The sequence below is a fragment of the Mesoplodon mirus genome, assembly GCF_964341445.2.
Source record: "Mesoplodon mirus genome assembly, chromosome: 6".
Lineage (NCBI taxonomy): Eukaryota > Metazoa > Chordata > Mammalia > Artiodactyla > Ziphiidae > Mesoplodon > Mesoplodon mirus.
The window spans coordinates 81,677,275-81,785,902 of record NC_138982.1 but is presented as its reverse complement, the minus strand read 5'-3'; the positions used below and the strand labels follow the sequence as shown (position 1 = coordinate 81,785,902).

The window sequence follows — 108,628 nt, the reverse complement described above, 5'->3', positions numbered from 1 at the left end:
GAAGGGTCCTGATCAAAAACCCCGTTAAGACACTGTTAGCCTAATCTAAGCCCTAAAATTCAAAATATTGGCCAAAGCAAAATTCTGAATTCTGGGGAGATTAAAAATGTAAACATCATCATCCTCAACAGACAATATTTATCAAGAGCTTAGTAATATTGCACTGGGTACCTCAGAACTCTGAAATTCTTGAAGAGTCTAATGAAAAAGGGGATAGGGATGGTAGCAAATGAAACAGCCTATAAGCAACCAGGAGCAAGATCTCGAACCATTAAGTAACCAAATGAAAGCAGCAGGGGAAAACAGGTAGCAACTTAGCATCTTTTAATATGATTGCTAATAGTGTTCAAGTTACCTACTGACTTTAATCAAATTAAACACAATTACAAATCCAGTAGAAGGTACCAGGAAGACATTCAGGTGTTGAGAATTTTGCTTTGATCACTTAAAAACTTAGAGAGTGGTAACTAAGAATAAATAGTTCTGAGGTTTTGCATGGTCTTAATTAGTTTGGCTGTGAAGTCTTGTTGGATCTCGGCAAATGAGCCAGGTAACATCAGGGTTCCATACTCCTTGAGAGGGGGTTTTAGACACTTCCATCATCACAAAATGGGTTAACTCCTGTTGATGATGAAGCCATAGGTCCAAGATAAATTGTTACTTTCATGTCTAATGTTTAGCACATGATAATCACATTTGCCTGAAGTTGGGTGGGTCAGTCGATTGTCTACACAGGCCTTGTGTTCTGCCTGAAGAGCTACTGGGAAACCTAAGATTCATTTGTCTGGGATTGGAATGGGAGAGGTTCAGGGTAGGTCCAATTCCCACCAGGATTGATTAGGACTACATTCTACCATGGCCTGTCCTATCTGATGACAACATGAATCTTGGGGTTAAATGTTGCCAGGAGTATGATTTCAGGCATTTCCAGCAGGAAGGTCAGTTCAAAATGTGGAATGACAAGGCATGTGCCCTCCCCTGTCAACACCTTTCCTAGCAAAGTTAGACCAGAAGAGGGAGCAAGCACCTTTCCAAGCATGGAGAGGAATGGGAGATGGTAGAAGGGTGACTGCCTAAGATCAGGATAAGTCCAGATAGTATAAAATTGGGGCCACCACTGATCAACTGGCACACATTTAGTAGCGTTGAAGTTCATGAGCAATGCAGGGGTCACTTCTATGAGGATGGAGGAGGATGTAGTTACATATAAGAAACCTATGAAATACAGAGCCATGTGTTTTACTGGATGAATCACAATGCTTTGCATTAACTTAATGCCATAGTACTTCCTGGCTTATAATTCTGTAAGGTAAAGCACTTTCTCAAAGGAGTCTATTAGAAAGCCACATGATTTCAGCTGTTTGTTGAACTTGACAAATATGTTTCCAAAGATATAATCAGAATGTTTTTCTATTGATTAAAAAAGCATAAATATTAAACCTATCCTTAGAGACATTTAAGTGTAATTAAAACAGATTGTTATGCTTTAAAAATATACTCTAATAAATGATATAAAACATAATGCTCATGACGGCACTATGAACTAGAGGACATGGGATCAGCAAAATCAATAATAGGAAAAGTGGACTTTATGCATTCAGGCTCATTGTTCTACTTTGTTCTGTTTGATGTCATTTTTTATTACTTCAAGGTTTGGTCTCCTCACAGCACAAGTCCTGATCGTTTGCTTCAGTAAAATATTCTTGCTTTGTTATTTTACATCTTAATAATTGTCAAATATTTGCAACTTCACTCTCTTACTGTTGCAATCATACATGTCACCCAATATACCCAGTATAAATCAATGGATGTTGTCATGAAAAATGAGAAGGAAAAAAAGCTATTACTTCTCAAAACTCCACAGCTTAAGGAGTTATGTGGGTCTACCTGCAAAGATGTGAACTCAATTTTCCTATTTCTTGAATTAGTCAGGGAGGACTATTGTTTTCAGTGATTTTTGTTGATGGTGCTCTGAGGGAAAAAAAGCAAAAGTTTGCTATCCTGGCATATATTATCACAGAAGGGGGTTGGGGGAGGGGAGGGAGGCACTCAGTGAGTTGAAATGACAGGCCCTTAAAAAAACAATCATACAGCCTAGGCTCACAACTTGGTGATATTTGCAGTGAAAAATATTGTTGCCAAGGGTATTAAAATTCTAGCATTTCGGCAATATTCTATTTAGAACTTTACACCACTCAGGCCTGCTCTTGTTCCCTCATTGCTGCCATAAATGCCTTTTATCCTATATACTCCCAGATCCCCACACTCCTGTTTCTCTGAGCGAGCCTACCACCCTTCCCCGCTGCCAAACTGGCAATACACAGTTCCCCTCACTCCTAATCTTTCCTCCAGTTCCTCTAGAGTCCTTCTCTCCTTGAATCTCTTCACTGAACGTTGCCTCCACTTCTTAGACTTCAGTAAAACTTGACACTCACCTGAGGACACTTCTTTCCCTGCCCATTTCTCCCACATTACACAGACTACAAAAACCCCAGAAATTTTATCCAGTTTCCCACTCCTGCTTCTGCACCATTTCTTCCCATCTCAAGCAAAAATCTCATTACTGAAATTTATGGCATCCAGCTATTTTACCTTTTCTGTTCTTTGTGGCCATGATGTAGTCCATATGCCAGATTTCCCAGTTTTCGGCACCAGACTCCCTGTTTCCTCTCTACCTCCTGTCCCATTGTCATCCTGGGTGACTTCAACGTTCCTGAGGAAAACTCATCCTACACCCTTGCCACAATTGCTTACAGCTTTTTTTTTTTTTTTTTTTTTTTTTTTTGCATTACGTGGGCTTCTCACTGCTGTGGCCTCTCCCGTCGCGGAGCACAGGCTCCGGACATGCAGGCCCAGCAGCCATGGCTCACGGGCCTAGCCGCTCCGCGGCATGTGGGATCTTCCCAGACCGGGGCACGAACCCGTGTCCCCTGCATCGGCAGGCGGACTCTCAACCACTGCGCCACCAGGGAAGCCCTGCTTACAGCTTTTGCCTCTACTGAACTTTGACCATCTGCTTCCAGGGTTACACATCAGGCTGTTTCATAACCCAGAACTCTATGATCCTGAACTCCCATATTCTTCTCAGAACTCCTATCTTTGCTCCTTTATTCCTTCTACTTGCTCAAGATCACTAATGCCTGACCCAGGCCTGCTCTTTCTGATGGCCAGTACCCCCACCAGACTTCATTCTTCTTCCCCAGCCTTTCCAGACCCCAAGGTGCATCATCTCAGCTATTCTCATAACTCCCTTGGCTACTAGTCCTTCAGCTATACCTGCTTGGCAAACCTCCAAACCAGGACCAGGACTCTTACCACCCATCTTACTACCCTTTTACTGTGTCTATTGAGTTAGACTACAGAAAATCGTAAAACCATGATGAAAGCCTTTGTAAATTTATGGTTTACCACCTCAGCAGTGGCCTCATTCCCAAAACTCACAAAGGCTACTCCCCCTCCCACATGGACCACTCCTTCGAAAACATAATTACTTCTTACTTCACAAGTTTATGCTATCAGATACACTGCCACTTCCCTTATTCATACGTGTGTCACTAAACTCCTTTCTAACTTAGGAGAAGTGCTATTCCTCTTCCAAACGGCTCCTTCTTCCCAATTCACTACTCTGAACCAACTGCCACCTGAGCTCCACCCTCACTGCTTCATTAAACTTCTCTTGCTAAAGTTACCAGTGGTCTCACAATCAAATCCAACAGTCAATTCTTAATCTCTTGACTTACCTTTTATATTTGATACTGTAATCATTCCTTTCTTGAAACTCTAATTCACCTCATCTCTGGGACTTCCATTTCCTTAGTCTTGCTCATTTGAAAGCTTCCTCTTCCTCTGCCCTTAAATGTTGTTATTCATCAGAATTCTGTCCTTCCTTTTTCACTGTACATACTTTCCCTACATTATCTTATTCATGTCCGTGGCTTTTTCTATCACACAGTGGTGACACCCCACCCCCACTTTTCCCATTTTCTCTTACATGGACTTTTAAAATAGTTGGCTAATTGGTCTCCCTGCTTTAAGTCTCACATCCCCCCATTCTCCAAACCTACCCTACATATTGCTGCCAAAGTTATCTAGTACAGGATAATGGTTCTCATCAAAATCCCCTGCAGAGTATGTTCAAACAGACCTAGGTATTCATCCAGTTAGGTCTGACTGTTAGGTTTGGGTTAGGGCTTGAAAATTCCCATTTCTAACAAGTTCCCAGTTAGGTGATGCCAATGCTGCTGGTCCAAAAATTACACTTCCAGAACCCTTGACCTGAGAACTCTTTGGGTCATCGTTAAGCCCTCGGCTTAAAATCTCTCATTAGATAGCTTCTGTCTACAAAAGTCCCCAGCCTTCTGTCCACTTAAGAATTACCTGAAGTGCCTGTAAAAAGTATGTATTACTGGGCTTCACCCTCAAGATTCTGACTTAGTAGATCTGATGCAGTGCCCAAGGATCACTCCTTTGACAATCTGTAACCTACAAGATAATAAAAATCCAAACCACTTAATGTGGAACTCGAGTCCCTCTGTAATCTATTCCTTGCCTAGCTCTTTAGCATTACTGAACTATTAGTTAAAAACTTAGTGCAAATCTATGCGAGTTTTTGCCTATTCTGTTCACACTGCATGAGCCTTCCCTCCCTCTCTCATCTCTGTAGTAAACTAGTGCTGCTTCAAAATGCATCGTGTGTGTTACTGACGCAGTGAGGCATTCCCTGACACTGCAGCTTCCCAGCAAAGTTGATCATTTTTCTGCATTAATTCTGTCTCTTGCATATACTTCCTTGACTGAGCACACTTGTGTTACAATTATTTACTTTTTTGCCTTCTAGTAAATGCACTCTGAACATGAGTATCTCTGGCACTCAGCAGTATCTAGCCATAGTAATTGCTCAGTAAATAGAAATGAGAGGGGTGGTGTGGAGGTAACTGATAGGGAGGGGAGGGAAAGCAGCTTAGAGAATAAAACATGGAATCAGAGTAAACAGGATATTGAGGAACGTTTCCATCGTGCTAATAATGCCTGTGAACTACCCTCCTCCACTCTGACACATTTACTCACCTTAAGCCACCCAGACAACTGGTCAAGCATCTTCTTTCCTTTTCCAGTATCCCAAGTTCACCTAACTGATCTTTTGCTATACCACTTTTTCCACACACCATTTCCCAATATTTAACAATTACAAAAAAAGGCCATTCTTTAATGGGCATGCATCTCCCCATCACTAAACAAAGATGGTGTCCTTTATATCACATGATCCCTAAGTAACAGGACACATGGGTAACTAGTAATTCTTCTCCCCCCAATCTGAATGTGGCGCCTACAAATGTCAGCTACACTGAGTAGAAGCATGTGATGAGCTGAAGGGTTTTATCTCCCTGACGCTGTCATACTGGAAGGAGAAGGGCGGCATTTTGCAATTCCTTTAGTCAAAATTAATTTTTATTTATTATATTCACTCATTTGCTTGGCCAGGTTGGCATCTGGTCCTCCTGTGCTACTTCTTTAGAATATGGCCAAGACAGGTCAAACCAGGAGTGGGAATCATGTCAGCTTTCAAGACTAGTCTATTATCTCTAATAATAGACTAGTCTATTATTAGCCCAGTTATCTGGGCTACTTTTCAATGACAGAACCAATCTGGGGCCATCGTGATGAGACATCTTTATGCCCAGGCCACCCATTTTTCTCTTAGCTGTCAAGTAATCTCACCAAATATTAGTCAAAAGAAGCATATCTTCAAGACTCTAAGGAAAGAATATCGAGATGGCAGCTTTCCCACCTTCCCCCACTCAAGAACCACCATATTTAGGCTGAACCACTTTACAAAAACAACCAACACACTGGTTATCTTGTTATTTTTCCAATGTACCAAAATTATTCCCACCTGAGGGCACTCACTTTGCTGTTACTGTAACATGGAATTCTCCTCAGTCTTGCTTCATCTGATCTTTGCTCAAAAATCATCTCCTCGAAGATGCCTTCTAGGGACTTCCCTGGTGGTGCAGTGGTTAAGAATCCGCCTGCCAATGCAGGGGTATGGGTTCGAGCCCTGGTCCAGGAAGATCCCACATGCCGCGGAGCAATTAAGCCCATGCACCGCAACTGCTGAGCCTGTGCTCTAGAGCCCGCGAGCCACAACTACTGAAGCCCGCATGCCTAGAGTCCGTGCTCCGCAACAAGAGAAGCCACTGCAATGAGAAGCCTGCGCACCGCAGCGAAGAGTAGCCCCCACTCGCCACAACTAGAGAAAACCCGGGCGCAGCAATGAAGACCCAGGGAGGGAGGGAGGGAAGGAAGGAAGGAAGAAAGAAAGAAAGAAATTTATTTAAAAAAAAAAAGATGCCTTCTAGCAATGCCATTCCTAGCACTTTCTATTTCCTTGCTCTGTTTTTAATTTTCGCTTTACCACACCTATTGCTACTACCAGGAGACGTTAAATTATATATGTTTGCTTACAGCATATTTTACAGCCCCTGCATGGTAAGCTCTGTGAGGTAGGGCCTTTGCTTTTCTCACTCACTGCTATATCCCCAGTGCATAAAATAGTGCCTGGTGGCCAACACGTATTTGTTGAATGACTGAATACACTCAGATTGACTGCCAAATTATGTAACTTAAAAAAACAAAAAAGTGTATCCATCAAAATATTTAAGGAAACAATGGTTACACATAGCAGTCACCTTGCGTAGCTGTACACACACCTACTCCTCACAATGCTGCCTTTGCTGAAAACCTGTTGGGAACTCTTCTGAAAGAACTGTTTTCAGAGCCAGTTTATGAATTACGTGATTTTTTTTTTTTTTTTTTTTTTACTTCGTAAGCCATATTGTGTTTCAGTGTAAAAAAGCCAAAGTGAGCATAGAAAACACATGAGAATATATTTCAGGCTCTCAAGACAAGGCCTCAGAAATTCAGATGACTAGTGACATCAACTGACTAAGTATATCACCTCTCAAGAAAATGGACTGAAAGGGGTTAATGCTCACAGACATGAAGGTTCTGGAGTATGAAATTCAAAACACACACAGATCAAACTACGTGAGGACAAAAAAGTAAATTCTCATATTTCACTTCTGCTGGTAACTCTAAACATGCCACTGTAGCAGGGTTGCTGCTAGACTGCATCCATTCCTCCAGTTACTTGGTGTCTTCAACCTGCCCAGACCCCAGCCCAGGGCATCTGTGCTTATCTTCTCCCACTGATCTAGTCACACACCAGCTCCTTCATAAGTTTGGGCACTCTATTCTGTCCTAAAAAGTATTCTTTCAAAACAGCTAACAATAAAAGGACAATCTTTACAAGGAAAAGAAGTGAAAGAACAGGGAAAATGAGAACAATATCCTGTTTCAGGGTAAGAGCTTACACAAAAGTATATTTAAATGTCATACGGCAGATACAACTCTGAGTTCCTACCTTAGAAATGCTTCCTCCCAGTAGGCAGCAAAGAGAACCCCACCAGGACGAAAACCCACTTTTGCCCCATGCATTCCAATACTATCTGCCAATCAAAAAAAAAAAAGACAATGAGTGCTGTCAGGCAACTCCACTGATCTCTCTCTTTCTGTAGCAATAAGGCCAGCTAAGGACTAAAGATAATGAGAAAGACTAGAAGGAAAGTAAATACACAAAAGGTACTGTGTCAAGTGATATACGAGATGTGTTCATAAGTGAATAAGTTATTCCAGAGCCATACAAACAAATCAATCTCTTTACTGGGGAGGCACACCTCTCCTCTGTATATTATTCAAATATACTAACACATGATAGATCACATCATCTTGTTTATGGATACATTTAATGTCCCTTGCCCTCCCCACCTTTCAAAACATAATAGTATACAAAATATAAAATATCTTAAATATTTATAAAAATCGCAAGAAAAAAATAGAACGTATGAAAATATTTTTATCTGAGTTCTCCCTCATTGTTGAGAGGCAGCTTAGTTTGCCTTGAGTTCATAATTATTGAGTGGATAGGAGTATGCCCTGCCTAATACTATTCTGTCCCGGAGGAGCTTAAATAAAACATAGTAGTTGCAGAAGAGGATGAGAGCCATGGAAAGTGTATGGTTCCACTTCTCCGACCGCAGCAAGGAATAGAGCTGGTAGAAGACAACACTGCCTTCAATAAGGATAAGCAGATTTAACAGCCTTAATGGACGATGAAACAGGAACTGTAAGGAAGTTAAAAAGCAAAATGTTATTTCGTAGAAAAGACTGCAGTTATTCTCACATTTTTCTTCTAAAATCATTTCATATTTACAGGCTCCTATGTGCACTAACAAGCAGATCTGCTTACTGAATATCAATCAGGCTATTTCTTGCTATAGAGACCCAAACCCTTTCTTTTTTGCTCAAGGAATAATGAAATACATTTTATTTCAATGCCCTGAGACATGAAAAGGGATTATATCCAAAAGAACTCTGCCTCAAAAAATTTTCCTAGATTTTATCTTAGGTATATATTTTATTTGAGATAACCAAAAGTATATTTATTTATCTAAGACAGGGGCTGGATAAAGGACCAAAATGGGAAATATTTTAGACTCTCAAGTCAAGAGACAAAAATTGAGGATATTATATGTAGGTAACTCATAACCACTTAAAATGTAACCACTTAAAAATACAAAAATCATTGTTAGTTTGTGGGCTGGTCTAAGACATAAACACCTACACTAGACAAGTCTGCAGGGAGCAGTGGTAATACAAGTTGAAATATCAATACAGTAATTTCTTAATTTTTTTCTTAAACTGTTACCCACCATGCTGTTTTATTTTGTTCAGTTTTTCTGGATATTGAAAAGTAGGGTGAACAAAGACAGAACAATGAGGAAGGAAGGAAAAATTAGTCAGAATTCGAGTTTGGCTAAAAACAGACCTGTTTTCATTCCCACCAAATTCTTCGGTCTAAGAGGCTAAATCCTGGTTGACTAATAAAAATGTATTATGAATAGGAAGACAGAGGTCAAAGATTGCAAACTGTGGTAATGGTAGTATATCAGATCTAAAAGAATAATTTAGACCTCAGGACTCGAATCTGAGAATAAAACCAAATCATCATGACAGCTCTGAAAGGTAACTGGGTTCTCAGGATCCTTCTGCGGGAGGAAGAACATGTTTAACCTGGGTTTTTTTTTGTTTTTTTTTTGTGGTATGCAGGCCTCTCACTGTTGTGGCCTCTCCCGTTGCGGAGCACAGGCTCCGGACGCGCAGGCTCAGAGGCCATGGCTCACGGGCCCAGCCGCTCCACGTCATGTGGGATCTTCCCGGACTGGGGCACGAACCCGTGTCCCCTGCATCGGCAGGCGGACTCCCAACCACTGTGCCACCAGGGAAGCCCTAACCTGGGTTTTATTACATGATCTCCAGTAATATCATGTATAAAATTGGCTCAGAATTAACATTCTAAAAAAAAAATATTAGGCAATTTCAGATTCTGTGGCAATTATAACAATTATAATTAAACATGTAGGTAAACTATAAACTGAATGAGTAAAAATGTGAGGACAGCCAGAGCTACAGGTAATAGGCACATTTTAAGTGAGTGTTCTTAAACAGTGTGCCTAAGAATCATTTCGAAATATGCAAATGCTGCAAATTTCTAGGATCCTTCAGAGATTCTGACTCTAAGTGACCCAACCACCACTTTGAGAAGCACTGATTTACTCTGGTCATGCAAAATCAGTAATAAGTTAATTTCCTTAATCTTTCTTCTATGGATTCCACCTGATTCTTCAGCTGTCCAACACTAGCAAGGAAAATACTTATATTTCAAGCAGAAAATTTTAATAAACTATCTGGTTACTGTAGGTTTCCAGGGGACTGCAAGAGCCAACAGATGTCCTTAATGGCCTGTGGAACTCAGCTGGCTGAATTAAATATTCTGTGTAGAAACCAAATGCTTATGTAGTTGTAACCTAAGTCCACTCCTCCATCTTAAAGCAATCCCACAGGAGTCTAGGAGATTATGGTATTTCCCTCATTCAAAGGCCTTTCACCTTGCCCCATCCTCCCCTACCATGTTATTTATAAGCATCCTGTGCTGATGCAAGTTTCCAGCATTTAATTAAAAGGCCCTTAGTAGCAAACACCCGCAGAACCAGGAAATCCAAGTACCCTCGTAAGGAACTGGGAGGGATGGAGGGAGTGATGGGAGGGAGAAAGGGATTCAAGTATCTAAAAAATAAATAAATTTTAAAAATCTCCAATTCTTTTTCAGAATATGATCTCCATTCAAAGGCAATGCACTGCACTATGTATGTTTTTACTAAAAACAGTTCCCTGCATGTACCTTCTTTTCCCCTCTCCCATCAATCAGCTGGCCTTTCTCTTATAAGTAAATACTTTTGCTTCCTAGAGCCAGAATTTCTGGAAAAGTGAAAGATCAAATAGAACATAACCCAAGGTGTAAATTCAAATGGAACAGAAGCTGGATTTAGTGGGTGTCTACTGCTTTTTCCTTTTAAACTTTTAAGCCTTTTTTCCTTTTAATCCAAGAGAAGGTAAAAGGCCACAGATCATGGCATTTGCCTGAGTTTCAAAGGGGAAGTCAAAGTATTTTAAGGAGATGATATATATGACAAATAGCAAAAAATAAAACCATCACATTATTACTATATTAAATACTGCTTAAGCATACAGAGATATATTATAATAAGGACACCACTAAACCGAACTATTACAAATAAAATTTGTAAGATGAAAAATGGAAGTCTTAAATAATTGTGTACTTGTTTCAAGTAATACTCGACTCAACAAACTCCAATGTAACTAGAGAAACCAGTCAAGCTATTACAATTGAGATATAGTTATTCCACCTTCAATCTGCCTTTCAGAAGATATTTCCAAAGGACAGAGCCCACTACAGTAGTAAAATAATTGCCCTGTCTTAATGTCCCAGTATGTGCTACACACTGTGCTAGATGCTTACACACAGAGTAACCTCCTAACACTTACTCCTAAGCTTATGTCTGAAAAAAAATAAGCTGTACTTGCATAAAAGCGGGCATGGGATACGTCTGAAGGCACTGCCACGTTGTAAGGCCCCATGGCTCTATATAAGCACCTGCTGTGTCGCACCAGCACCCCTTGAGGCCATATTGTATTTTCTGACCAACTAGGGGAGAAAGAAATGCAATGTTAGCCTGTTGGCAATTACAGATAAGACAGTGTCTGGCAAGGCCAGCTATATTTCTATGGAAAGGATTAAGTATTCAAGGCTTCATCTGCCTGAATTCTGAAAATACAGTAATTCCATGGTCAAACTGGAAGCAGTCAAAAGGATTTATTATAACTTCATTGCTATATAGTAGAGAGAAACTGCAAAGTTAACTCAGTGTCAAAGGACTTAAGAGGCTTAGGAGAACAAGCAGAAATAAATGTGTAAGGAGGGCATCTATGAGCCAGAAAATCCAGTATAAGCAGGTGGACTGTCACCTCAATTCCAAGTGAGCAGAGTCTATTGGTGGAAATGCTAGAGGGAACAAACAAGAAGAGAGAGTGGATGGTAATAAGAGTAGTGGAGAAATTCACACATTATCAAACTAGCATGACATTTACTGCAGCGTTACATCCCAAAAAGCTACAGAAAATCTATTCATTTATCACACACTTCAAATGCTTCATATATGTGAGAAGCTATACAGAAGAACACAGAGACACACAAGGTACCGACACACAGACTTTTCTTTTTACCACTTTCTTGGGTTTTTTTTTAATAGAGGTTTCTCTAGGAAGAAGAAGTTATGGAAGAAGCTTCATTCTTTCCAGCACCAACGTAATGGAGTTGGGGTGGGGATGGGGATCTTCAGGTTAAGCTTTTTAAAAAATCTAAGTTAATTCATCTCTTCCTGATTTTGGAAAGGTTAGTTTCCTAGGGTAAGAACTGGGACAGCATTTTCAATGTGTTAAAGAAAAAAAAAATTCTAGCACCCTGAAGCTTTCCCAGTTCAGAAAATGTTCCGTCGGCCTTGCTCACACTTACCAGCATTAAAGTGATGATACACCTCATGGCCATGTGCCATCAGGAGCCTGAAGATGTACAGTACTAGTACTGTGGATTGTATTTTCAATTTTTATTGAAATTTGTCCTTTGCCCACAGTCGGGTTTCTTTTCAGCCTGGCCCAATCTCTTTCAGTTCCTGGGCTTGAAGGCCTGTGCTAATCTGTATCAGACATCAAGGCAAATAATTGAAGGGAGCACTCTGAGGGGGAGGGGGAAGGGAATGTCACCTCAATCTGTCCCACTTAATTAGGAAAGAATTTCTAGGTGATGAAATTTGTGAAATGTTCAAATTATAAAAGGAAGATGAAGATGGTCCAGGTCTGAGAGGCATGATGAAAGGCTCAGAAGCAAGTGAATAAAAGGGTTCTGAAGTCAGTCATTCTGGACCACAGGGACCATGAAGAGAAATGACTAATAGGGGGACACAATGAGAGGAATACTCAGAAAGAACTCACTTAGGGACAGTTTTCATTTAAATTTAGGAAAAGCAGGGCAACATTCATTAGTGAGTTTAGGAAGAAAAGAAAAACACAATTAAAGATGCAGGCTAAAACAACAACAAAACAAACAAAAAGCCCAAAAAGCAAAAATAAATAAACAAATAAAATGCGGGCTAGGAAAATCACTAGAACAAATTTATTTATTAGAAAGAAAAGATGAGAGAAGCAAATTCCAGCTGCCTAAGTATAAGACAATTATCTAGCAGCTATTCAGCTGTGGCAATGAAGATGAGAAGATGAATCTCACAGTCTTCTAAAGAAAATTAAAAATATGTCATGACTCTTTGAATTTGGGCAAAGGGTTAGGACTGAAAAGAAAACTCCAAGATTATAGCTTGGGAAGTAAATTACACATTCTAGAGTGACTGGGTAGTTGAAAGGTAGGAGGCGTTTAAGGAGGGACTGGGGATGGTGGTGGAAATGAGTTAATATCCCCTGCGTTCAGTTTAGAGGGATGATAAGCACCCACGTAGACAAAAACTAAAAATTAAGCATTCAAAGCCAAGAACAAGAATGACATACAAAGCAAATAAACATGATCAGCAGCATGTAAAAAGGTGTTAAATGGTTTTTTTCTCTAACCTACTTACATGTGCTGTGGAGCATTGCTGTAGGACCCATGTTCAAGCTTCTGCCACTTGCCCAGGTGAGCAGCTGATTTATGTAGCAAATCACAGTATTTGGATGGCAGCAGCTGTGTGGTGAGCATGACAAAAGCATTGATCCACACCATAATGAGGTGCTCACATGACCAGCGCATGTCATAATACTGGGTACTCTGGAAGAGATCAGAAGAGAGAGAAATGATCCATGTACTGGTGAGCAAGAAGGCAGGGATGGGTGCGTGTACATACGCCCTGCAGACAAATGCCACTCTGAGTCACACATGCATTTGTTGTCCTCCTGTCTGTGCAGAAAGTTCAAGAGCAGAGTCCTCCAAAATCCTTCAACCTGACTTTCTGGCTGTGTGAGTTAGGGTTGGGAGGGAGAGGCGATTATACTTTAAGTGCTTCCTTTCTAGAAGTGAATGCTCTCTGTGAATGACCACTCCAGCTGCAGATATGCTTCTCAATGGGTGAAGGAAGGGCACTAAAATGACCCAAAAGATTTTGGGCCCAAGTGACATCCAGACCATTTTTCTTTTCTACTAAAGTAAAGTTTAAAGGTTAGATTAAATTCAAGGAAACTCCTGATAACCATGTTAAGATCAACCACGGTAGGCTGAATTTTACTGAAACCTCAGTCCTCTTAAGCTACCACATACGGATTCTAAGTACAAGTTTATTCTCCCCAGAAACTGGGGGGGAAAAAAAAATCTTAAAAAAAAAGAAGAAAGAAAAGAAAAGAAAAAAAGAGGGGACCACCACGGGTGCATCACAGATATGGAAATATCTATCCACCAACCAGGTATTAGTGCACTCCAGATGCAGCCGAACTCCACCATCCAGGCTGCCAAAGGGGAGACAGAGAAAAGGGGGATTAAATAAGAAATACCCAGTTTATGTCATTCACACACAAATCCAGGAAGCACATAAGAGCAAGTAACCACTTACCTTCACAAAACACAGGGGGAGAAATGCAACATAGTAGGCACTGAAGAGAGAGTTGAAGAGAACTTCCTTGATTCTGTGGTTGAAATCTGCTTTCAGACATTCTACTTCATTGCGAATGAGGTCTGGAGACAGGGGGCAGCTGTGGCTGGGGATGGGTGTGGCATTATTGAACTGTTCTTTTAGAGACTCCAGCAATAAGGAGAGGAAGTCTTTGGACTTGGCCAAGCCACCCACAGTCGAGGCACTTTCCTCTACCGCCTGGTGCTGAACCATGTAGTTATAGTCTGCAAGAAGAAGATGAGCTCTACTATCTTGATGGAAACAGCAGAGAGGAACATAAACACCAAACCTGTAGAAAAAAGGGAGTATGAAAATGAGACCACACAAGCCACCTAAGATCAGATCATATAACTGTGTTAGTAAAATAGTCATGATTCATCAGAGTGAACGTAACATAATGGGGACTTTGCTGACGGTAAATTCATTATCTGGGAAGCTCTTTAATTTCTTCCCACAAAGGCAATATATATTCACTGTAGAATAGGAAACTATAAAAAATCACAATAGAAATTACCCTGAAATAATCATTTTTATAATTTTTACAGTTGGGTGCACAGACTTTATACTTTTTCTTTTATATGTTTAGCCTCATACAGTATAAACTGTTTTGTATACTGCTGTTTTAACTTTGGGTGTGATTATGTAGCATGTATATATTGAGCTTTTTCTCATGGCGTTAAATATTTTTCTGCAACAATTCTAAAAGGTACTATAGTATTCTCATGTAGCTACACCATAACTTACCTATTTCTCTCTTGTTAGAAACTCAGGCTGTTTCTTACTTTCCACTACTATAAATACCATTGGGATAAGTAACTTCCCACACAGCTTTTTTTTTTTTTTTTTTTTTTTTTGCTGTACGCGGGCCTCTCACTCTTGTGGCCTCTCCCGTTGCAGAGCACAGGCTCCGGACGCACAGGCTCAGCAGCCATGGCTCACGGGCCCAACCGCTCCGCGGCATGTGGGATCTTCCCAGACCGGGGCACGAACCCGTGTCCCCTGCATCGGCAGGCGGACTCAACCACTGCGCCACCAGGGAAGCCCTCCCACACAGATTTTTGTGTACACCTGGTATTTTTTGAATGGCTTGCCCTTCAAGCTTCCTCTTCTTAGTGAGGGGGCTCCCCTGCGTACCCCCCCACCACAGCACCCACCATACTTCCACAGGCACTCCTAGTTCCTCTTGCCTGGTTATTTTTCTCCACTGATCTTACCACTCCATATATTTTACATGTTTTTTATTTTGGGTTTTTTCCCTTTGGTCTATCCTCCCCTCACTACAATGTAAGCTCCAAGAACCAGAGATTTTAGTCTGCTTATTAGTTCACTGCTGTATCCTTGACGCTTAGAATAGTGGCTGAAACATACTAGGCACTAAATAAACACTTGACGGATTAATGAAAACAATTCTAAAAGTACAATAAATTTTTACAAGTAAAATTACTTGGCTAAAGGACTGAAAATTTGTGAGACTTTTCATAACTTCTTATAGTTGCTCCAACTTTGGTTCCTTAAAAAAGTTTTAAACACCTTCCCAAGTCCTCATTAAGTAACTTCCACATTGTAACGTAGGTATGTATTGTACTGGGTTGGCCAGAAAGTTCGTTCGCATTTTCCCATGCCATCTTGCGAAAAACCAGAATGAACTTTTTGGCCAACCCAATAAATAAAATGGTCATTTCACTGACATAAATTTAGATATTAAAAATAGCAATAAAAAGACATTTAGTTATAAATTTTATTTTAAAAAAATTAACAAACGTCACTTATTCATAGTTCTCTACAGAGGGAGAAAGGATGAGCTTCTTGCTAAGTTAAGAGGATGGTTAGCAGCAGCTCTGGGATCCACTGTGAATGTGCCCTGGAGTAGCAGGATGGGAGGGGGTAAAGGCAGAAGTATGATGCTAGGATCACAAGCTTGAACTGAGCTTGCCACTCTGTCAATTTCATGTGACCGTGTCCAGGCTAGCCTGCCAGAGCATGAGAGACTCATGAAGCAGAGCTTAGCTGTCCTAGTTGCCTCAACTGACAGCTGGTCAATCCCACATATGTGACTGAACCCAGCTAAGATCAGGAGAGTCTCCTGACTTCCAGCTGATCCCAGCACATACACAGTAAATACACAGTGTGGTCTGCTACCATGGCTCTGTGGATGTGCGCTACAGCATCATATGTCAATAGATAACTGACACAGGGTAACATCAAAGGCTTAGAGCATGGAGAGCTTTGTAAGGTAAAGAAAATGATTCATGAATTTTAAAGAGGGTTAGTAAATATTTAGACATAAAATTTGTTTAAATTACATGCTTATTTCATTGTTTTATAGGGATGTGGAGAGCCTCCAGGAATAAAGCTTATTTACATATCTAAAAAAATGAAAATGTTTGCTAGCCATTTGATGATGGTAATCCTCTTCAGTCTGGCCAAAACATTCCTCGATATATCCATAATAAGCCTTTCAAGTTAGATAGGGTTAACCTTCTAAATGATTCAACCAGCTATTGTTGATAAATAGAATAACTAAATCATTTGTTTCCAACTCAAACAGCTGAAATATTAATCTAGAAATATAGAAACAATTGATGTAAAATATACAACTTATAAGAAATCTGAATCATGAAAAATAATGTTTATAACAAAGAAAATTCACTCTGTATGAACTGAGTTGATGAGTGCCTTAAGTAATCGTTTAAGGAATTAATTAGAACCTAACCGAGTACAACCAATAGAAAGACTCTTCCTGCCATCCCTGGCCACACAATCTCTGAGGATGCCTTTATTTTATACTGTCACTACCCATATAAATTCATGCTTACACTGCAGCACCATGAACAGTAGAGAGCAATGATTCTCAAACTTGAGCTAGCATCAGAATCATCCAGCAGGCTTGTTAAAAGACAAATCCTGTCCCACACTTTCTAGAGTTTCTGCTTCAGTTTGGGGTAGATTCTGAAAATTTCCACTTCTAACAAATTCCCAGGTGATGCTGATGTTGCTGTTCTGGGAACCACATTTTGAGAACTACTGAATTTAGAGTAATGGTTAAGACAAGGGCTCTGAATCAAAAAGACCTGAGTCTTTCTCATTAATTGTCTCACCATGGGAAAATTTTTTAACCACTTAATCTGTCTTTACCTATGGCAAAGATTGCTAATTGTCTGCCAATAGCTACTATTCTCCTGTTTCTTCCATAGCAACAGAATTTTTGTGTGTGTGTGTGAATAGCAGAAACATTTATTCCACCCAGCAAAGTCAAGAAAAGTGAAGTTCCAACACATTTCTTTTGTCTTCTCAGTTATAAATAAAAGAACAGGCATTTTATCAAAGAAGACATACACCTGGCAAATGAACACAATAAAAATGTTCAACATTATGAATCATTAGGGAAATGCAATCAGACTATAGTGAGATACCTCTACACACTTTAAAACAGGCAATATTTTAACTACTGGCCATACCAATCAACTACTGGTGAGGACTACAGGGGAACTGGAATGCTTCCATACTGTTGACAGGAATGCATAAGGGTACAGTTATTCATTTTAGAATATGAAACCATATATTCATATGAAGACTTTTATGCACATGTTCATAGTTAGTTTATCTGTGGTGGCCAAACTGGAAACAAACCACAAAACCCCTTCTGTTATTTTTCAGGAAGAAAATGAACTACTCACACCTGCAACTTAGATGATTCTCAAAATAATTATGCATCATGAAAGAAAAAGACAAATACAAAAGTAAGCATTAAGATGCCAATGATATTAACAGTCTAGAAAACACTAACTGAGTGGGAAAAAAAGTAAATCAACTGTAGTTGCCTGGGAGTCCTGGGAGACATGTCAGAAGGTAGATATTGGTGTTGTATGTTTGTTATTATGATGATGGATCCGTGGCTTTACAAGTATTAAAACCTACCAAGCTGTACATTTCAGGTATGTTCATTTCAATGCATACCAACTACACAGCTCAATTAAGTTTTAATAGAAATTGGCTTCACATAAAAATCTGAATCTCTTTTCTGAATCTCCTTTTCAGTAGAACTGCCAACCACAGGTTAACTCCATCACCTCTCCTTGTACATGGGAGGGATTCTGTTGCAGTAGCAATGAAGACTGGTGAGCAATGAAAGGTGTTTCCACTTGAGTTATCCAGGAACTCTGCCTGGGTCCTAAAAACCACATGCCTGGACTACACGACTTCCACTCTCATGCAGCTCCAAAATCACTGGTGGTTCTCACAACTATCCTCATCTCAGGGTGACCTCTGAACCCACCAAAAATTCTGACATCCAGGACTCAACATTAGTCCCACAGAGCCCTGCAGTCTACCCTGGGAGGCCTTGGACAACAATGCAAATTAGACCACAACTGGAGTGAACACTATTCTCTGCCATGATACTATGCCCACTGAGGTATACGAAGTTTGCAACACTCACAAAACCTGTTCCTCTTCACCCGGACAGTCCAACATGGCTCTCGACATCAGTCTAACAGTGAACAAAAACCAAGATGAAAGCGGGCTTAAATAATAGTCTTTATTATGGCATAGAGCAGAGCAAACCGAGACAGAGGGTTTCCAAAAAGGGTGACCTGGAGCTAGAAGACTCCATCCCGAGCATGACATGAGACAACGCCACCAAAGAAGGTGTAAACCTCTGCGAGCCACCAGCAGAACCCAGCCTGGATCTCCATGAAAGGTGGTTCGGTCCTGTCTTAGCCAGTTGATGGAAGAGAAGGACAACACCTACGTGCTCAGCCTACTAATGCTTCACTCCAGGGGATAGGAGAGCACAAAGGTCTACCTATCCTGACCACAGTGAGGTGACTAATGCCCAGTATGCGGATCATAGCAACAGAATTTTTAGTTGAGATACAGCTGCCCTGCTAAAGACTTAATTTTCCAGCCTCCCTTACAATCTATCCTGCTAGGCAGGGTGGAGCAAAAAGATAGCAGAAGCTTGAGTTCTGACACCACGGAGCTATCACAACTATCCGAGATAACTTAAATACACACTATACAGGAGAGAGGAACGAGCTTCTAACTTTTTAAAGCCACAAGCATTTTGGATCTGTTATAGCAGACTAAATATACTACCTCCTGGGTCATTGTGATGATTTCATGAGGTGATGTTTATAAGCACCACCTAGCCCGACACTTAACACTTAATAAGAGCTTAATAAATGATAGCTGTCTGTTAACATCTAACAAAGAAGGTTTTAGCCAAATGTAAACAAGTTAAAACTATGCAAAATAGTTTAATAAGCTAATATGTACAATAATATACCACTACACAACCATCAGAACAGCTAAAGTTTTAAGAATGGAAAACATCAAATGCTGGCAAAAATGTGTAGCAACCAGACTCTTATAGAATTGCTGAAAGAATAAAATGCTATCACTTCTTTGGGAAAAAGTCTGGTAGATTCTTATAAAACTAAACAAACTCCTACCTTGTGGCCTAGCAGTGCCACTCCTACATATTTCTCCCAAGAGAATGAAAAGGTATCTTTGCAGAAAAAGACTTGTATTAAGAATGTACATAACAGGGCCTCCCTGGTGGCGCAGTGGTTGAGAGTCCGCCTGCCGATGCAGGGGATACGGGTTCGTGCCCCGGTCTGGGAGGATCCCATATGCCGCGGAGCGGCTGGGCCCGTGAGCCATGGCCGCTGAGCCTGTGCGTCCGGAGCCTGTGCTCCGCAACGGAAGAGACCACAACAGTGAGAGGCCCGCATACCGCAAAAAAAAAAAAAAAAAAAAAGAATGTACATAACAGTTTCTTTTTAATAGTAGTCAAAAACTGGAAACAACCCAGGTGTCCAACAATAGGAGAATAAACAAACTGTGGTATATTCATACCATGAAATATCACTGATACATGCAACCACACAGACAAATCTCCAAAACAACATGCTGAGTCAAAGACAGCTTGAAAGTGTACATACTGTACAATTCCATTTATATGAAATTCTAGAATTGGCAAACTAATCTATGGTGGAAAAAAAATCAAAACACTGTTGCCTCCGGGAGACAGGGAGGTTGGGTCTGACTGGAAAGGGACATGAAAGAACTTCTGGAGTAATGGTGACGTTCCATACTGGGATGAGGTTTTGAGTTACACAGATATATGCATTTATCAAAACTCAGCATATGTACACAAGATTTGTGAATTTTATTGTATACGAATTTTATTTGGTGGACAGAGCTAATGAAAATATTCTTCATTGGTAGGAGAGCCATACCTCTTGGGGATAATCTTAGTTTATGTCTATTGTCCCAGCTGTATCGCAGTTTAGGAAATAAATTATATGGTCACTCTAACCACTGATTTTTCCAATTTTCTGAACTCCTGCTTTATATTGAAGAATTTCATTTCCCTCCCTTTTATACCATCATTTGCATGACCCAAGTAATTTCTTAAGACTTACTAATAAAATAGTAAAACTGGAGTACTCACGGGTAGCCAAGGAAAAGGAGGTTGAGGACTGAATGGCTTCGGAAGAGATTGACCAGGGTCCAACAAAGTACCCATCCACACAACGTAAGTAGCACCAAGCGAGCTGATATGAGAACCATGTAGTGAATCATTGATGCTGCACCCGCCTTAGTGGCCTGTAAGTTTGGAAGCACCAAAAAGAAAAGCTTATAAGTGACTTTATTCAAAAGCAATATGACTCAAGTAAGGACTTAGTAGATTTAGTGGAAGGTAAACTGTGGGAAAAGAAAAAAAAAAGGAAGGAAGGAAGGAACGAAGAAAAGAAGAAAAACTGCCCATCCCACCTTATCTTCCTCATTCTTGAAGATTCGATCTCTCCAGGGACAGTTAGCTGTTTCCTCCTTGAATTCCCATAGTCCCTCACAAAGACCTCCTTTAAGTTCTCATGATATCATCTAATTTATTTACACTGGGGCTTCTCAAAGTATGTTCCATGAACCACACTCATCAGAATTACTGGGGCTGCTTACTGAACATGCAAATTCCTACTGACTTTCACCACCAGATATAGGGAACAAAAATCACAAGTCAAGGAACCTGTATTTTAACAAACCAACGAGTGATTTTTATGTAAGGATAATGAGCCACTAATTTATCTGAGTCCGGACTAGACTGCAATGGCCTCAACAGCAGCAACAGTGTTTCTATTTTTCCTTGAATCCTCCCCCCAATCTGTTTGCTAAATTAATGTTTAATAAATTACTGAAACTTCAAAAATAATCAGATGTTATTTGACAAATCCCTATATAAATAAATGTTTCTTTTTTGACTTTTGCAAATATGAAAATAATGCATGATCATTACTTCTAGTTCTTTACATCACAGCTGTTCAAATATTCTTCTTTAATCCCAGATTTTTAAAACTGATTAAATATAGTAAGAAAACATACTTGTCTAAACATGAAGCTCTGCAATGTCATTTTCTTTCAAACTGAACTAGGAAGGAATGAGTGAAATGCAGGGGAAAATGACAGATTCTTATAACCTCTAAAACAGCAGTGTCACAACTCAGAAAAACAATTTTCTGGAGTCAACAGCACGTGGGAAAGGAGGAGTTTTTCAGGTCCCTCCTGTATATCCATTTCTTAGTTCACCCAACATACTACATAGCATATATAATATATACACAATATATACTATTTGTGTAGTTACTTATAAATGCAAAGAAGCAGTTGAATTAATACTACGGCCTGGGCCTTAAACTGTAGAGTAGGCTCAAGCTGTTCTCAGCCCAGCAGAACAAACAGTTGCATATCACTCCCCTGATACATACCTCATGCCAATGTACCTCATGTGCCAAAGTCAAGGGAAGGCATTTAAGCCACTGGAATTACTCCATTGCCTCCATTCTCAAATGTTTAGGATTAGTAATAAATTTACGTTTAATATTTGTCTTTCTTGGTTGGGCAGCCTCATAAAGACATCATAAGGACGTCAAAAAGACGTCTTATTTGTCTTGGTTGCCACTGTATCCCCAGGACCTTGTGTAGTATCTGTCACATATAGGTAGCACAGTGGTTAAGAGCTTGGGGTTTGGAGTAAGGCAAAAATGATGAATACATTCAAGCTCTGCTGCCCTGGTGACACTGGGAAGAGTGTGACGAGGAAAAGAGTATGTTGCTATTGGAGAGTAAGTAACAGGAGATCCTAACCTAGGGAGGGTCAAGATTAGTCCCATGCAAGTGTGGATGCTGTCATTTTAAAATTCTAAGTTTTAGTAAACTCAAACAAATGTCTCTTGCTAGCAACTCCACAAATGGTATATAAATAATTTCAAGTGAATGTTACTTGAAACAATGGTTTAGATGCAACTCTTTATTTACATACATACAACTCTTCTTAACAATAGTTACCTAAAATCCATCCTATTTTTACTGCAACTATCAAAATTAGAAAGATTGTACTGGAGAACTCAGAAGCTGGAACTAAGCTCCTATTGGACAAATGAGATTTCTAACAGTTGAATTAGTATATCACACTTGAATTTTAAATACACTGTAAGAAAACCTTTTAAAAAGAACTAGCACAATTCATGTAAGAGTAAAGAAATTAATTTATAATTGCATTCAAATTATACTTGGACATTTCACATTTTCAACCTCTAACTAGCTCTAGCTACAAGTGATAGATACAGTGAATGAGCTGTTACCTCTGAGATGAGGGCCCATACAAGCCTCCTCGCAAGCATCACTGTGATGAATGCTGCCAGGTGGTAATCAATGAGATGAAAATTCTGTAAGAGAAACAAATAACTGTATCAGAAAGAAATATGTGTATCCAGTTGGAACTACTACATGAAGAGGTTTGCCCCCTCAAAAGATTGTCCTGTATCATCTTACACTTACAGACCACAGGAATTTGAGGGACCTTGAAGAGACTACCTACCTTCTACTTCTTTCATAACAAATTGCTTTAACTTTTCTAACACTATTTTAAACTATCTGGAATGTAACCTTCTCTTTTTTTGCAAGTTTACTGTATTAGAAAGAAAAGATTACAGTTTTGGGTTAACAAGTGATAACCTGCAGAATTATGGCAAGAATAATTATCTAAAATGCCATATTTATAATGAGTGTCAAATTTAAATTCCCAGGCTTCAAGAGTTACTGTTGTTGGTCTCTCTTTATGAAAGCTTATATTAATCTAATTGGGCATCTACTAATCTAAACTCCCTACTCACTGATACATCAATACATTCAGTCTTTCCCCTTAACTTGATTTAAAAACATGTCTAATATTTGATCTCTTCTTCCTATAAAATGATAGCATTACCTAGATGACGTGTATGGTTCCTTCTAGTTCTAAGTCTGTATATATAACTGTGATAATAAACAAAATGAAAAGTCATTAGCAACAAAAAAAGTTGGAATGTATTTTCATTTTGATGGTCAAAAGGTCTGTAAGTTTCCACAGTCCTCCTTCCAGAATTTCTCAACTTATTCAATAAATGTGAACGAGACACCCACAGCGTGCCATGTAGTCTTCTAGATACTGAGGATACAAAGCTGAAGAATGATAGACAAGATTCCTGCTCTCCTGGATCTTACTTTTTACTGCATTGTGAGAGAGAAAGGGGATGGCAGAGATTACTAGTTGTTTCTTCTGCCATCACAGAATTTAACTGGACACTGACTCCTAGCTGACTGAAGGTTCATTTCTCAGCCTCCCTTGCAATAACTACTTGCAGCTAAGGGATATGAGGGAAAGTCATGTGTGTGACTTCCAAGCCATGCCCTTAAAGGAAAGAGCTGTCTCTTTCTCCTTTCCTCCTTCCTGCCAGCTGCATGTGATGACAAGAGTTGGAGCCTTTGGACCATGGTGTCTGAAAGAAGCACACTGGAGGTGGCAGAGCAACAGATACGAAGAGTTGCCACACTGGCCTTATATCACCTACCTACTTTTTATACAATAGAGAAATAAGCATCTGTTCTGTTTTAGACACCCTGTTACAGCAGTTAAACCCACATCTTTAATAAAGTTGCTTAAGGGGGGAGGGCAATGTCAATCAACAAACTAACAAGCAAAAGCATTTCAAATAGTTATGCTGCTGGTAAGAAATAAAACAATAATGACTGGGAAGGGAAGTGCAGAACCAATTTAAATCGGTGCTTAGGGAGGATATCTCTGAGAAAGTGGCACTTGGGCTGACAGCTGAATGACAAAAAAGCACAAGCCATGACAAGATCTGGGGGCAGAGAGCTCCAGGCAGAGGAAAAAGTAATCACACAGGCTCTAAGGCAGGGAAATTATATGCCTGGTATGTCTGAAAATCAGCAAGAAGGCTGGAATGAGGTAATGAGCAATAAAAGATTGAGTTTATATATTTTTTCCTATGGGGAAGTCATAAGAGTGTTTTAGGCAAAGGGTGCCATGATTCTATTTGTATTTTAAAATTATCACACTGATTGCTGTGTGGAAAATACATTGTATTGGGGAAAGATCAGTTAAGAAGCTATTGCTTTCAATTCAGATGAGAAAACATGATCGATTGAACAGGGTCAGTAGCGATGGAGTGGCCAGATTTGGGATACATTTTAAAGGTAAAGCAGTATCAAGAGAGTGGCTTACCATTCCTCAGACCCTTTCCTTTTCCCTGTCTCTCTTTAAGTGTTTGGATTCTAACAATTATTTATCCCCTCTTAGTTTTGAGATTCCTCCCTGCTCATCCTACTCCTCCAAAATAATGGAAGCAAATACACTACACCCCCTAGCTAATGTCTGGGGGGTCTTATGTATCACCAATCCATCTAAGACATTTTTTATATCGAAAAATTTAAGTACCTAATGTACCTCATTGTTAAGCAAATTTTGTTATATTCTAAATCACTGAAAACTAGTAATCTACTTACAATTAACTCTTTATAAACCAGAATATTTGATTAATCAAAGCGCTCCACTCCTGAATATTCTGAATAACTTACTACACCACTTTTAGCTTTTACGTTTCTTAGGGATAAGACTCACTCAGCTAATTATTTGATAGCTAGAATGAAACTTTACATATTCAGGTGCCCACATTTTCTTTTTGATAATTATTAAGATCTTGAAAATGAAAAAGAAAAACCATATATATAAATCTGACAAATTTCTGAGTCAGGCATGCCTAACAGAAGAAAACTTAAAAGAGACAAACCACTAGTTAAGACATAAGTCCCTTGGTGACCATCCCAGTCAAGTTGCCACCTGCCATGCTTGAATACCTTCAGTGGTGGGAAGCAATTAGGTCTGTAGCAGCCCATTCACCTTTAACAGCTCACTGATGCAGGCCCTCAGATTCATGGGCTACAATCTTATTTGCTATTCCACATATGTTACTCTTAGCTCCACAATTAAATTTTAAGCTTTGTGTGATCAAGGATTATGTGTGGCAGATAAGTTAGCCAGTCCACATGATAACCTCCTTTAAGTGTGCCTTCTTCTACGGTAGGGACTGGAAAGCTAAAAACTACATTTCCGAACTTTCCTGTAACTAAAGTTACTAGATTTGATTTAATGTCTGCCAATCACATAAACTGAGTAAAGTGGGGAGAGGGGCAGGCTAAAAGGCACCCATTTTTGGTGGCATAAGTCAGGCAAAGGAAGCATAATTCTGGAGTCAGCAGCCCTAGCAGCACTGGCTCCCTCCATTTCAAGGCAACATTTATAAGGGACTTTCACACGAACTCCTGTCAGAAATGGTTGACTGGGCAAAGAGCTCTTGGATTACCTTAAAATGCAGTAAGTGAGAAGTTTCCATGGGATGTCAAAGTGAAAACAGTATAACAGAACTAACCAATGGTACTCATGGAGTAAACACAGAATAAATACAGGAAGTAAAGCATAGCAGATAGGTCTGAATTTGAGTGTTCACTTGGTCACATGTGATTTTAAGCCAGTTTCATAACTTCTAGGTCTTATATTTCTCACATAAAATGGGAGTCTTAGAGTAGTACCTACCTGTTTTTAGAAAGAATAAATGAGATAATACTTGCAAATAACAGTAAATATTTTAGCAAGTATTTGCCAATGTCACTGTTAAGATACTGAGGTATTTACTTATAAAACTATACAGCTGGAAGAAGCCTTAAAGATCACCTAATCCAACCTCATTTTACAATACCATGGCCAAAGAAGGATTTAAAATAAAAATGTTTATTCCCTTCTCATACTATCTTGAATATTTTGGTCCACATTTCCTTTCTATGTTCACCAGGCCAGGGAGGTTTTCTAATCATTTATAAGTGTCAGACACATACAAGCTATCCAGGACAATAATCTTCTTTCTCCTAGAGCATATCTCCATTATCCATCCAAATCTGCCACTGCTGTCCACTTACCTACTAGGTCACCTGACTATCCTGAACTGTTACTTTATATACCCATCTGTGGAGAACGCTCTGTGCATCAAGATTACCACAGCACACTAAATAACTGGAAAGAGTTATAACTGCTGATGTACTTCAGCAGAGATGGCTAGTTCTTATCTCATTTTATTTTGGTAACAGAACCCAATTTTACTCAGGGTAACAATGAACCCAGCTAAGGTACTATATTGTCCAACCTCCCTTAGAGTTAGGAGTGGGTACATGCGAAAATGACGTGAGCCTGGCCTGTAAGAAATTCTCCTTTATGCTTCCCTACGTTCTTTCCCCTTTCTGGAGAACAGGGACAGACCACAGCCACCTTGGAGGCCACCTGCTAGAAGATGGAAGAGTCTCCATCGGCCTGGATCCCCTGCCAATGGAAGTGTGCTACTCTTGCCAACCAGGACAACTGCCTCAGACTGTTACATGTTTGAGGCGTTATACAATTTGCGGTTTATTTGTTACAGAAGCTATCATTATCCTCATATAGCCATCAAAAGGGTAAAGTTCCTGGAATATAATCATACTTCCACCTTAACCTTTCAACAAATTTAACATGGTGTAGAGAAAGCTAAATATCAAAACCCTTCTGTGATATGGTTATAATAAATTACTTAAATGTTTTCTGCATTTTCATTTATATTTTTACTACTTCTGGTTATGAACCAAAGCCAGATATTTAACAATCTTATGACATTATATTCTGAAGGTAATCTGTGCTTTAATATAAAAACATTTTATTCCAAGAAAAATTAAGAAAAATAATTTCTACACATAAGTTTTCCTACTAGTTTCTTGGCTAAGTAACATGAAGAACTTAAAGGCCTGTTAAGACTTACCAGTGAAGTACAAGAGGCAGGATGATTATAAGGATACCACCACACTGTTTTATAGATGTTGATGTACTGAATGAACAGAGCAACCAGCAAGTAGATGAAAAAGAGAAATTCAAAGAGCAGGCTCCCATCCACAGGCAAATCAGGAATTTGGCAATGACGAACAGGACCTGGGGTGATTAAGGCTGTGATAGGTGGGACCGGAAGGCCAATAGCACTACCATTCCTAAAAAGAGAAAATTATGGTTAATTCCAATGGTGATACCTTTCAGTGTCAAAGAGCACAAAGGGGTTCTGCTTCCTTCTTCACCTACACTATAACTGTTGGCCCTCAAGACTCTATTCTGGGACCTTTTGCTCATCTCTTTTCCCTCTGTACACTCTCTCTCCATAATGTAATACACAGTCATGGCTTCCATTATCTCCTACATGCTGAAAACTAAAATTTCTCTCCAAAAAGCTCACTGCTGCATTTTAGATCCATGATATCAAGTTGTCTACTGGACATCTCTGTGGTTCTCCTCCTACAATCCTGACCCTAGTCCACGGCCCACCCAGTTAGCTGCCCATATCAGAAACCTGGGAGTCATATTAGGAATTTTCTTCTCTAAATCATATATACTCCACTTTATATATCTTTCTCCAAACTGCACTCTCCTCTCTAAACCCACTGCCTAAGTTCAAGGAGTTACCACTTTTCACTGGAACTACTGAGGTAATCCCTCTAAATTCAACTCTACTCTGACCAAATCCTCCAATCTGCCTTCAAAGATCTTTCTAAAGTGAAACTGATAGCGTACTCCCTTGCCTAAAACTCTTTTTTTTTTTTTTAATGTTGAGCCTTCTTTTAATTTATTTATTTTTATTTTTGGCTGTGTTGGGTCTTCGTTTCTGTGCAAGGGCTTCCTCTAGTTGCGGCAAGCGGGGGCCACTCTTCATCGCAGTGCGCGGGCCTCTCACCGTTGTGGCCTCTCTTGTTGCGGAGCACAGGCTCCAGAAGGGCAGGCTCAGTAGTTGTGGCTCACGGGCCTAGTTGCTCCGCGGCATGTGGGATCTTCCCAGACCAGGGCTCGAACCCGTGTCCCTTGCATTAGCAGGCAGATTCTCAACCACTGCGCCACCGGGGAAGCCCTTGACTAAATCTCTTTAGTGGCTCTCCACTAATAGCATAATATCCAAAATGTTTAGTCTGTCCTATGAGGCCCTCTGCTTAACAGACTACTCTCATTTCTTATCACTCTTCCACATGCACCCTATATACTACCCATGCTATTTGCTATCTGTGAATATACATGCTATTCCTTTGTATACACCATTCTTTTTACCAGCAATGCCCTCCACAATCACCTTCCTTAAAGCTTCACATACACATTTACAGACAAAACCCTTCAAGACTTTTAAAATGATCAACATATCCTCTAAAAGCTTACTCTGACTCACTCAATCCAAACTGATTCATCTCTCCTCTGTGCCACCATTATACCTAAACCCTGCCTTTATTGCACTTTTCATACTGTTCTACAGTTTTTTTTCATACTGTTGTACAATGTTTTTGCATACATCTTTTGGTCTATCAGATCATAATCTTAAGGACAGAGACAGTACTTTTCCTAGTTCACTGCAAATACATACCTGTAGGTGGAGGAGACAGCAGACCAATACAGTCATGAAAAAGAGGGAGAGCTCTTAAAACACAAATTAAAATGTAGAGATTTTAATCCCTATCTTCTTGTTCTTTCTCCTAAGCTCTTTGGTAAGTCACAAATAGCTGGGCTATCTAAAATGATAAGATGAGGGACTTCCCTGGTGGTCCAGTGGTAAAGACTCCACACTCCCAATGCAGGGGGCCTGGGTTCAATACCTAGTCAGGGAACTAGAACCCGCATGACGCACCTAAAAGATCCTGCATGCTGCAACTAAAGATCCCACACGCAGCAACGAAGATACTGTGTGCCACAACTAAGACCCGGAGCAGCCAAATAAATAAATAAATAAAATGATAAGATGAGGGTAAGGAATAAAATTTCCCATTGTTTATATGCCTGTGAATAGAGATCTAAGGGTCTACTATTGCTAATAGAACAAGGAAAAGAGGCTTGGTTTGGTTATTTCCAAAGAAGATTCTAGAGAAGGAACAATATTAGTGTTACCATTCTACTTTAAAATTTTCAAATATAGAATTCTACCATTAGTATGTGACATTTACAGTACTTTAAGTGACTCATGGGAGTATGAACTCTGCTCATTCTGAACAGTTAAGAATACCATGGCAGAAACTCAGAAGAGCTAGAAGGGAAGAACAGGGATGGGGGGAGGGTCAGAAAAAATTATTAAAATTTCTTCCCCTTATTCTCAAGAGTACACTCCAATGGAACAAGCTTACCAAGGAGTAGGTTGTGATCTACCAGTAGGTCTCAAAACCTTATTTGCTCAATCATAAACCAATCATTAATACACCACTATCCTCTGATCTGTTCTGGGAGATGGGCCACAGCACTGCACAACTTCAGGAGGTATTTTTCACACAGAATACAACACGAAAGGTGCCCTCTGAAGTTGTTCAAGTTAGTGAACTTGGAGAGAATTAATGCCAGCAGCCATTCTATTCTCTCACTCCATTTAATCATAAAATATGGAAACAAAAAATTCTGACGAGGAACCTCTACTCTAGAATAAACTAAATATTCTCTAGAACAAATAAAATTTCTTATTCCTCTTCAGTCAAAAGTACATGCTAAAATATCTGTTATGATTTAAAGGTTTATACAGAATTTTCCTAAGTAAAGCAGACTAATTCTGCTGTTAACAAAGTTAATAACACTCTGGGCTTCAAGAAAAATATTCAAAACAAAGTACAAAAGATCTATATTTGTGGAACTACCATATCATCCGGCAATCCCACTCCTGGGCATATATCCAGAGAAAACCATAATCCGAAAGGATACCTGCATCCCAATGTTCACTGCAGCACTGTTTACAACAGCCAAGACATGGAAGCAACCTAAACGTCCACTGACAGATGAATGGATAGGAAAGATGTGGTACATATATACAATGGAATATTACTCAGCCATAAAAAACAATGAAATAATGCCATTTGCAGCAACGTGGGTGGACCTAGAGATTGTCATACTAAGTGAAGTAAGTCAGACTCAGAAAGACAAATATCATATGATATAGCTTATATGTGGAATCTAAAAAAAGGTACAAATGAACTTATTTACAAAACAGAAATAGAGTCACAAATGTAGAAAACAAACTTATGGTTACCAGGGGGAAAGAAGGTGGAGAGATAAATTGGGAGATTGGGATTGACATATACACACTACTATATATAAAATAGATAACTAATAAGGACCTACTGTACAACACAGGGAACTCTACTCAGTACTCTGTAATGACCTATATGGGAAAAGAGTGGATATATGTGTATATATAACTGACTCACTTTGCTGTGCAGCAGAAACTAACACAACATTATAAATCAACTGCCCTCCAATAAAAATTAAAAAAAAAAAATGATGTGCTCAATCCTCCTCCCCCATACTTGGAAAAGCACCGCTCTTCTGTACGCCCATTAAATTCTGTCCCTAGTTCCCTTATCACACTTATCATTCATACAGTATTGAAATATTCTCTTCCCTGGTAGACAGTAAGCCACGTGTAATCAGAAATCAAGATGTTAGGGAACTACTGACCAAAACAACTCACCTTGGCAAGACACAATAATAACTGCTTGCACGAGTTATCTCATAACAGGAGATCCCAATAAGGAACATGGTGCTGCTGCTGAAAACTAACTGGGAGAATTCGGGAGGGGCCAAAAGGAGGGAGGAGATGCCAGTCCATAATATGCCCCGCCAACCTCCCAGAAACCCTCATGCTAGAATCCATCTTGGCTGAGAGATGTGTGCGTCACCAGGAAGTACCAAGTCAGACCAAATACGGCACAAGCAAGATGACTGGCCAGAGACAACCCAGAAAGCTAACCCCATTACCATAAAACCCGAGACTGTGAGCCAGTGGCAGGGCAGTTCTCCTGGGTTCCCTTACCCTGCTGCTCTCTGTCCGGGTGCCCCTTCCAAATAAAGTCTTTTGCTTTGTCAGTTAAAAAGAAAAAATTCTGTTATTTGTGATAGCCTATACAGCCTTGGCTATTATACTTCAAGCCAAAAGACAAAGAGACAAACATCAAATATAGTGATCCAGAGAATCAGTTGGAAAGAGGAAAGTATTCCTATATGTTAAAAGTTTGAGAGGAGATATGACCAAAGATCTTAAAACCAAAAAAAAGAAAAAAAAAAAGAGCTAAAATAAATAGACTTGGTCAATACATCTCAGAAAATTAATTACGGAGGTATCATTTAAGAAAAATTAAAAGTATTGTTCCTAGGGCTTCCCTGGTGGCACAGTGGTTAAGAATCCGCTTGCCAATGCAGGAGACATGGGTTCGATCCCTGGTCCGGGAAGATCCCACACGCCACGAAGCAACTAAGCCCGTGTGCCACAACTACTGAGCCTGTGCTCTAGAGCCTGCAAGCCACAACTACTGAGCCTACGTGCTACAACTACTGAAGCACACACACCTAGAGCCCATGCTCCGCAACAAGAGAAGCCACCGCAATGAGAAGCCTGCGCACCGCAACGAAGAGTAGCCCCCATTCGCCACAACTAGAGAAAGCCCGCGTGCAGCAACAAAGACCCAACACAAACAAAAATAAAATAAATTTTTAAAAAAGTATTGTTCCTCTGAAAGAATATAAAATAGATTCAAGAAGAGCAAAGTGACACAAATGTTTGAGATACAATGTGGGAGAGTTCTAGTCCCAGATTTCTCACTAACCAGTTGTGGTTTTTGAGAAAGTAACTTTATATCCCTGAGCCTCAGTTTCTTCATCTATAATACAAGGGTTGGAAAAGATTCTCTTCAAAGAACTCTTCTCAATGCTATCACTGAATATTCTCTTTCAAACTGTGCCGCAGGTCCCCAAGACCATGCCTAAGCCTGATGATTCGCTAGGAGGACTCACAGGACTGCGCATATAGTCATGTTCACGGCTACAATGTATAACAGCAAAAGAATACAAATCAAAACTAGCAGATGGAAAAGGTACCAGGCAAAGTCTGGAGGAAACCAGGTGCAAACTTCCAAGAGTCCTTTCTCAGTGGAGTCATATAGGATGCACTTAACTCCTTCAGCAACTAGTTATGACAACATGTGTGAAGTGCTGTCTACCAGGGAGGTTCATTAGAGACTGAGCAGGCAAGGTTTTTACTGGAGACTAGCCATGTAAATACTCTTTACCTAGCACTACCAAAATTCCAGACTCCCAAAAGGAAAGCAGATGATCAGCATAACAATCCTTAGAAAGGACTGCATACGAGGTTGGCATCTGGGAACCTGACTGGTAAATAGTCCCCTCCACTGATACAAAAGCTTCCTTAAATAATAAGAGTGGCTCACTGTGCCTAAACTATTTGTGCAAACAATATGAATTATGGTGAACCCTGCTTTGGCCTTGTATGCAGGAAAGAGTTAACATAGCAGACCTAAGACTGGCCTTTACGGAGCTAGCAAGCAGCAAATTTTAGGTAAGCAAACAGATAAAACAAGAAAAATTTAAAGGAATAAAAAAGAACTAAAAGGGATAGAGAAAGCAGTGATCATTTGGACATGCTCAGGTGATATTATTAACTAAGCATACAAGAACAAAACAAGGAAAAAAAAATCACTCTTAGTCCTTCTCAAATAAGATTCTCCCTCAACTAAAAGCTCTCTAAAAAACTCAGCAGTTCACAGTATATCCTCCTTCTTTAGAAGGCAATCATCTAAGCACATAGTCCCAAGAACAAATCCCTGCTCCCTGCAGGTAGAAAGCAGGACAGGATGGATTTCAATTCTGATTGTGTCACCAAACTACCTCTTTGACATTTTCAAGTTTAACTTCAAACAGGTCACAAACACCTAAGAAACAGGGGCAAATGCTCTCTTCTGCTGCTGATTTCTGTCTTGCAGAATCAAGTATAACATCCAAAATTACATCACACTTAAGCAATTGTCTATTTCTCTCTTCAATACTCTACAGACACTCCAGAAATGAGTTCTCTGCATCTGGCCATTGTCTTTCTTTATACACATCCTTCCTAAAACTATATTCTAGGCTATCTAACACTGGTTTTATCCACACTTTTTATACCCTTTCCCCAGGTCTTGTAAAACAACCTATTCTAGGCTGCTTCTTTCCCATCAAGAAACAAATATAGGACTGTCTGTCTTCTTCCAAAATAACCCCTCTAGGTAAAAATGTCACGAAATAATCCTTCATAATAGCTTTAGTGACTTTTCAAAACATGAGCAACTATTATTTTTCACTTTATTCTAATCTGTTGAAAAATAAGTCCTTCTCCCCACCAACCCCATTAATTGCTAAAGAAATATACGTTAAAGGAGGAAAGTTGATGGAGAATGGTAGATCAAGGCAACCATAACTAGAACCTGGAAAGCCAGGATAGAAGAGCTACAAGGAAGACAGATCACATGCTCAGAGCTAAACTCATTTAAGAGCAGAGGTATTTTCTAAATGTTCTTAGTTCTTCCCAGTATTCTATCTGCAGACTTCAAGTACATGCAGAACCATCTGAGAATGTGGTTTTCAGCTCTTTTTAAACAGCAGAACAGTTCATATTCCCTCCCCCAAGAGACATTTTACATGGTATCCTAATATTTAAAATACACAGGAGAAAAAGTTAGTCTCATTAAGAGAGGACTGGGAAACCTAAAGCCTAGACTACTAGGCCTGAATGACTTTTTTTCCCTTCTTTGTGCTCCTACAGCAGCCCAAAACACTGAGGAGGGTTTCCACGGGACGGTATGAGAATCTAATCTAATCTAAGAATCTAGGGAAATCCTCAAAGTCAAAGTAAATGAACAAAGAACTACTGGAGTTAATACAGAGGTAGAGTTAGAATACTGTAGCTAGCTAGAATCTTAGCTAGGCACAGCTACGATTTTCTACTGCAATTTGAAAGTACTGAATCACTAAACTGATGGTCAATATATATCAGTAAAATTAAAGCATGAACTTCAAATAGGAAACATCCTTCATCTCAGTATCTATGTTGGATAGTACCTTTCCTCAATAGCATTTTCACATAGTCTCATTTTTTCATTTTTATTTATTTAAAAAACAACACGTTATTTGTAGAAATTTTGGAAAATTCAGAGTAAAGTTTTTAAAAGTTACTGCAATTTACTACTTCATTTACTTCCAAGCAGAAAGTATTTATTTATGAAGCAGAAAGTATTACCGTTTTTAAAATGAGGAAACCCAAAGAACAGGAGAGTAGAAATATTACTCTAGGATAAATTATAAGTACTCTGTATACATATGTAAATATAAAATTTGGATTGAAAATTAGTATAATGAGAATCAGAGCCTGGAAAGTCCCTTCAAACTGGAATTTCAGGGAGAGCCCCACTGAAATGACAAGATCAGAACTGCTTCTGAAGACTGAGTAGAGCTTGGGGTGGAAGGTCAGAAAGAAAGAAGGGCAGGCCAGAAAGAGAAAGTGCACAAATATCAGGAGGGCCTGAAAATACAAGAGTAGTACTGACTGCTAGCTGTGAAAATTAGAATCCAGGCCAGAGAAAACTCTATTCAGGGAGGAAGCAGAAAAAAAAAAATTATCTTGACCAAACAATCCAGTAAAAGCCATCTCTTTCTACTGCTACATAACAGAACCTCCTGATGAAATGAGTTATCCTGGATAATTTTAGAAATAATTCATTCTAACTTTTGAAAATTAGGAATAGAGATAAATTTCCATTAAGAAAATCAAATTCTTTATTCTCGTACAACATAACACAAATCTTAAGATGTTTAGGCTACAGCTGATAGTTTATTCATTTCATTTTGAACAAAATAATTTTTAAGACCCTTGATAGAATATGACAATTTTAGAATCTCATGTTAACTGTCTATTTTAATTTGCCCTCCCCAAAAAAGAATGCTAGTTAAGTAGTTAAACCATCACATTCATCTTGAACTGTAATTCATTTCTCCCTTCTTTTAATAGCTGGAAAAAAAGGTGATGACTAGAATTTGGATTATCAGCCATAAGTATGAATCAGCCTGTTTTCACTCTGTGGGCATCACAACTTTCTATCTCCAAAGTATTCTGAAATACTTCGTTTTCAATCTTTAGGGTCAGGATTTCTACTTCAGTGTCAGAAAACAATCTTGATAAGCAAATATCTGAATAACATGATGACTTCTGTATTAGTCTTACTGATCATAGGATACTACAAATTACGCAAAGTCTTATTTCTTCTTTACCTGTTTCTCAGGCCTGTTCCATTGCCACAGCCCCCACCAACCAAAGTCTGCAAAGAAGGTAAAGCTGAACGGCTTAGCTGCTGCCGACTAGGGCCCCTCCTTCCACCGGGCATGTCCAGGAACCAGTCTGCTTCCAGTGCCACCTGTAGCTGCAACCCAGGTTAACGGTTGTCAGCCTGTTTCAACACTGAACAAAAAGAGACATTTAAATATCAGTTTGCTATTTTTAAAGTAGACAGTGTAACAAAATAACCAGAAAAACTGAGTGAGCAGACCTTGTAAAACCAGATTGTCAAACAAATGCTCCCAATGTCTCTTACCTAGTTTATTCTAATGAAAGGACTACTCAGTCTCCAATGGGTCAGAAGCCTAAGTTCTAATCTAAGCTCTGTTTGAAAGATATTACAATCAGGTAGAAATTTACAAGAAACACTGAATATATACATTTCCAGTTCAAAAGTAGTATTTCACAGTAAGTCACTTGAAATGCAGAAGAATCAGCACTGTCCAGAATGTTAGGTTTTGTTATCAAGGGAATCTAGATTCTGAGATCAGTTGGGTCACTTATTATCTGACTTGGAGGCATTTAACCTCTGAGTTTGTTTCCTCATCAGAAAAAAAAGCGTTCCTTGTCTTACAGAGGTGGCTGTCAGGACTGACAAAGATGCGTGAAAGTACATCAGAAGGTCTTTTAAAGTTTTAAAAGTAAAACTGTTCAAGTGGTATCTCCATATGTTAGAGTGAAAATACTGCAAAGAGTTCAAGTGGATGACCACTCCAGAAAAACTGATGTAAAATCATTTAGAAATTACTGAAACAGCAGGAATTAAAAGACAAGTAATACATAAAGACCATCACTGAAAAGAAACTGTTTTTGTCAATCTATGGCAAAATCACGGCTCCGCCAATATGGATACCAAAAATCTGTTTCCTAAACAATACAACTTAAAAACTGAAGACTGACACCGTGGAAAAACCCTGGTTTTCAAAACGTTACAGCAGATATCCTCTGTTCCCTATTCCTAACAGCTTTCGGCTGCAGATTAACAAACGCCAGGTGAGACAAAGCATTCAAACCGTTGGGTGTAGGGGCAGCTGGTCCTTGCTCAATTAACCAGCAAAGGGAAAGAAAAGTGTGGAGCAAAAAAACTGGGACGGAAGAGGGCGAGAGGATGGGGTGGGGAAAGGTGGGCGGCGAAAGGACCACAAACTTCAATAGACTGGCCCCTAAGAGGGGATGACAAAGCGCCCCCCGCCGCGCAACCTGGAGGGCCGAAGCAGGCCAGGGACAATCGGACAGCGCGGCAGCTCGGTAATACTCACGCATGGAGGAAGCCAGGCCAGTGGGGAGGGATCCCTGGGAGGAGGCGGCTTTACAGGCTGGACCCCAGGCAAGCGAACTCCCTGCCCAGGTTGAGGCGCTCCAAACCAGTTGCTTGCCCGCGGGCCGTCCCCTCCCGGAGAGTCCAGAAAAGGTGTCCAGGCTTCGCGCTGCCAGACCCAGACACCGAGTCAGTGCCAGAGTCAGATCCAGAGCTAAAGCTAGAGGCAGAGCCCGGCCCCGTCAGCACTCATCCTCAGCCTCCATTACCGCGGAGCTGAGCAGACGTGGCAGCGCACAGTGGTGACGTCAGCTCCGCGACGGCCTACCGCCCCAGCCGCGAACAGGCCCCGGAACTACACGAGAGCCAGGGAGTGAGCGCCGCACTCCGTCCTGCGTGCACCTGCGCAGTAGAACTCGCCTTCTCCGCTGGTGTCGCGGTCCCGCCTTCCCCGCTAGCACTAACCAACGTATTTCCTCCCACGGCTTCAGTCACCAAGCTCCAACGACGTGCGGACAACCATGTTAGAGCTCATTCCTGTTATCTCATGGACTCCAAGTAACAACCGTGTTCAAGTTATCAACCCCCTTTTTACAGATGGGGGAAGTTGGAAGACATCACCTGAGCTCAAGTCACTACCAGGTAAAGGAGACCGAGCCGCGAAGTCGTGCTTCAGCCACAAATCTTGCACTTATTTTATGTTAAGAAAAGGACTATGTAGATGGTGGAGTTACAAAAATGAATACCCCAAAGAGCTCACAGTCTAGCGGAAGAAACAAGACACCAGGAAAACACAGTAATTACAATTTATTACAATAAATATAACATTAAAAGTATGCCCAAGGTGACTTCCCTGGTAGCACAGTGGTTAAGAATCCACCTGCCAATGCACGAGACAAGGGTTCAATCCCTGGTCCAGGAAGATCCCACATGCCGCAGAGCAACTAAGCCTGTGTGCAACGACTACTGAGCCCGTATGCCACAGCTAATGAAGCCTGTGCACCTAGAGCCCATGCTCCGCAACAAGAGAAGCCACCCCAATGAGAAGCCTGCACACCCCAAGAAGAGTAGCCCCAGCTCGTGGCAACTAGAGGAAGTCTGCGTGCAGCAACGAAGACGCAACGCAGCCAAAAATAAATAAATAAATTTATTTTTTTAAAAAAAGTATGCCCAAAGTCCAGAGACAGCATGCATGCTTAGACAGTACATGCTTAGACAGCATGTACTAAGCTCTGTGGGTGGTGGTGTCAATCCCAAGAAAATCTTCACAGAGAGCTTGGGGTTTAAAGACAAGACTGCAAGAACGAATAAGCCGTTTCATTTACACTTTCCTTTATATAACATATATAGCTGTATACCTATACTGAACAGCAAAATGTTGCCCACTGTTTTTTTTTTCCTGAGTCACCCCAACTGTTATAAACTGCTATTACAAAGAGATGTGTGCTATATACTATTTGCAGCCCTTTGGGGTCTAACAGTACTGTACACATTCAGGTGCTCAACAAATCTATGCTATTTAGTAAGAAGCAGTTCGAGGTTGTGAAAGAACTACTAGCCTAGGTTGTGCCGGTAACTGTGGATCTGTAGGCGAAAAACATATCCTCTCTGGCCTTCAGTTTTCTGGCTGCAGAGAATAAGATGTTTTCAAGATGTTATAGGATGTAAGAGACAAATATTACACATATTTTTCCCTGGGGATGCCATTTATTCATTCTCTCCTGGGATCCGATTTCACCTGAGAGCGCGCGCGAGACAGAGGGGGAGAGATGGCTATATATGTGGATATGCGGATAGCTCGGCTCTAAACAAACGAGCAGGTCAGCTGCAGCCTGCCCGCACAGCACTGCGGTTAGCTGCGCGGTGGGTGCCCAGCTTCCCCTCGCCGCCTTCCCAGGGACACTTTGCGGCTGGCCGGGCTCGGGACCAGGATCCGGAGGCAGAGCTGAGCGCATCAGTCTTAGCGCGGGGCGGCCCTCCGCCCACGTGGTGCGGCTCCACGGCCATCTTTGTGCGGGGCTGCGCTTCCGCCCGCTCGCGCTGCAGCCGGGACTCGGCAGTGGGAGGGCTGGTGATGGAGCGGTGGGTTCGCTCCCAGCTTCGGTTGTGGCTGCTGTTGCTACTCCTGCTCCCGGTGCCGGGCCGCCAGAAGGAGTCAGGTGGGCTCCGGACAGGGCCGAGCCCACCGCTGGGGCTCGGGGTCTGGCCCGGTCCCGAGGCGCTCTCCCGCGCCCCTCGCTCCCTGTTGCGGCCGGCACCACGCTCGTGCTGTGGTCGCTGCGGGAAAGAGCTGGGCAGGGGGCACGGGGGCACCTCGGAGCGGAGAGTGCGTTTAGGTGTCTGGCAGTGCTTCTCCTGCCCAGGACCCTGGAGAGTAACCCATCCTCCGGAATTGAGTGATAGAGGGGAGGGGAGGCCCATGCCCCTGTTTACCCACAGCGGGTATGGCCCACGCTCGGCTACCCCGCGCCTCCCTAACACACTGGGGGATAATTCGTGTGTGTGTGTGTGCGTGTGCGTGTGTGTGTGTGTGTGTGTGTGTGTGTGTAGTGTTCTTAGTCCATTGCCGGAAGGGATGAAGGGAAGGTTAATAATGCCTGGGGCTTTTAATCGATCCTCTTTGTGGAGCTCAGTTTGATTAGTAAAAGTTGAGAATCCGTGTCACCAGTTTATCCATAAACTTCTGAGTGTCAGGCATTAAGCGTGGAATTTTTCCCATTTCTTGGATACCTGGCAGCCCGAGTAAAGGGGCAGACTTGACCTGAGTGCAGGAGAACGGTAGAATGAATCCTTCCTGGAGGTTCATTTCCACCGGTGGGATGAGAAGAGGGTGTCTAAAAGTTTTGACCTTCTGTTGCTTCTGCCTGCTTGCTGCTAGTGAATAATTTTGTTATTCAGGGGTATTTTGTTAACCTTCATTTACTTCACTTTTTGAAGGTTCAAAATGGAAAGTATTTATTGACCAAATTAACAGGGCTTTGGAGATTTATAAACCATGTTCAAGTCAAAACTGCAGCTGCTACCATGGGTGAGTTCTTTTCTTTGATGTGTCTTTAAGAATTTAGATCTTGTCAGGAGGAAATTCCCTAAAATCCCCAAGAGACCTTGGTTGCAGTGGTCAGAGAGCCAATCATGTTTTGAGAGCAGACAGGGTCCTTGCGGTGGTTTTCTTATTTCTGAGGGATAAAAATACCCTGGGAGAGGAGAGGCCCAGGTGCCTGTTAACTCCTTGTGGGAATTAGTACATGTACTTGTCTGCTTTCTCCCCTGGACTGAAAGCTTCTTGAGGTCAAGACCTATGTCTTATATTCACTGTTATATTCCTGGTGCTGGCTCTTAGTAAGTACTCAATAAATACTGTTGAAGGAATGAACATATATTTAAATGAATCGAATCATAAGTTTCTTGTTGGTTATCTTTATTGTATGCAAATTAGGGCTGGAGTCTGTTATGGTAGAAAGATTACTTTGAAATCAGCCTTGGGTTCTAGTCCCAGATCCAAGTCCCAGATCCGAGACACCTCACTTCTCTAGGTTTCAGATTCCTCATCAGCTAAATAACAGGGTCCTTTAACTCCTCATTATATTATTCTGTGATTCCTCAGAAAATTCACCTAATGTGTGTGATACTTACTGAAAATTTGCTATGTACTGAACTTTAAAAGGGATTCAAAATAGTGTAATTTCTGGTTACTCCTGTCAGTCATACATACTGCTAGAGTATGCAGGGTGGTAGGGGCCAAACAGACTAGAACATGGGACTCAAATAGTGTCAGGCTGTAAGGCATAAATCATACCTTCTGTGAGATTCAAAGAAGGCGAGGTCAGTGGGACTGCAGTGACTGGGAGGACGTGGGTGTGGCATGAGTAGTGAAGGAGGAATATGCATCAGGCCAAGGAGGGGCAATCCAGATGGAGGGAGGTAGAAGAGATATTGACTTGCTTTTTCTTTTCTGTGGCTTTGTTGTTGTTGATATTTTAGATCACCTAAGTTGCTTCCAGGAAAGAGGTTGCTCATTCCTGCCCTCTATTCTTTCCCATAGCTTAGTGTGTTCTCTAATAATAAGCCTAGACCCACAGATAGGAAGTAGGTGGAATGGTATCATTCTCTTGGCCTGCCTTCCTTGATGATTCCCATTCTTTCCCAGTGTCATAGAAGAGGATCTGACCCCTTTCCGAGGAGGTATCTCCAGGAAGATGATGGCGGAGGTAGTCAGACGGAAGCTAGGGACCCACTATCAGATCATTCAGAACAGATTATACCGAGAAAATGACTGCATGTTCCCCTCAAGGTAAGAGCTATGAGGTACATATATCTTCTGATCTTATTGCATAAGGGCTTACTTGATACTACTCTTATAGAGAGTCCAATGAAAGGGACTTACAGGTAAACCCTTCCTCACATTTCAGAAGGACTACAAAATAGTGACAAACTCTTCTGCTTGCCTGGGAATTTTTCTTGCCAACCTCTCTTCTCCTATCTCCTATATCAAAGCCTATCTCCTCTCTCTTTGTAAGGCTGGGGCACATCACTGATTGTACTGGCTGTGACTCTGCCCTTTCTCCTTCCCCAGATATAGTAGCTGCAGGACACAGGCTGATGAGACCTAGCATGAGTGAGCTGGGCTGAAGGAGGAGGAGAAGCGTTGACTGATTGTCTGTCAGGGGCCAACTACTATTCTAGGTACTAAGTATTCAAAGGAAGGTGGTGGAAAAGCAAGAGAAATAACTGGTGCTGCAGATTACGCAGGCTCCACTGGCCAGGATTTAGGTGTGAAAGCTGAAGTTACATATCAGTGGGCTGAGAGCTGGCAGGGAGCAGGGAGGGTCACAGACTAAGCCTGGAAGTTGGCCTTAGGCAGAATTATGTACAACAAGTGATAAACCTTCCTCTTAGGAGTCTTTTTTTTTTCCAAGGCCCTGCCACTCGGCTGACCAGGGATCAAACCCGGGGCCTCGGCAGTGAGAGCACAGAGTCCTAACCACTGGACCACGAGGGAATTCCCAGGAGTCTTTTTTTTAAAAAAAACAAAACCTCTACTCTTTATAAAATTACAAAGTACAAAACCCAGAAGGCAGGATATTCCCTTACTAAGATCTTTTTTCTAAATGATGTTATGTCATTACAAGTAAAATAAATGAGCAGTATTGTAAAAAACATGCATCCATTTGGTCATAAGGATTTATATTATTTGTTCGTAATAACAACTTTATTATAAATTAGTATACTTTCACTGTAATGTAAAATATGTAAAAACAGTAACAACAACAAAATAAAGATCATTTAATATCCCACACTCTGAGGTAATCACAGTTTTGGTTATCAAGTGTCAGGGGCAAATAAGGTGGCAGTGGGGAAAATCACTGAGGTATTTAAAATAGACATTTGTTTCATTACTTGGAACAATAATAGAGACTTTAACTACAAATTATGAGCATAGAGGAATTTGTAATTTCTACAAATGAGAAAGAAAATATGAATATAGACGTTGTTGGACTTTGAAAGCTTTTCCACTGTTTAATAGTTAGCTGCACAATCGCCATATCAAATTAAGTAGTACTCTCAAAGTTTCTGAAAGGCACATGGCTCTTATTCCAGACCCCAGAGCTTTTTGGTCAGAATCATGAGCTCTTAGAAATATTAAGAGAGCACAGGACCTTTCACTGACAATGAAAGGTCCTAATGTGTTGAAAGTTCCCTATTCCAACTATTAATACATATACAACTAAGGAAAATAGAGTTAAACAAAAGAGAAATAAAATGAAATATTCAGAACCAGTATCCTTAATGAAATGGACACAGTTGTGTAATATCTCAGACTCTCATCTGGCCAAAAGTAGTATCTTTCTAGGTATAGATACTTTTACTTCACCCAGTTTGAGAAATATCTATGACATTTAAAGTATTCAGTTCTGAACAAAAGAAAATGTAAACTCAGCATTTCAAGGATGAGCTGAGAGATTTTGCTGAGGAACTGGAGCACCATCTAATTAATACTGGAGGGAGTTCCCTGGTGGCCTAGTGGTTAGGATTCTGGGCTTTCACTGCCAGGGCCTGGGTTCAATTCCTGGTCAGGGAACTGAGATCCCGCCAGCCATGTGGCGTGGCAAAAAAAAAAACAAAAAAACCAGAAATAAACAAAAAAAAACACTGGAGTCACATCATTTCAAAGGTAGAGAATAATAGTATTATTTAAATAATAGCTTTAGTGAAGTATGGTTGACATAAACTGCACATATTTAAAGTGTACAATTTGATAAGTATATATATAACCAAAATAACATATCTGTCACTACCAAAAGTTGCCTTGTGCCTCTTTGCAATCCCTCTCTCCCCCTTCCCCGCCATGCCTTCCTCCCACCCCCGTCCTCAAGCATCCACTGATCTGCTTTCTCTCATTATAGATTATTTCCTAGAGTTTTATATAAATAGAATTGTACAGTATGTGGGAGAGTGCTATTTTAAAAGCTGAATGGGAAAGAAAATAAATGTTTCAGCTGTTACATGTAAATGTACTGCAGTAATACATTTTTTTAAAACTTTTTTAACGAGTAATTTTTTTCAGTATCAAAGGAGCGTTACATGGATAAACAACAAGGTCCTACTGTATAGCACAGTGGACTATATTTAGTATCCTGTGATGAACCATAATGGAAATGAATATAAAAAAAGAGTTTATATATGTGTGTAACTGAGTCACTTTGCTGCTGCACAGTAGAGATTGGCACAGCATTGTAAATCAACTATACTTTAGTAAAAAAATTAATATTGGGTCTTTGGATATATGAATAGGGTGTATCTTTCCATTTACTTACATCTTTAATTACTCTCTCCATTGTTTCATAGATTTTAGTATGTAGGTCTTGAACGTCTCTTGTCAAAATAATCACAGGGTATTACATATTTTTGATGTTATTGTAAATAGTACTTTATTAATTTCATTTTCTATGTGGCCATTGTTAGTATATAAAATATGCTACATTTCTAAATTTGTTTACTAGTTGTAATAGGTTTTGGCTAGATTACTTAAAATTTTCTACATAGATGATCATGGATCTACAAATAAAGTCAGTTTAAAATTTTCTCTTCCTATTATATATCTTTAATATTCTTCTTGCTTTATTGCATTTGCTCGTATTTCCAGTAAAGTGTTCAAAAGAAAAGAAAAAAAAGGAGTGTTACATGCACATGGTAAAATATTTGGATAACTCAAAAGTATGTACAATGAAAAGGAAGTTTCTCTACCACCGTACACCCCCCTCCACCAGACCACTAGTCCCTGAGTCCTCCTCTCAAGAGACAACTACAATTACCAGTTTCTTTTACAGCCTACCAGAAATAATCTCTGCATATACAATTATCTAGATTCATCAGCAAACTGGAACATGCTATATCTTCTGTTCTACAACTTACTTTTCCTTTCTTTGTAACAGTAGATTTTGAAATTGTTCCATAGGAGTATATGGAGAACTCTTTCATAGCTGCATAAAAACCCATTGTATGGATTTCTTTATTGAGTCCTCTATCAATGGACATTTAAATTTTTCCCCACCACTTCCCTTTAATTTTTTTTTTTTTTTTGGCTGTGTTGGGTCTTCATTGCTGTGCCCGGGCTTTCTCTAGTTGCAGTGAGCGGGGGCTACTTTTCATCGCGGTGCATGGGCTTCTCACTGCGGTGGCTTCTCTTGTTGCGGAGCACAGGCTCTAGGTGCGTGGGCTTCAGTAGTTGCAGCACACAGGCTCAGTTGTTGCGACACGCGGGCCCTAGAGCACGTGGGCTTCAGTAGTTGTGGTGCGCAGGCTCAGTAGTTGAGGTGTGCAGGCTCAGTAGTTGTGGCTCGCGGGCTCTAGAGCACAGGCTCAGTAGTCATGGTGCACGGGCTTAGTTACTCCACGGCATGTGGGATCTTCCCGGACCAGGGCTTGAACCAGTGTCCCCTGCATTGGCAGGTGGATTCTTAACTGCTGCACCACCAGGGAGGTCCTCCCCTTTAATTTTTGACTAATGTAAACAATGATGCAGTAAACATCCTTGAAATTAGACCTTTGAACACTCATGTAAATATATCTGCAGGCTAAACTCCTAAAAGTAAAATTAATTGGCCAATTATTGTGTTTTTAAAATCTTGATAAATAGAAGCAAATTATCCTCCAAAGAGGTTGTGCCTGTTTACACTTTCACCAGCCTTGTATCATGTGCTCAGAATAGACCTCACACTCTCACTATGTATTATCAGACTCTTTGATCTTTGACAATCTGATTGATGAAAACTGGCATCTAGCTTCACTAGATTTTTTCTTTTGTCATGGTGATACTTAATTTTTTTATTGAAATATACTTGACATATAACATTGTGTAAACTTAAGATGTACAACATGTTAATCTGATACATTTATTTTCATATGATTGCTATTGTAGTGATAATTAGCACCTCTATCACGTTACATAATTATTCTCTTTTATAGTAGTGGAAATGATTAAGTTCTAGTCTCTTAGCAAGTTTGGTAATTATAATACCATTTTGTTGTCTATACTCAGTACACTGTGTGTTAGATCTCTAGGGCTTATTTACTGCTCATTGTAAGTTTGTACCCTTAAACAACATCTGTCATTTCTCCCCATTCCCCAGCCTCTGTTAAGCACTTTCTCTGTTTTTATAAGTTTGGCTTTGGGGGCATTTCCTTACAGTAGTACAGTTGACCATCTTTTCTTATGTTTATGAACTACTGGTATTTTTTGTAGTTATCACCCTGTGTATAAATCTTTTTTTTTTTTTTTTTGCGGTACGCGGGCCTCCCACTGTTGTGGCCTCTCCCGTTGCGGAGCACAGGCTCCGGATGCGCAGGCTCAGCGGCCGTGGCTCACGGGCCCAGCCGCTGTGCGGCATGTGGGATCTTCCCGGACTGGGGCACGAACCCGTGTCTCCTGCATCGGCAGGCAGACTCTCAACCACTGCGCCACCAGGGAAGCCCTATAAATCAATATTTTAAATCAGTCATTTTCATGCTGCCAGAAAATTTTGGTCAGGCCTTGGAATGTTGCCCCCCAGTATGGTGCTGGTCAGGACCTCAAAGGATGGGGCAGAAAAGTTAGCTGTCAGTGTATACTCACTTTTTTTCCAGAAATCCTCTGAGAATTCCCAGGAAGTCTATTCTGAAAGCAATATTACAGTCTTTGTGATTATATACATGGCACTCTTTCTGGCTTGCAAAACTGATTTTAATAGTGTTCTGTATTCAGGTTGAAGGTAATGAAAAGTTTCCTATCCTTCCTCATAAACTATGAGACTTAGTTATGGTGGAAATAAAAATAATGTCTTTGTGAGATACAAAGCCCAAGGGACACAATTAGAAAATCAGCTTTTCCAGTTCCTATCAAAATTTGTATCTTGCTTACTAATTAAACTATTCCATGTAGGGGAAATAAAAAAATGCTGGGAATGAAAAGAGGAGAGGAAATGGTAGGAGTAGCAATAACACTCCCTTCAAACTTAGGATGATCTAGTCGGAAAATTTTATTAAGTATTGTAAGCTGGAGCAGCTTAGCCAGAAAAGATAACTGGCACCATATGGAAGAGTGGAGTAGTCCTTTCAGGAGCATTGCTCTCAGGACGCTTTGCAGGAGGCTGATGATCTGAACACTGGCTTGTCTTACTTTGAAAGTGTAAGCGGGACCCTGCCTTGTCCGAGAGCAGGCACTGCTCTGGTGAAGTTGTGGTATTTCTGGTTGACAGGTGTAGTGGTGTTGAACACTTTATTTTGGAAGTTATTGGGCGCCTCCCTGACATGGAGATGGTGATCAATGTACGAGATTATCCTCAGGTTCCTAAATGGATGGAGCCTGCCATTCCAGTCTTCTCCTTCAGTAAGGTAAGTATAGGAAGAGCCATATGAGGGGATGGAGGGTGGTCCTCTAGCATATAAGCAGGAGATGACTGTCTGTGGCAGAGTCTGATGGGTGACAGTGAAGATGAGGCCTGAGGTCCAAAAGTGGGTCTGTGTCCCTGTTAGCTTCACAATCATTGAATGATAAGACTGAGGAGATGGGGTTGAGGACCCATAAGTGATGTGAGTAAGGTTGCTTGTGTCTATAGGGCTAGGGATGGAGGGTAGGGAATGAGAGAGGCCTGAGGAACCTCTAGGACATTGGAGGTGGGATTCAGAGATCCTACAGAGCGTGGGAGAGAGTGGCCCAAGAAAACTCATGGGCTTGGAGTTAGGGAAAACCTGCATTCAAAAAAAAGATTTGTTGAGCTTCTACATTGTATGTATCAACCATAGTATTAGGTATCGTCTGTTGGGCCACTGTATCCCAGGGTCCCAGCCTGGCTAACAGTGAGACTGAAGGTGCTAGATAACTTCACACAGTTTGCACCCAAGCAATGCAGTGAGGGGATATGCCTGCAATACCCGAGAGGGATATGTGAGGGGGTGATCTTTGGGTCTAGTTATGGAGAGATAGGAGTACTAGGACACACTTGTGAGCTTGGAGAACTTGGGACAGTGAGTATCTTAGTGCTCAGGTTCTTGTAAATGGTGTATTAGCAGGAATGGGCCTTCATTCCCTAGAGACTAAATATGAAAGCATTTGGGGGCAGGGATGGGGGGAGGCTACAAGAGAGTGGATGGGAGATTCTATGGGAGAAGAGTGAGTTTAGGAAAACTCTCTGAACTTTGAGAAAATAACTCCCATTTCTGATTTGGTGTCTCCAAAGCAGAGGAACTTTTTATCCCCACTTTTTCTTTATCACAGTTTACTTTCTCTCTAGACTTGTTTATTTCCTGTGTTGCAAGTGGGCTGAGGCCACATTTGTGTTGCATTTCCCATGGTTTAGCCTCATTTCTCAAAAGTGCTTGGTCCCATTATTTCTCATGAAGCCCTCTCAGAAGAACAGATAGAGGCTCCCATGTAAGTCAGTAAGGACTTTGTGTTTATTACTTATCTGTTTTTTCTGTGGATAATAAGTATGACCATCAGTATACTAACTTTCCTTTCATCTTTAATCCCCTCCCTTTTTTTTTTTTGAACCAGTGACTCTTAGTTTGCAAGGGAGGGATTTTAGTCTGTCAGCTTTATAATAAATGTGCAGTTTCTTTTGAGCAGCTGTTATGCCTCAGGTGCTTGATAAATCACGTACCATTTTTTAAATATCTGAAAGAAGGCAAACAGCATATTGCATATGTAATTCCAATGGAAGAAACAGTAGAATTAGAGGCTTATCAGTGACCAGAATTTTAAGAGAAGTAACCATGTAAAGGGAACAAATGGTTTCAAACTTTTTTCAAAAGATGTGAGATAACACCCCTCCCCCCCATTCTGCCCATCACTACTTTTGACCCTGATCAAAAAAGAAAAATAACCAAAAAATAACTCACAATTTATTGACCAACCAATGTGAGCCCAGCAGTGCCACAGTAATAGGTAATACTAACACTTACTGAGTATTTACTTTGTGTCAGACACTGTTCTAAGTTTTTTACATGTACTAACTCATTTAATATTCAAAACAAGCCTATTAGATAGATACTATTATTGATATTATTATTTATCCAGTTATAAAGGTAAGGAAACTGAAGCACAGAAAGATTAAGTAACTTGCCTAGAGTTGGAAAGAGGTCGAGTCAAATGATCTTTCTCAAGAGCCCACACTCTCAACCATTGCACTATATTTCCTAATTCTTGCTCCTAAAAGACCTATCTAGGAAATAACTAAGAACTGGTAAGATAGTATACACTCCAAGTGTAATATCAGTTAAAAGATGAGACAGCTATGTGATCATTCAGAATTGGGTATATTATTTCCCTAAACTAAAAACTCCAACAGTGTATGTCCTCTAGAAAAACAGAACTTTGGGGAACTGGAAAAGTTGACCTTTAGTGTGATTTCGTATTCTGGGATTCAGTCAGCCCATGAATTTTAACCCATGGTCATTTTTGCCTTTTAGCATCTAGAGTCTAGACTTTGCAGACTAGGGAAAATATATCTTTGACAATATAACACTGGGGCAAGGCCTTTTCCAGATCCCGTCGCATGAATGCAGTTTGCTGCTTCTTCTTCTGCTCTGAGACTGACTTAGAATAACCTCTCTGTTTCTGTTGAAGACATCAGAGTACCATGATATCATGTATCCTGCTTGGACATTTTGGGAAGGAGGACCCGCTGTTTGGCCAATATATCCTACCGGTCTTGGACGGTGGGACCTCTTCAGAGAAGACCTGGTAAGGTAGGTCCTTTAGAGAGGTTTTATTTATCCCTCTTTGTGGGTTGTCTTGAAGTAAACAGTAAAGTATAAACAATTAATTTTGTTTAAAAGGACTAACTTTTAAGCTAAAAATGAAAGACAAACAACTATAGCATAAGCAATTTTGTGTATGTATAAAAAGTTTACATATCCATAGAAAAAGAGCAAAAGAACCTACCCTAAAGTGTCAGCAGTGCTTCTGTGGGAGGGATTCTAGAAAACTCTTCTTCTTTAAAGTTTTCTATACTGTTAAGATTCTCTAAATAAGAGTGAGTTACCTTCATAAGTAGGAAAAAATGAATGGCTATACTGTGGGGAAGGATAGAAAATTTCTTGGAAGCACATAAATATACTTTGTAATTAAGAGCTAAGTCCTTCAGGCAGGGATGGTGTGGGTATAAATGTCCCATAGGTATCTCAAGTACAAGCTTATTCCAGATACTCTCTAATTCATGACTGAAACCTGCCTTGGCCTGTTGACTGTATCCTGCCATTATTTCAGAATTTAGATTGTCCAGGTCATTAAGCTATATGTCCTTCTCACCTAGCTACATTTTACATGAATGATTCCAACAACTTTGGTACCTAATGAGCAAACTTCTAGAAACACACCTTTCTAGGTATTCTCTCAGATGTAGGGAAAGCAGTAGTTTAATTCAACTTCATTTTCACAAATATCTATCACCTGTACTAAGTGTGGCTGGAGATTTAAATGAGATGAAGAGAAAGTCCTTTCTCTGGAGAAGCATATAAGGCCACAGTCCTCAGTGGCAGCTAGAGCCACTGGGTAAAGAAACAAGTTTATTATTCAGTAGGTATAATTAGGAAGTTATTTTTTAAGATAACTTGGTCTCATACTTCATAGAACTGGACCTGGAAATTGTTCTTGTCCAACTGTTTATTTCAGGGATGAGGGAATTCAGGCTCAGAGAGGTTAAGTGACTTGGTCAAGGAGGCAATTTAGGCCTGAAGTCTAGGTTTCCAAGTGCATTATTCTCTCCACTTGACTAGTTAATATTTCCTATGTTCTCCAGACATTGAGACCATCATTTCTTACTTAGCATTTCATTTTGAACATAATTTTGAGAGAGGGAGAAATAAAAATGTCTTTAACCTTTTTTTCTCCAAGTTATTCCTGACTTTAGTTTTCTAATCCCTTTTTTGTTTTTTCAGGTTCTTGCAAATACCCTTTTCACACTCTTTTGTCTTTTTGTAGCTCTTTTCCCACCTGCTGTACATCTACTTTGCTTTTAAAATCATTTTAAAAATAATTTTTTTCTGAATATGAGATCTTTACATGCTCATAAAAATTTATAAATGTGTCCAACCTAGGCAACTTTTTCCCCGCTTATTGGTGTCTTAGAAATCTTTCCATGTCGGTACATATGAAATGACCTCATTATTTTAAACAGTTACATGGTATTCCATCGGATAATAATTTAATTTATTGTGTCCTTTGATGGACATGTAGGCTGCATGTGTAAGATATGCATAATTTCTTGTTTTTGGGACTATTTGAGAATACGTTGCATACCTTATGACCCTGTACCCCTTAATACTTTCGTGCATATTTCCTAAGAGCAAGAGTGTTCTCTTTTGTAACCACATTGCAATTGTCAATTACAGGAAACAATATTAATTTAATACTTAGTTGTCCCAATAATGGCACATTCCCCCTGCATTACAGGAGCCAGTCCAGCATCATGTGTTGTATTTAGTCCTCATGTCTCTTTAATCTTTAATCTGCAGTAGCTCTTTAGTCTGTCTTTCTCTTTCGTGACTCTGACATTTTGAAGAATACAGGCCACTGAACATTTTTGATACAATGACACTGAACATTTTTAATAGAATGTTCTTCAGGTTGGTTTTGTCTATTTCCTCATGATTAGATTCAGTTTATGCATTGCTGGCTCAGATACTTACATAAGTGATTTTGTGTGCATCCACCTCTCATTAGAGATGTTAATTTTGATGACCTGGTCAAGGTGTTATATCAGGTTCCTCTACTGTGTAGTTACCGCCATTGTAAACTAATAAGCAATTTTTAGGGAGGTAGCATATGTTTTAAAATCTAATCTTAAGTGAATTTGTTTTTCTTTTGATACCTTCCCCTTTTATTCTTCAATTGAATCTATTCATGATTATAGAATTGCAATTTTATTTTTTAGAGCCCTCCATTCAGAATCTCTAGCCCCATGATTTCATTTCTCACCTTGAAACTAGTAATCTGCTTGCTTATCTGCACTGATGTCTGCCTGGCATTTTCCTATTTTTATAAACTTTTGGGAGTTTGTCCCCGTTGACTTACTTTTCACTCTGTGGAAGAATTCAGTGTCCCTGTGGATTTAAAGAATTCACTCTATGGTCAGCGGAGGGGTGGGGTTATAAAAGAGGGCTGGGGCAGCACCAAGCTGTGGTGGCCACTGTTAGTGCTTGCCAGGAGACAAAAGTCCTAACATGGGTCATTTGAGGGGTGGGTAGGTGGGTAGGAAGAATGAGGGAGAGAGAAAACAGAGATGATACTTGGTTCAAGTCTGTGTCTGTGGCTTTCCCCAGAGACCAAGGAAGTTTATACTCAAAATTTCAGTATAAATTGATGCATTTTTTGTTGGGTAGTTTGGCAGTATAAATGAAAATGTAAAATGTGTATATCCTTTGACCCAGCAATTTTACTTCAAGAATTTATCCTAAGAAGATAATTAGACAAGCATGCAAAGTTGTGTGTACAAGGATATCCACTTCAGTGTTGTTTCTTAAAGAAAAAAGTTCAAAACTACCTGAAAGCCCACCAGTAAGGAATGAAGTGAATTACGACATGGTTATAAAATGGAATACTGTGCATGAATGGAAAGTAAAGGTAGCATAGGACTTAAAAACAGGGACTCTGGGTTCAAACCCTGGCTCTTATTAGCTGTGTGACTCTAGACAAATTGCTTAACCTCTCAAGGCCCTCAACTATAAAGTAGGGTTAATGAAACCTACCTTGTAAGGTCATGAGAATGAGTTTATATTTATATAGCACTTAGAACACTTAGAACACTGCCTGGAACATGGTAACTGCTATATAGGTGTTGGCTCTTATTATTGTCTATAATATGTCCTAATAAGAATGTTAGCTAGCAACGTGCATGGTATGATCTCTGTTATATAGAGCAAGGTTTTTCAGTCTTGGTACTCTTGATGTTTGGGGCTAGATCATTCTTTGTTGTAGGGGGCTGTCCTGTGCGTTGTAGGTTGTTTAGCAGTATCCCTGGCCTTTGCTTACTAACGCCAGTAGCAATCCCCTAGTAGTGACAATCAAAAAGTATCTTTATATATGGTCAAATGTCCCCTTGGCAAAATCACCCCCAACTGAGAACCACTGATGTGGAGAGATGATTGGAAGGAAATTCTTCACTGAAACGTTAAATTGTTAACAGTAGTTATCTGTGGGTGGGGAGATTCCAGATGAATTTTTTTACTATTAGAATTTTATATAATGAGTATATACTATTTTTTTCATTAAAAATAAAAAAACAAAAAAATCATAAAACAAAAAACCCCATTTGTGTTGTGTTTATATTTTGGTGGGAGGGAATATGAGACAGAGAAATAGTTGGACTGGAGAATCAGGTAAAGATGATCCAGCAAGAAAGGACTAGAAGATAAGCCAGGAAAATAGGAGCAGTGGTCTCACCTGAGGGAAAATGGGTAATGGGACACTATTTGAATCTGAAAAGTATCTCTACCTGAAAAGTTTATGTTCTAAATCTCTCCGTTATAGCAAGTAGCTCACCAATCCCTCATTAACTCCAGTTCAGTCCAACCCCCTCCTTTTTCAGAGGAAGACTCTACACAAACTTCTGTGAAGGGTTCCTACAAAGTAAGTTAAGAATGATGCATCTGGGCTTCCCTGGTGGTGCAGTGGTTGAGAGTCTGCCTGCCTGATGCAGGGGACACGGGTTAGAGCCCTGGTCTGGGAAGATCCCACGTGCCGCGGAGCGGCTGGGCCCGTGAGCCATGGCCACTGAGCCTGCGCGTCCGGAGCCTGTGCTCCGCAACGGGAGAGGCCACAACAGTGAGAGGCCCGCATACCGCAAAAAAAAAAAAAGAATGATGCATCTGTGGACTAGCAGTTTCAGCAAGGAAGGCTGGCTGTGGTAATGGGTACTGAGACCTGAGTTTCAGGGACTTTGTCTTTATGAAGCACTAAGTACAGTTTTGGGGATTCCAGGTGCTTTGCAAAATCAGACTAAATCTGATGATAACTCCTATGCATCTAAAACATGAAGTCAGGAAGTGATTTGTTTCCTTGCCCTTAATTCAATTTCTGATATTTTCTGCAGTTGTCTTTGCCTGTTAATTTTATCAATAGACTCTAATTAAAGTGGGGAAGAAATCCTCATTGTACTGAATTAAATAGCCCTAAACATGTCACTTAGTTTGGGGAACTTTTCTTTCAATGTTGTTAACTTATTTACCAAACCGTAGATTTGCAGATATTGCTTGCTAGCATCTCCATAGATGCTATTGGAGTTATTACTCCAATGAAGTAATAACAAAAGGGAACATAATGTTATTTAGAGCTTTTTCTTTTGAGTAGCCTGGATCAGAACGATTTCAAAATGTAAAGATCTCAACTAATCTTCAGAAATGGTTCAAAGACATCCTTATATAGTTAAGGAAGAAACATAGAAACTAATGAAATCTATTTTTAGGTCAGCAGCACAGTGGCCATGGAAAAAGAAAAATTCCACAGCATATTTCCGAGGATCAAGGTGATTATACTTTCTAACATTTTACAAAAATATTCTTCCAGTTAATGTGCAAAATATAAGTAATTTCGAGTGTGTGAGGAACCCTAGTTTAAAGAGAAAGCTAAGATAACTAAGAAATAAACACAGAATCACAGAATTTTAGACTAGAGAAGAACTCAAATTATTTTCCCACATCACTCTAAGTTGAACTGAGATTCAAAGAAGTAAAGTTCATCTGTCCAGTCATTCAACAGACATTTACAAAGTGCCACGAGTGTGATGGGCTTTGACTGTATATAATGCTGAACAGAACAATGAGTTGTCCTCTTGCCTGAGAGATTACAGTTTCCTAGGAGTAGCTTATGATCGTGCCCACAGTCCAGTCACTCTGCCACTTAATGGCAGAGTGGGAACCATCACTAGCTCTTCTGACTGCCTTTTCATCAGACCATGTGGCTGCCAAATAGTGGTGGAAGCACAGACTGAGACTGGTGAAAATGGAGAGGGAAGCAGGGAAGGAAGGGAGGAAGAGGGAAAGAGAAAAGGTTGGGGAAGGACCCTGTCCATGTTGTTCAGCTCCATCTCCCCGGTGCTAAGAGCAGTACCCACCACATAGATGCAGAATGAGTATCTGTTAGACAGATGAATACAAAAGAGAATGTGAAGGGAGAGAGTTTTGCAGTTTTCTCAGAGCATCCTTGTCCGAGGTCACAGCCTGTCTTCACTCGCAGTGGACTTCAGCCCACCAACAACTGCCTACACTTCCTTATCAACCTCTCTGGTTCTCAGATCTTCAGATCACAGATTCTTAACTTGGGATCCATGTGTGGACTTCAGGGGTTTTAGGGATTCCTTGAAATTATACAGGGATATGTGCATTTTTCTAGAGAGGGGGTCCACAATTCTCATAGATTCTCAGGGGTTCCATGACCCCTCAAATGTCAAGACCATCTGCTACTAGGACCATAACTAGGACTTTTTCTACATGCAGTTTTCAGGTGTTTGAGCCTTTTAGTTTTCTTTTTAATTTAAGTATTATACTGGATTTTACAGAGCACACCCCACAAAGGTCACTTAGCTATTTTGGTGAGTGGTGATTACCTAGTCACACAGCTATGAGTACCAGTGATTAGAGGTTACATGAATCTTCTAAAAGGGAAATAATTCCCTGGGATGTGGCTATAGTGCCCAGAACAACATAATCCTAAAGACTAGAATGCAAGCAAAGAAGGGCCAAATACTCCCCTTCCCTGAAGGGTAAAGTGGAGAACAGCCCAGGACCTCCTAGTTGCTGTAGGATCTAGTATCCCCCTCCTCTTCTATTAAAGTAACCAGTGAATTGTCCATCAGTGTGTACAGTCTTTTCATTGGGTCCAATTACTGCTTACCTTTCAGAGATTGGGAACAGTATTATGGTGTAGGACACATAGTTTTATGTCATGTGTTTCTTTTATAGGACAAGTCCAGAACGAGATCCTCTCATTCTTCTATCTCGGAAAAGTCCAAAACTTGTTGATGCAGAATACACCAAAAACCAGGCCTGGAAATCTATGAAAGTAATCACCAATCACCTGACTAGAACTACAGCAGTGAACATTCTCACTCAAAGAACATTGCCACCTGGGTAGAATTTCAGATTAGGTTTCCTCTCAGTGTTGGGATGAATATAGAGAAAGTTCCATGGACTAAAATTAGCATATATGTAAATTATTCTTTTTCAAACTCACATGGCTTTTCTGGCCCATATTAAGACTTGTATTTTATATATTTTTGAAGGTTTAAACAGAGGTCACAAACTTTTTATGTAAAGGACCAGATGGTAAATGTTTTAGGCTTTGCAGATCCTAGAGTCTGGTTTGTAGTTACTCAGCTCTGCCATTGCAGTGTGAAATCAGCCGTAGACAATATGTAAACGAATGAGCATGGCTGTGTTGCAATGAAACTATTTTTGGCACTGAAATCTGAATTTCGTGTAATTTTCCTGTGTCATAAAATATTCTGTTTTGGATTTTTTTCCAACCATTTGCAAGGTAAAAATAATCTTAGTTTATGTGTTGTGTACAAAAATAAGCAGTGGGCTGGATCTGGCCTGTGGGCTGTATGTTTGCCAACCCCTGGTGTAAACCAGTGGTTCTCAACCCTGACTATACAATCCAACTAGAGAACTTAAAAATGAATAGAATGAATCAGAATCTCTGGAAATGGCATATAAGCATCTTCATTTGTTTAAAACTCCCCAAGTGATTCTAAGGTGAAAGCAATGACTGGCTTCTTTGGTTTGAAGTCCATCTCTATCCTCTTAACTCTTTCTTGCCTTATTCAAAGAACCTTAAGCCCTAAATGTCCTCATCTGAAATTTCCATATACCATTTGAGGATGATATGAGAAAAATGTTTAAACTTCTTGTCAGAAAAACTAAGTAAAAACTAAGAAATACTAAGTAAAGCTGCATGTATTTATTATGTGACTGCTTAATTCAAACAGGAGCAAATGCAGTATAAGAAACTTTGTTAAAAAATAAAAATATGAAAAATGTATCCATTCAGCCCAGCATCTACTATGGGAGGCTGCAAAAGCAAACAAGACTTGTTCCCCTCATCGAGTTTACCCTCTGCTAAGGTGGCTGGAATACAGATGGGGGTCTCAAACTCCGATACCCCCAGGGGCTGCACTAGTGAGCAGAAGAGAGTGCTGAAGGTCCAGTCATTGCTGCCCAGGGGAATAGGAGCTCGCTTTGTCAAATCTTCCTTTTTTTTCCCAAGAAAAGTTGAAAATCTGGGTTTTTGTAAGAAACACCCTACCACCTATAAATGTTGGCAGTGGTTAGAATATTTATTTTTAAATACTTTGTGAGCTCAACAAAATTTGTGTGTGGGCTACACCTCTAAGCCCACCAGCCACCATTTGTAACCTATGCAGTATGATTTACTCAGAGTGAAATGTGCTGCAGGCCATGACCTCTGAGTTCCGGGGATTCACATGGTTCCAACGGAGCTTAAACTCTAAAATCAGACAGAACCAGGTTGAAACCCGAGCTCTTCTACTTAGGGCCATGCGACCCTGAGCAAGTCTCCCAACTTCTCAAAGCCTTGGCTGCTTCATCTATAAAGTGGGATAATCATGCCTCCTAAGTCTGTTTATTATAAGACTTAAATGAGGTCATGTTGATGAAATGTTTAGCAATGCTGACTGCACAGTGGTCTTCAACAAATGCTCCTACTCCTAGTATTAATAACTTCCTTTTCACTGAAAGGATACCTTGGGAAAGCCAGCTGCTAAGGATGTCCATCTTGTGGATCACTGCAAATACAAGTAAGACTTCCAGAACTCTTGACTCTCCTAGTTTCCCTATTGCTTTTGGAATAGCTTCACTTTGGTAAGAGTTTTAATACTAGGGTCCAGCCGGGGTTTGTGAAAGTCACATTAATTCACTCAGCTATTATTTTCTCAGAGTCTGCTGTGCACAAGGCTCTGAACTAGGTTCTGTGGGAACTGTGGAGACATGAAATGTGGTCCCTGCTTCCAAAGAGCTTGCGTGCTTGTAATCAAAGGGCTGGGATTCCTTCTCTCCACACCCCGCCCAGCCAAGAGCTGAAGTTAGATCAAGTATTTATTAGGTTATTAAAAACAATTTATGGTCCAACATGAATAAAGCATATGTAACTATTATATTTAAATGCCAGGACTAAGGACTATATGCACAGGTAAAACCAGATCAGGAGGAGGGCAGTGGGGGGATTCAGAGAGATGAATGCTGATTATACTGCACAGTGGGAACTAGAGGGTAGAAGCAGCTCTGGTTGGAGACGGGTACATGCATGAGAAATGCTGAAAAGAAAATGTTCTTTTCTAAGTTAGCTTTTTTCCAGGGGGCATTTCTTTGAAGATTGATTAGGTATGCCTGGTTGTCTTCTCCAGATTTCATAAGAGGGAATAGGGAAGAGGGCACGCCTTTGACCAGGTAGGGTACCCTATGGGAAAAACAAGGCTTTGGGAGGCCATGATGAGTTCGAGACTTTAGGCCTAGAAAAACTTGTAGCAAAGGGTGAGGTATTATTTCCATCTGAGCCTTGTATCCGCTGTACCCAGCACCCAGCTGCTGGCCCTCTCAGTCTCTCCCTGGAGAAAGTATCCCTCTTTTCCCCCTCATCCTGATATTCCCAGGAACAACCTCTAACCCCTGGAACAACAAGGAGTTTATAGAAACTTCACAGGGACATGCTGATGTGTCCTTGAAGACTGAAAGTGGAAAAAGAAAGGAGAGGGGGTAATAAAAGGAAAGAAGAGTAAGAGGGAGTAAGAAAAAAAGGTCATATTTGTGGAAGTAGGCATATAGTTTCAAGTATATTTTGCTCTTTCTTTTCCAGGTATCTGTTTAATTTTCGGGGTGTAGCTGCAAGTTTCCGGTTAAAGCACCTCTTTCTGTGTGGTTCACTTGTTTTCCATGTCGGTGACGAGTGGCTGGAATTCTTCTATCCACAGCTGAAGCCGTGGGTTCACTATATCCCAGTCAAAACAGATCTCTCCAATGTTCAGTAAGCAGCTCTCCCCCAAGCAGAGTTTCCGATGACTCCCGCAATCTGCCTCTAAGTCCCCAGCCAGTTAAGACATTTACTCCTGATGACTTTTTCCATTGAAAGCTTTTTATTTTTCATATTTGGTTCTCAAAGATAGTATTGCAGGGCCTCCCTGGTGGCGCAGTGGTTGAGAGTCCGCCTGCCGATGCAGGGGATGCGGGTTCGTGCCCCGGTCTGGGAGGATCCCATATGCCGCGGGGCGGCTGGGCCCGTGAGCCATGGCCGCTGGGCCTGCGCGTCCGGAGCCTGTGCTCCGCAGCGGGAGAGGCCACAACAGTGAGAGGCCCGCATACCGCAAAAAGAAAAAAAAAAAAAAAAAAAAAGATAGTATTGCATTATTTTCCAACTAGGCTGAGTAGGATCTAATTTTTTAAAGTTCTCTAATGCTGATTCAAAATGTAACATTCAGACAGTATGCAGTGAAAAAGCTCTAATCTCTCAAAGACTAGAGATATGGATATTCAGTTGTGTTATATTGTCAAAAGGACTTTCAGATACAGCATGAAAATTGACCTCAGTGAAACTGAGGCAAATTTCCTCTCATGAAGGGAGGGGCTAGGATGAGGAATGGAGGAGGGCCAGAAATGTAAGCTCAGTGCCCTCTTCTGGGGGCCAGAGCAAGAAACAGGAGGGAAATGTTTTTCTTTACTATTGATTTTTGATGTGTATCATTGAACATTTCTCTGTTTTTCCAAATATGTTCTGGAACTACAACATTATCTTTCGCCTACGTGTGAGATGTTTGTTGCTGCTGCTGCTGTTATTTTGTTCCTGTGAGGACCTGATATCTTTGCTTTAAAAAAGAAATAATTCACCATCCACATATCTAGAGATTCACTATAGACCTCAATCTATGATCTCTCTGACTTAGTACTAATGAGCTTGGTCTGTATTTCAGAGCCTAACAATTCTTTCCGTTTTAGGGAGCTGTTGCAGTTTGTAAAAGCAAACGATGATGTAGCTCAAGAAATTGCTGAAAGGTAAGTTCTGTTCATTTTTCTTTTTCCACTTTACTTTATCATCCCCATTTTGCCTGAGCTAATGTCATAGAATGCTGTTATCATGGTGATACCTGAATTTCAGCCTCATTATACAGAGATGATCAGAATCAAAGCTGTCTTGGGGGGGGAACACACATTCACATATGTCCCAAGCCCATCCTTTGTAGAGTTAGACTGAAATCTTTGAAGTCATTCAAGTACTGTTTCTGAGGATTGGCTGTTTACGTATTTGTTTTTAAGAAAAAAAAAATCATGTCTATTTCCAAATGCATGTGTGTGGATATGATGGCTATAGAGTTGGTTCTGAAGATCAGAGTTAACTTATATAAAGTACTCTGAACAGTGCTTGGCACAGGTAAACGCTCAAGTGTAAGCTACTGGTATTATTCAATGGTGTACTTTATTCTTGTTCATCTTGTCTCTAGGGGAAGCCAGTTTATTCTGAACCACTTGCAGATGGATGACATCACCTGTTACTGGGAGAACCTATTGACTGAATACTCTAAATTCCTGTCCTATAATGTAACAAGAAGGAAAGGCTATGATCAGATTATTCCCAAAATTTTGAAAACTGAACTCTAGTAGTCATCATTGAGCCATAGTCCTCTCTATGGCAGCAGATCTCAGACATCCTGTGGTGAGAAGCTCACTGTGAGTGTGACACCTACACCTTGGATGCTATTACCAAGCCAAATATCTGGTTTTCCTTATCATGCTGCAACAAGAGCAACTTTCGAGAAAGATCCAAAATGTGTTTAATATAGATATGAAGCAGCTCAACGCTTTGGCTGAATAAGGACCAGAAATCATGAGATGTGGGTTTTGAACCCAATTCTGCCTTTCATTTTCTTAGGACCAATCACAGCTTGTGCCTCAGATCATCCACATGTGTATGTCCCTCAGTTTGGAACTGACTGTGTCCATGGGATGATGCCCTTTGTCTCATTGTTTGGAGTAGAAAGTCAATCATTTGGAACTAGTACAACTCATCGCCGCAGTTCTGCAGTTATTCTACACTTGATTTCTGTCGCTATATTTTAATGTAGAAAGCCCTTTAGGGTTTGTGAAAAATACTTGGGGATTATTTCCTAAAAGGTCTAAGGAAGCAGTAGTGTGCCATGCCATGATGTAGGAGCTCTCTTCTGTAAAAGCCTAAACTCTTTGGTACTCAGGAGATTTCTATAAAGCCACGTAGAAGGGGGCCAATTGCATGAGCAATTTTTGCAATTGGATTTCAAGTTCCCTTTTTGTACCTTCACACCCTTCTTTATGTTCTCTTTCAAAAAAAAGAGATAAAAACCTCTTAATAATTTAGGAAATGGTCCTTACTTTTTAGAGGAATTGTGCATAAAACAGCATCTGTTCCTCATTCTTCACACGCCCTTAATATTTTTCCTCCTTGAGTTGGCGGTAGTCCATGCTTGCAGGGATCTCAAGGAGTCTTCATGTGTGAAATGGTGTTAAGTTGGGAGTTCAGAGCATTCAACTTTAGCACTTACTTATATAGGAGATGTTTGTTTTAGTGCACATCCATGTTGGAGTGCTTCCTTTCCCCTTTTTGAAAAAGACATTTGGATAGTAGTTTAATCTCAGGCTGTTCTCCCTAACATAGTTGAAAATGAAGAAAAAAATTTAGATTAAAACCCATATAGTTCGTCCCTGGTGGCACAGTGGTTAAGAATCCGCCTGCCAAAGCAGGGGACACGGGTTCAAGCCCTGGTCCAGGAAGATCCCACATGCTGCGGAGTAACTAAGCCCGTGCACCACAACTGCTAAGCCCGCGCTCTAGGGCCTGTGAGCCACAACTACTGAGCCTGTGTGCCACAGCTACTGAAGCCCACGCACCTAGAGCCTGTGCTCCGCAACGAGAAGCCACCACAATGAGAAGCCCGCGCACCACAATGAAGAGTAGCCCCCGCTCGCCACAATAGAGGAAGCCCGTGCGCAGCAATGAAGACCCAGTGCAACCAAAAATAAATCAATAAAATAAATAAATTTATAAAACAAAAACAAACAAACAAAACAACCCATATAGTCCGATGACACAGAACCATCTTTGTCCCTTAGGCCCAAACTTTCCACAGAGAAATCAACTCTTTGCCTTTGCCTTTTAAGAACTTTTTGGTATTAACTGGTTTCAAAATTAGTAAATGTGAGATTCAGTTATATAAAATCAGGGACTTTATTCTACTTGTGAAACGTGTTTGGCCTTTTAAACTCCCTTTCACAAAATTGTAAGCCTACAGACCTTCTTAGAGGACCTTCTGGTAAGATCATTGCATAGAATAAGGCAGGTGTTTAAAGTTGGATTTTTTTGAGTATTAAAAACTCATGGGGGGCTTCCTTGGTGGCGCAGTGGTTGAGAGTCCGCCTGCTGATGCAGGGGACACAGGTTAGTGCCCCGGTCCGGGAAGATCCCACATGCCGCGGAGTGGCTGGGCCCATGAGCCATGGCCACTGAGCCTGCGCGTCCAGAGCCTATGCTCTGCAACGGGAGAGGCCACAGCAGTGAGAGGCCCGCGTACCGCAAAAAAAAAAAAAAAAAATCTCATGGGGACTGTGTCCTTAGGTGCTATAAGTCTGGCGATAAGCAGTCCAGATTTCTGAGTTGTACTGTGATTTTGCCTAATCAATAGGAGACCCTGGTAGATATTATCATTCTATTTTAACTTTCTTCTCACTAAACTAGGAGCAAAATTTTCTGTCCTTTGGATTAGGAGCTGAAGGTGCATTTCCCTGGGAGTGTTTCCTACTTTGCTTCAAGATCCAGCTCAAGCATCATCTTTCAGAATCCTTGTTTTCATTCCTCTAGGCAGTCAGAGGCTATCATAATACTTTGCTCATGCCTGTATTATGATATCACATTGCACTGTAGTTATTTGACTGTTTCTCCTACTGTTCTGTGAGCTTCTTCATGGGTGAGAATCATGTTTTACTTACCCTGATTTCTCCATTATCCAGCACAGTGCCTCACACAGAAGGATGCACAGAAGAGTGTTGGAAGGATGGATGGATGGATGGATGGATGGATGGATGGATGGATGGATGGATGGATGGGGACAGCAGGCTTAACTAAATCCTGTTTACAGACTGCCCAGACGTTGACTTCAGGGGGACTGGACAAGACTGTAAGAATTGGATCAATGCAAATTCTCACCTGCCCTTTGAAGAGTTAATAAGAACATCTCTGTATTTAAGTACAGCAAATGTTATTTAGATTTTACAGTTATTTACCTCTGTGTAGATGGTATGAAGATGGTGTGTAATGACATGTAAAATGTATGGTTTTGAAAATAATTTTTATCTCCATAACTTTTGAAGTTGTGGTTATTGTTTGTTGTTAATACTATCTGGGTCTCAGACTTACCATTTCTTCCTCAGAGAGCTAGAAGCCACACTTTTCTTCAAGGAAAGAAAATAATTGAATTTATTTGAGTGAAGTGGGATTCTTGGATAACACAAGTAATGATTTTCCTTTATTTGGGGAGTATCATCTGTGTGATGTTGTCAATGTGCCACCTTATTCTGCTGTTACATCAGGTTTTCCTAACGGAAAAGAAAAGAAACCTCTAGCTGGTTTAAGCAAAAGAACTTTTTAGAAGGATATGAGGGCATCTCTGAGTAGTTGGAAGGGTAGAAAGCAGAGCAGTTTCAGGAATATCAACAAGGGTTTGGATAGTTTCTGGAGTGCTGCTGTGTGCAGTTCCAGAGACTGCCAGGCTCTGTCTCTCAGCCCAAAATTCTCAAGAGAAAAAAACTTAATCGGCTCCTTTGGGTCAGTTCTGAAGAGGATAGTTCCATACCCTTTACCCCTGCACTGACTATGAACAAGAGCACACACAGATACATTAAAAAACCATCTTCTCATGCATCGAAAGATGCCTTCACTTAACGTAATCTTACTGCACCCCGAGGTAAGATGTTGTGGGTGAAGCAGAGGGGTGCAATTACAAATCACTCATTTAATATTTATCAGATACTTCTTAAGCATTTACTGTGTACAAGCAGTGGGAGATAAGAAAATGTTACAACAGGCTCCCTAGCATGAAGGAGCTCTCTAGGTGAGATGATAAAGTAAAAATAATGAGAAGCTTCATAGGCAGAAGGTGATTAAAGTGATATGAGGCCTTAATCATAAGGCCATTTATTCATAAAGACAATGTGGATCTGAAGTTTAGAGGGAGAAGAAATTTCTATCTGGTGCAGATGAAAACTTCCTGGAGGTAAAAACTGAGTTACACTTTGAGAGATGGTTAAATGAAGTGGTCCTTGGAGTTCTCAGAATTCATTCTCTTTACCTGTGGTAACAGTTTATGTCATATATAATAAAATGTAATATATGTAGCAAGGGCAGTACCTGGTGAACCTAGCAGGGAAAGGGAACCTTCTGCTGCCTGGGAGAAAATTCATGATGGGGGGAGAAGCTACTGGGTTCTATGAGCAGAAATCAGCAAAAGGTCTGAGGGTAGAATAGTGGTGGTTCCAGGCACACTGTGCTGACTGCACTGAAATTTTCCCTTGATGCTTCTACTGTGGTGGCAAATGCACATCCTGGGGAGGAGTGAGCTAAATGTGAGAGTGGTCTGAGTGAGCCACGTGACACCTTTTGGCTTAGTGTTGCTCTGAGACCCTTCAAAAAGGCAGACCACAGAGCAGGGAGAGTACTTTCATAGTGGTAAAGGAAGGTAAGCCCCAGGGGCTTGGAGCAGCGGGAGAGTGGGAGGGTGACAGAGTGGTCATCTGAGGAGCTGAGGTGGAATAGCAGCAAAAGTGTGAGCTGGGCCTAGGGTCCGTGGACTTATTGAGCGACCAGATGGCAAAGGGAACCTTACAAATGAAGCGTAGTTACCCAAATGAGAAGCCAGCTACGGAGTTAGCAAAATTTGCCTGTTAACATAACCTCATCTGTATCTGTAAGGTAGTGGGGGGACATGTGAGTTGTATATAAATGATTTCAGTAATAACTGCCCAACACTCCCACCCTCCAATTCAAAGTTCTCCTCAACGCAGAATGCTTCTGGGGTCATCTTAAGCATTTAGATTTTCCACATGTACACTAGACAGACTGGACAGCCATTTCCTTGGGCTTTCAGGCCTTGGAACTTTATCCTGGTGCCCACCTCCGCCTGTATGGCAGCAACCTGGAGCCAGAGCCAAGAGTCAGTGGATCTGAATTCTTTATTGGACAACCTATGTGCCAGCCATGATAGGTACTGGAGATAGATGAATATAAACGGTCTCTGACCTCAAAGTTAGTCTGCTGAAACACACAGCAAATAGGAAATCGTGATGCAATGTAGTAAATGTTATGTTGGGAACTGAATCTAATCCTGTCTCCCAGACACCAGAGAGATCTTCCTGGCGCCGTGACTGACTCAGCTAGTCACTCTTATCAGTCACTTCCTGGGCCTTATCTATAGAATTCCAGCTATCAAATTCCTGAACTCTATTTACTGTATCCTACTGAAGAGTGTAACGATTTCTAATTACACCTAGAAAGGAATCAAGGATGGGTAGGGATTGGCAAAGAGAACATGTGACTATATTTGGATCCTAGCAAAGATTAAGTGAAATTACACAAACCAGTTTGAGAATATTTTAAATGCGTGCATTTTAATAAAAACTATACTTTGAAGCACATGTTAGTGGAGACTGTAGTGACGGGAAATTAGTGCTGGACTATCAAGCAAACGCCTGGTAGAAATTCCAGAAATTGTCCTGCCTTTCGAGAAACAGTAGGCATACGAACTATGGGGAATAAAACCCATCTTGTGAAGCCCAGGGCCGATTTCTTTAAAAAGTGTTCTGGAAATCTCGGGGTAACTGGCACCAAGACCCCTCTTCAACGCCTCGGTCCTTTCCGAAAACAAGAATGGACCCCACCCAGCCCGGGAGTCCGTGACAGGGTAAGTTGGGCTTGTATTTGCGCAAATTGCCTTCCCCTTTCCGTACTCCACTTGTAGTGAACACTGCACTTCCTTCACCTACATGGGGTTTCTGCCGTTTTAAATACGCTAACCTACTTTAGCTTCCCAACACTGCCGAACACATCTCGCCACCTGCAAACTGCCCAACTCTGCCGTTTTCTTGGCGCAGGAAGACCAGGAACATGACGCCAGAGGCGGGGCCAGAGGGCGCTGAGCGTGTCTATTCGCCGCCACCTCACTTCCGGCGGGCCAACCCCGCACAGCAGAGGTCCTTCCCGCCTCCAACCGGAAGTGTGTTCGGCTCCGGCTCCGCCTTTGCTCCTGTTTTGGCCTTTGCCCTCGTTGGGGCGGGACTTCCTGTCTCATGTGTTCAAGGGCCTCCAAAGTGAGGCTTGGCCCTGAGGGCAAGTCTGTCAGGCGGTGTGGCAGTGGCTACGGCCGCGAGTTAGCTCGGGCCTAGTGTACGGGTACTTGTCCACTCCTTCTTGCAGTTAGCCTCGCTCTTCTCCCACGGCGCCTCCGGGAGGCCTTGGCGCCCTGAGCGCCCAAGCGAGTGTCTGTCGGCAGGTTCGTAGAGGGCCATGGAGGTGCGGCCGCCGGCGCCACGGAGCTTCCTCTGCAGGGTGCTGAGTCCTTTCCCTCGGGTCTTTGCTGCCGAAGCTGTGGCCGCCGATCCCAAGGCTCTTGTGGAGGACCAGAAGCTGCCTTCCTACGTCCCAGAACCCCAATACCCGGAATCCGGATGGGACCGCCTCCGAGAGCTGTTTGTCAAAGAGTAAAAGTGCCTACTGTCTGTGGGGAGGGGCTCGAAGGAGGTGACCTGCTGCCTGGGTCATCTAGGGCGAAGGACCCCAGGGTGGTGGGATTTATTTTTGTGGGATTTGGGGTTCTAATATTTGTATTCCAAGTTTGTATCCTACCTTTGCCGTTTGGTAGTTCTATTGGTTGACAGGCCGGTTTTCAGATGGTAAGGGTGAGACTAACTGAAAGTCAGAGCTTTTAGGGGTTTTAGGGACTCTAGTCTTAGCGTAATCCCCCGATTTTACAGATTAGAAGAATTGAACCAAGCTACTTAGTGATCCTAGAACCAACATCTGCAGGACTCCACTCCAGTATTCTTTTTCATGTTTCACTTGATCCCAAATTTTCATGAACAGCAGCCCTCCTCCTCGCCATAAAAGTGGAGGTTGGAGAGATAACAGAGAGTTGTAAAATTTTTATTCTGCCAAATAGGGAATATATAAAAAAATAGTAGCAACTGTTGTCTCATCAGTTTATAAAAGAAAAAATATTAGCTGGATTCACAAATAAGGATGTTTCACAATAAAGAATAAATAAGTCTTTAAGCTAACTTTAATGGAAACCTCAGGATAATTAGTTAATTTCATCATTTTTTTAAATTCACATACTGGTGAAAAGTTAGCCCTCTTATGAAGTACTTTACCATATACTACACTGTTGTCAAGTGGATAAATTAACATTTAAGTTTTATTATGTTGCTGAGATAGGGCAGGGGAACTGGTGGAACTGTATTTAATTACTTTATTTAGTTTCATCATCTCATTTTAAAGATATCGAGGCCGCCCTTCTCATTGGTCGTTCCAAAATTTGAGATACCTGTGAACGATCCTGTGTAGTACACAACAGAAAAGTGTTATTTTGATCAGCTTTATAAACAACAGAATGATGAGCTGAAAGAAATTTGGAAGATAATTTAGTGTGACTTTCATTCTCCCATGTCATGGGTGAGGAAACCTAGGTTCAGAGCGATTGTTTTCTGGCTGCAGGTCACTTAGCAGTGGATGACAGAACCAGAACCACAACCCCATTGCTGTTACTTATAGTCCAGGTCCTTTCCACCACTATGCCTTGTTTGTTCACCGTTCCTTAGCTCTTAGGGCCAATCATGTAACTTCTTAGAGCCTCTGTCTATAAAATGAAGAAAAATGTCACCTATGTCATGGAATTTTTCAGAGGATGAGAAAGAGGAAAGCGTATTGCATTTCCTGGCTTGCTAAATCTTAAGCTCTTTTACATTTACTCTTTTCTGAGTTCTACCAGTTTTTATGTAAATGTTGTTTTTGGTCCTTATTCATTATAAAAGATAAAATATAAAGTTCAGCTTATAGCAGTTTTTCCTCTTGATATAGGAATTATTTTCCTAAGAGATTTTATTTAGGTTTCTCTCTTGTGTATGCAGGAACTATAAAAACGTACTGATTCTGATTTCAGAAATGTAGTGGTTGTTATTGGCAATTAGAATTAAACACTTGTACAACCTCTGAAGAAAGCAAGTTAGTACTGTAAAAAATTAACATTTAGGGCTTCCCTGGTGGCGCAGTGGTTGAGAGTCCGCCTGCCGATGCAGGGGACGCGGGTTAGTGCCCCAGTCCAGGAAGATCCCACATGCTGCAGAGCGGCTGGGCCCATGAGCCATGGCCGCTGAGCCTGCGCATCTGGAGCCTGTGCTCCGCAACGGGAGAGGCCACAACAGTGAGAGGCCCGCGTACCGCAAAAAAAACCCAAACAAACAAACAAACAAAATTAACATTTAGTAGTTTACTTATGTAGGGGGGCCATCATTTATAGTAACTGAACACTTACAAACTTAGCTGTTTCTTAGAGCAATTTCCAGAGGACATCTTGGAAGCTCCAGTACGGGTTCTGGTTTCTTATGCTTTTGAGAGTAATAGATTGGATGAAATGGTAGTTTTTCCCTGTTATTTTAGGTTTGTCTGTGTTGCCCACTGCATAGTGAGCTTTCTTATTCAATGGTCTTTAATAGTACAGGCCCATCTGAGCATGACATAAAAATTAAATATTCAGAAAGATAGTTGTGATTTTTTTTTTTTTACATCTAGGAATTCATTCTGGCATATGTTGTCCTAAAATCTCATAAGCTCATGTAATTTCCAAAAGTTATCTAAAAATTCAAAAAGGGAAATATTGATCTGTACATCCAGTTCACAAATTCTTTCTGTTTACAGGGATATAGTAGAGCTGTAATAGTCATCAAATAAAATAACGTTAAAAAACAAGCTTTTTATTGGAGTATAGTATGTACCTAGAAAAATGTACATAAGTATACCAGTCAGTGACTTTTCACAAAGCAAACGTAGCTGTGTACGCAGCCCCAAGACTGTTAACAGCATCCCAGAATCTCCCCCTGGTGCCCCTTCCCTGTCACTGTCTTCCCAAGAATAACCACTAGCTTAATTTCTGAAAGCATAGATTAGTTTTGGCTGAGATTTGAGCTACTTGTAATAAAATTATTTAATTCATCAGAAGATTTAACTGGTTTTGCCCATCATGAAAAGTGTAGCCCTTTTAGCATTTGAAGTAATTCTGATCATACTGTCTTTTGGAGAGCAGTATGCATAAACTAATCCCAAACAACACTGTCTTTTTGATGTTTTAGTGAACAGCAGAGAACGTCAAAAGAACTTCAGGGTATTTACAAGGCGGCAATTTCAGCAGGCGTCATCGGCTGGGCATATGGGGGGATACCAGCTTTTATTCATGCTAAACAGCACTATATTGAGCAGAACCAAGCAGAAATTTACCACAACCAGCTTGATGCAGTGGTATGTACTGGTGTTCTCATAGTATTTGGGGGCATGCCAATTTAGCTGTTCCTTTCACACTTAGTCATCTAGTTAGGTGGTAGGGTTGGGAAGGTTTAGGAAACAAAGTCTGTACTTGACAACAATGCAAGTACTAATGCTAAAGTGCATACACGAGCCTCGTCAGACCACTTTTCTTCAGAATTGATCACCACTTATGGCTCTACTTTCTGAAATATATTTCTACCCCCGTGCTAAATCATCAAGGCTCAGCTGTAGCATATTTATCCTATTCGCAAAGCCTCCTGCAGTACACTAGCTCACACTAAAACAATAATTAACACTTAGAGCTTTATAGTTTGTAGAGTGCTAACTCATTTGTTATATCTTAGCTCCGCACATCAATTCTACTGTATTAGTGAGGAAGTTACAGCTCAGAAATTTTTGTTTTTTGAAGCTTTTTTTTTTTGAAATTGTGTCAGACTTAAAAGTTGCAAAAGTAGTACCAGTGTCCCACCGTATCCAAGGGGGATTGGGATCCAAGGACTCCTGCGAATACCAAAACCCGAAAATGCTCAAGTCTTTTGTATAAAAAGGCACAGTACCATAGACCCCCCCCATATCCATGATTCCACATCCTCAGGTTCCAAATCTGAGGATACAGAGGGCTGACTATACAAAGAATTCCTGTATACCTTTCGGTCAGATTCTCCAAATGTTAAAATTTTATGACATTTGCTTTCTTATTCTCTCTCTGTATAAGACGTACTATTATCTTTTTGTGAACTGCTTGGGAGTAAGTTATAGACACGTGAGTGCTTCAGCCTGCATTTCCTAAAAACAAAGACATTTTCTTACATAACCACAATATGATTATGCAGAGCGAGACGTTAACACAGAGTACTGTTATCTTACCTATGGACTTTATGTAATTTTGCTAGTTGTCCCACTAATATAATTTATTTTAAAAGTAAACAATTCATTAAAAAAATTTTTTTCTGGTCCGGGATCTAATACTGGATCAGGTGTTGCATTTGCATGTCATGCCTCTCTAGTCAGTCTCCTTTAATCTGGAACAAGTTTTCTGTTGTTCTTTGACTTTCATGACTTTGATATTTTTTAAGACTATGGTCCATTTATGTTAGAGAATGTCCCTCAACTTGGTTGTTTGCTGTTTTCTTGTGATTAGATTTCACTTATGTGTTTTTGCAGGAATACCCTAGAACTGATGTTGTATTCCTCAGTAGGTAAGGATAAGAAGCACAAGATATCTATTTGTCCCTCACCTGGTGATGCTTACTTTAGTCACTTAGTTAAGATGGTCCCTGCCAGGTTTATCCACTGTAAAATTACTATTTTTTTCTCTTTGTAATTCATAAGTGTCTTATGAATACTTATTAGCTACTTTGAGACGATGCCAATATCCTATTTTTCATCAAATTTCTACCCTCTAGTTTTAGTATTCGATGCTGATTCTTGCCTAAAGCAGTTATGACTGTGGTGGTTGCCAAATGGCCATTTTCTAATTCCATCATTCCATTTATATTTATTGGTTAGTATTCTGCTGTAAGGAAGAGCTTTCACTTTCCCTCTATTTATTTATTTGTCCATTTATCTATTTATAATTTATTTATTCAATGTGGACTCATGGATTCTTATTTTATTCTGTAGTTTTATAATCCATTATTATCATCATTTATTTTGATACTCAAATTGGCCTGGATTTGGACCATTGGAGCCCCTTAAAGCTAGCTCCTGTGTCCTTTTGATATGTCCCCATTACTCTTTGAGCACGCCTTTACTTTCTAAAAGGCACAGCAAGGTGTTTCTGGTCCATCTTTTACTTTTTAAGCACCAGCCCTGGCATAAGCCCATTTCACCAAAGACATATAGTTTCTTTTAAAATGGTATTTAAAAACCAAGTTCTAGTGCTAGGTATGCTCACTGTTACTGAGGTATCATGGCTTCTAGGCTCTAGGCAGATAGAGTTAGGAAATGTGTATGTGTATGTATGTGTGTGTGACTTATATACAGATTCATGCACATTTCTATATCTGTTTCTATACTTACCCATTTATTAAAAGCCATGAGTTCGCACTGATAACTTTCAGAGAGGTTTTGATTTGCCCAATATCATATAGTAGTTAAGACTACACTTAGAGTTTCTGTCACATTCTTTAAAAATCTTGGCTTTACCCTCTCAATATTATGCCAGACTTGCTTCATTGTGGTCTAGTGAAAATGAGTTGCGGAAACAGACAACCTAATTTCCAGTTCTGACTTGATTCCTTATTGGCTGAGGAAAACTTCTTCTCTATGTTTTAGTTAAAACTAAAACACCTGCTTGAAGAAAATGTTGTAAAGATTAAGTGAGGTAATATGTTAACAATTTTTACATAGAAGGTGGTCAGTAAAGATTGTTTTTTTTCCTTCCTTTCCTCCTTTCCTGCACATCTGTGTAACTTTAATCCTTACCCTTTACAGTATACTCTGTGCTGCTTCTTTATTTTGTGTTTTTCTTTTCCCCACAATTTCTTGAAAAAAAGTATGTCTAATACTGATTTTATGTCTGTCATAGTGTTTGTCATATAGATTCTTAGTTGCTACTTAATTGATGGATTACTTGTTTGACACTGCATCTCTTAGTTCCTTTTACACCTCCTGATAGAATATGATGCACATGGCATTTTCACTTAAGTTTCAGTACTTAAAGAATGATATTTCTAGACATTTTCCTATTGTTTCTGTGTGTTTAGGTGTCCCTACTTAATGCCTAGCTGACATTCCTCCACCACATTTTTAAAATAGGGAAAGTGTCAGGGTGTCTCAGAACCTCACAGCCTTTTTATTAACTTTAGCAATCTGCACATCGTGCTGCCACACGAGGCTTCATCCGGTACGGCTGGCGCTGGAGTTGGAGAACGGCCATGTTTGTGACTATATTCAAGTAAGTTCTCTGAATTGTGATGAACGGTCTTGGGTATTCTTTTAGGAGCACATTTTTTGAGCAGTGGAATTATAAAATTTGAACGCCCATATAAAAGTGATTCATGATACCTTTTTCTTAAGAACTTTTATCTATTTACCTAAAAGATTGGTTCAGTTGTACTTTTGTATGCATGGATGAAGGTCTGCCAACTAATATCAAAATAGATACCGGGTTGCTAAGTCAGAGGAACTGCAGAACTCTTCTTTATGTTCTGTTGCTTATTGGCATATTAGCAATCTGAAACATACTGAAGGAGCCTAGACTAGCACCAGGGATTGACATAGTAGGCTCTTCTAAACTAATACGTATCACTTTAGTGAAAGTTACAGTCAAGAAGGTAAATGAGATATGCTTTAAATTATGTTTTCCTCCTCCTCCCTTCTTCTCAGTACAGTGAACACTGGTCTAAATGTGTACCGAAATAAAAATGCCCTAAGCCATTTTGTCATTGCAGGAGGTAAGACATTTTTGTTTTGTTTACATTTTTCAATCTCAAATATGGTTTAGGAAATATGTAAGGACTTACAAGTCATGACTACTGAATTCTTTGGTTGGCTTCTCATCACATCTCATTCAACATTCATGCAAAATGTATGGAAAACGTTGTGCTTGGTCCTTGGTGTACTTGTTGAACAAAACAGATAAGGTCTTTGCCTTCATTGAGTTTTATCATCTAATGTGGATGGGAAAAAACACGTTGCTATGATAGAAAGTAACAAATAGGTGGGGCAGTGGGATCTAATGTGGACAGGGTGATCGAGAAGACCTTTCTTCTTTTTTTTTTTTAAACATCTTTATTGGAGTATAATTGTTTTACAATGGTGTGTTAGTTTCTGCTGTATAACAAAGTAAATCAGCTATACATATACATACATCCCCATATCTCCTCCCTCTTGCCTCTCCCTCCCACCCTCCCTATCCCCATCCCTCTAGGTGGATGCAAAGCACCGAGCTGATCTCGCTGTGCTATGCGGCTGCTTCCCACTAGCTAGCTATTTTACATTTGGTAGTGTATATATGTCCATGCCACTCTCACTTCGTCCCAGCTTACCCTTCCCCCTCCCCGTGTCCTCAAGTCCATTCTCTATGTCTGTGTCTTTTTTTTTTTTTTTTTTTTTTTTTTTTTTTTTTTTGCTGTACGCGGGCCTCTCACTGCTGTGGCCTCTCCCGTTGCGGAGCACAGGCTCCGGACACACAGGCTCCGCGGCCATGGCTCGCGGGCCCAGCCGCTCCGCGGCATGTGGGATCTTCCGGGATCGGGGCACGAACCCGTGTCCCCTGCATCGGCAGGCGGACTCTCAACCACTGCGCCACCAGGGAAGCCCTATGTCTGTGTCTTTATTCCTGTCCTGCCCCTAGGTTCTTCAGAACCTTTTTTTTTTTTTTTAGATTACATATATATGTGTTAGTATATGGTATTTGTTTTTCTCTTTCTGACTTACTTCACTCTGTATGACAGTTTCTAGGTCCATCCACCTCACTACAAATAACTCAATTTCGTTTCTTTTTATGGCTGAATAATACTCCATTGTATATATGTGCCGCATCTTCTTTATCCATTCATCTGTCGGTGGACACTTAGGTTGCTTCCATGTCCTGGCTATTGTAAATAGAGCTGCAGTGAACATTGTGGTACATGACTCTTTGAATTATGGTTTTCTCAAGGTATATGCCCAGTAGTGGGATTGCTGGGTTGTATGGTAGTTCTATTTTTAGTTTTTTAAGGAACCTCCATACTGTTCTCCATAGTGGCTGTATCAATTTACATTCCCACCAACAGTGCAAGAGTGTTCCCTTTTCTCCACACCCTCTCCAGCATTTATTGTTTGTAGATTTTTTGATGATGGCCATTCTGACTGGTGTGAGGTGATACCTCATTGTAGTTTTGATTTGCATTTCTCTAATGATTAGTGATGTTGAGCATCCTTTCATGTGTTTTTTGGCAATCTGTATATCTTCTTTGGAGAGATGTTTATTTAGGTCTCTGCCCATTTTTGGATTGGGTTTTTTGTTTTTTTCATATTGAGCTGCATGAGCTGTTTATATATTTTGGAGATTAATCCTTAGTCTGTTGATTCATTTGCAAATATTTTCTCCCATTCTGAGGGTTGTCTTTTCGTCTTGTTTTTGGTTTCCTTTGCTGTGCAAAAACTTTTAAGTTTCATTAGGTCCTATTTGTTTATTTTTGTTTTTATTTCCATTTCTCTAGGAGATGGGTCAAAAAGGATCTTCCTGTGATTTATGTCATGGAGTGTTCTGCCTATGTTTTCCCCAAAGAGTTTTATAGTGTCTGGCCTTACATTTAGGTCTTTAATCCATTTTGAGTTTATTTTTGTGTATGGTGTTAGGGAGTGTTCTAATTTCATTCTTTTATGTGTAGCTGTCCAGTTTTCCCAGCACCACTTACTGAAGAGGCTGCCTTTTCTCCACTGTATATTCTTACCTCCTTTATCAAAGATAAGGTGACCATATGTGTGTGAGTTTATCTCTGGGCTTTCTATCCTGTTCCACTGATCCATATTTCTGTTTTTGTGCCAGTACCATACTGGAGAAGACCTTTCTAAGGAGGTGACATTTAAGCTGATAACCTGAAGAATCGAAAGGAGCAAGGCTTGCAACGAAGAGTAGCCTAGGCAGGGAGAACGTCAAGGGTGAAGGCTCTAAGGTTTCTCAAATGCAGGATAATATGACTGGAACATAGTGAATAAGGGAAAGAATGGCTTGAAATCAGATTGGTAAGGTGAAGTAGAAAGGAGCCAGATTTTTCATGGTAAGAGATTGGATTTTATTTTAAAGTTCTCTGCCTCTGGTAGATAATGCCCTCTTTAAAATGAATGTTTAAAAAGAAAAAAAAAGTATTGAACATTTTCATTACACTTCCAGTACAAATCCAGTACAATTCCAGAAATGTAAATGAAGTTAACTGCGTATACATGCAGACACTCACTAATTTATGTACATTCTCTCACATACAAAAACATATATATACTGCACATAACAGTTTTTTACTTTTTATTTGGAAATAACTTCAAGCTTATGGAAAGTTGCAAAAATAAAATACAAGGAACACCATGAGCAATACCCTTTAGTACTGATATTAGTTATTGTTAACATTTTTTTTTTTTTACTCCACCCCCACCCGGCTGCACAGCTTGCAGGATCTTAGTTCCCTGATCAGGGAATGAACCTGGACCCTCGGTAGTGAAAGCACAGAGTCCTAACCACTGGACCGCCAGGGAATTCCCAGTTATTATTAACATTTTAGCCCGTTTGCTTTATCACTTGTGCTCTCTTTTATTTTGGGTGCACTCTCTCTTTCTCTATGTATACATACACAGGCAAACGCACATATACGTAATTTGAGCTTAATGTTTTAATGAAAACATTAAAAAATATAAAACTAGAAATAGGCATTAATAGCATTGTAGCAGCTAGAACTTGCCTGGTTTTAACTTGTGAACATTTTTACATGGATATTCTGTAGGCTCAAGTGCCTATATCCAAACCAAACTCTTGTCTTTCTGCCCCTACTTGCAAATTTACTCCTGTTATATGTTCTCTGTCATCTGTTAAATTCCAAAATTGGAAATCAGTTAATGATGTGGCTCTGCCCTTTATTTCCCCTTTCCAGACTTCTAGTTCTATCAATCTTTTTTTTAATAAAAAATTTATTTATTTTATTTATTTATTTTTGGCTGCGTTGGGTCTTCGTTGCTGTGTGCGTGTTTTCTCTAGTTGTGAGTGGGCTTCGTTGCGGTGGCTTCTCTTGTTGAGGAGCATGGGTTCTAGGTGTGTGGGCATCAGTAGTTGTGGCACGCGGGCTCAATAGTTGTGGCTCGCGGGCTCTAGAGCACAGGCTCAGTGGTTGTGGCACACAGGCTTAGTTGCTCCACGGCATGTGGGATCTTCCCGGACCAGGGATTGAACCTGTGTCCCCTGCGTTGGCAGGCTGATTCTTAACCACTGTGCCACCAGGGAAGCCCTAGTTCTATCAGTCTTATTCCTTAAATATATATGGACTCTCTCACCTCCTCTTTGTTCCCACTGCTACTACAGGTCTTCCCTGTTTCTAATCTTGGTTTGCTTCACCTCTACTGTTATCTGACTTTTTTGAAATATGAATAAGATTTTAACACTTCTCTGCTTCAGATTGTTCCATAGTTTCCCATCACTCTAATGTCGATTCTTGACCTGACCTCCATGCACCACTCTTGCCCAAAACTTATAATCTACTTGGATTTCTCAAACCCAGCCTATTCTTGCCTTACAAGAATGCTTGCTTGAATCCACCTTCCAACTCCCACAACTAATTTCATTCAGCTCTATACTTAACCTGTCTTTCAAGTTTCACTTCATCTGTCAGCTTCAGCTTCCCTGGAGGGTTCTCCTAGCTCACATTTTCCTATCTTAGGTACCTTTCCCCTGTGTTCTCATAGTTCACTGTAAACAGTTTTATCAAAGCATTTATAACACTATGTTGTAGCTGTTTACTTGTTTTGCTTCCCCACTAGACGACTTACTTGAATTCAGAGAAAGTGTTTGCCTTTTATTTCACAATTGTTTAACATATAGCAGGGTAGAATGAAGGTTTCTTGATTGAATGTAAATATTAGTAAAATAAAAATAGAAAAATATATCTGATACAATATATATTTTTATCTCAAACCAGCAAGCAACATTAAAATTAATGGTATAATACTAATTTATCCTGAAGTCAGACTCAGGTAAGGATGTCTTCCCTCACCACTATTATTTGGCATTGGTCTGGACATTCATAAAAGTATATTCAACATCTAGAATGCCTTAGTAAGGAGCTTGGCAAATCCTCTCCCTCAAAAGTAATAATAAAACTGGACAAAATTATCAAAAGCAACCATTTAAAGATTCTGAGAATTGACCAGAGGCACACAACAAATTGAGAAGCATTTATTCAAGAATTTCTACTGAATCTCAGTGAGAACAGTGGGAGTAGTCTGTAATGTTTCAGCTTGGGGCTGCTTCCACTTCCTAACACCCAGCTGCATGATGTAGAAGTTCCACAAGGGCAGGGCAGGCTGGGAGGAACAACACTTCTGCTGTTTGAGGTGACTGACTTGATATGGAGCAGAGCACAGAAAATTCCATGCCTAAGGGTGGTGCTGAAAACAATAGCAAACAGTTAGGGAAGGACAGTTGTTTGGGGCAAGCAATAGACTGGCAGATGAGGCAGAATCTTACCCGGGATGTCCAGGGAACAAGAAAGCCAAAGAGGACTTCAGTAAGATCTTACTAATCCCTGGAACTCCAGAAAGTTACCTGTATATGTAAGCACACTCAGGAGAGACTGGTAAGGGCCCTAGCAAGCTACTTATCTTTGGTTAATTGTGAGGCCTCAAGAACACAGAAAGTAAAAGCCAGAAAGGATTTATAAACTGCCTAAACCTTGAGTGCATTCTTCAAGCCACAGACAGATCCACTGACAAAAGGTAGCAGCCGGGCTTCCCTGGTGGCACAGTGGTTGAGAGTCCGCCTGCCGATGCAGGGGACACGGGTTCGTGCCCCGGTCCGGGAAGATCCCACATGCCACGGAGCGTCTGGGCCCGTGAGCCATGGCCGCTGAGCCCACGCATCCGGAGCCTGTGCTCCGTGACGGGAGAGGCCACAACAGTGAGAGGCCCACGTACCGCTAAAAAAAAAAAAAAGTAGCAGCACTACTGGCTTAAGATGTGTAATCACAACCTCTGACAAATCATTGACTGACTACCAAGCTGGTATGATTCCTAGAAAGCCAGGCATAAAAATAAAAACTGAGCAGAGACTTCTGTGGCTGCACTCTACAAAAACAACAACAGCAAAAAACAAAGGCTCCATAGAATTGGTACAGGCAAATCACTACATAAGCAAAGAACCACAGCCATGCCCCTGGGTAGGGAGATGTTCCAACTCCAGTGTTGCTATAATTTATTACCTGAAATGCCTGGTTTTCAAAAACAACAAAAATGTCACATTGATCTACAAAAACAGGAGACTTAAAAAAAAGCAGTCACTGGGTATGTCTCTGACAGAGGCCATCTATTGGACATAGCAAACAAAAGACTTCAAGCCATTTTAAAAGAATTAAATAAAAGTGTGATGACAATTACCATATAGAAAATATCAATAAAGATAGAAATTATTCAAAAAAGAATCAAATGAATATTCTGGAGTTGATAAATAGAATAATGGAAATTAAAAATTCACTGGAGAGGAGGCACTCAACAGCCAGTTTGAGAGAGCATAAGAGAATCAGTGATCTTGAAGATAGATCAATATAGCTTGTCTTTTATCAAGGACAGAATTTTTAAAAATGAAGACAAATGAACAGAGCCTCAGAGATCTATGGGACACAATCAAGAATACTAACACATGGATAATGGAGAGGAAAGAAAGAAAAGGGAAGAAAAGGTATTTTAGGAAATTATGACCACAGACTTCCCAAATTTGATGAAAAACATTAATCTACACATCCAAGAATCTCAACGAGCTCCAAGAAGAATCAACATGAACAGATTCACACTTAGACACATAATAGTTACACTGTTGAAAGATAGAGAAAAGTCATGAAAGCAACAAGATAAAAACAACTCATATTGGAATACCCAATAAAATTAACAGCTGACTTCTCATCAGAACAGTGGAAGCCAGAATACAGTAGAATGACTAAGTGCTGAAAGGAATAAACTGTCAATCAGTAATTCTGTATCTAGCAAACCATCCTACAAAATTGAAGGCAAAAGACGTTGGCAGATGAACAAAGAATTCATTGCTAGCAGACCCGCCTTACAAAAACATTAAAGGAAGTTCTTCAGGCTGAAAGGAAGTGATATCAGATGGTAACTTGATTCTACATGAAGAGCATTGATAAAGGTAATTATATAAGTAATTCTTGAAGGCAGTATAAATATATATTTTCTTCTCTTAACTGATCTAAAAAAGTTACATAATAATAAAATTGAAGTGTTGGGCATATAACATTTAAAGCTATATATTATAGCACAAAAGAGGGGGGAGGAATGGACTTAATTGGAGCAATGAAATGACACCAAATAGTTACTTGGCTCCACAGGAAGAAATGAAAATTACTAGAAATGGTAAATACATAGGTTAATATGAAAGAGTTTGTGAATCTATTGTTTCCACTTTCTTTTCTTAACTGTTTTTACCCTTAATGTCATTAAAATACATATGGTTGTGTAAAATAATAATAATAACATTGTATTGTTTTTAAACATGCATAACATAAATGACAATAATAGCACAAAGCAGGGAGAGGAGTGGAGCTGTATTAGAACAATGTTTCTACATTTTACTGGAATTAGTACTGATCTGAAGTAGAGTGTGATAAGATGCATAGTATAATCCCTAAAGCAAATAATAAAATATCAACTTTAAAAAATAGTAACAAGGTCAAAAAGGAATTAGATAATATAGAAAACAAATAGCAAAATGGCAGATCTAAATCTAACCATATCAATAAAAACATTAAAACATGAATGGATTAAACATTCCAATCAGTAGGGATTGTCCAACAGTATTTTAAAAAGGATCCAACTATATGCTGTCTGCAAGAGACATATTTTAGGTTTAAAGGAACAAATTAGTTGAACATAAAAAGATGGACAAAGATATACTGTGCAAACAGTAAGAAAAAGAGCTTGAGTGACTATACTAGTATCAGACAAAATAGACTTTAAGACAAAAGTGCTAGAAGACAAAGAAGGACATTTTATAATGTTAAAAGGGACAATCCACCAAGAAGATACAACATTTAGAAACATACGCATCTAACAACAGAGCTCCAAAATACATGAAGCAAACACTTTGAATTGAGGAGAGAAATAGACAATCAGTTGCTGGAGACTTTTACAGTAGCTGGAGACTTTAATACTCCACTTTTAATAATGGATAGAACAACTAGAGGGAAAATCAACAAGGATATAGAAGACGTGAACACTTATCTATCTACATGACACAGTAACATCTCTAGAACACTCCACCCAGCAATAGCAGAATTTTCAGTCTTTTCAAGTGCACAGGGGACATTCTCTAAGCTAGACCATATGCAAGGCTATAAAACAAGTCTCAATAAATTTAAAAGGATTGAAATCTCACAAAGTATGTTCTCTGTCCTCAATGGAATTTAAACTAAAAAGAAATTGGGGGAAAATCACAAATATTTGGAAATTAAACAGCACATTCATAAGTAAACCATAAACCAAAGAGTAATCACAAGGTAAATTTAAAATATTTTGAGCTGAATGAAAATGAAAGCACATTATATTAAAATTTATGAGGTGCAGGGACTTCCCTGGTGGCCCAGTGTTAAGACTCCACACATCCAATTCAGGGGGTGCAGTTTTGATCCCTGGTCAGGGAACTAAGATCTCACATGCCGCAGTGTGGAAAAAAAAAAAGTTATGAGGTGTAGTCAAATTAAAATAAGAAAGATCTCATATGAATAATCTAAGCTTCCACCTTTAAAAACTAGAAAATGAAGAGCAAAATAAACCTAAAGTAAGAAGGCAGAAGGAAATAATAGAATTAGAATGACACTCAGTGAAATCAAGAGAAAAATCAATGAAACCAGAAGTTGGTTCTTTGAAAAGAGCAACAAAATAGACAATCCTTTAGCAAGACTGACCACAGGGGGAAAAAAAAAAGATACAAATTACCAAAATTTGCTCAAGAAGAAATAGAAAATCCCTATAGCCCTATAACAAATTGATAAACTAAATATTTAATTAAAATCTTTTCACAACGAAAAGTCCAGGACCAGATGGTTTCCCTGGCTATTAATATTATCCTAATACCAAAGCCAGATAAAGATAGACAACTAAACTACAGATCACTATCCCTCAAGAGTATATACACAAAAATCCTTAACAAAATATTAGTAACCAAATCCAGCAACGAATAAAGATTATACACCATGACCAAGTGGAACTTATTTAAGGAATTCAAGGTTAGTTTGAAAACACATTTGACAAAAGTCCAACATTCATGATAAAAACTCTCAACAAACTAGGATTAAAAGGGACCTTCTTTAACTTGATAAAAGATTATCTGTGAACAACAGCTAACATCATATTTAATGGTGAAAGACTGAATGATTTCCTTAAGATTGAGAACAAGACAAGTAGATGAATACACTTGTATTTAGCATTATACTGGAGACTTTAGCCAGTGCATTCAGGCAAGAAAAATAAACTAAAAACATCCAGATTGAAAAAGACTGTTCACAGAAATATGGTCCTGTGTAACAAAGAGTGTGACTCCATTTTTTATGTTTGGCTTCTGGCAGCTTCTAAACCCTACCACTCCTCCTCCACCACCACCCTTTTGAAATAAATTTATTTATTTATTTATTTTTGGCTGCGTTGAGTCTTCGTTGCTGCACGTGGGCTTTCTCTGGTTGCGGCAAGCAGAGGCTACTCTTCATTGCAGTGCGTGGGCTTCTCATTGTGGCTTCTCTTTTGTGGAGCACGGGCTCTTGGCGTCTGGGGTCAGTAGTTGTGGCACACAGGCTTAGTTGCTCCGAGGCATGTAGGATCTTCTCAGACCAGAGCTCAAGCCTGTGTCCCCTGCATTGGCAGGCAGATTCTCAACCACTGCGCCACGAGGGAAGCCCCTGACCCCCTTTTTAATAAACAGTTTTTTAGAGCAGTTTAGGTTCACAGCAAAATTGGACAGAAGATAAAATATTTGCCATATACTTCCTCCCTGCTGCATACACATAGTCTCTCCGGCTATTAACATCCCACACCAGAGTGGTACATTTGTTACAATTGAAGAACCTAAATTGATAACATCATCACCCAAAGTCCTGTTTACCTTAGGGTTCACACTTGGTGTTTTACATTCTATGGGTTTGGGGAAATGTATAATTACATATGTCCACCATTATGGTATCATAAAAAGTATTTTCCCCCCTAAAAATCTGTGCTCTGCCTATTGATCCCCATGCTCCACTCTCAACCCCTGGCAAGCATTGATCTTTTTAACTATCTCCATAGTTTTGCCTTTTCCAAAATGTTGTATAGTTGGAATCATACAATATGTAGCTTTTTTGGATTGGCTTCTTTTATTTAATAATATTGCATTTAAGATTCCTCCATGTCTTTTCATGAGTTGATCACTCATTTCTATTTAGCGATTGATAGCTCATTTCTGTTTAGCACTGAATAATGTTCTATTGTCTGGATGTATGACAGTTTATTTTTCCATCACCTGTTGAGGACATCTTGGTTGCCTCCATGTTTTGATGATTATGAACACAGTTGCTATGAACACCTGTGTGCAGGTATTTATAGACAAAAGTTTTCAACTCTTGTGTCATTGCTGGATGGTATAGTAAGAGTATGTTAGTTTTATAAGAAACTACCAGTCTTACAAAGTAACTTTACCATTCTGCGTTCCCACCAGGAATGAATGCAAGTTTCCATTGCTTCATATCCTCACCAGCATTTGATGTTGTCAGTGTTCCAGAGTTTGGCTATTCTAATAGGTTTTTTAAAAATATTTTGTTTGGAAAAGAAGCCTAGAAAAAAAGACCAAATTTTTTGCTGTCTCTGGATAATGGAATTAAAGGTGATTTTTGTTCTTGTTAATTTAAAAACTTAGAAAAGATGGGGACTTCCTTGGCGGTCCAGCGGTTAAGACTCCGCACTTCCAATGTAGGGGGCGTGGGTTTTGATCCCTGGTCGGGGAACTATGATCCCACATGCTGTGCAGCACAGCCAAAAAAAAAAAAAAAAAAAGTTAAAGAATTGGATAACTGGGTATGCTGGATGCTCTAAATGCATAGTCTATAAAATAAAATAATAATAATAATAGGATATTACAAACAACTTCATATCATCACTTGAAAAAATTTTTTAAATTTAGAAAACTTAAAACAATGAATATGTAGTACTTAAATAAGAACTATAAACCTCAAATGTTAATTTTAAAATTGTTGCCACCTGAAGTGTCATTCGTTGTGTTGTACGTAGTGAAAGAGGAAAATGAATGGACATCTTGGGTGTACAGTCTTAGTGGGAAGGAAAGAGGACCTATGCCCCGGCCACCAGGTGGCGTTGTAGGCCAACTGCCCACTTGCAGGCCTGCTTGAGAGGTGTAGCGTAGCAGTACAGAAAGGTGAGGCTGGGGGAGGACATGAACTGCAGGGGCTAGTGAAGGTTTTGTTATTTATTTGAGGAAAACTTTCCTTAAAGAAGGAACAAATGAAAGAGGTGGAAGTGAAGAAATAAAGGTTTTTAAGGCGAGGTTGGCAAAAATGAAGCAGAATGAGAAGAGGCTGGGTCCACAGAACCGACTGAGCAGTTCTGTTTGTAAAAGGAACGTTTCTTCATTTGAACCTGCAGAGTGGATGAGAAGCTGGCTGTATTGGCATTTTAGATTCAGGAAATCTAGGTTGTGGTGGTATATTAATGTTGGGTTCAAAAAGCTTACTTGGAGATTTATGTCCTTATGGAGGAACATTTTTAAATGGAACTCTGGTGTTTAAAGATGATTTAATTTTGCCCTTTGTTTGTTTCTTTTAAAATAGCTATCACTGGAAGTCTTTTTAGAATAAACTTAGGCCTGCATGGCTTGGTAGCTGGTGGAATAATTGGAGCCTTGTTGGGGTAAGTGTTAACATGATTTGATTCTAAATTAATATAATTTCATTAATGCCTTCTCTGTTAAAAATTGCAATCATTTCTAAAGAACAAATTTAATACTTAGAGCCTATAAACGGTCTCTAGTCTTGTATTAGCAGTAGCTTTGACTGTCCAATTCTGATTGTACCCCAGTTGTTGGTTTTACTTCTAGTTTTCACTGGATAAAAACTGTTTAAATATCTCTAACACCTGAAACTATTTGAGGTTTGAGCAAGGTACTTATAAGCAGCAGGAAAAAGGAATAAGAAACAGTTAACAAGCACATTCTATAAAAAAATTTGGGGTTAGATTTTGTTTGTATAGTTTAATAAACTTTAAGAATTTTCTTCTCCAACTTTTTACTTTGAAACATTTCAAACCTGTAGAAAACATGAGTGAATTGAACATTGAACACCCATATAACCCTTTACTTAGATTCACCAGTTGTTAACATTTTTCCATATTTCTTTTCTACCTCTCTGTTTATGTGTGGGACATGTGTATATTTCCTTTTCTATTTTTTTTTCTTTGGGTTAAACCATTTAAAGTATTTTAGACCTCATAATTCTTCAGCCCTAAATACATCAGCATGTATTTCCCAGGATGAAGAACATTCTTCAATGATATCACAGTACAATTATCACAATAAATAATTTAGCATTGATTGATTGAATACTATTTAAGATAGGGTCCATATTCAAAATTCCTCAGTTATTACAATAATGCCATATATATATAATTTTTTAAAATCCAAGATCTAATTGTTGCATTTCATTGTTATGTCTCTTTAGATTCCTTTAAGCTAAAACAGTTCCACTGCCTTTTTTTCGCCCAGAATATTTCTCAATTTTGTTTGATTATCCCCTCATGATTAGATTTAGGTTTAATGTTTTCACCAAGAATACAACATAGGTGAGGTTGTGTCCTTCTCAGTGTATCACATCAAGAGACATATTATGTCACCCATTGTAAGTGATGTTAACTTGGTGTATTAGTTTTCTGTTGCTGTGTAACAAATCACTACAAACTCAGAAGCTTCAAACACCACGCATTTATTATATGGGGTTGGTCCAAAAGTTTGATCAGATTTTTCCATAACATCTTACAGAAAAATGCAAACGAACGTTTTGGCCAACCCAATATCACTTTTCTGTATGTCAGAAATCTGCATAGGCTCAGATGGGTTCTCTGCTTAGTATTTCAGAAGGCCAAAATCAAAGTGTTGGCCAGGCAGGTTCTTACCTGGAGGCTCTGTGGGAAGAATTTGTTTCTATAAAATTCAGGTTGTTGACAGAACCCTGTGGCTGTATGCCTGAAGTCCCCGTTTCCTGGCTGGCTGTCTGTCAGGCACCACCTTGTTCCTAGAGACATCCACATTCCTTCTCACGTGCCCCCTCCATGTTCAAACCAGCAACCAGTATGTTGAATCCTTCTCATACTTCTAATCTCTCTGACTTCCATTCTGCCACCAACTGGAAAAAACTCTCTCCTTGCAGAGGGTTCACCCAGATAATCTCTTTTTTGATTAACTCAAATTCAACTGATCAGTAACCTTAATTACATCTGTAAAATCCATTTTGCCATGTAACATTTAATCATGGGCATAATATTTCATCATTTATTCATAGTTGAGAAATTAGGGCAGGAAATTTGGGGGGCTATTTTAGAATTCTGCCTGCCACATTTGGTATCTACTAAATTTCTCCACTGCAAGGGTATCTTTTTCCCATTGTGCTTAATAAGGAATCTGTGGGGTGAGACTGTGTAAATAGTCTGTTCTCCAGATGTCTTTCTTCTGGTGGTTTCAATGATCCATTGATGATCCCTAATGTAATCAGTTATGTAAAAGTTGCAAAATGTTGATTTGCTAGTTCTGTCATTTCTGCTTTTATTAGTTGGCATTTATCTGAATAGAAGAGTTCTTTCTCCCTTACCCTCCCTTTTTCTAACCCCCCTTTGAGGAGGAAACACTGTAACTTTATGGATTCTTTTTTTTTTAATTAAAAAATTGTTTTAAAATTCAACATATTATAATCTATTGCTGATGTTTTTGTTGTATTGTTAATATACCAGCTTGGTTTGAAGGGGAAAATTGCTGAAATTAGCTGCAAAAATATTTTTTTATTGAGGTAAAAAAAACACATAACATAAAAATTACCATCTTAACCACTTTTAAGTGTACAGTTCAGTACTGTTAACTGTATTCACATTGTTGTGCAACAGATCTCTAGAACTTTTTCATCTTGCAAAACTGAAACTCTGTGCCCATTAAACACTAATTCTCCCTTCTCCCACCCCACAGCCTCTGGCAACCTCCTTTCTACTTTCTGTTTCTGTGATTTTGACTACTCTAGGTGCTTCTTATTAGTGGAATCATATAATATTTTTCCTTTTGTAACTGGCCTGTTTCGCTTAGCATAATGTCCTGAAGGTTTATCCATGTTGCAGCATGTGACAGGATCTTCCTTTTTGGACTGCATAATATTCAATTGTATATACAGTACCACATTTTCTTTATCCATTCATCGTCAATGAACATTTCCCCTTAGCAAAAATAATTTTTAAAATGTGGTTACAACTTAAGTTGTATCCAGAAGGAATTTAAGTTGTGTCAGAGTCAAAAACTCCTTCTCTCTGAAAACATGAACCAAACCCTCTTCATTACTGTAATAATTATCTAAATCAGTTTCTCAGTGAGTAACTGTTGGCATTCTGGGTGAGACAGTTGTGCCAGACTCTTGAATTTTAGGATGTTTTGGCGGCTTCAGCCCCAAAAGCCAGTAGCATCCTTCCCTCAATACCCCCCACATTTCTTGTCCCTTAAGGGGCTCTGGCACCATTCCTGGTATTAATTTCATTTCTGAGAAACCTTCAGTATAAAGCTATTCACTAGAATTTGTCATAAATATATTTTTTCCTGGTTTATTTATCATTCATGATAAAAATCAGAGCCAATTTATAGACCTCTTGTTTTTATACCAGTTAAATTTAGGAAGTTGCAATGATTGTTTTTCCTATTGTTCAGACCAGGAAGGAAATTATCTTAATACTTTTTTATTTGACAAGGACACTTTAATTATCAGACGTTCCTGTACCTGTCAGTGAGCAAGTGGCTCGTTTGGTGCTGCTCACGCCTTAGCAGAGACGCTCATGTTCCACGTGGTTAACAGCTCTTTCTCCTAAGCATTCCCTCTGCCTCCCCCTCAGCACTCCTATAGGAAGCCTGTTGATGGCACTTCAGAAGTACTGTGGTGAGACAGTTCAGGAGAGAAAACAGAAGGATCGAAAAGCACTCCAGGAGCTGAAACTGGAAGAGCGGTAAGGAGCATCTTAAGACCGGGGTGGAGGGGGGTGGTGTCTGGCTTTCCTATCCGTGGACAGTGGTGCCCTCTGAAATAAGTACTCTAAATTGCCGCTCAATTCAAAGAATTTCTGTTTACTGAGTCCTTCACCTGGCACCTTACCTGGCCTTTTAATCTTTTTAATTAAGGAGAATGGAAAACTGAAAGACACTAATTGAGAATCTTTCCTTAGATACATTTTTTTTAAGTTAAAATGTTGTAAATCTCATTTGGTTGCATATTTTTTCTTTTCCTATGTTTCTGACTGCATAGGAAATTACCTAAAGGAAATAAACAGCAATGAGTGAGCTTTACTTGGCTTTATTTAAAAGATGATATCCTTGTTTACACATACATCTATGAACAATACAGAGCAGGTTAGGCCTCCACATTCAAAGATTCTACTTCTTGCTGTGGACGCAATAGGCATTAGGTAGATATAGTGGCTGTTCATGGACTAGATGCCACTGAGAAGGATACAGACTATCACCTGTTTATCTAGTCACTCCTTGGGGTCCAGCAATAGCAGACTTCATGCTAATTCTTTTCAAGATCATCATAATAGGCTGTCATCTAGCACTTTGGTACAAATGATTCTCATGGTTCTGCTTCCTGGCCACTAAGATGACATCTGCTGCTGCTACTTTGGTAGTTTGGTAGATAAGCAGTCTTCTTTTCCCCATGTTTTTATTTGAAACTTCCATTTGTGCTACACACACACACACACACACACACACACACACACACACGGAAATTCTTAATATCTGTAGATCTGTTGTCCAAGGACAGGTGCTATAGGAGAAAAAGCATTGATTTTAGAGCCAATGAAACCTTGAAAACAAACCTTAAATTCCAGCTAGACTATTGATTAATTCTGTGACCATAGATGTTTTCCTTAACTTCAAGCCCTCAGTTTTCTCAACTGTTCTAAGGGCAGAATCACACCACAGTGTTCAACATATGTTTGTTTTGTTCTGTCTTCTCCATAGTAAGAAGGTGAGTGAGATATGCAGCTCTCCAGGTTCTAGGATAAAGTACTTAAAATTCTGAATGCCAAAATATTATTTGATATTATGGAGAGTTAAAAGCATGAAAGCATTAGCTTATTTCTAGCCCTTTAGGTGTCCTAAGAGACTTCTTTTTTAAAAAGGAATCTTTGAGAAAGGAGTTGGAAAAGTAAGGAAAACATCTGGTAATTTGAATCTGATATAGGAAGTTATAGAAGAATTAACATTTGGAAAAATATGAACAAATAATAATTGTATTCCAATCAGAAAAAAAGGAAACCAGAAAAAAAAAACTAGAGAAGTTGGTCAGTTATTTAGAGATGGAAAACCTCAAGAATGGGTAAAAACAACTGGAATTATAGAAATGAAAGAATATTTTGGCAGAAGGAAATAGTGTCAGAAGTGTATAGGTTATTTATATATATACACATATATAATATATATGTGGTATTTCTGAGGACAGTTAATAAATAGTTAAGAACCTTTTATATGTCTGCGTCTTTGCTGGAAAATAACTACAGTATAGAGAAATCAACAAAGTGAGAATCTAGAAAATTGACATAGTGAGCAGAAAATACAGAACATTGGCTGTATTTTCCATAGAGCTATGAAAGAAGGTATGAGAAGATAAGAAGAGTTGATAAGATAAGAGTTGATAAGATAAGAAGATAAGAGAAGAGTTGAGAAGAAAGTCATAGGTGACCCTGATAATCACATAAAGACAGGAAGACACTAATACTTGACTTGGAGAAAGAACTGATCTGTTATTTGGAGTTAAAATTTGGATTTTTTAACTCCTAGTAAATATACGTCTGTAGCGTTGCCCTATATGACTTTTCCGTACTGAGATTACCAATGTTATAACCTTTGTGCATGTCCCACAAGGTCTGTCAACAGAGAGTTTAACAGAGTGGCAGGGTGTTTCACATCCCCTCTGGGCCCTGAGGGCAAGAGGACAGATTGGTTTTGAGGCTCACACCTTAGCTCAGGGTGCTTCAGCAACTGCATGTCACCCCTTCCAGAACTCTGGAATATCTTAAGGATCAGAGCTACTGCCCTGGCAATATCCACGTTAGTAATGTGAGACTCCTAGCTGGCTTGTAAGTGGAACAGGTTAGGAGAGAGAAGAAAGTCATTGTATTTGAAGTGCAAGGAGCAATGTTTGCTCACAAGTTGTAAGGGAGTATAAGACAAACACTATCTTTCTAAAAAAAATTCTCTCTAAAAACCAGAGAAATAGAGCAGTACTTGATATATCCTTCTTGTTCTTTGATCACAGGAAAGCCAGACTACACTTTACTGAGCTCCTCCCTGAAGAAATTGAAAGTAATTTACAGAAAAATCGATCCAAGGCCGATGCTAAGAAAATTGAAGCCCTGCTAAATCTTCCTAGAAACCCTTCGTCAGCAGATAAACAAGACAAAGACTGAACATGCTCTGGACTTAAAACTCATTGGAGAGTTGAAAGCTGTGTTGCTATGTCCACTGAACGCCAGTTAATTGGGCTGCTGACAGATGTAAGCACTGGCATCTGTAGTGTCAGTGACTTGCTTACTTTTTTTCTTAACCAAGAATTGGGCTATTGTACTCCTACTTTACTCATCCTTAAATTTAAGTATGTACTTTTATCTACATTGATTGATCTATATATTTGACATTATATCTATATTGATTGATCAATATAGATTTCTTTTCCCTGGATTATACAACAGTAAATTAAGATTTCCCAAAAGATTAAAGTTGAATTGTACAGGTTGTAAATTTATTCTTGTAGCCCTTTAAAAGAGTACTGTAGGGATCACTAGGAAGGAGAGGAAGGAACCAGGTAAGGCAAATGGTCTGTGAAACCCTTGCGCCCTTGAGTCCTAGAAACAGTAAGGACCTAAATGTGTAGTCATGTTTGGTTCTGTCTTAATAAAAATCTAAGATGGTTCTTGTGCCATTTGAAATAATATAAAACTTAACAAAAAGGAAGTAGATAAGCATTATTAAAGAAACAACCCGACCTTGTTTCCTCTCTCAGTAATGCTGACAAAGTATCTCTGCTATAGTATACAAGAGTTACTCAGAATAGATACACTGTCTCTACACGCCAGGAGCTTGCTGCCTGAGAAGGAGGCTGCCCTGCAGATTATAACTTTTACTCAGTGAGAGGTGAGAATGACTGAATTGAGTGTACTGAGAGGAAAAAACTGCTAGTGCTTTGTTTTGGGGTTAGACCTCTTGGTTCCTACTCTGAAAATACTATTGTTCACGTGAGCAGGGTTTGTGAAGCAGCCTACAGTAGGCGCTAAAGCCGTGGGCTCTGGAGGCAGAACTGGCTTGGAATCTCAGCCCTGGAGCTTCGCAGCCATGTGACCTGCAGCCAAGCCATTTTACTTTAAGTCAAGTTTTCTCATCTGTCAAATGAAACAGTATCTACCTCAGAATGAGTATTAAATGAAACGATGTGTGAAAAACATAGCACAATGCCGTGGCACACAGGGCATTATCTAACAACAGGTATTAGCAGTTAAAAGGATACGCACCAGCACATTTTCACCATGATTTACATATTACTGCCACACTCCCAAAAGCATGTTTTTCTTAATTATCCCATTCATAAATTCCTGATAAATTGGTACTTAGTCAATCTGTTTATTGTTCTATTCACGACCACATTGAGATTAAATCCTTCAACTTACAAAATTAGATGGTTTTAAAATAATTTTATTCATATCACAAAAATATCAATAAAATTAAAAAATACTACTTGAAAAAATAGTAACACATTTATTAAATGTAATAAGCAATAAGTTACTATAATTTATTTAAAGTACAAGTAAGCTGTCTCTTAGGTTTGTACTGTTTTGTGGTTACTTCTAGAGGTCTCCTTTTGATCATGTCCAAGGATTATGAATCTTAACTAAATGTGGCAATTCCTGGTGTGGTTTTTTTTTTTGGTTGATGTTTGTTTAAATTCTTATGATTTTGTTCTGTGAGCAACCATTTAAAAGTGTACCTCTGTTCCTTAGACTATATAGAGTAATCTAGCCCCTTTACAGCTACCAAAATTCAACGTTTTAAATCCAGCCCCACTTGAGAAACTTGGTCAACTTGCTGTGCAACTCCAGATTTTCAAATGAGAATGTCTGATTGCCCCAGGTTAAGTCACGTCCACTCCTGGTCCAATGAGCATGGAAGGCAATTTCAGAGAAAGAGGAGTCATGAGTTAAGTAATGTAGGAACAGCAGTTGGCCACTTCTTTCTTTTCAATTCTCTGCTGATGTCAGAGGGATCCAGAAATACCATGGAGGAAAAGCCACTTTAGGGATGTAAGGAAGCCCTATGGAATGCTATTTTCATTACTTCAATCACTTTTTGCTAAAGACAGCTTACTCTTTAGTACATACATAAAACCTATCTCATTTTAAATGAGAACCTTCTCATAAAGATTTTACAAATGAGATTAAAATAGCATAAAGTCATTTAAGGAGAGTATCAGTCCAATGTGAACTAAACAAATCACTCTCCAACCTTACTATTGCTTTGAGGTGTAAGTAGGTCCCCTACATACCAACATTCAAGTTGTGAACTGTTTTTTTTTTAATTTAACTAAAATTAATTTTTAATTCCCTTATATGTCTTTGAAGTAACAAAATAGATATGCCAATTTTTATTACAAAAATGAACTTATGAAGCTGTTTTCATTTGCAGTTACTTTCTAGAACAAGTTATTGATTAGTTCATAATTTAATTGTTCATAATTCATAAATTTTAAATAGAAAAAAGTTTGTGTGTGTCTTGTACACATGCACAACTTTTGCTAAATCTTTTCTTAGAGAAGTTTGCATTTTCCTCCTTAACAGTTTATTGGTTGTGTCAGTCTTAACCACAGAGCTTAGCAGTGTGTATTAAGTATTTTGCTATGCCCTTGTTCTCTAATACAATATTTACTTTGGCTTACCAACTTTTTTCCAAGGAATTATCAAGAAGCATTCATCTGGGCTTTTCATAGTATTGATTTATTTTTTAGTTGCTCCTATTAAAAGAAAAAAAACCAGTTCAACAAAATCTATTCTTGTTTGACCTATGATCTGGTAAATTTGATTTACTTTACAAAACAAAAAATAAAGTCATTCTGTTTGCACTTACTAACAAGTTGCGAACTTTTGAAGATGCGAACATGTGTTCACATGTCCAATCACGTAAGTTAGTTCAGGTGTCTGGCATACATTGTCATGTGCGTGCATCGTTATGCTTTTGTGTACTTTACAGTACTGTATAGAGTACAGTAGTAACAATATCTTCACTTCAAGCCCAGCATGTCCGGAAGCAAGCATAAAATCAGCGGTATATAGCCGCTGTGTTAGTCGGGTACCTAGGCTAACTTTGTTGGACTTATAAACAAACTGGACTTATGAACACGCTCTCAGAATGGAACTCATTCGTATGTAGGGGACTTACTGTATAAGTCATTCATTCTACCTGTCAGAGGAAATTAGTTTTAGATGGATCTACTTCCTCCTGAACCTAGTAGAGAAGTGGGAGAACAACAAAGGAGAGCACAATGAAAATGTGCTGGCTAAACACCAGTAATATTTCCATTATCCTCATCTAGGTGTACATACACCATACTTCCCACACATTAACATTAGATTGCTTTTAACAACATAACATCCTTTTCCATTCCTTCATCAGATCAAGTCTCTGAAATTGACCTGATTGAGATACTGGATAAATTCTGTTTCCAGAAGCACTTTGACTGATGTGTGTGTGTGTGTGTGTGTGTGTGTACACACACATACCAGTTAATAGCACAAAGCTGGATTGATGAAGGAAAAGAGCACCAGAGCCAGGAAATCTGGGTTCTGGCCCTGGCCTTTACAATTCAAGTCACCTTCCAGGCCTTCGATGTCCTTGTCATTAGTAAGAGTATTCACTAATGTCTCTTCCAGGCCTAAAGAATTCTGTGTTTCCAAATCCTTGGTCAGGGTCACCGGAGCTACTTCTGTCCCCATCATACTCCTCTAGTCACTTTCAGCAAAGCCACTGGAATGAAGAGGCTCCTAGAGAACAGATACATGAAGGTCGAGGTGGGATAATCCTGGCCATTTGAGGAAGCTCCAAGAAGAGGTCGGTCTCGGATGGAGGTGGGACCTGAAGAAAACATTAAAAAATTTTTATATTTTTTATCACAAGGGTATTCCCAGTGAGGTAACATTGTAGATATTAATCTTGATGGCTAAAGAACATAAAGGCAAGTCTAAATTATGGGAGAATTTAGGACAAGTCTGACAATTTTTACTAGATGAAATATCAGGCAAATATTAAGCACCAGCTATCACCAACCAACCAAACAGATCAAGGCACTCACTCACCTATATGTGGGGCAAACAAAGGTGTATCAGGCATGCTTGCTCTTCTCAGTAAGCCTACAATTTGGTAAAGGATATAAGACACGGCACATGAAAATAAACCCAGGGTGGAGAGTGATGTGCTAGAGAGAGCACTGCTCTAGTGGTCAGGCAGAACTGCTTGAACTGGGCAAGATGGCCACAGAATACTTGTGAAGGAGACTGGGTTCCTGGCCTCATTATGAAGGATCAGCTGACTGAGCAGAAAACTTTTAAGATGGAAGGAAAGTCAGGGAAATGCTAAGTAACTGCAGAACTCAGGGGAACATCCTGGGAAGGGCATCCTGGAGAATGAGCAAGAAGTTGAAGTGAAAAGAAAGCAGGATAGGAGGCTGAGAGACTGCTGTGGGGAAAATATGCATAGGCTGCTATGCTGCTGTGAAAGGGACCTGAGCTTGATGTCGAGTTTGGGTCCTGGTTTTGCTCCTTATTTGTCTGACTTCAGGCAGATCACTCTACCTCTGGGAGCCTTGGGTTTCTCTCCCATAAAACGGAGATAGAAAGATCGTGCTCATAGAGATTTTTATACGGCGAAATGAAATAATGCGTTTGTAAAACATAACCTGTTATGTAAGTCTCAGGTATTATAGTTCCTTTCCTTTCTTTTTAAAGGTAACTGCAGAATCTCATTTTTTAATGCCGCTGTTACCCTAACTTTCACAAGTCAAAACTGAACTGTTTATGGAGACTGACTTATAGTGGTTTACCCTGGTCCTGATGTCAGTCTTTTGGATTCTAATGTCTCAATGTTTCTCTTACCTGAAAAGACCTGGGGATTTTAGGATAGCACAAAATTGATATAAATTAGTGTGATTCACAAAAGCTGATGCTGTATTTAGGCTTCCTTAACATCCTTGGATGAATAGTGACTACCCCATCATATGTAGAATCAGATCAAGTCTAAAGTTTTGGACACCATTTATTGACATTTAGTGTGTTCACGTGGAGCTTCTGGAAACTGCCCTGTGAAGAACAATAGAAACAACTGAGGATGTTTAGACTGGAGAGATCAGCTGGAATGTGGAAAGTAAAAAGTTCTGAAACTTTTCCTGTAGACCCTAGGGTCTCTTCTGAGTTTTTAAGTGAGAAAATGACACGGAGAGGTAATTCTTTATGAAATTCGGCTCTGTAATTGGGTCAGTGGGAGATGAGTCTGTTAGTAAGAGGCAGACAGATCAATGAGATGTTACTGAATTAGTACAGAGTGACCCCAGTCTGTGTCCAACAGTACTGAGGGGTACAGGGAAAAAGGAGTGATCAGAATAAGGAGATAGCCCAGGAATAGTGCACGTGTTTGACAGATACTGAAAGACACTGAGTTGACTGACAAGAGGGGAACATTTCAAGATGGCAGAATGGCATGGCAAAGGAAGAGGTTACAATAAGCAAATTTTATGTGGGGAGAAAGGAGAGAGGTGCCAACCATCTGTTTAGAGTACATTGAATGTGGATTTTGAAAAGGTGGTAGTAATAAAAGATCTTAAATTTGGTACTGAGAGGAAGAAAACTCTGTGTTCACGAGCACAAGATCTCACATATCCCACACTGGTAGAGAAGATACCTCGAGGTGTTCTGGTCAGCCCAATCCTTCCACAGATCCTATGTAGATGGGGAGATCCTTTCCATTTCCATGCTCTCCTTATTCCTCCTTCTCTCTCTCCATCTTGCAGCATGTCCTTGGAGACAAAGCACAAGCAATAAAAATCTAGGTAGGTAAGTTTCCCTTAAATCATGCCCATGTATTTCAGCAAACCTTCAACTGACTTAGAACTAGAGGAGTGGTTCTCAACCAGGGGTGATTTCCACAGCCACCACCACCGTCACCCCCCGGGGATGTTCAATGTCTAGAGACATCTTTGGCTGTCACAACAGGGGCAAGAGGTGCTATTGGCATATAGTGAGTGGGCGCTAGGGATGCTGCTAAACATCCTACAACGCACAGATCAGCCCCTAAAACAAAGAATTATACAGCTCCCAAAGTCAATAGTACTAAGGATGAAAAACTCTGAACCGGAGAGGTTCACAGTCTGTATTAGAAACATCCTTGAGCCCACCAGACCTCTTTATCCTACCCATGGGGTAGGTTGTTCATAGCAAAGAGTCTCTAGTCACTTCCTCGAGCCTTGACATTTTTTTGTGCTGAAAGTTGGGGAAATCAGCAGATGTTGGTCTTCTAATTTTCTTTGCTCAGTGTACAAGATTTCTACTCCAAGAAAGGTTGGTGTTCCTTCATGGTGACTATAGCCTTAGTGCTGGCCTAGCTGTTCCTCTTCATTTAATTACAGATGGAGGGTAGCATATGTGTAAAGCCAAAAATTTAGATTCATAGGAAGAAAAATCCTAGATATCTCTTCTTTCCTCACTCCTGATCTTTCATCCAAAAATAAATTCTGAAGAATTGAGAATTGGTAAAATCACCTGTGGCCATATAGTTGCTCAACTACATCTCATTAGTGCATCTTACCCTCCTCCAAGAAAATGATTCTTGCCCTTAAACCTTGTCATTCTGCCTTTCCTCCAATTCCAAATCAAAGATTAGACTATCACTTTGTATCAGATATGTTTTCAATTTAGTTAGCAAGCCTCAGTGTCTCCAAGAAAATATTATACATTTAGGGGAAAAATAAAAGGACTAAACTAGAATGTGTCTTGAGGGCAGTGATCTCTCATCTTTGTAACTCCAGTGCCTAGCAGAGTGCCAGGCACATAGTAGGTGTCCAAGAAATATCTGTCCAGTGAATGAACAGAACTTGCTGAGACAAGTAAAGGAGACACTAAAGTTTCCATAGATTTGCTCCAAAAATGAGAATAAAATAGGCTAAAACATCGGAGAGGTGCTGACCCATACTGGTAGAGTTTGGGTGTCCAGGAATTGAGGTCGTTGTGACAGTACAATATTACTTACTGCAGGACAGGTATGTTAGTGCTACTGCAATGATCACAGAAATCCCACATGCTGAGACTGAGATAATAATGGCCCAGAGCAGGAGCTGATTAGCAGAAGGGGCTGGTTTGGCTGCTGAAGGAAAAGAATAGTGTCAGCTCTAATGTGTTTCCAACTGCCTGATACCCATTCTATGCCCCCTTATATTGACACAACTGTAAAGCATTTTTCACTTTTTTGCCTGGTCAGCTCTCCAGAATGCAGCTTCCAGCATTTTTCTTGCATAACTCTTTAATCAGACACATACTTGTGGGCAACTAATACCAGATGTCAGATATTAAATATGAAAAAGAAAATTTGAACTTTTGCATCTACTGAGTTAAGTTGGCATAAAAAAAGATTCTCAGGAAAGCCTTTAAAAGCTATCTTGTCTTCGTATCTCATTTCTATAGCTGATATTACTACATATTGTTACTAATAGTTGATATTGTGTTCTAGATATACCTTATTTTACCTTCTCCAGCTCTGTCATGCCTTCTCCCTTTTAGGATGTCCTCTTTAACACACACACACAAACACACCCCTTACAGTAGCTGCCTAAAGCTACAGAAGCCACTTTGCATTCATTATCAGATACACATTTTTCATCATACAGCCTAGAGCTTCTGGAAGAATAGAAGAGACCCAGCAAAGAACCAAGCGTGGGTATGGCTTGGTAGTAGGTAGGATCATCCTGAAGGAGAGCTCTACAAACTGGCTATCAGCTGTAGAACACAGGGAACAGAGAAAAGACAGGGCACACGAGGAAGGATGCGGGTGGGAGTAGAAAGGTGTATGCGGTACTGCTGTCAGTCCCTCCTGCTCAGGATCAGCAGCTACACCATTTATTTTCAACCCCTTTGAGGAATAGTTAGCAACATCTGGAGAAGGGCAGGACACAAAAGGAATATTAGCAGCTCATCCTCTTCTGATTTCTCTGGAATGGCTTACAAATAAATATTGAGCATTTACTAAAGTACCATTTCTCATTTTTCTGATTACAAGCCTTGGGGATAAATTTCAGTCTTTAGCTTATTGGACTTCTCATCAGCATTCGGCCCAGTTGACACTTTTCCTCCTGGGACGTCTATGACACCACATTCTTCAGTTTCTGTTTGTTGTGACTCAGTTTTCTTTGTAGGCTCTTCTTCCTCTTCTTGTCCTTTAACTACTGTTGTTCCCCATGGTTCCATCTGTGGTCCCATTCTCCTCTCATTGGCCCCGGTAGTCATGGGGTGATCTCATCCACACCCAAGTTTGGAAACACCAGCTGATTTCTAAATCTGTATACCATATTTCTGATCTCATTTCTGAGCCCCAAATTTGTATTTCCAGCCGTTGACTATATGGTTGGATGCCAGCATCTCCACCTGACTAAGATTGAATTCAGTATCCATGTATTCTTTCCAAAGCATATCTACCACCCACATTCTCCCATTTCAATGAATGGCAACACCATCAGTGACCCAAATAAAAGGGGAGGCTTGCCTTTGTGCTCACTGCCCAGTAGCTCCCACTGACTTTCTATGCTGTACTGAGAAAATCTCTGCAACTGATTCCTTTTCTCCAAATCTCCTGCAGCAACCGCCTTCGTTCAGGTTTTTCTGATCTCCAACTTAGTCGCCTTTATATTGTCTCTTTGCCTCTGGTTTTCTAGGCTTTAATAATTCCTACACATTCTACCACAGTGATCATTATAAAATGCACATTTGACCATAGAGGACCTACTATTTAGAGACTAGGGAAAGTCGTTTTTTTATTTTTCTCTAAAACACCAGATTGGGTGGAGACATCGAGTGATTAGCAGGGTTGGCCTCTGCAGACCAGAATGACACCCAAAATAACAAAGAAGCTCTTGCTATTATCCTGGGAGTCTAGATGTTTCACAAGTTCCAACTCACTCCTGGCTTCCTCTCAGAGGTCACTCCTCATCCATCCTCAAGCCTCACTCAGCCTGGAAAGAAGGTATGTGCTTAAGAGAAAGAAGGGGGAACCAGTAGCAGCAAACCTGCTCTGTCGTGATGCCTATTAGGAACCTGGTAAGGCACCACAGGGCAGACCCCAAATCCCAAGGGCATAGTTGTGTGAGGACATCTGCACATATAGCTCATTAGATAGCCTGAGTGGGACTCCCTGATTCACCCCTTCCACACACACACATATCTTCCAGTACATCAAGGGTTAACAAATTGGGCAGGCCCAGGCTAAAAGAGCCATAGACCCAATCTGTTTAATTAATAAATTTGGGGTAAAGAGTGGGTATTTAAATAGTAAAGCTTTATTCACATTGACATAACTATTCCTATCAACTATACACCTAATTTATGTTTGTTTATGCAGTCACCCCTTGACCTCCCCCACAAATGTGTTATTTGCTTTTGACTCTAAATGATACTTGCCGTCCAGTTCATGAGATCTGAAGTATTTAAAGCTCTCTGACCACAAAGACAACACTGGTGCCTAGCAAGATGCTTGGTATGTGATAACTACTTAATAAAAACTGAATGAAAGAAGGAATGATTAAACACATACTGTTAATCATCTCTCCATTAGTCATTGGGAATGTGGACCAAATAGGACAAAGAACTAGTATTTTGAATTATCGTGAAAAGGGATACTGCTCATCCTTAGCATGAAGGAAGAATTGAGAGAAGGCAAAATAGGGAAAAGATGATAAAGCTGGGCAGTCTAAATCATCTCTAAATAATAGCTCCACCCTTTTATGTAAAGGACTACATTCTATCTCCTACAAGTTAACAAACTACCATGCACAGGCCAAACCTGGCTTACCACCTATTTTTTTAAATAAAATTTTGTTAGAACCCAGCTATGTCATTCATTTGTCTTTTCTATGGCTGCTTTCATGCTATAACAGCAGAACTGAGTTGTTGCCAGAGACCATATGACCTGTAAAGAATAAATATTTACTATCTGGCCCTTTTCTGAAACTTTTTGTCAACCCTTGCCTTAGAATATCATATGTACTCAGATTCCAAATATAAATGATGTCCAAAATAAAATATAATTGAAGCTGCTGTTACTAATTTGTGTAATACTGTCTACCTTAGTCATCATAATCTAAAATTGGTTAAATAATTATATATCAATAAAGTGACAAAAATGCAGAATTAATAAACTATTTTTACTATAGGATTCAAAATTCATTTTTATAAATTCTTTAGAATACATAAAAGATGATAGAGATGAGTTTGGACTATTAACAAAATCATGTCAAAATTTGGAGTAATTTTCCCCCCAAATTTTATCTCATTACCTATTGAGGAAAATAAAAAATCCACTCAAGATAGAAAGATCTAGAGTAAATCATTTACTAAGGTGAACTGCTAGACCATCTAAAATATCTCCTCTACTACAAGCAAAAATAAGAGGAAGATGTAAGACATAGTACACATAATATATTATACTCGATGTATAATTTTTTACTATGCAGCCACAAAACATATTGTTATAAGTGGGGCTAGGGGTGGGAGAGGCCTGGTGGTGCTCCATATAATCAGCCAAACAAGTTAGAAATGTATTTCAAGTATCTGAGTTCTTCTGTAATAACCCATTATGGGTTTAATATGCATAAATTTATAAAAGCCCAACTTTTTCCATTTTATATTTTCAGATGATTTCACCTCTTGGGGAAAGAAAATTGTATAAGTTTACTACATGTAAGGTAAACTATTTGGTTATGGTTTTGGTTAAAAATGACCAATTTTTTCAGGCATTGTCCTCAAGTAGTTTGTCATTCACCTTCTTTACTAGACTTGGTTCTAAATGAACCAGTAGTTCTTAAAAGGTACATTCACCCTCAAAAGACAATGATTTGACATCATGGGACCATGGGGAGGTGGCCCCCAAAATGAAAGTGCCAAAGCCCAGAGAGCAATTCCAAAAAGGACAATTCTTAGTGCTTTCAATCACAACAATATTGTTATAATAACTTCCTAAGATGTTGACTTGATGGATAGAACTTACTTGGATGTCTAAATTTTAGAATGTTTCTTAAAGAAAATAAAATTAGTCTAGTAACATTATAGTCAAACCTTGTACAGTGACCTTAATAAGTCATAGTAATACTTTCATTATCATTTTATTTGCATGTCTAAAAATACTGCAAAAAAATACTATCAGAGTCGATATACATAATTCTGTGATGCATCTGGCTGAGTTATTTTCTTTTTAGACTCTACACAGCAGAAACTTCCCAGAACAATATCACTTACATTTTTGCCAGTTGAAGGTCTGTGACACTGTTAAGCCTCCATACTTGACAAGACACACGAAGCTGTGGTTGCTTGTCATATTGAAATCCAGTTCACTGCTAATCGTGTAGAGCTCAGTTTCAGGATCCTGGGAAAGTGTTGTATTGGTAGAATTTAATTCTTCTCCATTTTCCAGCCAGGAAAGGTGAGGCTTTGGAAAACCTCCAGAGGTTGAGCAAATGATCCTTCTGATGTTAGGAGATGGATTTCCAAGATCAGTTATACTAGGGACAGGGAAGTCAGCTGAAGAAAGAACAAGGCTGTAAGTACATATCATTACATATTAGTGTGTGTGTTTATATTTTTAATAAATACCTAGCTTTAATAAGAATAATAAAATATAATTTGCAACTTCCCATAAGCCATTAATATTTATGTATAATCCAAAGACTAATTTTGGTTTGAATTGGTTATATCAATTCTTCATAAGGAGGTAGAAGGGCACTTATTAAAGAAAGAAGTAGGTTCATGTGAATAAATATTGACATAGTATCAATACTTGTATTTGCAAGAGGTGAAGAAAAAAATAATAGACAACACGTTAATGTTTCTTAGGTCTGGACATTATCTCATTTCATCTTTACAACAACCCTAGGAGGTAGCTTGTAGATCAAAAAAGGTCAAATATCAGTAATTTCATATGATTTAACCTAATACAATGTTTCACTTTATAAATAATCAAATTGAGGTCTAGAGAAATCGCAACCAACAAGTGGCAGAACTGGGATTTGAATTCAAGTTTTTCTGATACCAGACCTTTCCCTTCCCCTGACTTCTTTTCTTTTCTTTCTTTTTTTTTTAGAGCTTCAAACATTGCTGTTTTATTAAAACATTAAAAATAAGATTATATTGAAAAATATATTCTCAGAAAAATACTAATGCCATGGTATTAGAGATATAAGCAAGCAGATTATAATATGTCTGCCTTCTTTTCTTTTCCTTTCCTTTCCTTCCTTTCTTTTACTTCTTTTTCTTCTCTTTCTTCCTAATTTTTGAGGTATACAAAGTAGCTCTCTTTTATGTATCTATTTATTAATTCATACTATACTAAACACCTGGGAACCCACCGTCCAAACTGAGAACCAGAATATTGACAGTAACTTGTGTAAATCTACTTGTATGGTCTTAACTTTGCTGTCTCCCTACTTCTCACACCTGAGGTAACACTACTCTAAAGTTTGTTTAGCATTACCTTACCTTTTCAAACGTAGTCTTTAATCAGATAAACCTCTGTCCAGATTTTACACTATTGAGCCTGTAATCTCAACCACTGTACTTTACTGATTCCCTTGCTGTTCTCATATTCCTTATGAGGACAGAGAGACCTTCCTAATATTCCTCCAAGATACTTGAGGCACTCTTTCATTTGTGTATTTGCCCCTTAATAAGATACTTAATAAAATAAAGCAAAGCATAGTGAAATGACTGCAGAGAACACAGGAAAAAACTCCCCTCACCTCTTCCTCACTTATTGTTAGGCTTAAAGAATTTATACTTCTTAGCATAATGTGGGGAACCAATCCCCCCATACTTCAGCTCATATATTAATTTTCTTTTCAGAATTCAGAGTCTCACAGAGAGATGTAGTATAGCACAGTGGTCATCAAGACCAGGTTTTTGGTTTTGTTTTGGTTTTATTTATTTATTTTTGGCTGCGTTGGGTCTTCGTTGCTGTGCGTGGGCTTTCTCTAGTTGCGGTAAGCAGGGGCTACTCTTCGTTGCCGGGCACAGGCTTCTCATTGCGGTGGTTTCTCTTGTTGCGGAGCGCGGGCTCTAGGCACGCAGGCTTCAGTAGCTGTGGCATGCGGGCTCCAGAACGCAGGCTCAGTAGTTGTGGCGCACGGGCTTAGTTGCTCCACAGCATGTGGGATCTTCTCGGACCAGGGCTTGAACCTGTGTCCCCTACGTTGGCAGGCAGATTCTTAACCACTGCACCACCAGGGAAGTCCCAAGACCAGGTTTTGTATCCAGTTTTGCCTTTTAACACTGGGCCAATTACTTAACCACTTTTAGTCTTAGTTTGCTCATCTGTAATATGGGGATAATAGTACCTGCCTCCCAGCGTTGTAAGAATTAAATGACATTGTTAATATAAATCACATAGAACAGAGCCTGACACACAGGAAGTTAGTTAATAGACTAATGTGAGTCTTAAATTTGTCCTCTTTTTTATTTTTTTGCGGTACGCGGGCCTCTCACTGTTGTGGCCTCTCCCGTTGCGGGGCACAGGCTCCGGACGCGCAGGCTCAGCGGCCATGGCTCACGGGCCCAGCCGCTCCGCGGCACGTGGGATCTTCCCGGACCGGGGCACGAACCCGTGTCCCCTGCATCGGCAGGCGGACTCTCAACCACTGCGCCACCAGGGAGGCCTTTATATTTGTCCTCTTTTAAATGAGTTCCCTCATTTAAATCAAGTTGCCCGGTGAAAGCTTCCAGGACTGCCTGGTGGCACAAAATTATGACAAGTGACTATAAATGCCAAGAAAAAGAAAAACTTGGATGTGGTTAGGGATAGAGTCACCTTTCTTTTTTGAATTAATCCTGTTCCTAAATTAAGTTTGACATTTTCTCGAGCCATTTTTAGTTGACATTATTATTTTTTACTCCTTTAATTTTTCCTAAAAGATCAAATAATTACACTGGTAGCTAACAACAAGAATATTCTGTTTGTTTCTCATAACATCAGTATGTCATGTTATAACTTGGAATAACAAATCCAAGTAACTCATATCCTAATTATGATTCATGTTCATTTCTTCACTTCGCTTTTCTAAGAAACATTTAACCACAAGAATGCCACTAACACCAAGGATCATATTAAAAAACATCTTTTCAAGGTCTGGCTGGGCTTAGAACAGCCTAAGCTCTGTCTCCTATCCCTTCTATAAGGTGATCTGTTTAGAGTAACAGCTCCTAAGGCTTTGCAAGACTGTGAACCATCAAAGAATTATTCTTTTGTCTCTCATTTTAATCAATTAACCCAAATTTTCACCACTCTTAATAGGTAGGGTAAGAATATCTTATTAGGAAAGGAAAAGGTGCATATGCTTTAGAAAGGTAAAAATCCATTAACCTAGTTAATATGTTAACTAGTATAGCTAGCTCCTCAAATGCGCTGCTTGATGAAGGCTTTCATCCATTGATACTATGCTGCTATTATATCATTTAGAAAATTAGAGAAAGCAACTTGTCCCAGTTAGCCTGAGACTTTCTCAGTATTAGCACTGAAAATCTCATGTCCAAGGAAACCCCTCAGTCCTGGGCAGAATGGGCAGTTGGTCACCTTGGCCTTGCTTCTCAAACTGCGATCCTCAGCAGCAGCACAGGACTCACCAGGGAGCTTGTTAGAAGTGCCAGACCTGCTGCATTTGAATCTGCATTTCAACAACATCCCCAAGTCATAGGCACCTAATCATTTGGGAAGCACTGTTCTAACTGACTCAATTGGAAATACCAGAATTGGTTCTGTGTCTAATTAAGCAAGTAGAATTTCCATTTTTGTCTTCCCTTACCTGATTTTGGTGCCCCACTCTCCTTTTTGAGGCCCTCAGCACTCCCATGCTACCACTTTAGCTGTCCTTGGTCTCCTACGATAACCTGCTACTAGGGCCTGTCCTCCCTGAAACTCCGCCTCGTCTCCTTGGAGTTTCTTCTTTATCTTTCTATCAAAATGTACATGTACTAGGGGCTTCCCTGGTGGCGCAGTGGTTGAGAGTCCGCCTGCCGATGCAGGGGACGCGGGTTTGTGCCCCAGTCCGGGAGGATCCCACATGCCGCAGAGCAGCTGGGCCCGTGAACCATGGCTGCTGAGCCTGCGCGTCCAGAGCCTGTGCTCCACAACGGGAGAGGCCACAACAGTGAGAGGCCCATGCAACGCAAAAAAAAAAAAAAAAAAAAGTACATGTTCTGAGTCTACTTCTGTCTGGATATTCTGTTAGAGAACTAGCTATGTATCTAATGTAATTAACTAATACAGGCTAATATGTCTGTGGTGCCATCTCCCCCAGGGAACACATTTTTATCTTTAACAGGGATCTTGTGGGGAAAAAAGGTTGAGATTAGCAGGAGAGGCTATAATAGTGGGAATTCCAGGAATCGGCGCAGGTCTGAACTTTGGAGGAAGTGGGCTTCTCAGAACCCCTCACATCTCACCACCATATGATCATTCGCTCTCTCCGTGGTTAGGCAATACACAGAGTGAAGTTCAAGATAATTCCATGTAAATTTGGCTTACCTCCTAAGCTTTAGGTATGATCTGGATGTTACAGCTAAAGAGTCAACATAACTGAAGACCAAAAGCAGGGAAGAACAGTGAAGACTTCACTAAGGATCCACTTAAGTTAACTGATATCAAGGTTAATTATTATCTTTTATTAAAAGGTTTGAGCCTTTCCACTAAAGCCTCAAGTGCCCAGGAAGAAAAAGAGATGTGTTTGAATTTCAAGTATGAGGGAATGGCCAAGGGCTGCCATTTCTCAATGAGGGCTCAGGATACATTAGTATCCTCTAGCAGTATCACCTGTGGTTAAGTCACGGCTCCTTCCTACCCTGCCCTTCACAGTTCTCTAACACCTAACTTTGTAGGAATGACCGTTAGAGGAGAGCTTCAAATATACAATAAATATAATAGAACAATAGCCATAGTATTTATGCCTGCGTTGCTCTTATACCTTTCAACATACTTTACAAGAATATATTACTGGATCAAATCCAGTTAATAGTATAGCTACATCAAATCAAATGTGTCCCTTTATGATTCAGAAGATACTTCAGGTCATCATAGTGCTCCAGGGTGATTGTCATGAACTTGGATTGTCAACGTGCAAGAAATGCAACTAATAGCTATTTCCAGGACATCCTGAGAAAGCAGTTAGGGTTCACTGTAAAACTAGAGACTCAACCCTAAGAAATGAAGTGAGATACACCCCTCTTTGGTAAAATTTCCACTTAAATCAATAGGAGTATGTCTTTAAGGGCATCTAGAGTCTGCCGGCTTATTGAAAATCAGAAAGTTCCACTGACCTCTGACCATTAACTTCACCGAAGTCAGGTGCTTCAGTTTGTAAGACCCTTTCTCAGGCTTCTGAATAACACAGGTGTAGGTGCCATTGTCCGACAGGCGCAGAGCCAGGATCACAATGCAGAGGTTATTGGTGACGTCAGTGATGGTGCGGTTCTCGTACCTGGGCCACACCTTCACTTTTCCAGACATGACAGCCAGCACCATTTCATTATCCTTTTGCCAGTAGATGCGAACTCTCTTCAGTTCTTCAGTGGATATGTTGTAATCACAGGATAGCATTGCTGCTTCTTTCACTGTTTTGGTCACCTGGATAACGCCTATGGAGAGACAAACAGAACAAGATCTTATATCTACTAAATATAGATGCCTACACAAGCAAGAATTTGGAGCTGACGGTAACAGAATTGAGTGTTGTATCCAGTACCAAGCAGTATTGGAGTGTTCAGTTTGATTTTGGTTTCTTTGGTCCCCAGTGCTTTTTTTCTCCATTTAAAAAAATGTGATTAAAAAATAACATAGGGCTTCCCTGGTGGCTCAGTGGTTGAGAGTCCGCCTGCCCATGCAGGGGACACGGTTTTGTGCCCCGGTCCGGGAAGATCCCACATGCCGCGGAGCAGCTGGGCCCGTGAGCCATGGCCGCCGAGCCTGCGCATCCGGAGCCTGTGCTCCGCAGCGGGAGAGGCCACAACAGTGAGAGGCCCGCGTACCGCAAAAAAAATAAAAAAATAAAAAATAACATAAATTTTACCATCTTAACCATTTTTAAATGTACAGCTCAGTAGCATCAAGTGTATTCACATTGTCGTGAAACAGAACTTTTCCATCTTGCAAATCTGGAACTCTGTATGCGTTAAACCACTCCCCTTTCTCCCTCCCCCCAGCCCCTGGTAACCACTACTCAACTTTATGTTTCTATGAATTTTACTACTTTAGATACCTAATATAAGTGGAATCATACAGTATTTGTCTTTTTGTGACTGGTTTATTCCACTCAGCATAATGCCCTCAAGGTTCCTCCATGTTTTACATGTGTCAGAATTCCCTTCCTTTTTAAGGATATGATGATAATGACTAATATTCCATTGTATGTATATACCACATTTTCTTTATCCATTTGTCTGTCCATGGACAATGAGAGAGAAGGCACACTAGTCCCAAAAGAAGAAGGACTTTAGGAGACCTAGCATATGAGTGCCAACTACCAGTTAGACAATGTTATCAGTCCCACAGGGATAGGGAAGTCATAGTTAAGGAATGTGAGATTTTGAAGGAATTTCCCTGATCATTTTGGTGGTCTTATTTTACAGATGAGGAGACTAAGCCCAGGAAAGGAAACTGCCCCAGTTTTGCAGAGAACTTTTTGGGCCACTCTCCTTGTTTAATGGTTTCCCCAATTTGAGGCCCAGTTCTAGGATAAGTAAGCCAGCACTGCCTGCTCCCAGCTGGGCTCCATCACTGGGCTCTTTTGCTTTGAGAAACAGTCCTTTTCCTTCCAGGCCTGGCTTGACCCCATGATGTCATTCTGAAATGACTCTCCTCATCCCCACCTGACAAGGCCTTGGTTACTCCTCTGGACAATTTCTGCCCTCTCTAGCTACCCTAAACAGATGGATATCTTGTCTTTATCTCCCTTGGCTATCTGCAATCCACACAACAGGTGCCCTACAAACTAGTTTTGCTAGAAGGTCCCCGTTTAAAACACTTGCCCATTTCCCATCAGCATATCGCAGAAATATCAATATTTCAGCATCCAAACTCCATCTTTTTGTTATTTCCTAAGCACTCATCAGTAGCACCAAAATCCCTGTCAGACTATATTTTCTGGTTTTTTTGGTTTAGAAGGGATACTGACTTTTCCTATGCTGTGCTTGACCTAAAAGCAGAGTTCCTCTAAAGCCCTGGTGCTTTCACAACTGACCACCCCCCTCAAACCCCCCAGTGCTACCATGTTGCGTCTTCCCTTTGGTATCTTCCAGAGCCACACAGAACCCCTGGGCAGGCCCATGTCTCACTAGGATAGGGATCTCACTTCCAGGCCCACTCTCCTTGGGCAGTAGGATTATGGGACACTAACACCTCTCCATCTCACCAGCTATTCTACCTGCCTCCATCAGACTGGATGTGGCCCTACCGCAGCATTTAGGAAGAGAGTATTGTGATGGCAGGTATTTTCACAGCAGTGTGAAGTACCTTGGAATGATCGAAGGCACTTCTTCTGACAATCGTGCTGAACATTGCCAGCCCTAGATTTAGGGAATATAACTGAAAAGGGGGAAATAAATGAAAAGGTATACTTGAGGGGAGCAAAGAATAGCTAAATAACCCAAACTCTCTTTAAAAAGAGATACAATGAAAGCAAAATGGTATGTAGAAGGTGCATGGACTACGGATTCCTGTTGATTTGGGGTCTAGTCCCAGCTCAGCCATTTTCTGATTAACCTGTTTCCTCATCTGTAAAAATGTTATGATGCCTACCTCTCAGGATCATTGTAAACTTAAATTCAAATAAAATGATATAAATGGAAAAGTCCCTAGTACATAGCAGGTCTTCCGTAAGAGTTTCCTTTCCTCTCTCTCCCTCCTCTCACCCCCAACGTGTACCTTTTGGTCTCTTTCATCTCACTCAGGGGTTATGTCAGACACATGGAACCCTGGTCTTGCTATGGGCCAGACAGACCCCATGATAGAAAGCAGCTCGCTCCTCTGGGGTCCTAAATAACTGTATCTTTCCTGTGCCCTGTTTATTCCCACCCAAAAAGAATCCAGAATTTCTAACTCATTTTGACATGTGGTGACATTAGCAAAAAGAAATCTTAACTGAAAGTGAGCTAACTTCAATCATAGTTCTTAAGGAGTTTTTGTCCAGCCATCTGAGGAGAAGTGTGGGTGTTTGTCTAAAGGTCAACAGCAAACCATCAATGGGCTCTTCGACGTTCCTATGTGAGATCCCCTCACCAGACACTGGTGCTGAGGAAGAACCAGACTGAAAAGAGGAACCAAAAATCTTCTGGG

The 108,628-nt window shown here is 39.9% G+C and overlaps 4 protein-coding genes across 6 annotated transcripts in view; 2 read left to right on the top strand and 2 right to left on the bottom strand.

Moving 5' to 3' along the window:
• Positions 1 to 7,700: 7,700 nt before the first annotated feature.
• Positions 7,701 to 37,262, bottom strand: TMEM39A (transmembrane protein 39A). The gene is made up of 9 exons (XM_082625704.1): positions 36,961 to 37,262; positions 35,638 to 35,824; positions 27,305 to 27,527; positions 22,772 to 22,855; positions 20,584 to 20,738; positions 14,067 to 14,415; positions 13,104 to 13,291; positions 11,005 to 11,125; positions 7,701 to 8,183 (listed from the first exon to the last, which is right to left on the bottom strand). Exons 2-9 carry the CDS (start codon positions 35,748 to 35,750, stop codon positions 7,950 to 7,952), a joined length of 1,467 nt encoding a protein of 488 aa, XP_082481830.1. The 5' UTR covers positions 35,751 to 35,824; positions 36,961 to 37,262; the 3' UTR covers positions 7,701 to 7,949.
• Positions 37,263 to 37,473: 211 nt separating this feature from the next.
• POGLUT1 (protein O-glucosyltransferase 1) lies at positions 37,474 to 62,816 on the top strand. 3 transcript variants are annotated; one of them, XM_082625706.1, is made up of 11 exons: positions 37,474 to 37,601; positions 39,897 to 39,987; positions 41,107 to 41,250; positions 46,694 to 46,829; positions 49,063 to 49,184; positions 53,900 to 53,959; positions 55,395 to 55,494; positions 57,192 to 57,250; positions 58,306 to 58,473; positions 59,439 to 59,495; positions 59,942 to 62,816. In XM_082625706.1, the coding sequence occupies exons 1-11, from the start codon at positions 37,481 to 37,483 to the stop codon at positions 60,096 to 60,098; spliced, it is 1,215 nt and encodes a 404-aa protein (XP_082481832.1). In that variant the 5' UTR covers positions 37,474 to 37,480; the 3' UTR covers positions 60,099 to 62,816. The 3 variants fall into 3 exon arrangements, with proteins under 3 accessions (XP_082481832.1, XP_082481833.1, XP_082481834.1); XM_082625707.1 differs by lacking the exon at positions 37,474 to 37,601 and adding an exon at positions 38,938 to 39,118; XM_082625708.1 differs by lacking the exon at positions 37,474 to 37,601 and adding an exon at positions 38,941 to 39,041.
• Positions 62,817 to 65,791: 2,975 nt separating this feature from the next.
• On the top strand, positions 65,792 to 92,143 carry TIMMDC1 (translocase of inner mitochondrial membrane domain containing 1). Its single transcript, XM_082625709.1, has 7 exons — positions 65,792 to 66,218; positions 68,862 to 69,027; positions 71,865 to 71,953; positions 72,385 to 72,452; positions 83,562 to 83,640; positions 86,863 to 86,973; positions 89,283 to 92,143. The coding sequence occupies exons 1-7, from the start codon at positions 66,025 to 66,027 to the stop codon at positions 89,431 to 89,433; spliced, it is 858 nt and encodes a 285-aa protein (XP_082481835.1). The 5' UTR covers positions 65,792 to 66,024; the 3' UTR covers positions 89,434 to 92,143.
• Positions 92,144 to 94,998: 2,855 nt separating this feature from the next.
• CD80 (CD80 molecule) overlaps positions 94,999 to 108,628 on the bottom strand; it is a gene marked incomplete at both ends in the record, with an annotated part of 19,770 nt that continues 6,140 nt past the window's right edge. Inside the window, 4 exons of the mRNA XM_082625710.1 lie at positions 94,999 to 95,075; positions 96,305 to 96,418; positions 100,555 to 100,836; positions 105,616 to 105,933. Coding sequence (XP_082481836.1) covers positions 94,999 to 95,075; positions 96,305 to 96,418; positions 100,555 to 100,836; positions 105,616 to 105,933 — 791 coding nt within the window. The remainder of the gene's footprint in view (positions 95,076 to 96,304; positions 96,419 to 100,554; positions 100,837 to 105,615; positions 105,934 to 108,628) is intronic.

Bases quoted from the DNA above. Each gene is read 5' to 3' on its own strand.
- POGLUT1 (XM_082625706.1), top strand. From the start codon at position 37,481: ATGTTAGAGCTCATTCCTGTTATCTCATGGACTCCAAGTAACAACCGT. The intron at 37,602-39,896 runs GTAAAGGAGACC...CACTTTTTGAAG, and splicing joins TGAGCTCAAGTCACTACCAG to GTTCAAAATGGAAAGTATTT. The intron at 41,251-46,693 runs GTAAGAGCTATG...TCTGGTTGACAG, and splicing joins GACTGCATGTTCCCCTCAAG to GTGTAGTGGTGTTGAACACT.
- TMEM39A (XM_082625704.1), bottom strand. From the start codon at position 35,750: ATGCCCGGTGGAAGGAGGGGCCCTAGTCGGCAGCAGCTAAGCCGTTCA. The intron at 27,528-35,637 runs GTAAAGAAGAAA...TTCTCTTTTTAG, and splicing joins GGAACAGGCCTGAGAAACAG to GAATGGTAGTGCTATTGGCC. The intron at 22,856-27,304 runs GTAAGTCTTAAC...TTTCTCTTACAG, and splicing joins CTGCCTCTTGTACTTCACTG to AATTTTCATCTCATTGATTA.
- TIMMDC1 (XM_082625709.1), top strand. From the start codon at position 66,025: ATGGAGGTGCGGCCGCCGGCGCCACGGAGCTTCCTCTGCAGGGTGCTG. The intron at 66,219-68,861 runs GTAAAAGTGCCT...TTGATGTTTTAG, and splicing joins CGAGAGCTGTTTGTCAAAGA to TGAACAGCAGAGAACGTCAA. The intron at 71,954-72,384 runs GTAAGTTCTCTG...CCTTCTTCTCAG, and splicing joins ATGTTTGTGACTATATTCAA to TACAGTGAACACTGGTCTAA.